We start from the raw sequence: 144,179 nt of genomic DNA, 5'->3' as shown, positions 1-144,179 counted from the left end.
CTTTCAATTGATCTAAAAGATCATCTATGTGAGGAAGGGGTTAGTTATTTTTATTGTTATCTTATTCAGTGTTGGATAGTCAATGCACATTCTCCAAGAGCCATCTCTCTTTCTCACCAAAACAACTGGTGATCCACATGGTGATGTGCTAGGCCTAATGAAGCCCTTCTCAAGAAAATCCTGCACCTGCTTCTTAATTTCATCATTCTCTAAAGTAGACAACCTATACATCCCAATGTTAGGCAATGGAACATCTTTCTGCAAAATAATATCATGTACTATACCATTTTTGGGTGGAAGACCTTTAGGTTCTTGAAACAAGACATCATACTCTGAGACAACCTTTTCTATATCAGCCTACTGTTTAGCATTATAGCCCTCAAATACATTGGTTTTATCAGGTTTCTTTTCCTTTACAACCATCAGTAAGAGTTGTTTGCATGAATTAATCATTCTTTTCATCTGTCCTGAGTTTATGAGAGTATAATTATTCTTGAGCTTACGAGCCCTTACAAAGTATTTGATTCCATATTTAACTAGTGGATACTTGTTCTCAGCTCTATAGAAAATAACCTTTATATCATACAAGTAGGGACTTCCTAAAACACTTTAACATATATCCAAAGGAATTATGTCTAACTCAACCTCATCTACAAATGCTGACCCAAAAGAAAACTTGAGTTTGCACTGTCTAGTCACTTAGAGTTGTGCTTTATCATTCAACCATCCTAATGGGTATGGTTTCTTGTGAGGTGTAGTTGCTAATCCCAATTTCTTTACAATTGCTTCAGAAATCAAATTTACTTGAGAGCCACTATCAAACAAAGTATCAATCTTTTGATTTTTTGAAATAACTCGAATATGGAAAAGCTCATGTCTTTTTCTCTCATTTTCTTCATTAATAACAGATTGAGCAGAATTACTAGTAGATGCTTCAGAATTCTTACCTTTTATACTTGTGGCTGCTATGGTTGTTTCATCTCTCGAATCTGACCCAAAATCTCTTTAAATATCTGTAGTTGTCTTCTTCTTCCTTCCCTCGGACTTCTTAGGTCTCAGCTCTGGATGCAGAATCCAACAATGCTCATCATCATGCCCCTCCTTTTTACAATAAATGCATGAATCTTTGGCTTTCTATGCAGTGTTAGCCTTCCTTTCTTTCCACTTCTATTTTCTTTTCTCCTTTCTCTTGCTTACAGTGGGTTGGGATGGTCCCCCAACTTCTGGATTTCCATTCTTTCCTCTAGCCTCTAGATGAGTAGCTTGTACAGATACCTCATCTATACTAGTGGGATTAAACATGAGGATGGTATGCCTCATGTAGCTGTGTAGACCACCAATGTACTTCAAAAGAGTCTCTGGTGAGTCTAGTGAGATACCCAACATCAATGCTCTCTTTCTAAACTCTTGAGTATACCTTGTACATTTTTCCCCTTCAACTGCCAAAGAGTTTTCCAACTCATCATGGCTTGTTGCATGTAGGCCAATGGATAGAACTTCTTTTTGATTGCGGAAACAAATTCACTCTAGACAGAGATGGCCTTACCATGTTTTTTCATATCAGCTTGGGTTCTACCTTCCCAACAAACCAAGGCAGTGCCTGCTAGGTGTAGGCATTCCAGCTGAATCTTACTCTTGTCTGAATTTATGTTATGTACCCTGCAATACACATCAATTTGTCTAATCCAATTGTCCAATTTTTCAGCATTTATCTCTCCATCATATATACGAAAATCAAATTTAACATCTAACTTAATCAAAGATGCTTTCTTATTATGTACAGGGCTATTAGGAGGTGTGAGAAAGTGTTCCTCTTTCCCCTTTCCTTTGGAGTTGTCATGGAAGTGAGACTCATCATCTTCTTTCTCTTGCTTAGAGCTTGATGCATCTTTCACCTTTTGCTTTCTAAAGTCTTTGTACATTTCTTCAACCATAGACTTTATAGCTAGGAAACTCTCTATGAATTGAGGGTCTAACCCCATAGAACTTTCGTTTGACATGGTCTTTCGAGGATAGAATCTTCCAATTTCAGGATTAGTTTCCACCAACTCTCCTTCTCCTAATTTTAGCTTTGATCTTGTGAGCATTCACAGCTATACCAACACAAGCTTGTCTAACCTTACAGCCTCTTGCTCTGATACCACATGATCTAATATTCACCCTATGAGTGACATCAGTTGAAGATTTATTAAACTAAGGTATTATAGACTCATGTGCTGGTGTGTGTTCTGTGTTATTGAAACAAAGGATCAATCAGATTGCCAATACACAGACAATAAAATGGAAAGACAACAGAGAAATACAGTAAGCAATCATAAGGACACAAACAATTTTAATAAGGAGTTACCCCTATTCTTCAGGGCTACGTCTCCAGTCACTTGGATTCCCCAAGCCACTTGGAGTACACAGACTCTTCTTCTTCCTACCAGCTCTGTGACCTCTTGGTCTATAGTGGAAAGAGCCAAATGTGATGCTCAGTCTAGACAGATTCCTCTATGGGAAGGCTCGAATCTTCAAGCTCTCTGGTGCTCAATGCTGCCTATGGTCAGCTCAGCCCTCTATCTCTTCTGCTTGGCTTTACTGTTCTTTGTGTTCAGTCCTCCTCTCAGGGTTCACTGCTCACTGTCTCTCCTGTTCGCTCGGACTCTTCTCAATTCTGATTCCAACTCGACTCTAATTGATTCGATTGTCTCTGTTCATGGCTTTAGCCATTTGATCCCTATACCTGTTTGATTCCTCTTTTGCCTATCAATTCACCTTATGCAGCTGCGCTTGGAGTTCCCAGTGTTCGGCATCATCATGAACGCTCAGGGAGTGGCCACTTGTCCTCCTCTAAATGGCGCCAGCATGCTTCATCGATTCATTTCTTCGGTTACGTCGTGGATGCGTTCTTCCTCCACCATGGCGGTCAAATGGATTCCAAATCCCTTTTGAACGCGGCTTAATTCCTTGTCAATTCCACTTCTTTCCATCGGGTGTGATCTCAACCGTCCGATCTGGGCCCTCCAGATCCAACGCCATATGCACGTTTTGTGTGGTTGACTTGCTCGACTGATAGCGCGCGAGCAACGGTGGTTTTCTCTCACCTCTTCCTGCCACGCGTCGATCATTGTATGGAATCACTCTGCTCTTGTCCAAAACTTCTTACCATTTAAGGGCACCCCGATCAATACTGCAAGTTTTCCAGCGAGTGGGTCTCGCCTTCATACGCTAGTGTTTTTTTCTTTTATTGCCTACGGTTTCCTAGCTCCTGATGTGACCGAGTGCTCGGGCTTCCCCCTTCAGGGCCCTATTTTCCTAGCAATGCGTGATTAGCACTAAGCGCTAAGCACTAATCGCACATCAAAAACCTCTTCCCTTTCCCATTTCGGGGCTCCCAGAGGCTACTTTGGCCTCCTGCCCGGTCTCCATGGGCCTCCGTCAGCGCGCTTTGACCGAGGTCCTCGTCATTCCATGTCGGCTGCCATAGCAACTTGTTCAGGGTGCTTTTGATACTGTTTTGGAGCTCTTTTGAGATTTGTTTGACCTGATTCAGTCATGGTTCTTGACAGTATTTCTATGGATCCAATTCAGATCAAAGGCAAAAAGCATTCTCACCAACTTTCTCAAGTATCTTGAAATGCCTATGCCTTATTGGCTTCAGCTTCTTACCTTTGCCTTACATTTTTTCTTTGCTGATGTACAGCCAGACTTGATCACCAACTTGGAAGCTATGCCTAATTCGATGCTTATCATTCCTTGCCTTGTACTTGGCTTGGCTCTTTTCTAGTTGTTCCTGCACTTCCTGGTGAATTTCTTGGATCTATTCAATAAACTTTGTTGATTTATCCACATCACTGTGTCCATCAACTATTATGTCTTTACCAAATACAAAATCCAAGGGAGACCTTGGTGTAAAACCAAAACAAGTCTCAAAAGGAGATCTCCGTGTAGAAGAATGTTTAGCCCAATTGTAAGCATGTTTCGCACAACATAAATGTTCATCCCAAAGCTTGGGATGCTTGTTGCAATAACCCCTGAGCATATGATCACTATCCTATTGACCACCTCTGTTTTTCCATCTGTTTGTGGATGAAAGGTTGTGCTCTTCTTCAGTCTGGTGTCCATCAACTCCCATAGACTTGACCAAAACTTCCTACGAAATCGGGAATATCAATCAGATACAATGGAAGTGGGTAACCCAAAATGCACCCAGACATGTTGAAAGAACAACTTCGATGTTTGTTCGGTTGTAATCTATTTGTTACAAGGTATTAAAATACACATTTTGTTGAACCTGTCCACAATAACATATAAATAGTCATGACCCTTTCTAGATTTTGGCAGCCCCCCTACAAAGTCCATGGAAACACTTTCCCAAGGATTAGAAGGAAATGGAACTCGAGTGTACAAGCCTAGTTTTATATTGTTGGACTTGGTTTTAGCACACATGGTACACCCTTTAATATATCTAGAAATTGTTTCATGCATTCTTGGCCAATAGCAGAATCTTTGCAGTTGTGCAACTGTTTTACTTACACCAAAATGACCTGATATTAGAGAAGTGTGTGCTTCTCAGATTATATTAACTCTTTCATTTTGAGGAATGCATAACTTTCCCAAATGATATAAGAGTTGGTCCTTAATATGATAATCCAATTCTTCTACTTGTTTTCCATGACTTAAAGTTGCATATACATCTTTAAAATCTACATCTTGAGCATATTGTTCAATGTAGCTTTCATGCAATACTGAGTTATGCTTAAGTATAGTAGATGCATTTATGATTGGTCTAGACAACATATCTACAACTTTATTGTGTATGCCTTTCTTATATCTAATGACTAGATGAAACTGTTGTAGAAAACCCATCCATCTATAGTGTCTTGATTGTTGCAATTTAGTTTGTGAGTGCAAATATTGAAGTGGTTGATGATCAATATGTATAATTGTTTCTTTTCCCAATAGGTAATGTTTCCACTTTTTCACACTCTGCACTAATGCATACAATTCTTTATCATATGTGGGATAATTAACTACTGCATAATTAAATGTATTAGAATGATAACGTATGGGTTTACCATGTTACATCAACACTGCTCCCATGGCATAGTCACTGGCATTTTTTTCAATCTCAAATGGTCTTTGAAGATCTGGCAATGCTAATACTGGTGTTGTAGTAATCTTTTCTTTCAAGGTGTCTAAGGCTTTCTGTTGTTTGTCTCCCCACTGAAACACCTTATTCAATCCTGTTAAAGCATGTAAGGGAGTTGCAATCAAGAAAAAGTTAGCAATAAACTTTCTCCAATATTGTGCTGCTCCTAGGAAGCTCCTAACTTCTATAGCAGATTTGGGTTTAGGCCAATTCAAAATGACTTCAACCTTAGAGGGATCTATCTTCAATTCACCACCCCCTAGAATATGACCTAAATAATTCAAATATGTTTTGCCAAATTCACATTTTGATAACTTAACATAGAGACTTTCTTTTTTCAAAACATCTAGAGTCTGCTTTATATGCTTCAAATGTTCTTCCAATGTTTTACTGAAAACAAGAATGTCATCTAATTATACAATTACAAAATCATCAATAAAAGGCCAGAGTACATCATTCATAACTCTCATGAAAGTGACAGGAGCATTAGTTAAGCCAAAAGGCATAACTAGCCATTCATACAACCCTTGCTTTTTTTTGAAAGTAGTCTTCCATGCATCTTGTTCTGCAACTATGACCTGATGGTAGCCACTACGCAAGTCCAACTTGGAAAAGTAAACAGATTCTTTCAACTGATATAATAGATCATCTATGCGAGGAAGAGGATAACGATTCTTGATCGTTATTTTATTCAGTGCTCTGTAATCAATGCACATCCTCCATGAACCATCTTTCTTTCTCACCAGCACAATTGGACATCCGCATGGTGATGTGTTTGGCCTTATGAACCCTTTCTCGAGCAGCTTCTGTACCTACTTCTTGATTTCTACATTTTCTAAAGCGGATAACCTATACATTCCGATGTTAGGCAATGGAGCATCTTGCTGCAAATGAATGTCATGTACAATTTCCCTTTTGGGTGGCAGACCTTTAGGTTCTTGAAATAAGATATCATATTCTGAAACAACTTTTTCTAAATCAGCTTTTTGTTTAGAATCACAGCCCTCAAATACATTCGTTTCATCAGGGGTCTTTTCCTTTACAACCATTTGTAAAAATTTCTTGCATGAATTTACAATTCTTTTCATCTGCCCTGAGTTTATGAGAGTGCAGTTATTTTTGAGCTGATGGGCTCTTACAATGTATTCTATTCCATCTTTCGTGAGTTGATACTTATTTTCATCTCTATAGAAAATGGCTTTTCTATCTGTCAGGCGGAAAGAGTCGATTGTGCGGACACAACCAACCTCCCTAGGAGCCTAAGACTCTCTAGTGACAAACAAGACAAACAAGAGCAATCCTTCTCTAAACATGCATTTACTATATGGGAAATCAAGTGTTTAGATCCTACCTATAATCCAACGCTGTTGTAGCAGTCCAGCTCCGCTGATCCGGATGAGCTCCTCCTTCACTTTGAAACCTGCATACACTAACAATCAAACGATTAAATAGCACTTGATAATCTCATAGAATAAAACATATTTAACACATAGACCAAGGAGTACATGAAACAACTCATAAATAACAAGTTATTGAGAAGAATGGACTCATTTGCATTAATAGGTAACAATAGGAACAAATACAACCTGAGCCTTGGTGTTGTGCAAGTCCCTCCCAGGGTCCATCAAGAGTTCTCCTTTACTTTGACAAAGCTCACCCACTTCCAAATAGAACAAGCAAAGATGGCAATCTCTCCTCACAAGCTTCTAAATGGGAGTCCTAATTCCTACAGCGTTTACCCTTAGAAATGTATAGCTTTCAACCTCCCTCCTTCTGGCCCAATGCCTGTATTTATAGTGCTCAAGAGGAAGTTAATCAGGTCCACCATCAATGGGATAATCCCCTCTTTGGATGGGATAGCTCCCCTATTGATGGGATAAGTTCCTCTTTGGTAGGAGTGCATGAACCATCTGGAGGCGCTCAATACACGTCGAACAACCTTCTAGAATGCTCTAGAAATGACCAAAAGTGACTTTTTAAAGATGAAACTTGCGCATTTTAACCTTTTCAGGGGGACGCACCTGCACCTTTACATACAGAGCGTCCAAAGACGCAGCTTTTGTGAACATTGGGTGCGTCCCCATAGGTAAGGTTGAGAGAACCTGCGTCCCCATAGATAAAAACATTTAGAAAGACTTTCTCTCTTTTTTGGAGTTTGACATGGAAAGCAGAGGCATAAGACTTGCCTAAGAGGGTAGCATGACTGTTGATAGAGCCATCCTAACTGTAGATAGTCATGGTGACATTTTTTAGTGTAACAGATTGCCCCCTAAAGTGCGAAGCCTGGAATAGATTAGGGTTTTGTATTATCTAGGAAGGGTGAAGCGCTTTATCATTTCAAGGATTATCTCTTGGAGAGCCCGGTCAGAACTTGCAATTTTCAACACAAAATACATGTATAAGATTATATCATCACTGAGGTAGGCATTCCCATGCTCAGATTAAAACTTTAACTAACAGACTAACTACTCTGATACAGGAATGATCTTGCAGTACATCATAACCATAGACTTTTGTAGACACAGTATGGGCGCAACCATCTGTTTATGATTAGTCTACTTAGATAATGAATACAAAACTCCTCGCAACCTGGATGGTGGAAACTAGATCCAGGGTCTTCATTTCTACTTCCCGAATTGGTACGATTCTAGCCATGTGAATAAATGAGTTGATGTCGAACGTGGTAGAGACCACTTGATTACCAGTCGATGAGGAAAACTGTTAACAAGCGTGAGAGAGACCACCAGTAATGTCAATGGTTCTCAAAGTACCCAGTACAATCCATGAGATGTGAATGAATGAGTTGATGTTGAACATTTCACGGAATCCATTGATCGAAAGTCAATGATGTAAATTGACGTCAAAGGCGAGAAGCCTGCCATTGATGCATGCAGACTTCAAGGTACTGACGATTTCTAAGTCATCTCTCTAGATAATGTGCTGATGTCGATAGAAAGCGACCTGTTGCAGGCAAGCCTGCAACACGAAATCATTGTTCAAGTTGAAGAAATGTTGTTGTAAGGACTAACTCAGGGATGGTCAAATGGATAACAAGTATTTTGCAGATGAAAGTTTTGCTTGCAGACCTCTTGAACACATAACGACACGACAGATGGCTTGGTGCTAAATAACTCAAAGTTAATCCCGGAACCCGGCTGAAGACTTTCAAAGTGGTTTGGTTAACTGTGAGGTAAAGAATTTCCCAACCCAGGTGAACGCAAAGTGTTGGAGAGGTAAATCCCCTCTACGGATAGAGGCGATCCCTACTAGCCCAGCAGGGGTCTAGCAACAATCACACAATGCTGCTATGCATGTTCCTAATTACGATTAAACAAGAGGTAAAGAGAACCTACTTGGATTCCTGCGCTGTCGTTTGACGAAGAGATGTTGCCTTCGCTCCTTCGCTTCGGCTGGTCACAATCCTCCGCGATCCCCGCGAATAGATACCTGCACACACGAAGAGGAAACAAACGCAAGCGTGAAATCTAGTAAAAGCAACCATACATCGGTCAGAAAAGATGTAATTCACATTTAATCATTGCATAGACAAACGAGAATGGAACAATAGTAGCAGTCATCTATTATTAATCAAAATAGAGAAGAGTACAACCAAATGTTCTGACGTCGGTATCCTTCTCAGGAGGGGCCAGTCAGCAAGCGTCTCAAGCATTCACCTTTGGAAATGATTCTCCCAAGACAAGAAACTCTCTCTCACACTAGCAACACAAAACAACCTTCCCTAAGCTATCAATCACTCCCACACTTAGCACACCAAATACCTATAGTAGCAGCAATCTGAGCACTATAAGCTCTACACAATCCAAGCTATTCCAAACTAGCTGCTTATGGTAATGGTGGCAGTTAATATAGGAGAAGGAGCCTCCTAAAAGGGTGGAAGGATGAGCTTATCCTTGAGGGAAGTGGTTGCAAAGGGTCGAACAGACATGCCATAGAAGGGAGTCGATACTCACAAAGCCAACAACCAGGTCTGGAATAATCTGGAAGGCTGACTGTTGGAACAAATTCGCCCAAACAGGATCAGCGCGGATTATAAGGCAACTGACGCGCTGACGTCGCGCCTGAATAACTGGGAAAGTCATGTCAGCGCGACTTAATACAAGCAGCGGCGCGCTGGCGACCAGCGCGGAAAAGTCGTGTGCTTCCGCGCTGGCAGCGCACTGAAAACATTAAGAGCCGCCGGTCAGCGCGGATATTTTAGAGACAGACGCGCTGATGAGGAAAACTTTGGAAAAGTGGGTTTTGGGCCAGTTCAGAAGGCATGAACTTGATTAGGTGTGAATTCTTGGCACAACAGGGTAACTGACAGGGAGACAGTGACAAATTGCTGTGTAACAGATGCCCCCTAAAGCATGAAGACCGAGAGAGTGGGAGGGGTGAAATGCTTTACAACACGTTGCCGGACTGGACCACCACCAGGAAGGACCGAATATCTCTGATAATCAAGTACATGCAGTCTAGGCATGGGCGTAGCCATCCAAAATACATGCGAAAATGGTCTGTGGAATGGATGCAGCCACCCAGCTAAAGAGACCAGAATAATGATAAGGTAAGGTCGCAGCCATCCATGAAGACTCAGGTATGGGCGCAGCCATCCATCAATGAGTCATGTAATGATCATCCACAAAATCGCAGCCTGGACCATAACAGACAGGGATCCAGGGTCTTGCGCTCCGTCCCGACCCGAACAAAGTACAAGTCAAGCATGTGAAAACAGGAGTTGGAGTCGAACATGCGTGAACATCGTCTGATTACCAGCCAATGATGAAAACTGTTAACAGACGCGAGAGGTACCACCAATAATGGCAATGGCCCTCAAGGTACTATAGGTACAATCCGTGGAGTGTGAATCAATGAGCTGGTGTCGAACACCCACAGAATCATCCGATCGGAGGCCAATGATGAAAACCTCACGTCGAACACGAAGAACCTGTCCTTGAGGCATGCAGGCTCTAAGGCACCTGAAGGGAGTCTCTAAGCCTCCTTCCCGGATAATGAGCTGAAGTCGACAGGAAGTGACCTTGACCGAAGGTGGGCCATAATGTTTCCCACATCATCGACACGAGACAGAGGTAACATGATTTGTGTGAGATAGCAGATGAGGTTGTATTATTGCAGAGGTCAACTTCTCTTGAACATATCGGCGGCACTATGGTGGATTTGGCAGTATTTGACATCAAATGAGCAAAGGGTGTGATAACGATGGCAATGAGCAGATGATAGGCCAGATAGGATAACCCAAACCCACGGAAGCCAGTGAAAGCGAGATGAGATAGTCCCACCCAGACACGAAGCAGAGGAGTGCCATGTTCAAGAGCGACATACTGCCGACACGACTACGATTACTATTCCTTTTTCCCCACCATTTCTGGCAGGTACCCCGATTATTTTTGGACGACAAGCTTGACGGGGATAGCATATGCTTGAAGAGTGTCATTTTGACAATGTCCGATGCCATCAAGGGTTTAACGAGCCTGACAAAGGAAAAGCTCAGCGTCTTTTCTTATTTAGAGAGTCTGAAAAGACAGCGGAAAAGGAGACTCCAGGGGGGTCCTTTTTCGTGCAGTTGTGTCTCTCGAGCCCGAAAAAGTATAAAACAATGCTCGAAAGAACCACCCGACCATTACGATCGAGGAGTACTTTTCATAAATAGTGCTTTCGACCCGAAAAAGTAAAAAAGCGGTCGGAAACACGTCGTTTTAGAGCCGATAACGGGTGCGAAACGACAAACACCCGGCAATCTTTTTAAGTTACACGGTCAGAAGAAGAGCTTAAAATGACCGCCTTTCATTCCCTTTAACGAGCTGAAAGGAGGCTCGGCCATCTTTTCTTGTTTTGTGTCGGAAAAGAGCTCAAAGACGACAGTGTTTGCGATCAAGTGTTTTTAGAATCATTATGATTTTCACCGTTTCGGGGGACCTGCACAACAAAAACAACACCCGCATAAATCCGTTCGACATATTAAAAATGTATAAAACAGTACAGAAGCGTAAAATCCATGGTAAAGACATGACCATAAACCCATATTTGCAAAACTTAAAGTCAATTAAGCCATTTTTACTATAAATAGAAAGGTAAATAGTCATTTTCACCATTGTTACCAAATTGAGCCTCTGAGAACGTTGTGAAGCTGTGAAGTTGACGGAGTCAATTCTTCCTTGTGCGGACATCATTTGGCGAACGGCTTGCTCCAGGTAGGTTCCTCTTGCCACGCGCCTTGTTTTGAGCATTTTAATTCGTAATTTAACGGTTAGATTGGCCCAATTGGGCAAGTTTTTGAGCCATGGGTGTGCTCTCGGTCAGCGCGGGTTTCCCGCTCGGGACCGCGCTGACCGATAAAAATAACACATACCAAATTTCGGGTTAGCGCGAAACCCGTGTTCTTCCACGCTGACCTGAAGAAAATACAACAGGCCGCCATTTTCAGCGCGTCTGTTTTAGAAACAGCCGCGCTGGCGCAGCCAAATATTATTTTTGATGATTTGGACGTGAAATTTTTATCTGCAAGCTTTCTAATTGCTCTTATTGGCTATGCAGGGCACAATGGCCTTCCAGTGGCAAGAGAGGGCTCACGATGTTGAGGATATTACCGCTTTTGAAAGAGCGGATTGTCGAAATGCAATGCGGGACTGTGGATTTTTAAAATTCTTCTTGACTCCACGCCTAAGAGCTCACCACGATTTACTGGAGTTCCTGATCCAGTCATGGAACCATATAGACGGTAAATTCACCATCCGTGGTAAGGATATTGAGTTCGATTTCATGGACATATATTTCTTGACCGGTTTGTCACGCCGGGGTGCGAGGCCCATTCTGGAGGGGCAGCGGCCCAGCAGCGAGACTCTTGACGAGCTCATGGCTCGAGTATGTCCATTGGCGGAGAAGACGCGGAGTGGGAAGGTGGCAATTCCCACGGTGGGAGACATAGTTCTCCGCACCATCCTGTTTATGGTGACCCGGGCAGCGGGAAGCTTGGCCAACCATGAGGCCTCGAAGACCCACTTGCTGCTAGCTCTTGACTGTCTACAGCCTACCGTGTTTGATTGGGCCACTGTGGTGACTAACAACATGAAGAGGCAGCTCAACAACTGTCGACGCGAAGAGTCGAAACAGTTTGGCTATGGGTCGATCCTACTCCCACTCATTCTGGAGCGGGTACCAGTCATGCGGCTGCAGACTATAGCCGTGGATCCTCCCAGGAGTCCTCAGGAGACGCGGGCCACTCGATGGGCTCGCATCATGCCACGCGGGGGTGGCGGCCGGCCAGCTCATTGGGGAGTGGTTTTTCGAGAGTGGTTGGAGCATCAGATTGTTTTCGTTGAGGATTGGCCATACGCAGGTATGGATTTCCGCAACGATCCAGACATGCCATTACCGCCGGGAGACCACTGGGATGATGGAGGTATGTCACTTTGATTTTTCTGAGTTTTTTAATGTTTTTGATTTTAATGCATATGTCTTAACAAATGTCGTCGTGTGCAGATGTGGGACCTGTCAGACCCGTCGGCTTAGCCCCAGAGGCACGGAGAGAGGGGCAGGGAACCGATGTCCTTGCCTTGGTCCCTCCAGGGGCGGATACTTCCGAGGCCATATCTCGCAACCTTGAGGGGTTGCTAGTAGGCGTGCCAGACTATCGGGGAGTCGAGGAGGTTCCCATAGAGCACCAGATCCATACAGTGGGGGTAGCACCCAGGGTGCACCGCTTGTTGAGGCGGGTGGCACGAGCGGTTGTGTGCTATAGGGAGCACAACCCAGCACAGTAGTCGCCTAGGTTTCTTTTTGATGTTTTGCGAGACATCTGTCTCGATGTATGGAGAACAGTGACTTTATACTTTGACACATACATTTATTTTTGAGCGCCTTAGTGCGCCACACGATATATATATATATATCTATATATATATCTATATATATATATATATATATATATATATATATATATATATATATATATATATATATAGATATATATATATACATACCGATTTTTTTGGATGGATCTTGTTTACATGTGATGATGTTTTACTTATGTTATGCAAATGTTCAGTACAAATGTGATCTTATGTATGAATTGCACAACAGATGACCCATGTATTTTTAATGTTTTAATGCAAGCTTAAAAACACACACTGCACGCATGCGAACTATGCTCGAGAAAATATTTACATATGCTTTACTCTATTATGCTTCCTATGTCTTCTTGTATGATGTTATCTATTTCGCAAATGTCTGTCTAATACATGATTCGCCAATGCATCAGTCAGCGTGTTTAATCGTCTTGGAATATGTTGATATGTGATATAATCGAAATTCCTTTCCAACAATCTGACACGTAGGTACAACCTTAGGATACGTTGGTCTCTGACGGAATATCGCCCGTTAAGTTGATGAACGACCAGCTGGGAGTCCAGGTTTACCATCATTGCTCGAATGCCGAGATCAACTGCTTCGGCTAGTAGCTCAATTACGGCACTGTATTCAGCAACATTATTAGTGGTGCGACCGAGATAGACTCCTTGAAGGTCTAGCAACTCTCCGTGAGGATCGTAGATCGCCCATGCCGCAGAAGACAAATTGCAGGTGCTACGGCAGGCGCCATCAGCAAAACCAACATAAGGTGCACTAGACATCTGCACGAGAAGAGGAAAACACAATAAGAGGCAAACACGCTTTCACACCAAGCAGAAAATGAAATCATGCACACAAAACACACTAAACACATGTATGTACAAACTGAGTGCATGAAATCACGCGTAATATTTCTTCAGATACAGCCCGTTGCGGGGCTTGTCAAGAGGGTTTCCTTCATAATCAATCAACTCATATGCGCCCTTTTGTAAAACTCTTTTCACAATGTAGGGACCTAGCCACATGGACTCGAGTTTTCCTGCCCCCAGCTTATCTTTAGCTTGATCGTAGAGCAGTACTAGATCTCCCTCAACGAAGGAATGAGGATGAATATTCTAGTCAAAGTGAGCTTTGACTCTCTTCTTTTGCGTTTCGATGGCCAGAGAAGCTAAACGACGAGTCTCGTCCAGCCATTCTAGGTACAGAAGCCGTTCCTCCACCGGAGTGGTGTTGGGAAGCAACTCGACAGCTAATTTCAACGAAGGAATCTCGCATTCGACAGGAAGGGTGGCCTCCAGTCCATAAACCAATTGGAATGGAGTGAAACCGGTGGCATCCTTCACAGAAGTCCGGTAGGCCCACAAGGCTGGGAACAGCATCAGATGCTAATTAGACTTGTGCGTATTGACGGTGCGTTGAAGCATAGTGATCAAAACTTTGTTCACGGCTTCAACTTGACCATTAGATTGTGGATAGTACGGTGTCGAACTGTCCTGGCGCAAGCCTAGTTGGGTCGTTAGTTCTGTCATCATGTGATTACGGAAATGCTTTCCATGATCTGTGGCAATAGCCTGAGGGACTCCGAAACGAGTAATGACATGATTGAATAAAAACTGCGCCGCTGTGTAACCGTCTTCGTTTAATGTAGGCATCGCTTCGGCCCACTTGGTGAAATAATCCACAGCAACGATAATGTACCCATGCCCCCCGGCCGAACGAGGGTTACAGGATGTATAATCGATGCACCATTTGGCAAATGGTCCTACGGTGACAACAGGGTGCAGTGGTGCAACAGGTGCACGCATCTTCCGGTGGTAAACCTGGCATTCGTGACATGCTCGTACAGCAAGGATACAATCCTTGAAGATGGAAGGCCAGAAATAACCAGCACGGAGGATCTTTTGAGCGGTAGCATAGCCAGACATATGACCGCCACAAGCGCCGGAGTGGCAGTCGTTCAAGACCCGCTCCGCCTCCTCGAGAGTCAAGCACCGGCGGAGAACGGAGTCAACGCCGAGGCGGTACAGGGTATCGCCCAAGATGCGATAGGGTTGAGCTTGGTGACGAATTCGCCGTCGAGCATCTTTCGATGCATTCGGACGGAAGGAAGACGTCTGTAAATATACGATAATGTCCCCATACCACGGGTCGAGGGTGCTGATGAGAAACAGTGTTTCATCCGGAATATGCTCCTCTGAGCGGGATGGTGCAGACTGAGATGGTAAGGAACAGAGCAGTTCAGCAAAGACCAGAGATTTCTTAGACTTGGCTGCAGTGAATTCCAAGTCGAACTCTTGGAGGATTACGATCCACTTCGAGTATTTGCCTCCCAGCAACTGACGTGACAAAATGTAGGTCATGGGGTTGCAATCAGAGATCACGGTCGTTGTGCGCAACAAGATATAATGACGGAATCATTGGACGGCACAGGCAGCTGCCAATGCCAACTTCTCGACATATGCATAGCGAGTTTCCGTATCCAGAAGGTTGCGGCTAAGATAATATACAACATGCTCGGTGCCAGCATCATCGTCTTGTACTAAAACCATGCCGATGGTGGTATCGGCGGTGGCCAGATAAAGGGTGTAGTCACGGTGGTAATTCGGAGGTCTTAAGAGCGGAGCTGAGACAAGAAGGTCTTTAAGACGCTCAAAAGATTCTTGAGTGATAGCGTCCCAGCGAAAGGGCGTATCTCGCTTTAATAACCGTGTGAAACCCTTAGCCACCTTGGCATAATTTGCAATGAATCGTCTGAGAAAGTTAGCTTTTCCCTGCAAGCTCTGTAACTGCTGTAGAGAGGCAGGGGGAGGAAGATTCAAAATGGCCTCGACCTTAAGGGGATCCAGACGGATACCTTCCCGGGAGACGATGAACCCGAGTAGTCGGCCAAATTCTACGCAGAAAACACACTTATGTGGATTGAGCCGAATACGGTAGTGTCGACAGCGGAGAAAGATTTCGCGTAAATGAGATGGATGGTCTTGACATTTAGCTGAATGAGCTGGAAGGTCATCCAGGTAAGGCTGTACGATGTGTCGGATATCATGAAAAGCATACGACATCGCACGCTGGAAAGTGGCACCGGCATTTTTAAGACCGAAAGGTAGCTTCTTGTAAGCGAAGGTGCCCCAAGGACAAATGAAAGCAGTCTTATGCTGGTCTGCGGGGGCTATGTTGATCTGGTTGTAACCAGAGAAGCCGTCCATAAACGAATAAATTTCGCTTCCTGCGCAGTCATCAATAAGCTGATCAATAAAAGGCGTAGGAAAGTTATCTTTTGGACAGGCGCGATTGATGTCGCGATAGTCAACACAGACCCGAATAGTGCCCTGCTTTTTATTCACAGGGACTATATTGGATACCCATTCCGTGAGGGGAATGGCATAGATAAAACCAGCTCGAAGAAGTTTTTCAACTTCGGCCTTGATGGCTGCAGCCTTTCGAGGGTGCACTGGGCGTAAACGCTGACGAACAGGCTTAGCGCCGGGATAAGTAGGAATTTCATGCACCACAATACTAGGGTCAATGTCGGGCATTTCCTCGTAAGACCATGCGAAAACATCACGGAATTCACGAAATAAAGCGGTATAAAGTTGAACTTCCTCAGGAGTGCATGTGACTCCAATGAAAATATTCTCGACAATCCCTGGTTTGACAGAGATGTCGATAGCCTGGGTTTGCGTAATGTTACCCATATTGCCTTCCGAAGACACTTGATATAACTGAACAGGCGTTTGGAGAGGCGGAGATGGGACACATGAAGCAAATCACTCGAGACATGCGACCATTTCCGAATGAGGAGGGAGAAACGAAGAGCGATGGTGGTAATCTAACCAAGGGAGCTCCTCGAGAGACATAGTCTCAATGATAGTCTCGTCGGAGGGAAATGATTCCTTCAGGGGATCCGAAGTGGCCTCTTCTCCCAACCAAGGGAAGTGGTCATATGAATCGAGAACACTGCTCGGAAAAGCAGGTTCAGGAGGTGGAGCCGATGCAGCGACAATCTCGATGTAGTTGAGCTCGGCAGGACTCAACGGCATCATCTCGCCCCAAGAGTCTTCCTGATTCAAGGGAGGGAGAACCCATGGATCAGAACGCACTGTAATCATGTTAACGAAGGCGAGATTCGGAGGTGGGAGGGGAAAGACTCCCATCAAGGAGGGATCTTTGAATAATCCAGCACCCACACTCACTAGCGATTTGGAGGTATGCTCTACGAATGGCACATTCCCTTCAGAAGAGGAAGCAAAAAAGGACAGTTGGTCCACCGTGACGATTCTTCCTTGATGGGGGAAGCGAATGACACGGAACAAGGAGGAAGCCACGGCTTGCATGGCATATGTCTAGCTTCGTCCAAGGAGGAGGTTGTAAGTGAGATTAGCATCAACGACTTCAACCTCTACTTCTACCGTTTTCCCCTCTAAAGAGATAGGTAGTCGCGGGAGGATACCATATGGACGAGATTCTCTTCCATCGAAAGCCTCCAAGGTCGTAGGAGACTGGCTCAGAGCAGGAGAACCAATAGCCTTCCAGCAAGCAACCGACATGATGCAGGTTGAGGCACCTTCATCAATGACTGTACGATGGATCGTTTTGCCGTTGATGAGAACCTGTATAAGGAAGGCCACCTGGTGAGGCAGTCTTTGTGTGAAACCCTCGAGATCAAAAGAAATTAAATCCGAATCTGCCGGGTCTATGCCACCAATCGCTGATAGCAAGGACTTCCTCTGGGAGGGGCAGCTCTGGAGGACTTCTAACGTGGACATAGCAGACGGAGCCTGAGCTAAGTCCTCGACAATGCTATAATGCTGGGCAGCACGAGCATTGGGGTTATAAGATGACTTCCTGAGTACACCTTTGGGAGGGGGTCGGGGGATCGTCTCGGTGCTGGGCCGTTCGATGTGAAGGGGACCAAAACTGGACAGAGGAGCACTGGAGGGAACCTCCGGCTCTTTCCCGTCTGGAGATGGATAATCTTTCGCTCGAGTTGAAACATGGATGGGGATCGTTCCAGCCATGAACACTTGAGAACCGAACGAGGAAGAGGATTGAGAAGGATCTGCCACCTGATGCGTCTGCTGGGACGGGAAAGGCTCTTTAAGCACAGCAGGAGGCCCTGGAGCACCTTTCAAAAGCTGACTAACCTCGGACCGCCTAGGGCAATCCTTGGTGTAATGATCCTCTTCGCAGATGAGACAAGGATACTTAGGCTTCCGTTTGGCTCCTTCCTCGGAGGGAGGTTTAGGAGGGTTTTGCTTGGGCTGTCCAGATTTATCTTTGGCCTTCCCTTTCTTTTTGCCTTTCGAGGATTTGTCTGCCGCGGTGGACTGAACGGCGTTTACCTCGAAGGTGTTCCCAGAAATAGATTGGCCCTGAGGAGCATTCTCGTTAGAGGCGTTCTGTTTCTGCTTCCGAGGGTTCGCGGCCAATTTCTTAGATGATGAATTTACAGAACCAATGACTCCATCAACAGAAGGCTTTGGTGGAGCTTTGGGTTGTCCGGGCCTCGGGGCGTCTGTAAAATACTCATACAAAGTACCTGACTGAGAATACACTAAGTCGAGGTACTGAGCTCACGCGATTGCTTGCTCCTCAGTCACACACGCTCCCATTGCGATATCTTTTGCAATTTTAGGAACAAAGGAAGTCGTGAACCAGTCGGTCAGGAGTTTATCAAGAATCCAAAATTTAATCAAGCGACGACGCCTTCTCCATTCATGTATATGATCAGAGATGTGCGTAGCCGTATCCTGTTTGAGAGACGTGAGAAGATGGGTCCCAGTCTCGTACCGAATGGGTAACTGAAAATGAGTTAAAAAGGCCATAGCCAACGAGTTGAAATCTGAAAACATGCCGCGATTGAGTTCAATGTACCATTTAGCAGCTGAACCAGTGAGAGTCCTCTGGAAGAGGCAAAGCCGGATAGAATCATCAAGCCACGAGTTAGATGAGCACCACAGGTGATAAGTCATTACATGGGCCTGAGGGTCCTCACCGGCTTTGCCGTCAAACTTTGGACAGTCACCTGGTATTTTGGTCGGAACCGGTGGCCAATACGGATTATGCAAAATAGGGTCATTTGTTAACTTGGACACATCAGGTAGTTCCAACGTTGCTAAAAATGGTAGCTGCGGGTTAAAGGACATCTGTGGCTGCGGATTCGAGGCGACATTAGGGTTCCACCCAGATTGTGGTTGCCCCCACGAACTCTGTCCGGACGGGCCCGGCCCAAAAGGGCCTGGTGCGTACGAATTTTGTCCCGATGGACCTGGTCCAAAAGGGCCTGGCGCATAGGGAGTTTGTCCGTAGGGGTTCTGTCCGTATGGATTCTGGCCATATGCGGACGGCTGTCCCTGTGTCTGCCCCCCAGCTCCCCATGTACCAGCAGCTTGCCCGGCAGGTGCACCATATTGGTAATTCTGATAAGGGGTGACCTGTGGTTGCTGATAATTTTGATAAGGAGCAAACTGATTTTGCCCCTGGGGTTGATGGTAGCCATATTTCTATTGGCTATCTCAGGCATAGTGCCTAGAGATGCCCTTGCTCTCTGACTCTCCTTGTGTGCCTTGCCTATGAGGTCCATGTGCTCATGAATGGTTTCTATGTATTGCCATTGGTCTGTTATTGATTGACCAATATTGGCCCACAGGACTTTCTTAATCTCAGCCACAACCTTGTCAAGGGAGAGCTCTTTCTCTAATTCTTTTATCCTTTTCTCCAGAGCTCTAACTTCCCTTGTTCTTTCAGCTACAGTTTGCTTAGATTTGTCATATTTTTCATTCACTGTGGCCAATTTCTCCTTGGCTTCATTCAGCTCTGCCATCTGGGCCTCTAGAACTTGAATCTCCTTCATCATCTTCTGCATATCAAGGCTTGGAGCCTGTTCTGATGTTGTTGCTGGTGCTGATGTTGATGGGCCTGTTTCAGCTGTCTGTCCTGTGGGAGGAGTGATACTTTGAGGGGGCTCCTCAAGGTTGATCACTGGCTGAGGGGGCTGAGATGTTTGGCCTCCTTCTCTCTGTTGCAGGGCTGCCTGTAATGCAGCCTCTGTTTCTACTAATTTCCCTTCTGTTTGTACCAACTGTTTGTGTAGTGTTAGCAGCATGGCTGCTACATCTTGGTCCTTCCTCTGTTGTGCAACATCTTCTGTTTGAGGGTGAAGGGTTGCTGGAATTTTTACCATTTTCCTCAAGGCTGCTATATCTGCATCTCTTTCTTTTAGTAGCGCCTGTACAGCTTTGGGATCCTTTGGGTCATGCCCAAGCTCTATAATAATATCTTCCAAAGACCTGATCCTGTTGCCTTTGGCCTCAGAGGATGCCTTTTCCAATTCAAGTTGGGTCGTTGTATTATGCAGACTGTTTTGTAATTTGTGTGCCAAGAAGGTCTTGTCTGCAAGAGTTGAATAGACCATCTCACCCGTTTGCTTGTGAAGCTCTATCTGGTCCATTGGGTGGATGTCTTTTGCAAGAACCTCAAGGTTGGTTCTTATATAATCTGCAGCTGACTGTGGCTGCAGCATAGTAGGCATGAAATGACTCATAGTCATTTTCCCCTTTGTTATGTCATATGCTGACATAAGCCTCTGCTGGTTTGTGGGAGCCATTTTAAGTAAGTGATTGTACAGTTGGAGCCTGACTGGCTCATTTCTCTTCTTGATGTCAATGAATTGTTGCTTTATGCCTGATTCAGCTCTCCTTTGCTGGCTTGAGGAGCTGACCTCTCCTCCAAGGGTTCTTTCTTGTTCCTGCTGGAAGGAACTGGCAGATGCCTCCATACTAGGGGGGCCCATACCCAAGGATTTCCCAATAGGCATCTCTTCTTCAAAAAGGGGATTTAATCTCTGCCTTTTCTCCCCTTGATTTGTTGATGTGGTGAGGGGAGTTTCCTGCTCTCTATCCCTCTTTCTGGTTCTGTCTTCATTTAATGGGGTTTGGAGGACCGAGGCCTCCACTGTCGTTTCCTGCCTAGGAGGCACATTTTCTTGAGCCTGCTGCTCTGTAGATATGGGAGCTTCAGCCATTTCTTCTTGCTATTTGGGCTACTCCTTATGTTGTTCTGCTGTAGGGGGTGGCTGCTCCTGTTCCATCTCTTTTTCTTTACCTTTTCTGGCTGCCTGAGGAGTAGTTTTAGCTGCATGCTGGTGGGCTGTAGAGGATGAGGCAGCTGCTCCAAGTTGCATTTGATAAGAAGAGGAAACCTGCCCACAATATTCCAAGTCAACTTCCTTCTCAAGTTTCTTTGCTTCTTTTTGTGCTATTTCTTCTCTAGTACTTGCCTCTTCTAGAGTGCCCTCTTTCCATCTTAACAAATTGGCATATTTCTCAATGTGGGGCAGCCTGACATGATCATAGCTAGCCAATTTATACTTGACCCTTCTAAGACTAATGAAGTGATTGGGGTCATAGGGTGACTAGAGGAAACTGGTTTGCAATCGGAGGCCCTCTAGGATCTTATCTGCTTCTTTCCATCCTTCTTCCCTTTTATTATAAAGAAATGGGCCTAGCTGGTTTCTGATTTTGAGTTGTACCTTCTTGTTCTTGCTGTGGAAATGGACCATGTCTGCATTTCCAAATTGCCTGAAATATTCTAAGGCAAAGAGTCTCATAGGGACATATTTTGGTAGTCTGAATGGGGCTAACTCACAACCATATATTCTGATTACTGTATGGTGTTGGTAGAAGTACCAATCCCCAATGCTGTAGGCCTTTGAGAGCTGGAGAATCCTTTGCATCTCATCTATCAATCTTGGAGGAGGGGTACCCAATAGCAAGGACATAGCTGGATGGATAAAGAGGTCTATGAATTCACAGTAGTTGTATGGTGAATAAGATATGTGATGAAAGATTGAAGTCCAAAATACCACAGACCTTGGGTTTCCCTGAGCATCAAACTTCTTGAGAGTAATAGGGAAGCTATCTGGTTGATAAAATAGGAACAAGTGATAGATGTATGAAGTGTATCTAAACACCTTTTCCCTCTCTAGATTCATCAATTGCTCATGAATCTTATTGGCAATGTAGGCAGCATAATCATAGTGAACAGCAGCAGGCTTTCCAGGGGAGAAGATGGACAGCATGGCCAGGATGGTTTCATCAACATCCTCAGATGACCTATAACCCAGGACATAACTGATCAGATCCACCAGCATTTTGCCCAGTTCATTTAGATACACATTTCCAATAGGGGGAGTCCTCACAGTTTCAGAGCCTGATTGAAGGAATAATTGATTGATTTTTACAATTTGGGCATTGGAGAGCTTGCCTCCTTTCTTTAGTAAATCCTTCATGGAGAGAGGAGTCAATGGCCTTGAAGTTTGAAAGTGTATCATTTCATTTATGGCCTCAGGGGTGACATGGAACAAAACTGAGCCTGAGGAATTGAGGACAGCTCTCTGACAGGGGTCATAGTTGGCACTGCATCTATGTATTAAATCTGGGAGGACATTGACTTGAGGAGGGTTAAAAATGGGCAAATTGGAGTCCCAAATCCCTAATATATCATTCCCACTGAGATGTTTGGCTTTAAGGTCATTGAGTACATGAATGTTATATTTGGTGTCCATTGAGAGTGTTTCTGTCATCTGGTAGTCTCTATCACCCAGGGCCTTCCATTCTAGCTCTCTGTGTGGGGCATTCAAGGGTGGAATATTTAGAGCTACTGGTGTCTCCATGGTCCACTAACACTGGGAATTGGATTTGAACTTGATTTTCTGGGCACAGCAACACAGGGCAGTGAATTTTGCAAGAGCAGGGCGATTTGCAGAGGAAACAGGGTGAATTATGGTGAAAACAAGTTAAAATGCTCCTGAAAGAGGTTCAATGAGAAAATGCTGGGACTTGAGAGTTGTTTTCCCGGTGAGCTTGCATAGCAGAGGTTTCAGTTTGCAAATGCGCAAACTGACTGTAAATTTGTGGAAGTTTGGCTCAATACGGACAGTCTGTGGGTGAATTCGGCCTTATAGTTGGAGATAAATGGTGGTCACCGAGAATTTGCAGGTAATTACAGTGTTGACCTCTCTTTTCTCACTTTTGTTGGTGAATTTATGCAAAAAACCAGGCGCAGAGGAGAAACTTGGATAAATACCTGGTGCAGACGGAAAATGGTGGCAATGTAGGTGAATTGACGGCACCCACGGTCTCTAAAATCGATTTCTGCAGGTTGGCGGCGAGAACGTCGTAAATTACATGCAGAGAGCTCAATAGTTCTTTTGGTGAAAATATGATTAAAAACGCGAATTTTGGCGAAAATATGGGCATTTTGGGCTTTTGGCGCGTTTTTTGGATGATGTCAACATGACGTCATCGGGTGGGGTCGAGTACGGAAAGGTGACTTGGCGGCCTGTGAGTGGTCCACGGGGACTGATGAGGTAGAGGACAGGTCGGAGCGATGGTGGGCCGGGCGCTGACGCGACGATGACTTGGCATGACGTGGGCATGCCGTGGGCGTGACGTGGGCGGGCAGTAAACCAAAGCGGTAAGCGGTAATTTCAGACCGCTTATTGTACGGGGGCGGTATTGGCAGGAGGCCTCCCGATATAACCTGGGAGCGACGCGTGGCACTGCCCTGACGTCACCCTCTGACACTTTTCGGGTGCTATAGTTCGGACATCGGGGGCGGCCCGATATTGATATGGGTTGTCGGATGGGAAAGCCCAGATCCGACGGTTGACGGGTTACAAACATGGTAGGACAATACGGCGGCGGGGCAAACAACAAATTATTATATTCCTGCAAATGCGCGCCAGGGCGGGACCTTAGACTTCGGCGGATTTTTGGGTTTTTTCAATGTTTTTTGTGTTCAATGCGCATTATAACAAAACTTTGGATAGGCAGCAGAAGTGGGTTTTTACAAGTTTTTTTGCAAATAATGCGGGTAAAACATTTCAAAGGGGTTGTAAGGGGAAAAAGGGTAGGGCTTAGGTTATTAAACCAACCAGGGGTTAGCTTAATCCCTGACTTTAAACAACGCATCTTGAACAAGACTTTGATTCTGCATGGTTATCCAATATTTGAACATATGGCTATAATGCCAAAGGGGAGGGATATATATATTTTGGGTATTTTATGCACAATAGTGATATAGTAATAGGGAAAGGGGAACATAGGGAGTTAAGTGTAGATAGAGTTAGTAGTTAGTTTTGGAGGGGAATATGAATAGGAGGAGGCAAAGACTAAGTTGTTAGGGAACAAACTTAGTTAGGAGAGTAGATCAAAATGAAAAGACTTTTACACAGGAAATGTGGCTCTTTATGCAACAAAAATCAACCAATGAGTTTGCTTTCTCTCATGAACAAAGGTGGTATTGGGATGTTAGCAAGGAATGTGATGGGGGATGATTGGGAAGTTAGACATGCTTCATTTTGCTGCCACAAAACTGCTGAATAGGAGGATCTGCACTGGCCACCATGTGTCTCCTTTACTTAGGCTAGAGATAAGAAAGAAATCATGCTTCTGCAACCCCATCTACCTACCCATTCTATTGCCTAGCATTTTTTATTACTTCAAGGAGGGTGCACTTAGACTTGCAAACCCTCATGTGCCTTTTCTTTTCCTTTGGCTTTTTCCTTTTGATTTTCTATCTAAGGCTAGCCTTATTACTTCCAAGGCCCCAGATTAAACAGTTGGGAACCTTCATTCTCTACCTAACTACTTTATCTGCCAAGATTGAACAGTTTGGACAGATTTCTTTCTCTAATCTACAACAAAAAATTGAAACATGGCATGACCCAGTTTAGACTGTTGGATCACCCATTCAGAAGTAGGACAGCATCAACCAACTGCAGATAGGTGTTTTCCACACCAATATGAGATCTTTGCATCACCAAAGTAGATCATATTGGCACTTCCCCTGCCAATCATGAAAAATGAAACCTATTGGTATAGGTAGCTAACAGGTTCATGGTGTATATCATCTTCTTTTGATGTTTCTTGATCCTTTTCTTCCTCCTCTTAATAATCTATGTAAAATAAAATCTTCTCAGCACACTTATGACCTTTAGTGTATTTGCTATCACAATTGTAACGAAGCCCTTTTTCTCTTTTTTATTTCAATTGTTGTGGTGTAAATCTTGTAGGTTGTGGAAGGCTAGGAGAAAAAACACTTTCATAATTATAGTCGTGAGTGGTGGGATTCCTTGTTTCCATAATTTCGCTTTCAATTTTTCTTGCCAACCTGGATGCCTTCTCCAATGAATCAGGGTCCCAAAGACGAACTTCATGTTGAATGTTATCCTTTAAAGTCCCTATGAAGACATCAATCCTTTGCTTCTGTGGAATATCATTTACCCTTATATTCAATCTTTGAAAGTCCTCAATGTGCTCTTCCCTTGAACCCTTTTGTTTGAGATTTATCAATTGGCTAAAGAAGGTGTTTCTCTTTGTATCCTCATAATGTGCCATCATTTCCTTCGTGAAAATTGACCATGTAACAAGTGGTTTACGAGAACAAAGCCCTTTATACCATAAAAATTGATCTGGTTCTAAATATTAAGATGTAATACGTACCTTTCGTAACAGTTTCACCTCATGTAGATCAAAATATTGCTCCATCTATAGTATCTAATTTACCAGATCCTTGCCATCAAACTTCCGCATATCGCCTTTTCTTGATTTTAGGAGCTCGATCTTCAAATGACTGTAACTCTGTAATTTCATATCTCCAAATTCTTATTGTGTCTTGCAATAGCCCTCTGAGTCCTATTTCTAACCCTACAAGTCCTATCAAGATTGGATTTAGCAAGGAAGAGTTATGTCAAATCTCCCACGATGACCTGATTATAGACTAGTTCAGTAGAGCGAACTTTTATGAAGTTCCACATGTCACTGTTTCAACCTTAGGACCTAAAACCAATACATGAATAACTACAGTCTGTATTATTTCCATAACTTCTGACGAAATTTCAATCTGATGCTCAGAGAGAAAGTTATGATGATTATCCCAAGGTCACCTGTGTGGGACGTAATTCGAGATTCTGCAAAAACCCTAAATTTCTTAGTCTGTATCTCCGAAAATATACCGAAAAAAGATCTGAAATTCAGGCCTGAGCATCACCCCGATTTTGGCTCAAATGGGTTTTAATTTTAGAATCTAAAACTTCGTAGAAAACAAATTATAGCGAAAATTCCATGATGACCTGTTTGAGATGGAATTATGGAGCTTGCAAAAACCCTAACTTCCTCATATAAGATCTCTGCAAATATAGCGAGACAAGATCTTAAATTGAACCCAAGGTTCACCAAGATGTTGTCTCAAATGGGTTTTTTTTGCGCTTCTGAAATGTCGCAGAAAAACATTTATAGCGAAAATTCCACGATTACCTCTTTGGAGTAGCGAAACCCTAGAATCCAAAACTCTCGTACCAAATGTTATGAAACTAGCTCACAAAAAGATAGAAAAGATAGATCAATGCCTTACAAATAAGCCTCTTAGAGGGGGCAACCTCCTTTACATTACACAAATGAACAATTCTTGGATGATCCCAATGACAAGACCTCCTTTCTATATATAGCAGTCTAAGGGGTCATAATATAATCAGAGCCGATATAACAATAATAATGTAAGGGCACAATAATACAATAGTGGCCTTCTATGAGGCACAATAATAACAATATGGGGACTACATAGGCACAAAAATATAATAATGGGGTTGTACTAATAACAATAAGGGGTTACACGAGTAGTATAGGGACCTAACAATTATTTTGTTCTCGCTTTATGTTTTGTACTATGCTATGTCATTTTTTTATTTCTTGCAATCTCGTTTCTTACATTGTTTTATTGATTTATCAAAATTTCAAGTTCTATAACTGTTCAGGCAATATTACAAGTTGGTTACATTGAAATTTTCGGTGACATTACTTTACAATCATGATTTTATTTGTTTATAGTGTTGACCAATCCAGTATTTTTTTTCTATTTAAAAAGTTATTCCATACAAGGATTAAACAAATATCTAAAGAAATCATTGTCATTGAAAGCTTAAACAAATTTCTAAACCGAATAAGCGAGATTGTGATATAACTTATAAAACATATTGCATTTTTACATACATTTGTAATTAAGAATAATCTGATATGTTTTTTTAATTCAACTCTCTCAAGAATATTACAATACATTAGCATATATTGGATTTCAAAATTGGTTCAACAAATAGCAAAAAATGGTAGCAATTTATTTATTAATTAATCATTTTTTCTGGACATTAATGCTTCTACTAATTATGTTGTTAGGATCGAAAATTGATTATCTTTTTCATGTTTTTAGTAACTCTTCTGACAACGTTCTTACAACATCTAGTCCATCTTCAAGATGCCTAATAAGTTGTTGAAGTTCCAATATATTATCCATTATTAGCATTAATCATTAAGATATCTTGGCTCCCTGCATGTACCTCTTCCTTTGTGCTCCTACCATTGTTTCTTTGGGCCATTTCTTCGTTGTTAGTAACAAATCCAAAAAAAAACAAATTATAACGCAAAACCTTAAAACAATTAACAGTTTCATAACAATAAAGAAAGTCAGTTTCTGATAACTTTCTAATGGGTCTAGAACAAAATTAACATTGAAAATTTACTTTGACATGCAACATGCATATATATAATGCATCAGAGACAATAAGTCATCTAAATCACGAATTGAAATCTAAGTTTTGAAATGATGTTTAAGTATTATCGATTTTAATGGTATCCACTAACCAATGATTATCATCAATGTGGCTAGTATTGATTACCTGATCTTTAAGCAGAAAAGACTATTTTGAAATCTATTACTTTAAATCATATATGTTTGACTTAAATTCCAACTTGGCATAGTCCAATTGACACAATTATGTTTCATGATTCATATATCTTAAACTCTTTAGATATCGATATTGAAATACTATTTTATTAATATCGTAAACCACATTCTATTTTTCATTAAGTAAAGCTCATTTGCCAATAAATAAAAGTATTTTTTGTAATTATTCATTGAACTAACACGTATTCAGCATATTTACTCTGTAGACTTGTCTTGCAATCGGTCAACATTTATTTGGCGAAATTGTTTTCAGATTCTAGATGTCAATTCATGACTTGGATTCCTTGTTGCCTTTGTCCCATTATCCAAATATTAAATTAACTCTATTAATTTAAATAATTAATTTTTTTAACGATTTATAACTTCATATGGCTTCTGCTGCTTTGATTAAGTTAAAAACTAGCATTCCAAAACTATTATAAGATTTTATGCACAACAAAAGCTTCGATTGTAAACTCTGCAACAATCTATCAAAACTTTCAGCATATGGGCAACCTGCAAGATCATTGCATTGCCAAAAACCTTTTTGCTTTGAACATCACCAAAAAACTATGGTTGAATAACATTATCCATTTCCATGTTGCATTTTCATATAGGCACAACAAACATACTAGAAATACGTTGAGACTAGTACTCAAGAAATAACATTCGAACTAGATTAAATCTAGCATCGAACAAATGAAATTAGGTCAATTCGCATAAGTATCACTTCGCCTGCAACCTAAAGCACAGGCTATGTTCTGGTGCATCGTTTATAGGTGTGGAATTGAAGGTCTACAACTAATGTTTCTAAATGATGACAATAGAGATCTACACAACTCAACTGGCCACAGCCCCTTTCAGGTAAGCTTTAGATTTCAACCATTGTGTCTCATTGATCTTGCACTGCTCCTTGCAACTACCCTGGAAGAATCTACAATAATTACGTAATAAAATATGTTATAAACACTGATGTTATACTACATAAATAACGAGTATAATATGTGATATTAAATTTGATAAATGAAAATTGACATTGTATGTTAGCTTTGAACTTTTCTGCAGTCAAACTCTGCACTCACACATGTGTTCCGAGAAAAAATCTATAAAATCCTTTAGTTCAGAATGCGGGGGCTTGTGGAATCAAAGCTTGAAAGTGTCCTCTGAACAATGGACTTCCTCCGTACTTCCGCACATCTACCTAAGTTCAGCAACGTAACCATAAACAAAGATTTTTCTCAATGATCTGATTTTCTTTGCACTCCGCACAACCTTTACTCATTTGACTACTGATATTCGGGAATAAAACGATACACATTATTTATAATTAAAATATTAGCAATAATATCATATGGGTCCACTGCTTGCATCAGTGTTATTGCAAACAACAAATATGGATTATTCAATACTAAAATATTAGCACTAAAAGCCTTCAATGCAGAGTTCAGAGATCCACACAATGAAAGCTTCTAAGCTTCCTCCTCAAAATAAACTTTTTTAGCACTTATGCACATGTGCATAGTTTCCGAAAGATAACCATAAACAAAGCTTCTCATTCAATCAAAAAGTAGAAATAACATTTAATGAAATTTTGACAATTGTTTTTGAACCTATGCAAAAATAGAAACATTGAGGATTTTCCCTGAAACTTCGATTAAAATTGAAAAATCGCAGCCAAATAATGCATAGTTAAAAAAACTTGACCACGAAGAAAAACTAAATGATTCTAACATTTTGTACATTAACTGATATCATTACAATAATTACGTAATAAAATATTTTATATAAATATTAATGTTATACTGCACAAATAACGAGTACAATATGCAATACTAAATTTGATGAATAGAAATTGATATTGTATATTGGCAATGAAGTGATTGTGCGACATTGTATATTAGCTTTGAATTTTCCGCAGTTAGTCTCCACACTCGCGCACATGTTTCAAGAAAAAATATACAAGTCTTTAGTGCGAAGTGCACAAATTTGCACAATGAAAGCTTGAAAGCTTCCTTGACACAATGGATGTCCTTTGCACTTCTGCACATGTGCCTAAGTTCAGCAAGATAACCATAAACAAATCTTGTGCCCAATGGTTCAAACATTGATGTTGTTACATGTTCTTTGCATTCCAGAACAATTCATTCTTAACTCAATTGACTAGTGATATTCGAGAATACGAAAATTTTCATTATTTATAACTAAAATATTGCGAACAACAAATATGGATTATTCAATATTAAAATATTAGCGATACAAGTATTATTTATAATTAAAACATTACCAATAATATTGTATAGGTGTACTGCTTGTCTTAGTCTTATTTCAAAAAACATGGATCCTTTACATAGATGGGCGTGGTCAAACACTATGACTAAGCGTTTAGTGAAGAATGTGGAGATCCGCACCATGAAAGCTTGAAAGATTCCTCCGCACATCTACACATATGCCTGATTTCATAAAAAATTCCATAAACAAACCTTGTGGTCAAAGATGCGAAAATTGATGCACTTGATAAGAAAGTGATAACTCTATATTATGAAAATAATCCGAAGTGCTCTTCTAACAAAAGTGAATACAAAGATACTGATGTAGGAGCATCCAACTAAGGGCACCATGACCAGGTGTTGGTCTCAACCAAGGTGGAAAGATTTATCAGTGATTGGTTTCTTTATGTTTAGTTGGTCAAAGCAGAATGTAGGGACTTGTTGTTTCTTTTTAATTTCAGTATTAGCTAGGGAACAGTATAGTTAGTTAGGGTCACTATCATAATTTTTTGTCTTTTAGTGAGTAATTATCTTATAACTGTTTCTTTCATTTAGAATAATAATAATAATAATAAAAACATCCATGTCAAATTTAAAATATTGCAGTGCAAGAAGAACCGAATGAATTAACAGTTACATAACTAAAAGAATAAACAATTGAAACATAACTGTGCACAGTTCAGGTAACTGTGGACAAATAATACAAATATGAAATGTAAATCATTATGTAGGGTTCGATGAGAAGAGAGGAATAATAATATAAGTAGCTGAAGACATTGTTAAACAAAATTCGGAATCTGAATCCATCTGTATAGGTAATCTTTCCCTTTTCATTTCATTTCTATTAAATGACTGAGTGTGATAAAATTAAACAACAAATTGCATTCCTGTGTTTTCTAGTAGACCTCTCCTAACAGGCAGAGACAAAGCTGTCTATATTTGAACAACAAACAGAGAACAGAGTATACCAAAGAACGAGGCAACGACACCAGCAATCAACATTACTTCTAGTATTACAGCGCATACAACCACAAAAAGTAGAGAGCAACAGAACACGAATTCAGTGGAAATTCTCCACGACAGAGGTAACCATTGTAACAAATAATTCTTCATTTCCATTATATAAAAACAACGCAATGTTGGTACATAGTAACAATGAATAGTCCTCAAGATTATAAGACAACAACCAGAGACCAGAACGCCTTCCTCAGTGACAAGCAGCAAGGCTAGGGTTTGAGACCCTACAGCGCTATAGTGTCACTGAGAAAAACAACAAGACTAAATACAAGCTATAGCCGAAGCCATTGAACGCAAACTAGTAGTCAGAGGAGCCAACCCTCGCATTTTCTAACCTATTGGCTAACTACATTAAAAGAACAGAGAGGAAAGACTACAATCGGGGTATTCATAGCAGAGAACGAGCCTACCCATTCCATTGACGGAGTCTGGGCCACAAATCGCTCCATAACCAAAACCCCAACCTACAACAGTAGCAACAGAAGCCAGTCAGTAAACCTTTACCAGAAAACGAGGGCGTAAAGCAATATAATATAGTGGAGACGGAAGAGTTGATTGACTTACCAAAGGATAGTGAGCGCCGATGGCTCAGGTTCGAACCTGGGTCGCGAATACAAATAGAAACCCTGATCACAAGGAGCAGTAAAGATTAGCATCACTGAAAAATTGAGCATATAAGTATAGCAAGGAGAAGAGAACACACCTAGTTGAAAATCAGTCAAAACCAAGCCCAGGAACCGTTCTGAACACGACCTGGAAACAAGAACATAGAACAACAAGTTAAATCCAGAATGCAACCATAGTGCAATAGTATAAAGACAGTTGAAAGAAACGACAGAGACAGCAGTGTCCACAGAGCAAAGTATTAACCAGGTAGAAGAAATCACAACCAGAGGCGGACAAGGCGCCATTCTATAGCAAACCATCATTGCACACAAACCCTCTTCGCAGACCAAACCCTCACTGTAATCGCTATGCGGAGCAAGAAACAAAAGTGACCGAATGCAAAATTCCAAGGGTTTTGCCAAGTTCAACGAGCAGGAAACAATAACCGAGGTGAGTACAGCTAAGCTGTCAACATTAAGAGCTGCCATAAATGCTTCCAACAAATGTCCAGAAATATTTGTTGATTAGTGTTTAATCATAGGGCCAATGATCTTGAATTATTGTTAATAACACATTGTTAATCATAACGCTGGAATAATATCAATCGTAGTCATAAACCAAAGTACGGGCTGGTCCCATCATAGTCATATCAGAGCAGGATTTAGTGTTTTTTCTGAGAAGAGCAGGATTTAGTGTTTTTTTTTTTTTTTTTTTTTTTTTTTTTTTTTTTTTTTTTTTTTTTCTGAGAAATGGAAGTTGGAAGATGAGGACGTGTAAGAGGTGCTTGGAGAGCAGTAGATGAAGGATTGTGAGAAGAAATTAGGATCCTTACTACCCGTTTGGAGGCGATCCAGAGGTAGGTGATGACAGCGACGAAAAAGCTATAGTGACAACAGATGGATCGGATGAAGAAGGGCCGGAAATGAGACTGTTGAGGTTGGTCCTATTGGCGAGTAGCAAGCCTAAACCAGAAATCCCAAATTATGACGGCAGCTTGTCCACAGAGGTTCGTTGGACTGAATCAGCGAGCTGGAAAAGTATTTTGAGTGTGAAGAGGTCAGTGAAGACCGGAGAGTCAAGTTCGCAGCGACAAAGTTGAAGGGACACGCAGCCCTGTGGCGGGACAGTGTCCAAGTGGAGAGAAGGAGGATGAACAAGTTGTCGATAAAGAAATGGTTAAGGATGGAGGCCAAATTGAAAGGCAGATTTCTGCCCAAGGATTACCAGATTACACTGCATCAACAAGTGCAAAATTTGAAATAGAAAGGGATGACAGTAAGAGAGTACACTGAAGAATTCTATCGTGTAAATTTGCGAGCTGGTTATACAGAGGATACCCCGGAGAAAACATCCAGGTATGTAAATGGTTTGAGATTAGAAATATTAGATGAAATTAGTATTCTTTCCCTTCAAAATATAGAAGAAGCATACCAGAGTGCTATGAAAGTAGAGGAGAAGATCGCTAGAAAACAAAATGCTAGGAGAGGATGGGGAACCGGTAGAGGAAGAGGACAGTCTTATGGCAGAGGGCGAACTGCCAGCAGTAATGAAGAAGGCAACAGTTCCAAAGCTTCTGGGACAGCAGAAAAAGGTGACAGCACGAGAGGTGGCAGGCCATATCAGCGAGGTAGGGGAAATGGTCGAGGCAGAGGAGCTAACTATCAGTGCTACAGTTGCCAAAAGTGGGGGCATAGATCTTTTGAATGTCCTGAGCCAGAACAAGCTGGATAGAGAGGTGCGTATGTCGCACAGCCAGAGGAAATAGATGCACCTCCCCAAGAAGCAGAAAATGTGCCGGAAACAGGGGAAGCCTTAGTTTTGAACAAGGTGTTACTGAAACCAGCCAAAGAAACAGCTGAACAAACTCAAAGGAAAGCTTTGTTCTAGACAGTTTGTAAGTCACACGGTAAGTGCTATAAGCTGATTAACGATAGTGGGAGCACAGAAAATTTGGTTGCCACGGAGATGGTGGAGAAGATGGGGTTGAAGCGATTGAAGCACCCCACTCCTTACAAGGTATCATTGTTGTAAAAAGGCCATCAGCTGCTGGTAGATGAGCAATGCGAAGTGGAGTTCCATATTGGCAGATATAAGGATAAGGTCATTTGTGATATAATGCCGATGGATGTATGTCACATACTTCTAGGCAGGCCATGGTAGTATAACAGGAAGGTAGTACATGATGGGAAGACAAACTGTTATAAGTTTGTTAAAGATGGGATCAAGCACACGCTTGTGCCCATCAAGGAGGAAGAGACAGCGGAAACAAGTGGGATGAGAGTGTTATTAATGGGTGGAAAACAATTTTTGAAACAGATTGAAGACAACGAAGTAAGCTATGTTTTTGTAAGAAGAGCAAAGACGGTGCTGCTACACACAGAGGTGTTAGATTTGCCTACGGAAATTCAGCAGATGCTGCATGAGTTCAGTGATATAGTAGTAGATGACTTGCCAGATAAATTGCCTCCCAAGAGAATTATAAGTCATCATATTGACTTTATACCTGGAGCAAGTCTACCAAATAAGGTAGTGTATCGGATGAGCCCCAAAGACAATGAGGAGATCAGAAAGCATGTGCAAGAATTGCTAGATAAAGGGCTGATAAGGGAGAGTTTGAGCCCCTGCGTAGTTCCAACAATTTTCACTCCCAAGAAAGGAGGAGAATGGCGAATGTGCACAAATTCGAGGGCCATCAACCATCCAGTATAGGTTTCCACTGCCACGGATGGACGACATGATGGACTACCTGAGCGGGGCAGCATATTTTTCAAAAATTGATTTAAAGAGTGGGTATCATCAGATTTGAATCCCAGAGGGGGATGAGTGGAAGACAACCTTCAAGACTAATGAGGGACTGTATGAGTGGCTAGTCATGCAATTCAGACTGAGCAATGCACCTAGTACCTTTATGTGATTAATGAATGAAATGCTGAAAGAATAAATTGGGAAGTTTGTAATAGTGTACCTGGACGATATATTAATTTTCTTCAAGACGAAAGAGGAACACTTTCGACATGTTCGAAAAGTGCTGGAAAAATTGCAACAGAACAAGCTGTTGATAAATCTGAAAAAGTGTACTTTTCTGCAAAAACAATTGGTTTATCGGGTTTTTGTGATTGCAGAAAATGAGTTGAAGATGGACCCAGATAAGATTGCAGCAATTGTCAACTGGACATCCCTGAAAAGTCTGTTTGAGGTACGTAGTTTTCATGGGCTGGCAAATTTTTACCAAAAATTTATAAGAAATTTTAGTGAAATCTACGCACCTATGTTGGACACTATAAAGAAGGCAAGTCAGCCTTTTCATTGGATTGAGGCAGCAAAAAGGAGTTTTCAGCTACTGAAGAGGAAGATCGCAGAAAGACCGATCTTAAGATTGCCAGATTTCAAAAATCCTTTTCAGGTTTGCTGTGAAGAAAGTGGTACGGCCATTGGAGTTGTACTTAGCCAAGAAGACAAACTTGTTGCATTTTTCAGCGAGAAGTTGAATGAAAGAAGGCAGAAGTATTCATCCTATGACAAGGAATTCTATGTTGTCGTCCAAGCATTGAAGCACTAGAGACACTATTTATTGGGGGATGAGTTCATTTTCTTCTCGAATAATTCTGCACTGCAATATGTGATGCAACAGCACAAGCTAAACCATAAGCATGCTAAGTGGGTTGAATATTTGCAGAGTTTCACCTTTGCGTTGAAACACATCAGCAGGCAGGCCAACAAGGTGGCGGATGCGTTGAGCAAAAGAGCCCTACTCTTGCAGGAGAGTATGATACAAGTGTTGGGCTTTGAGCACTTGAAATACTTGTATCAGACTGACACAGATTTCAAGGAGGCGTATGAAGCCTGTCAGAAACCGTTGGTGAGAGACAATAGACCGTGGTTGGACTATAACTTGCAGGAGAAGCTATTGTTTAAAGGGAGACAATTATGCATTCCTGACTGCTTAATGAGAGAGAATATCATTCGGGAGAAACACAGTGGAGGTCTAGCCGGACATTTCAGTATAGACAAGACATTAGAGCAGCTCAGCCATTTTTATTTTTGGCCAAGAATGAGAAGGGATGTGCAGAAATTTGTGACCAGGTGTAAAGTGTGTCAGTTGGCAAAAGGACACAGTCAGAATACAGGACTCTACATGCCATTTCCCATTCCAAGTAGACCGTGGGACTCAGTCAGCCTGGACTTCGTCTTTGGTCTACCAAGGACACAGTGGGGTTATGATTCGGTGATGGTAGTAATGGACCGGTTTTCGAAGATGGCGCATTTCATCCCTTGAAGAAAAAGCGATGCCACTCACATGGCCCACTTGTTCTTTACAGAGATCGTCAGGCTACACGGTCTACCTAAGTCCATTCTCTCTGACAGGGACGTGAAGTTTACAGGGTACTTTTAGCACACCCTGTGGAAAAATATGGACACGCAGTTAAGTTTTAGCTCTGCTTATCACTCGCAGACTGACGGGAAAACAAAGGTGGTAAACAGAAGTTTGGGGAACCTGCTAAGAAGTTTGATTTATGAAAATTCACGAATGTGGGATCGAGTACTTGCCCAGGCAGAGTTCACTTATAACGACTCGCCCAACCGCAGCACGAGCTACAGTCCTTTTCAGATCCTGTATGGCATGCATCCTTGCGGAGTTAATGAGTTGCGATATCTAGGACAACAAGAAAGACAGAGTGCTGATGGGGAAGATTTCGCTAACACGATGAAAGATTTGCACGAGCAGGTGAAAATCAAGTTGCAGGACAACAGTAAAAAATATAAGCAGTGAGCAGATTTGAAACGGAGAGAAGTGCAGTTTAATGTGGGGGATGAAGTCCTCGCACATTTGCGCAAGGAGCGTTTCCCTAGAGGTGCGTATAACAAACTGAAATACAAGAAGATAGGCCCCTGCAAAGTCCTCTAGAAATTTTCAGCGAATGCCTATGAAATACAGTTGCCACTAGGAATAGGCATCTCACCCATCTTTAATGTGGCAGACCTGTTTCCATACACTGCTGATCCAGAAGAAGATAGTACAGCATGGCCTACATGGGACACCCAAGACGGAAGTGAGACTTGGATGAGACAAATGCCTTATGTTCAGCCCCCCGAGATCGAGAGGATCCTCGACACTCAGGTGGCCAAGTGAACTCGGCGGAAAGAGTATCTGCAATATCTGGTCAAGTGGAAGAACCGTCCTATTGAGGACAGTTCGTGGCTTGATGCCAGGCAGATAGAGCAGGTGGGTTATTCAGTCGAGAAGCTCATGGACCGGAGTCATGATTTCTTTTTACCCCGGGAGCCTGATGCAGGAGCATCCAGCTAAGGGCACCATGACCGGGTGTTGGTCTCCACCAAGGTGGAAAGATTTATCAGTGATTGGTTTCTTTATGTTTAATTGGTCAAAGCAGAATGTAGGGACTTGTTGTTTCTTTTTAATTTCATTATTAGTTAGGGAACAATATAGTTAGTTAGGGTCACTGTCACAATTGTCTGTCTTTTAGTGAGTAATTATCTTATAATTGTTTCTTCCATTTTAGAACAAAAAAAGACATCCATGTCAAATGTAAAATCTTGCAGTGCAAGAAGAACCAAATGAATTAACAGTTATGTAACTAATAGAATAAACAACTAAAACGTAACTGTGCACAGTTTAGGTAACTGTGGACAAACAATACAAATATGAAATGTAAATCATTCTGAAGGGTTCGATGAGAAGAGAGGAACAGTAATAAAAATAACTGAAGACATTGTTAAGCAAAATTCGAAATCGGAATCCATCTGTATAGGCAATCTTTCCTTTTTCATTTCATTTCTATTAAATGATTGAGTGTGGTAAAATTAAACAACAAATTGCATTCTTGTATTTTCTAGTAGACCTCTCCTAACAGGCTAAGACAAAATTGTCTATATTTGATTAACAAACAGAGAATAGAGTATACCAAAGAACGAGGCAACGACACCATCAATCAACATTACGTCTAGTATTACGGTGCATACAACCACAAAAAGCAAAGAGCAACAGAACGCGAATTCAGTGGAAATTTTCCACGACAGAGGTAACCATTGTAACAAATAATTCTTCATTTCCATTATATAAAAACAGCGCAATGTTGGTACATAGTAATGATGAATAGTCCTCAAGATTATAAGACAACAACCAGAGACCAGAACGCCCTCCACAGTGACAAGCAGCAAGGCTAGGTTTCGAGACCCAACAGAGCTATAGTGTCGCACAAGACTAAATATAAGCTATAGCCGAAGCCATTGAATGCAAACTACCAGTCAGAGGAGCCAACCCTCGCATTTTCTAACCTATTGGCTAAATACATTAATAGAACAGAGAGGAAAGACTACAATCGGGGTATTCATAGTAGAGAACAACCCTACCCGTTCCGTTGACAGAGTCTGGGCCACGAATCACTCCATAACCAAAACCCCAACCTCCAACAGTAGCAACAGAAGCCAGTTAGTAAACCTTTACCAAAAAACGAGGGCGTAAAGCAATAGAATATAGTGGAGATGGAAAAGGTGATTGACTTACCAAAGGTTAGTGAGCATCGGTGGCTCAGGTTCGAACTTGGGTCACGAATACAAACGGAAACCCTGCTCACAAGGAGCAGCAAACATTAGCATCACTGAAGAATTGAGCATATAAGTATAGCAAGGAGAAGAGAACACACCTGGTTGAAAATCGGTCGAAACCAAGCCCAGGATCCATCGTGAACGCGACCTGGAAACAAGAACATCAAATAGAAAGTTAAATCCGGAATGCAACCACAGCGAAATAGTATAAAGATAGTTGAAAGAACCGACAGAGACAACAGCGTCCATGGAGCAAAGTATTAACCAGGCAGAAGAAATCACAACCAAAGGCAGACAAGGCGCCATTCTACAGCAAACCATTGTTGCACACAAACCCTCTTCGCAGACCAAACCCTCACTGTAATCACTATGCAGAGCAAGAAACAAAAGTGACCGAATGCCAAATGCCAAGGGTTTTGCCAAGTTCAATGAGCGGGAAACAATAATCGAGGTGAGTACAACTAAGCCGTCAACATTAAGAGCTGCCATAAATGCTTCCAACAAACGTCCAGAAATATCTGTTGATTAGTGTTTAATCATAAGGCAAATGATCCCAAATTATTGTTAATAACACATTGTTAATCATAACGCTGGAATAATATCAATAGTAGTCATAAACCAAAGTACGGGCTGGTCCCATCAGATACACATTATTTGAGACTAAAATATTAGCAACAATATCATATAAGTACAGTGCTTGCTTTGGTGTTATTGTGAACAATAAATATGCATTATTTAATACTGAAAGATTAGGAATAAAAGCCTTTAGTGCAAAGTGTGGAGATCTGCGTAACGAAAGCTTCCTCCGCACAATGGACTTCCTCTGCATTTCCGCACATGTGCCTAATTTGGAAAATATTCGGAAATACAAAGATATGCATTATTTACAATTAAAATATTATCAATAATATAAGCATAAAATATGCATTATTTAATACCAAAATATTACTTACAATTATAGAGTATACCCATCAACTTAGTAGTTTATTTGATAAGATCTTTCCCTCACATTTCTTTCAAGTGGGAGAGCGATTGTTGATGGCAAAAGTGTGGAGATCCACTCAATGAAAGCTCCTCTACATAATGGACTTCCTCCACACTTCCACACGTGTGTCTAGTTTGAAACATATGCAGAAATACAAAGATATGCATTATTTACAATTAAAATATTATCAATAATATAAGCATAGACAATATTATTGCAAATGAAAAATATGGATTGTGTTTTAACATTAAAATATTAGCAAAAATCTGTATAATGAACCTTGTATGCACTTCTACACATCTTATTAATTTCAAGAACATAACCATAAACAAAGTTTTTGCTCAATGAAATGTGGCTTTGTACATAAATTTGTTTGCACACCGCACAACCTTTATTCAATTGACTACCAATATCTATAAAAGAACAATATCTGCGAAGGACTCTTCGACCAAAAAGAAATACAAAGATATGCATTATTTACAACTAAAACATTACTAATAATATTAGTAATAGAAGCTTTTAGTGCGATGTGCGAAGATCCGCACAAAGAAATCTTTCTACGAAAATGCAGGGGGAATGGAGTTGTATGAGAGAACGAGGGTGCATAGAGAACTTTATTCTGTAGGAATAAAATTATTGTTAAGAGTTTTTCTTTTGTGGAGGACGAAGTATGTGCGAGAGAGCAGTTGCGTATAGCTCTGATTTTATAGAGCTATGAATCTTTGCAGAGGAGCAGTTGCATATAGCTCTGATTTTATAGAGCTATGAATCGTTGCAGAGGAGCTAGGGGGTAGAATTTCACCAAGAATATCATATATGTCAATCGCTTACTAAAATATTATCAATATTTTATGTCAATATTCATTCCGCACAATGTCGGAAGCATTTATAAATGAAACAAAAAAATAATATATGCCACAAAAAAACGAAGATTAGTATTGATAGTGCATTGTGTTATGTTTATGCGGAGGTTGTGCAGAGAACAAATGCATGTACTTAATGAGGGAAGCACAAAGGGATCTTTTAATTGTGATGTGTATTTAATAATTGACTTAAAGGAATTAGTGAGTACGGAAGTAGCTATCTGCGGAAGTGCCCAGAGTTTTGATTTCATGGAAGGAACTAGGGCTCCTTTGCATAGACGAGAATTCTAAATAAATTGTGTTATGTGGTAAAACGAAGTGAGTCAATTCATTACAAATAAAAAATATGGATTATGTTTTAATACTAAAATATTAGCACTGAAATCCTTCAATGTGGAGTGCGGAGATCCACACAATGAACCTTCTCCAAACTTCCATACATCCCATTAAAAAAAAAATTGCTCAATGAAATGTGGTTTTGTATAGGATCAATTAAATAATATAAGCATAAACAATGTTATTGCGAAAAACAAATATGGATTATGTCTTAATACTAAAATATTAGCAGTGAAAGCCTTTAGTGCGTAGTGCGGAGATCCACATAATAAAAACTTGAAAGTTTCTTTCGCACAAAGAACTTTCTCTGCACTTCTGCACATCTTATAAATAATGGTTCTGCTCAATGAAATGTGGTTTTGTATAGAATTTTGTGTGCACTCTGCACAACCTTTACTCAATTGACTATTGTTATCTATAAAAGATCAAGATCTCTAAAGGGCTATTCGAGCAAGAGGGAATACAGAGATATGCATTATTTATAACTAAAAAGTTACCAATAATATTAGCAATAAAAACATTTAGTGCAAAGTGCAGAGATACACACAAATAACACTTTTGCACAAGAGCCTAAATAAAGATATATTCAAAAATATGAACATAAGCGTTATTTATAATTAAAATATTACCAATAATGTCGTATATGTCAATAATTTACTAAAATATTAATAATAAAAGCCTTTAATACTAACATATGTATCAATTAATAAAAAATTCCAATGTCAATGGATGATCAAAATATATTATTGAATACAAAATTAGCTACATGTGGAAGTGGCTAGAGTTTTCACGTGCTAGAAAGATTTCTCTGCACAATGGATTTCCTTTGCACTTCCGCACAAGAGACTAAACAAAGATATATTCAGAAATACAAAGATAAGCATTATTTGCACTTAAAATATTACCAATAATATCGTATATGTCAGTTTCTTTCTAAAATATTAGCAATAAAAGCCTTTAATGCAAATGTATTCATCAATTAATAAGGTTGACCGAAAGATGTTACTAAGTACAAAAGTAGGTATCCACGGAAGTGGCCAGAGCTTTCACTGTGTGAACTTCCTACGCACTTCCGCACAAGGGATTAAACAAAGAGATATTTAGAAATACGAAGATAAACATTATTTACACTTAAAATATTACCAATAATATTGTATACATCAATTGCTTACTAAATTTTTAGCAATAAAATCCTTTAATGTGAACGTATTTATCAATTAATAACGCTAACCAAAAGGCGTTATTAAGTATGAAAGCATTTATCTGTAGAAGCAGCCAGAGCTTTCACTGTGCAAAAAAAGTCATACAAAGAGAATCAATTAAATAGCAATAGAGGTAGGGACTATGTTGCATCACAGTTATTACTCTTGTTTTAAAATCATCTCAAGTTCTAGATGGAGATGAATTGGATTTCTTTTACTTTAAGAAATGCGAAGACTCTTCCATGAGCTTGGATTTTGAATAAAAAGATTATAAGGTCCTTTAAACACCTTGCAAAATGGGAAAAGACACATGTGGCAAGGGTAATAAGGATAATAGCATAGTGTTACATAACAGGCTTAAAAAATTCCATGTGACTTGTTTATTTATCTAAAACTTTTTAAGTGACTTAAAATATGTTTGTTTGGGTTTTATAAATTTCTTATCCATGTGAATTTTAGGCTTTTCATTTTTTTCACTTACACAAGTTTTTTTTATGGATTTTGTGACTAACTCAATTATACCATATAAACTTTTAGGTCTAGGTTGAGGTTAGATTTAAAATGATAAGAAAAAGGCATGCACAAGCCTTAATATGTACTCAAATGCACATGATGTTGCTACAACAATCATTTCTTATGTATCACGTCATCTATCGTGACATCATCATTGACAACATTAAGAGATCAATGATATTTGTATGCTATGATGTATCCATGATTATTTTAGGGAAGTATGAATCATCTAGACACATTGAGGTCTCTCTGTGTGCCACATGGTATTGACACACGAGATACTTGAATACATCCCTTTTAAAATTTGTCTAAGTATCAATGTTGGACTTGAAATATTATCAAAGTGCATTTAAATATTTCAAGTACATGATCTCAAGGGGATTTCAAACTCCATCTTCTTTGTCTTGCATAAGTCCATTCAAGGACCCAACTATTGACTTCATATTATCTGATTTTGACTCTAGTCCCTTGAACAAGGATTCTATCATATGTTTCTTCATTTACACATCCTCTCATTTGAAGTGAATAAATTATTAGATGCAATTTATTATAAGTTTAGGCAAGTTGTAGGGCAAGTCAATTTAGACAAATTACACTCCTTATGCTTTAGGAATTATGAATTTTCTCAAGACTGCCCTAACCTTTGACTTATAACATTTATAAGACCCTTTCAAATCCAAGGGAAAGACAATGTTTTAAGGGTAAGGGTACCAAGGAAAGTAACAAAGGGCCCCAAAAAACTCACAAGATGTCATGTAACAAGTTCAAAGAATGGCGAATGAGAAGCACAAAAAATGCCACATGGTTATTTATTTTTATAAAAAATTCTAAGTATTCTAACAACTAAACTCAATATAAGTTTAGTTGAGTTTCATACATTTCTTGTGGCCTAAGTGAATTCTAGGTCCTATGTTTTCCCCATTTGCACAAGTTCTTGATGATGATAATGATGATGATGATGGTTAACGTCCACTGAGACCAAACAATGATCTATCAGACCGAAATAAACAAATTATTTATTTTGATTTAAGATTTTATTTCTACGCTCAAAAAGCTTGGAGAGAAGCCTCCCGAGCTCACTATAATTTTGACATTGTAAAAGGCTAGGAAGGTCAGTATTGTAACAAAGATTGTGAACTTGAGATCTAATGTGGTTGTATGCAGGGCACTCTAAGAGGAAGTGGTTTTCATCCTCGATGCTCCTATTCTCACAAATATGGCAGATCCTTTCCAACCATTGCGTTTTAGGAACTGCCCAACGACCTGTTTCACTATGGAGCTCATGAGAGTTTGTTCTAATCTTTGCTATATTAATTTTCTTCTTTGAGCTAGTTAAAATAGAAAGATACTTTTGATCTTCAAGGGTGGGGTTGATGACCTTCTTATAATAACTTAATTTTCTTTTAGACGCTAAATCTTTCTCACACCACAATTTTTCTTTGAACTTAGAAGTAACAATATCTTTAATGTTATTTATGTTTTGCAAAGCATCATTCTCATTGATCTCCCAATAGTTTAACCAGGCCCTTGTGTCTTTATGCCATCCTCGGTTGAGCCTTAGGTGGTTTTGGCTGGAATTTAAAGCTAGCTTAGGAAGTCTATGATCGTCTATGTTATTGAGCTTGTGCTTGTACAACAGAAACCTGAGCATAGCTAGGCTCTCAATAGGGGAAAGACCTGCTTCTATAAGGAGAATAGGATAGGGTGTATTACTTTTAATTTTCAGGTTATAAGTTATAAAACGCTTCTGGATTTGCTCAATCTTTCTCCATGATTCTCTGGAGATGCTGCAACCCCAAACCTCACAGCCATATAAGATAACAAGAGTGACTAAAGTTTCAAAGAGGAACTTTTTTTTATCCCACATTACGAGGTTTGCTGTTTTACAATTATTTTCAAGACCAGAATAAGCTTTCCACCCCCCATTGATCATTTTCTCAATGCTATGGTTCCAGTTGAGCTTGTGATGGATATCAATTCCTATGTACTTGTAAGAATACACTTCCTCCAAGTTATTATTGTCATACATAAAATTAGCGTAAGTGTCCTTCTTGGATTTGATAATCATAACTTTTGTTTTGTCAGTGTTAACAGTCATACCCATGGTAGAGCAGAAATCCTTAAGAAGCTTGAGTTGCTTATCAAGATCAGAAGGGCACCTTGCCAAAAGAACAATATCGTCAGCATAGAGAAGAAGGATAACGACTATCCCAGCTAAGATCGTGCCATTACATCCTACTTCTTCTAAATAGCCTTCGAGCTTATCGATGTAAATGCCAAATAGGGTAGGGAGAGGGGACAACCTTGTTTAACTCCGATGTTACACTTAATATCTTTCGACCACCCCTCATTGCTCTTTAGCTTGGCAATTACATTCTCGTATAGCCTTATAGCAGCAGCTCTCAACTCAAGAGGAACCTTTAGCTCTTCTAACCTATTCCAAAGGTTGTATCTAGGAACCGTATCGAAAGCCTTTCTAAAGTCTACAAAGCAACAAAATAAATTGGATTTATCATTACGACATTCCTCCGCAATGATCCTAAGCGTAACAAGGTGGTCTGTTGTTGAGTGATGCCTTCTGAAACCTGCTTGGCCTTTAGCCCACTTACCTTCACTTTCAAGCCATATGCTTAACTTTTTTTCCAGAATACTACCATACAACTTGGCTAAGAGAGGGCTGATCATAATTGTCCGATAATTAGAGGGGTTATTTGTATCCCCACTTTTAAAAATAGGGATAATGAGGCTCTCAGTCCAAGGTTTAGGGAACCCTTGCTTAACTGCTTGATTGAAAAGCTTGTGGATGTGGGGGATGAGGACAGGACCTCCAATTTTTAAGATTTCCGCCTGGTAACCTTCAATGTCCTTAGCTTTCCCATTAGCGAGGCGATTAACCCCAAACTTAATGTCTTCTAAAGAGAAAACTTCTTTCGTTGTGAGCAGGGTTTCCAAATTATCCATGACATTTGGAGATTCATAAAGCTTTTTAAGATAAGAATTCCAATCGTGAAGAGCAATTTTATTATTATCCTTAGTCTTCCTAGTCAGAATCTGCCTCCAAAATTTCTTAGGAGCTACCTTAGAGAGGTGTAAGAGATTCTCCTGTCTTTGACGAATGTATTGCCTCTTTTTCCTTTTAATTAGGGCTTTGTATATTCTTATCTTGTCCAATTTAAGAGAATCATCAATAGCTTCCTTAATTGCTCTCCTCGCACTTTTACAATCTTTGTCATACCATGGATTGGTTTTTGTTATGAAACCAGCTCACAAAAAGATAGAAAATAGAGATCCACGCCTTAGAATTCAGCCTCTTCGAGGGGGCAACCTCCTTTACATTACATAAATGAACAATTCTTGGATGATACAAATGAAAATACCTCCTTTCTATATATAGGAGTCTAAGTGGTCCCAATACAATCAAAGCCTACATAACAATAATATTGTAGGGCACAACAATAACAATAGTGGGCTTCTATGTGGCACAATAGTAACAATATGGGCACTACATGGGTACATCAATATAATAAGTGGGTTATACTAACAACAATAGGGGGTAATAGGGCACAACAATATAAATAAGGGGTATAACTACAATAGTAATGGGGTAATCACTAGTATTATAGGGACCCAACATGCCCCTCTCCTTCAAAAAAGTGTTGTCCTCAACGCTTGAGTAGTTCTGGATACTTCTGCATAAAATTCTCATCCTCCCATGTGGAATCTTCAGCGGATAAGTTCTTCCACTTGATAAGATACTCTGAAATTGATCGATTTCGTAGCTGTCGAGTTCTTGTTTCTGTGACTGCTTCCGGTTCCAATATAATTTTTCCTTCCTCGTCAAGTTCTGGCAATATTGTTTGAATTGGAGCTTGTCACCTATAACCTTCTTTAAACATGAAACATGGAAAACTGGGTGCAATCGAGAAGCTGCAGGAAGCTCCAATTTGTATGCCATAGTACCAATCTTTTGCAACACCTTGTACGGACCATAATACTTTGGTGATAATTTATTATCCTTCTTAGCTTGCTTTAGGGACATTTGCTTATATGGTTGTAGCCGTAGGAATACCCAATCACCTACATCAAAACTTCTTTCACTGCGATGTTGATCTGCCTGTTGTTTCATTCTATTTTGTGCCAACACGAGGTTATCCTTTAAGAGTTGGAGGACTTGTTGTTGATGTTCGATGTGATGTTCCACTGCCTGAACCTTAGAATTTTCTCTTAAATATGATGTGATGGATGGTGGTTGATACCCATAAAGTGCCATAAATGGGGTCATTTTTGTTGCTGTATGGAAGGAAGTGTTATACCACCATTCAGCCAGAGGCAACCATTTGACCCATTGTGTCTGTTTATCAGATACAAAGCAACGAAGATATCCTTCCAAACATTTGTTTACTATCTCAGTTTGCCCATCAGATTGAGGATGATAAGATGAGCTATGAGCTAACTGAGTACCAAGACAAGAAAATAATTCTGTCCAAAAATTTCCAGTGAAAATGGGATCTCTGTCACTTACAATAATCTTTGGGTTTCCATGTAGCTTTTGAACTGTTTCCATAAATGCAGTAGAAACTGTACTGGCTTTAAATGGATGTGATAATGCACAAAAGTGTGCATACTTGGTAAGTCTGTCAACTACCACCATGATGACACTCTTTCCCTCAGACTTGGGTAAACCTGTGATAAAATCCATTGAAACCTCCTCCCAACGTTGGCTTGGAATGGATAAAGGTTGTAATAGACCCGGTGTCTTAATTGTTTCAACTTTATTTTGCTGGCAAACCAAACATTCCGCCACAAACTTTTGAATATCTGATTTAAGGCCATCCCAAAAAAATTCCTTCTTAACCCTGTGGTAAGTTTTTAAAAATCCTGAGTGCCCTCCTAAGGGAGAAGTGTGCAATTCCATAAGAATCTTTTGTTTTAGCTGGGAATTCTTACAGAGGTATAAGCGATCTTTGTACCATAACGAATCATTTTTCCAGCTAAATGTATCAGAAGTACTGGAATCTTGTTGTAGCTTTCGAATAAGTGCCCACACTTCTTCGTCATTCTTCCATTCCTCCCTTGCTTCGTTTATCCAATCTGGTTGGATAATAGAAATGGCACACAACAATGCTTCCACATCCTCATCCTTTCTTGAGAGTGCATCTGCCACCACATTTTGCTTCCCTTTTTTGTAGATGATTTCAAAGTCATAACCCAACATCTTTGTGACCCACTTTTGTTGCTCTTCAGAGGATAATCTTTGTTCTAAAAAGTATTTAAGGCTATCATGATCCGTTTTTACCTTGAAGTGTCTTCCCATTAGGTAGGGTCGCCATTTCTTAAGTGCATGGAGTATTGCCAACATTTCCTTCTCATAAATAGCTTTGCTTAAAAACTTTCCCTTGATTGGACGACTTTCAAAAGCAATGGGTCTTTCATCTTGCATTAGAACAGCACCAATTCCATTTCCTGAAGCATCACATTCCACAATAAAGGTTTTTGTGAAGTCCGGTGTAGCTAAGACCGGTGCTTGGCACATTGCCTCTTTAAGATGTTCAAAGGCCTTTGTTGCTTCCGGAGTCCATGAAAATGAATCTTTCTTCAATAATGTTGTTAGAGGTGCTGCTATTCTCCCATAATTCTTAACAAACTTGCGATAATACCCTGTCAACCCAAGAAATCCTCGCAGATGCTTTATGGATGTGGGGATTTTCCATTCCTTAATGGCTTTAATTTTGCTAGGGTCTACCTTAACTCCTTCATGAGATACAATATGACCCAAATATTCCACCTCCTGGACTCCAAAGAAACATTTGGATCTTTTTGCATATAATTGTTTCTCCTCCAATAGTTGTAGCACCCTGTCAACATGTTCAACATGATCCTTCCAAGACTTGCTGTAGATTAGTATATCATCAAAAAATACTAACACAAATTTTCTAAGGAATGGTTTGAAAATTGAATTCATCAAACCTTGAAATGTTGAAGGTGCATTGGTAAGGCCAAAAGGCATGACCAAAAATTCATAATGACCCTCATGAGTTCTAAATGCCGTTTTTGGAATGTCTTCAATCTTCATTCTGATTTGATGATATCCCGAACGAAGATCCAACTTGGTGAAGTAAATTGATCCATGCAATTCATCCAGTAATTCATCAATAACAGGAATGGGGAACTTATCTTTAATAGTGAGCTTGTTGAGCTCCCTATAATCTGGACACATGCGCCATGATCCATCCTTCTTGTGCACCAATACTACTGGAGCTGAGAAAGAACTTTGACTCGGTTGAATTATACCAGCCTCTAGCATTTCTGCAACCATACGTTCAATTTCACTTTTTTGGACATAGGGATATCTGTACGGCCTGATGTTTGGAGGAACACTTCCTGGAATCAGATGAATAGCATGATCATGATCACGCATAGGTGGGAGACCTTTGGGAGTCTCAAATACCTTGGAATGATTGTCCAAGACTTTTTGGAGATCTGGAGAAATAGATGATTCCAATGTGGAAACATCTAGCGAACATAATTGTGCAATTACACCTCTTTGCTCCTTTTTTAGAAGCTTTGTCATACCATTAGAGCTGATTATCTTTCCTGGTTTCCCTGCAATACCCCTTAATTCAACTTCCTTTCCTTCCAAGAAAATTTGATGAAAAGTTCTTGAAAATTAAAAGCTATTGTACCCAAGGATTGTAGCCATTGGACTCCTAGTACAACATCAGCACCTCCCATTGGAATGGAAAGCATTGGGCTAGTCAATACATATTCTCCCATGGATAGCTTGATATTATGGCACTTTCCAGAGCAATTTATTGTTCCTCCATTTGCAATCATCACTTGACACTCTGGTGCTGGATATAGGAAGCAATTCAATTCTTTTGCTACCCTACAATGAATAAAATTGTGGGTGCTTCCTGAATCAATCAACACTATTACCTTTTTCTTCTTGATTTGTCCTTCTATCTTGATGGTTTGAGGAGTGGTAATTCCCGCCAATGCATTACAAGATATGGTCGGATTTATTTGTTCTTCATCTAGGCTTTGTTCCTGGAATATATCCTCTTCTTTTGACCTTTCTTGCTCCTTTTCTTCTTCCTCTTCACAATCTATGTAGAATAATTTCTTCTCAGCACACTTATGACCTTTTGTGTATTTGCTATCACAATTGTAACAAAGCCCTTTTGCTCTTTTTTCTTCCAATTGTTGTGGTGTCAACCTTGTAGGTTGTGGAAGACTATGGGCAACAACACTTCCGTCTTTATAGTTGTGAATGGTATGCTTCCTAGTTGCCATAATTTTGCTTTCCATTTTTCTTGCTAACCTGAATGCCTTCTCTAATGAATCAGGTTCCCAAAGGCGCACATCATGTTGGATATTATCCTTTAAAGACCCTATGAACACATCAATCCTATGCTCCTCTGGAATATCTTTTACCCTTATGTTCAATTTTTGGAACTCCTCAATGTGCTCCATTATTGAACCCTTTTGTTTGAGACTTATCAATTGGCTAAAAAAAGTGTTGCTTTTTGTATCCTCATAATGTGCTATCAATTCTTCCGTAAAAATTGCCCAAGTGATAAATTGTTTACGAGAACAAAGCCATTGATACCATACAAACTGATTTGGTTCCAAATATAAAGTTGCCATACGTACCTTTTGTGTGTTTTGCACATTATTGAGATCGAAGAATTGCTCCATCTGTAATATCCATGTGGCGGGATCCTTGCCATCAAACTTCCTCATATCGATTTTTGGAACATGGTGAGTCTTCGATCCAACATTAGAGTCTATGGAATCATGATTAACATTTCTTTTGTTCTCATCATGAGTTTCCTTTACTACCTTTTCACCATTAGTGACCCTTTCTTGTAGCAACTTCTTCAATTCATCCATCTTATCATCCATGCCATCAATTTTAGCGTCCATGCCATTCACCTTAGCTTCCATGCCATCCATCTTAGCTTCCATGCCATCCATCTTAGCTTCCATGCCCTTTATCTTAGATTCCACGCCATTTATCTTAGATTCCACGCCATTTATCTTAGATTCCACACCACTTATCTTAGCTTCTGTTAGCTTTTGTGAGCGTGACATTTGTTGCACTTGTTCTTGTAATTTTGATATATCATGTAGCATTTCTTCCTCTTCTTCATGAGTCATGCTAGAGCTTTCAGGTTCCTTACTAGGTGTTTGCATTTTCTTTCCTCGGGGCATCAGTTACCGATAATAATGCTTTACTATGCCCTTTGAATTCCGTTAAACCAAGCTTACACAAAAAATTAAAAAAAAAAACTACACACCTTTTTTCACTTTATAGAAGCCTGATATTGAATCTGATGTATCTCTGTAATTTCAGATCATCCAGTTCTGAAATTGGTATCTGTAGTAGCCTTCTACGTCCTCTTTCCAATGCCACAAGTCTGAGCCCAATTGGATTCTCCAAGGAAGAGTTATGTGAAATCTCCCACAGTGACTTGCTTTTAGACTGGTTCAGTAGAGCGAACTTGTACGACGTGCCACGAGTCACTGTTTCAACCTTTGAATCTGAAACTCACCCACAAGAAACTACAGTCCGTCCTCTTTCTGTACCTTTTTACGAAATTTCAATCCGATCCTCAGAGAGAGAGTTATGACGATTTTCCCCAGGTCACCTGTTTTGAATGTAATTCAGGAGTCTGCAAAAAGACCAACTTCCTCAGATCATATCTCCGAAAATATCGCGCGAAAAGCTCTGAAATTCGGACCCAAGGTTCAGCGCCAATTCTTCTCAAATGGGTTTTTTTTTGCGACTTCTGAAACGTCACAGAAAAAAAGTTATAGCGAAAATGCCACGATGACCTGTTTGGAGCAGCGAAACCCTAGAATCCAAAGCTCTGATACCAAATGTTATGAAACCAGCTCACAAAAAGATAGAAAAGAGAGATCCACGCCTTAGAATTCAGCCTCTTCGAGGGGGCAACCTCCTTTACATTACATAAATGAACAATTCTTGGATGATACAAATGAAAAACCTCCTTTCTATATATAGGAGTCTAAGGGTCACAATACAATCAAAGCCTACATAACAATAATATTATAAGGCACAACAATAACAATAGAGGGATTCTATGTGGCACAATAGTAACAATATGGGCACTACATGGGTACATCAATATAATAAGGGGTTATACTAACAACAATAGGGGGGTAATAGGGCACAACAATATAAATAAGGGGTATAACTACAATAGTAATGGGGTAATCACTAGTATTATAGGGACCCAACAGTTTTGCTATTTCTTTTATTATTTGAGACTTCCATTGAGAACTTGTTAATAGAATATGAGAGGGTTGTAGTAAAATTATGATATAGGTCTTCTATGTTGTCTATACTAGATAAAGGAGGCAAATTAGTTTTTAAATCATTTAGAAAGAGATCCTTTTTATTTTTATCAAATATTAAGTTCTTTTGGCTATAAGTATTATTTTCTATGGGAACTCTATGCATGACAAAATTGAGAGTTATAAGTAAAAGCCTATGATCAGAGTCAGGTTCGTGGTCGTTTAAGATGTCAAAGTTTACCATTTCGTTGTATAATGGGAGACCGGAAATAACGTAGTCTACCACGCTGCTACCAAGTCCATGGATGCAGGTCATCTTGCTGGAATTGGGCCACTTCTTTAGACCGTTGCAAATTATGAGATCTTGAGCACTACAGAGCTTGACTAGCTCTGACCCAAACAAATTTTCCCCGAGGACCATGTGACCCAATGTTGAGCTACCCTGCTCTCGCTCCCCCTCCATGCATGATATTTTAATTTTTAATGTTAGATGACAAGAAAATAGAAATGAGGCCCCTCTTTTTCCTTTGGATCTTTGAACGTCCATTCCTTAAGTTTTTAGTTTTAGTTCTTTTCCTTGGCTTTTGAGCTACTTTTGTTCTAAGAATTTCGAATAGGAGCTTGTGTAAAATTTGCTTATTGCATTACACAATAGGTTGCTTCATGGTGTCCTATTGCATAAATAATTTTTTTTACGTACAATATTTCCTTGTATCACATCCAAATTTTATTTGGTTAAAACATGGTTGTTGATTTTTTTAAACATGAGGAGGTATTCCCAAATGACGAAAGAAGTCTCCAAATTCACGTAAAAAATTAAAATTAAAATTTATTTTGTAATCACCAAAACTGCCTAGCTCATAAAAGCGTGTATCCTTTGGATTAATTTACATTAACTAAAAAACAATTCAAACCCAACTCAATTTTTAATTTATATATACCATTAAAAAATATTTTAAAATATTCTATACAAATTAAATTAAATTTATTTAATTAAAATTAAAATCAAAATCTTAAATAATTATCATTCACTACTTAATTAAATTTAAATGGAAATCACCTAATTAAATTTAAGTTATGAAAGGCCGTAATGAAAATCCACACTGTTTTATTTAGACCAATAAGAGGAAATGAATGACTTGTGCACGTCCGGAAAAGAGTGATGTGCTCCGAAATTTATATAAACTACACGGAATAGAATACTTTTGTTGGTTATTTGATCCTACGTCCGGGAGAATAATGAATGAAATTGCACTCTAAACTAAAAAACATATGCAACAAGAAAATGAAAAGAAAAGAACGGCAGTCAAGAATTTGGTTGGTGGTCTTTGGAGATTTGGTTCACACTATTTCTGTACTTTGACATTTATGGTTCACGGAACAGTGATTGTCAAGGCTTCAGATTGCCATATAATAGCTTTCCACATGAATCAGAGTCACGTGGAAGTGTAGGTAAGAGTATGTAATTTATGAATGCTATAATTTTGGGAGACAGGAAAGATTGCAGTGAAGGTTGTGAGTCACATGGAAGTGTAGGTAAGAGTATGTAATTCATGAATGCTATAACTTTGGGAGAGAAAGGAAAGATTGCAGTCAAGGTTGTGAGTGACATGGAAATGTAGGTAAGAGTATGTAATTCATGCATGCTATAATTTTGGGAGAGAAAGGAAAGATTGTAGTGAAGGTTGTGAGTCACATGGAAGTGTAGGTAAGAGTATGTAATTCATGAATGCTATAATTTTGGGAGAGAAAGGAAAGATTGCAGTGAAGGTTGAAGGGTTGGAGAGAGTTAAGGTTTTCATGATGGTAGTGGGTAATGATACTTGAAAAATATTATTTCTACTTGTTTCAGTGATGATTCTTTTTATGTAAATGAGTATGTTCATATTTTTAGGAGTTGTTGAGATCTAGATGTTTCCTAGATTGTTGTGTGGTTGAGATATTCTCTCAACCAAGTGATTGTGTGTCCAAGATAGTTTACTTATCTTGAAACAACGCTACATGTATCTATATGTAACATTATTTAATTAATTGATACTGTGATTAGTTTTTTCAATTTGGTATCGAAGCTCGTATGGGCCTAGGCCTTGGCCCTTCTGAGGCTAAGGGAGTTGAAGAGTGAATAAATACTCGGTAAAGATCGTGTTGTCTGTTGAATCTCAGTAGTATTGATTCAAATTAGATCCATAAAGAATGATCAACAGAACCATCGTTGTACCAAGTCGGGACAGACTTCAAAGAATTAAGAGCAGCAATCAAAAACACCTCTAAACCAGTGGCAGTGGGCAGCCAGCGTGGAACGACGAGGACCTCGGTCAAAGTGCGCTGACCGAGGCCCATGGAGACTGTGCAGGAGGCGAAATTAGCCCATGGGAAGCCCGGATCGGGATGGAGGGAGTAATCGCGCATCATTGGGCGAAAACCTTCGAAATGGAGAGGCCTCGAGCGCTCGGTCGCATGAGAGCCGGGAAAACCGTGGGGAGAAAGGCTAAGGCAAAGGCGGGACCCACTCCAAAACCAGCGGTATTGATAGGGGGCACCCTCGGGTGGTAAGCAATTTTAGCGAAAACAAAGCGATTCCACTCAGCGCCCGACGCGTGGCAAGCAGAGGAGAGAGAAAACCGCCACTCATCGTGCGCTAACGGTCAAGCAAGTCCACTGCATGAAACGAGCGAATGGCGTCGGATTTGGGGGCTCCAGATCTAACGGCTAAGATCGTGCCCGATGGAGAAGACGGAATTGACGGGGGATTAAGCTGCGACATGGAAGAATTTGAAGTCCGAATTGACTGCCAAGGTGGTGACTCATTCCACGACGTAACTGAAGAACCGAACCAACAAGCAAGCTGGCACAGGTCGCAAGAGGACAAGTGGCCACTCCCTGTGAGTCTGATGATGACGTCGAGACAGGGAACTCCAAGCGAAGCTGTAGTAGGCGATCCAATGGAGTTGGAAGACGAATCGAACAGCCATGAGCTTGAGTGGCTTTAAAGCCATGCACAGACCAACAAAAGAGGGGACCCACCCACACACGCGGAAGAACAGAGAAAGCAAACAGAGAGAGAAAAAAGCAATAAGAAGACAGAGGGCCGAGCTGACCAAAGGCAGCATCGAGCACCAGAGGGCTTGAGAAATTCGAGCCATCCCTGAAGGGGATCTGTTAGGACTGAGCACCACATTGGGCTCCTTCCATTGTAGACCCGAGAGGTCAAAAAGCTAGTGAGGCCAAGAGTCTGTGTACTCTAGTGGCTTGGGAAATCCAAGAACCACCCTGCCAAGCTATCCTGTGATAGGAGACTCATATTGAGCTCCTTCCTTGTAATTCTCTGCTTTAAGACACAATAAAGGAAGGCCACCATTGAAAGCTGGACTGGAGATGTAGCCCTGGAGGATAGGGTGAATTCTTTATTAATTTCTTGTGTTCTTATATTTGCCTACTGTATTTCTCTGTTGTCTTCCATTTCAAGTGTCTATGCATTTTCAATCTGATCGATCTGTTGCTTAAATAGCCTAGACACACACCAGCACATGAGTCTGTAATACCTCCATTTTAATAATTCTTAACTGAGATCACTCATAGGGTGGTCATCAGATCAAGTGGTATCAGAGCTCTAGGCTGTAAGGTTAGACCAGCTTGTGTTGGTTTAGCTGTTGAATGCTTACTAGATCAAAGCTTAAATTAGGAGAAGGAGAGTTGGTCGAAACTAATCCTGAGATTGGGAGAGTCTATCATCGGAAGACCATGTTAGAGGAAGGTTCTGTGGGGCCAGACCCTCAATTCATAGATATTTTCCTAGCGATAAATTCTATGGTAGAAGAAATGTATAGGGACTTTAGAAAGTAAGGATGAAGATTCATCAGGCTCTAAACAAGATAAAGAAGAAGATGAATCTCATTCCCATGACCACTCAAAATGAAAAGGGAAAGAGGAAAACTTTCTCACACCTCCTAATAGCCCTGTGCATAATAAGAAAGCATCTTTGATCAAGCTAAATGTTAAATTTGATTTGCCTATATATGATGGAGAGCTAAATGTTGAAAAGTTGTACAATTGGATTAGACAAATTGATGTGTATTGCAGAGTGCAGAACATCGACTCAGACAAGAGCAAAATTCAGCGAGCAAGCCTACGCCTAGGAGGCACTGCCTTGGTTTGGTGGGAAGGCAGAACCCAAGCTGACATAAAAAGACATGGTAATACTATCTCTGTCTGGAGTGAATTTGTTTCTGCCATCAAGAAGCAATTCTATCCATTGGCCTACATGCAACAAGCCATGATGAGTTGGCAAACTCTTTGGCAGTTGAAAGGGCAAAGTGTGCAAGGGTACACTCAAGAATTTAGAAAGAGAGCATTGATTCTAGGGATCTCATTAGACTCACCAGAGACTCTTTTGCAGTGCATTAGTGGTCTACACAGCTACATGAGGCATACCATCCTCATGTTTAATCCCACTAGTATAGATGAGGTATCTATACAAGCTACTCATCTAGAGGCTAGAGGAAAGAATGGAAATGCAGAAGTTGGGGGACCATCCCAACCCACTGCAAGCAAGAGCAAGGAGAAAAGAAAACATAAGTGGAAAGAAAGGAAGGCTAACACTACACAAAAAAGAAAAGTTTCATGCACTCACTGTAAAAAGGATGGGCATGATGATGAGCATTGTTGGATTCTGCATCCAAAGCTGAGACCTAAGAAGTCTGAGGGCAAGAAGAAGAGAACTACTGCAACTATTCAGAAAGATTTGGGGTCAGACTCGGGAGATGAAACAATCATTGCAGCCACAGGTATAAAAGGTAATAGTTCTAAAGCATCTACTAGTAATTCTGCTCAATCTATTATTGATGAAGAACATGAGAGAAAAAGACATGAGCTTTTCCATATTCGAGTTGTTTCCAAACATCAAAAGATTGATACTTTGTTTGATAGTGGCTCACAAGTAAATTTGATTTCTGAAGCAATTGTAAAGAAATTGTGATTAGCAACTACACCTCACAAGAAACCATACCCATTAGGATGGTTGAATGATAAAGCACAACTACAAGTGACTAGACAATGCAAACTCAAGTTTTCTTTTGGGTCAGCATTTGTAGATGAGGTTGAGTTAGACATAATTCCTTTGGATATATGTGGAATTGTTTTAGGGATTCCTTACTTCTACGGTAGAAAAGCCATTTTCTATAGAGTTGAGGACAAGTATCTACTTGTTAAAGATGGAATCGAATACTTTGTAAGAGCTCATAAGCTCAAGCATAATTATACTCTCATAAACTTAGGGCAGATGAAAAGAATGATAAATTTGTGCAAACAATTCTTACTAATGGTTGTAAAGGAAAAGAAACTTGATAAAACCAATGTATTTGAGGGCTGTAATGCTAAGCAGTACGCTGATATAGAAAAGATTGTTTCAGAGTATGATGTTTTGTTTCAAGAACCTAAAGGTCTGCCAACCAAAAAGGAAATAGTACATGATGTTATTTTGCAGCAAGATGTTCCATTGCCTAACATTGGAATGTACATGTTGTATGCTTTAGAGAATGTTGAAATCAAGAAGTAGGTGCAGGAGTTGCTCGAGAAGGGGTTTATCAGGCCTAGCACATCACCATGTGGGTCACCAAACGTTTTGGTGAGGAAGAAATATGGCTCATGGAGAATGTGCATTGACTACCGAGCATTGAATAAGATAACAATCAAAAATCGTTATCCCATTTCTCGCATAGATGATCTTTTAGATCAATTGAAGGAAGTTGTTTATTTCACCAAGCTGAACTTGCACAGTGGATACCATCAGGTCAAGGTTGCAGAGCAAGATGCATGGAAGATTGCTTTCAAAACAAAGCAGGGATTGTATGAGTGGCTGGTTATGCCTTTTGGCTTGACCAATGCCCCTGCTACTTTCATGAGATTAATGAATGATGTACTCATGCCTTTTCTTGATGATTTTGTTATTGTATATCTGGATGGCATTTTAATTTTTAGTAAAATGTGAGAGGAACACTTAAAGCATGTTAAGCAGACATTAGATGTTTTGAAAAGAGAAAAACTTTATGTTAAACTCTCCAAATGTGAATTTGGAAAAACATCTCTAAATTATTGATCCAAATGGAAAATGGCATCAACCCATGGTACTCATCCACCCATATTATTCATTGACCCATGGAATTTACCCATGGTATTGTAAATGGCATCTGCCCGTGGTATTGTAAAATCCACCCATGGTATTCATTCACCCATGGAATTTACCCATGGTATTGTAAATGGCATCTGCCCGTGGTATTGTCAAATCCACCCATGGTATTCATTCACCCATGGAATTGACCCGTGGTATTGTAACTGAAAAAACTATAAGTAACAAGTCACATTTTGTAAAAGGACAGATTGTCCGCCACAATGTAGCCTTTACAGTTATTATCGTTTTTAATAAAAAAATTCTTTGTGGTTTTGTTTATTTGGCATTCTCCTATTTTTCTTCTGGAAATTCTAGTTTTTAGATCTTTGGGGCCTCCTCCCAAGATCCAGATCAGTGGTATCAGAGCAGGTTATGATTCCATGGGAATGAGGGTTTGATACATATTTCAGTTTCAAATTTTGCAGCAAGATTCAACAAACTTCAGGCATGTGCTACATCCTCCTTAAAGCATTTTCTTGGGCCAAGCAGGAAGAATTTTTCTTTTTTCATTTTTTTGCAGGAATGTTTTTGGGCGGCGAGTTTGCAGGTCAGGTCCGAAACATTTGGTACAAAATTTACAAAAACAAATACCAGATCTGGATTCCTCTCGAAAAATCACCCAATTTCAAAAAAAAATTGGGTCGAATCGGAGTTGGATGTGGGAGATATCGCTGATTTAAAATCAGCTATTTTATCAGAATTTTTGTGACAGCGGAACTGTTGCAGCACGAATCGGAGATCTCAGATTGTCCAGATAAGGATTTCCAACTCATGGGAAGATGAAAAATGCTCCTTCTGCTTCTAAAAACAGGTTATAATAAATATTCTGAGTTATATTGGCCGAGTTATGTCCATTTTAATTCTAGAGCAGCATTCGGAGTGGGTTTCCATTGGAGACGTGCCCTCCCACCCCACTTTAGTAGGCACCTGCTTCACATTCATCAGTTTCAACATAGCAGCATTCGGCTTGGGTTATTTGGAGACGTGCCCTCCCACCCCAGGCTATGTAGACACCTGCTACTTCATCAGCAACCAACAGCATGGTTGTGGGTCAACTGCATAAAATCCTTGTCATCAAAGTCCATTTGCTAGGCCGCACACTGTCAGAATCACAGTTGGTCACAAGCATTACAGGGTATCTCTATCCTCGGATCTTCGTTTATTAGGGTTTTGGGTTAACCACATCAAACCCTTATCTTCAGTGGCTCTTCATATTCAACAAAGGCTTCGCAGGAGGGAACTTTACGCAATGGGGACCATTGCTTCTTAAGGAGGGAGGAATGATCCAAATGGAAAATGGCATCAACCCATGGTACTCATCCACCCATATTATTCATTGACCCATGGAATTTACCCATGGTATTGTAAATGGCATCTGCCCGTGGTATTGTAAAATCCACCCATGGTATCATTCACCCATGGAATTTATCCATGGTATTGTAAATGGCATCTGCCCATGGTATTGTCAAATCCACCCATGGTATTCATTCACCCATGGAATTGACCCGTGGTATTGTAACTGAAAAAAACTATAAGTAACAAGTCACATTTTGTAAAAGGACAGATGGTCTGCCACAATGTAGCCTTTACAGTTATTATCAGTTTAAATAAAAAATTTCTTTGTGGTTTTTTTTTTATTGGGCATTCTCCTATTTTTCTTCTGGCAATTCAAGTTTTCAGATCTTGGGGGTCTCTACCCCAAGATCCATTTCAATCTTCAGATCTTGGAGGTCTCTACTCCAAGATCCATTTCAATCTTTTAGATCTTGGGGGTCTCCCCCCAAGATCCGGATCAATTAGTTGGGTCATATAGTAGGGGGTGGTGAATTGAAAATAGATCCCTCTAAAGTGGCAGTCATTGTAAACTAGCCTAAACCCAAGTCTGCTACAGAAGTGAGAAGCTTCTTAGGAGCAGCACAATATTGGAGGAAGTTCATCTCTAATTTTTCCTCAATTGTAGCTCCCTTACATGATTTAACAGGATTGAACAAGGTCTTTCAGTGGGGAGGCAAACATCAGAAAGCCTTCGACACCTTGAAGGAAAAAGTTAGTACAACACCTGTACTAGCACTGCCTGATCTACAAAGACCATTTGAGATCCAAACAGATGCCAGTGACTATGCCATGGGAGCGGTGTTGACACAACACGGTAAATCCATATGTTATCATTTTGAGACTTTTAATTCTGCAGTAGTTAACTATCCTACATATGATAAAGAATTGTATGCATTGGTTCAGAGTGTGAAAAAGTGGAAAAGACAGTAATACATACTGATCATCAACCACTTCAATATCTACACTCCCAAACTAAGTTGCAGCAATCAAGACACTATAGATGGATGGGTTTTCTACAACAGTTTCATTTAGTCATCAGATATAAAAAGGGCATACATAACAAAGTTGCAGACATGTTATCTAGACCCATTATAAATGCATCTACTATACTTAAGCATAATTATGTACTACATGAAAGCTACATTGAACAATATGCTCAAGATGTAGACTTTAAAGATGTATGTGCAACTTTAAGTCAAGGCAAAAGGGTAGAAGAAGTGGATTATCATGTGAAGGACCGAAACTCTGCATTCCACAAACATAAAGAGTAAAGATAATCATAGAGGCACACACTTCTCCGATATCAGGTCACTTTGGGGTAAGTAAAACAGTTGCACAGTTGCAAAGATTTTGTTATTGGCCAAAAATGAATGAGAAAGTTTCTATATATGTGAGAGGGTGTACTATGTGTGCCAAAAGCAAGCCCAGCAATAGAAAACTAGGCCTGTACACTCCATTACCAGTTCCTTCTCACCCTTGGGAAAGTGTTTCCATGGATTTTGTTGGGGGACTGCCTAAGTCTAGAAAGGGTCATGATTATCTGTATGTGGTTGTGGATAGGTTTAGCAAAATGTGCATTTTGATACCTTGTAGTAAGCAGATTATAGCTGAACAAATTGCAAAACTATTCTTTGAACATGTATGGGTTCATTTTGGGTCACCCACTTTTATTGTATCTGATCGAGACACCCGATTTGTGGGGAAGTTTTGGTCAAGTCTGTGGGGGCTAATGGACACCCAACTAAAGAAAAGCACAACTTTTCATCCACAAACCAATGGCGAGACAGAAGTAGTTAACAGGACAGTGATCCAGCTAGTCAGAGGATATTGCAACAAACATCCTAAGCTTTGGGATGAACACTTGTGTTATGTGTAGCATGCTTACAACAGAGAAAAATATTCTTCTACAGAGAGATCTCCTTTTGAAACCTGTTTTGGTTTCACACCAAGGTTTCCTTTGGATTTTGTCTTTGGTAAAGATACCACCATTGATGGACACAGTGATGTGGACAAGGCAACTAGGTTCATTGAACAGATCCAGGAGATTCACCAGGCAATACGGGAACAGCTGAAAAGGAGCCAAGCCAAATACAAGGCAAGGCATGACAAGCATCGGGTGGAGCATAGTTTCCAAGTTGGTGACCAAGTCTGGCTGTGTATCAGCAAGGACAGGATGCAAGGTGAAGGTAAAAAGCTAAATCCTATCAGGTATGGACCCTTCAAGATACTTGAGAGGATCGGTGAGAATGTTTTTCGCCTTGATCTACCAGCTTACATGCACATCTACTTAGTTGTCAATGCAAATTTCTTGATATTGTTCGAACCTTCAATGATTGAGGATCCTGAAGAGCAAAGTCAATTGCATTCTATTGATGACCTACTACCTGAATATTTGAATGAATTGCAGGAAGACATAATCTTGGACAGGAAGGTGAGGACAACGCGCAGAGGAAATGTTGATTACCTCAGAATTGGACTCAAAGGTTCAAAGCTGAGCAATGCAAAGTGGATTGAGATTGGGCAAGTGAGATAGTAGTACCCTCACTTAGTCGATGCTTGAAAGAAAACCAAATTTTGGTGGTCCAAAAGCTTTTTAGTGGGAAGGCTATGATCCGAATTGGATCCATAAAGATTGATCAACAGAGCCATGGCTGTACCAGGTCGGGACAGACTTCAAAGAATTAAGAGCAGCGATAAAAAACACCTCTAAACCAGTGACAGTTGGCAACCAGCGTGGAATGACGAGGACCTCGGTCAAAGCGCGTTGACTGAGGCCCATGGAGACTGCACAGGAGGCGAAATTAGCCCATGGGAAGCCCAGATCAGGAAACAGAGGGAGTAATCACACATCACTGGGGAAAACCCTCGAAATGGAGAGGCCCCGAGCACTCGGTCGCATGAGAGTCAGGAAAACCATGGGGAGAAGGCTAAAGGCAAAGGCGGGACCCGCTCCAATACCAGCGGTATTGATCGGGGGCACCCTTGGACAGTAAGCAGTTTTGGTGAAAATGGAGCGATTCCACTCAGCGCCCGACGCGTGGCAAGCGGAGGAGATAGAAAACTGCCGCTCATCGCACGCTAACGATCAAGCAAGTCAACCGCGCGAAATGAGCGAATGGCATCAGATCTGGGGCCTCCAGATCTAACGGCTAAGATCGCGCCCGATGGAGAAGACGAAATTGACAGGGGATTAAGCCACGACATGGAAGAATTTGAAGTCCGAAGTGACCGCTAAGGTGGCAAGTGACTCATTCCACGACATAACTGAAGAACCGAACTGACGAAGCAAGCTGGCGCAAGTCGCAGGAGGACAAGTGGCCACTCCCTGTGAATCTGATGATGACGCCAAGACAGGGAACTCCAAGCGAAGCTGTAGCAGGTGATCCGATGGAGTTGGAAGAGGAATTGAACAGCCATGAGCTCGAGTGGCTTTAAAGCCATGCACAGACCAGCAAAAGAGGGGACCCACCCACACACACGGAAGAACAGAGAAAGCAGACAGAGAGAGCAAAAAGCAGTAAGAAGACAGAGGGCCGAGCTGACCAAAGGCAACATCGAGCACTAGAGGGCTTGAGAAATTCGAGCCATCCCTGAAGGGGATCTGTCAGGACCGAGCACCACATTGGGCTCCTTCCATTGTAGACCCGAGAGGTCAAAAAGCTAGTAAGGCCAAGATTCTGTGTACTCTAGTGGCTTGGGAAATCCAAGAACCACCCTGCCAAGCTATCCTGTGACAGGAGACTCATATTGAGCTCCTTCTTTGTAATTCTCTGCTTTAAGACACAATAAAAGAAGGCCACCACTGAAAGTTGGACCGGAGATGTAGCCCTGGAGGATAGGGTGAACTCCTTATTAATTTCTTGTGTTCTTATATTTTCTTACTGTATTTCTCTACTGTCTTCCATTTCAAGTGTCTATGTATTTGCAATCTGATCAATCTGTTGCTTAAATAACCTAGACACACACCAACACATGAGTCTGTAATACCTCCATTTAATAATTCTTAACTGAGATCACTCATTGGGTGGTCATCAGATCAAGCACTTGACAACTCAAAAGAAAATATCCATTCACGGTCCTGTGGGCGAGGCGTTGTTGAGGAGATACGTGTTGAATGCCAACGATAGATGTGTCCAGGAATTGATTGAATTATCTGCAACTGGAGATCAGACTCAGCATGGTTGAAATACATTTGTTCCAAAAATGGAATCAGTATTTCTACCGAGAAAACAGGAGAGGCAACGTAATAATCATTCATGGTTGCAGAGTGCTCAAGGTCCCTTCTTCAAGATTCTAAAATGCGGTCAATTCAGTTAATACTACCAAGTATCGGTAGAAGTGTGTTAAGACTAGTACCATTATTGATAGCTTTATTCTTAAAAGGAATGAGAAGTATAAATGGGAGGTTTTTGATCCATGCACTGTGATCACAGTTGGAGTTTTTGATAATTGTCTTCTTCATGGAGGGGGCGGTAATGACAAGGCTTCTAAGGATGTCGAGATTGGAAAGGTACGTATTCGACTCTCGACTCTTGAAACTAATCGGGTTTATACTCATGCTTATCCTTTATTGGTTCTGCATCCCTCTGGTGTGAAGAAAATGGGTGAGGTTCATGTCGCAATGCAGTTCACTTTCTCATCTTTGGTGAACATGATGCATATTTATACTTTGGCTCATTCTTATGTCGTTCTTGTTTGGCTCGATTAGGATTCATTGTCTTCTTAGGCTTTGGATGTAGAGGAGGAGAACGACGAGGTTTACAAATTTGCCACAAACTCGAACTCTGTAACTCCATATTGATCTGGTTGAATTGTTTTTCTCACCTAGTTGAATCCCTTAAACCCTTGGGATTTTTTGTTGATGCCGATCTATATTATCTTGGGAGGTGTCAGATTTTCATATGTGTTCACTCATAGAAGGTCCCTTCTTTGCTCATCGACGCTCCTTTGTATTTTTATTTTCAAAATGGATCTTCTAAGCTTGGTCGTTTCTTCCTTAAAGCACACTTTGATCTTTTGCTAGCAAAATTTGTAGTTTTTGAAGGCGGAAATCGACCTGAGGCTCACTTGGGCTCCAGCGTGGATGCTACGCGAGTTTTTACAGACTTTCTGTAAATTTCTTGCAGACTCATAGTCTATGGATTCTATGTGTTGGAAAAAGTAACTATGCTCGGTCTTCAATAATGTACTTGAGTCATTATGTAATGTACTTGTCAAAGGAATAAAGAAAATAATATTTATTATTGTAACAATTACTTATTAAAGCATGAGTTTCATGCTTGGACCATCATTATATTAGTCAAAGTCCCCATTGTGGACTCCTAGGATATATATTGAGGTTATAGAGTCATTGTACATTCGAAGAGACCCTTCTTGGGCTTTCAGATCATCTAAAAAGGTTTTGTATCAAGTCAAATATAAATTATGTGTCTTCCAAATCATGTCAGTCTAAGGAAGATCAAGCTGGACTAAGGACCCCCATTTGACCCACAATAAGCGTATATGTTGAAGGAGGTTGAAGTCATTTGGAGCACACTCACTCTCAAGCAAGTTTGATATCTCAAGAAGAGATGGAGAAGTGTGAAGTCTGTTTTCAGGAGGACGAAGAAGTGTGAGTTTGGGGGAGTCTCTAGAGAAGAGGAAAATCGAACTTTTGGTGTCTCTCTCTCTCTGTTTTGTGGTATGGGTTGGGAGATCACAGTATCCTAAGATTTCGTTGTTGTTGTAAGCTGCACGTTGCTGGAAGCTACTGCCTGGTCGAAGTTGCTAGAAGGGGTCGAAGATCTTGGAGGCTAACATGGTGTGGAGGGAAAGTCTAGTCTTGGTCTAGGGTAAAGAGTCTCAAAGAATACTATTGAAAGGAAGAATTATCTTGACTGAGTTTTCCCCTCAAGGGGGGTTTTGCCCTAGCATGTTCCTATATATTGTGTCTCTTGTTTTGTGATCTTCATGTATGTATAATTGTTTGATGACAGATAAGATAATAAAGAAGTAAAAGAAGCCAACACACTCACAACTAATTATCAAGAAAGGAGAATCAAACCCTAATATAATATCCTTGATTTTCCAATGCTATGGAGTGCGCAAAACTGTCATGTGGTTAGTGGGTGTTAAATTGTCATGTCTCAACTCACTCGCAAAGGCTATTTTATTAGTGCACTTTTTTGGGTATTTTTCACTATTGGATTAGTACATTATTGTTATGTTTTATTAGTCCTGGAGCACTACTTAGCACAGTGTTGCTTGAAGGAACATGAAACCAGACTATGAAAGAATCCAATAAAAGCCTAATAGGTTACGCATAATTGGATCTATTGAAAGGCTTCACTGCTTTGAATTCAAATTTGATTAAGTGTTTAAAATTGGTCATGTCTTTAATGTAAATTGGGTTGGAATATTTGTACGCTTTGAATCTATCTTACACGCTTTAGAGATCGATATCAAAATACTATTTTATTAGTATCATAAACCACATTCTATTTTCATTAACTAAAACTCTTTTGCCAATAAATAAAATTATTTTCCGTAATTATTCATTGAACTAAGACATATTCAACATATTTACTATGTAGACTTGTCTTGCTATCAGTCAGCTTTTACGTTGCGAAAGTATTTTCATATTCTAGATATCAATTCGTGACTTGAATGCCTTGTTGCCTTTGTCGCATTATCCAAATATTAAATTAACTATTTTCATTGAAATGAGTAAATTAGTTAACGATTTATAACTTCATATGGCTTCTTTCGTTTTGATTATTCTAAAAACTAACATTCCAAAACTATTATAAGCTTTTATGCACAACAAAAGCTTCGATTGTAGACTCTGCAACAATCTAACAAAACTTCTAGCGTATGGGAAACTTGCAAGATGATTGCATTCCCAAAAAGCATTTTTCTCTAAACATCACCAAAAAACTATGGTTGAATGATCCAGGTGGATCTTCAGACATAGTGGCATGGAGAAAGATCAAAATTCAAAGTGGCAGAAAGACGATGAAATTGACATCAGATCGAAGTGCTCGTCGCCCTGATTCCAACGGTGTGAACGACGCTCCAATCCGAGTCTGGATGAAGGAGATAGAGGCAGTCAAAGTTGGGTTGACTTTTGATGATTGGGCAGGTTTATCGAGGACACAATTTGCACTTTTCCGGCAGATGGAATCTGAACAACTTCAACCAGATTTTGGGCAAAATCGTGGCCTAGTTAAAAAGATTCTTACGGTTCAAAACAAAATTTTCAAAATTGCACAATTTGGTTTTTTTAAACAAAAAAATATTAAAAAAAGGGGTGGCAGGCCACCAACCCTACCACCCCAAAACAAACAACATAACCAAAGGAGGGGTGAGCCACGACCCCTGGCCACTCCCCCAGCCACGAAACTGTCAACATAAAACGGGAGGGATAGGCCATGACCTCGGCCCCTCTGCTGCTCCCACGGAGCCACCAAATAATGAATATGGGTGGGTCGGCATTTGGGGCGTGGACCCAACCCAAAATCAACAGCACATTAATGGAGGGGTGTGGCCATTTGAAAAGGCAGGTATGGTGGGTGGGCCTCCCAAGGCAGGCCCGACCTAACCATTTTTTTAATTTAAAAAAACAAAGTGGTTTGTGGGTATAAAAAAAGGAGGAGGCGGGGTTTGACCTCCCAACCTCCTCCCTATTAAACCAGATCACAACCAACACACCAAACTACTTTCTTGTTCAATCCACCCAACAAACGTTATATGAACTTATTTGCTCAGTGCACTCAGGGAGAGGAGGCAGTGCACGCAGTTCAAGGCAAAATTTTGCAGGATGGCCAAATTTTCACTTTGATAGAATTTGACAAGTTTTATATGGTTTCATCACTTCTCGATGCCATGAACACAATGGGGTTGTCCGTTTCTCCATGAGAGTTTTGTATTTTTCAGCCATTTTTCAGTATGGAGGTATAAGACTCCTTTTTTGTAACTAATGATTGTACTCTTATTTTTCATGCCACTTAATGAATGAAGGCCTCCCCATTGATCGAGCAGGGCCCAGAGACATAGTCTAAGTTGGACGAACTTCGTTATCAAGTCTTGTTGTCTTATTTCATGCTTTATGTGTTTCTCCTCTTTTCTCATGTGCACGTTAAGTTTTCTATCTTAAGCTACAATTTATGCATGTAATTCTTTAACACATCTATAAGCAAAAGGTTTTGGATCATTGAATAACACTATTCATTTCCATTTTTCATTTTCATATAGGCATAACATAACAGAAATAAGTTTGAAACTATTAATCAAGAAATAGCATTCAAACTAGATTGAATCTAGCATCAAATGAACAAAATTAGGTCAATTCGCATAACTATCACTTTGTCTGCAACCTAATGCATGGGCTATGTGCTGGTGCATTATTTATAGGTGTGGAATTGAAGGTTTACGACTAACATTTATGATTGATGACAATAGAGATCTACACAACTCAACTGCCCACAACCCCTTTGAGGTAGGCTTTAGATTTAAACCATTGTGTCTCATTGATCTCACACTGTTCCTTGCAACTACCCAGGAAGAATATACAATAATTATGTAATAAAATATGTTATAAACACTAATGTTATGCTACACAAATAACGACTATAATCTGTGATATTAAATTTGATAAATGAAAATTGATATTGTACATTAGCTTTAAACTTTTCCACTGTCAAACTTTTTACTCACACATTTGTTCTGAGAAAAAATGTACAAAAGCCTTTAGTTCATAAAGCGGGGGTTTACAGAATCAAAGCTTGAAAGTTTCCTCCGCACAATGGACTTCCTCTATACTTCCACACATTTGCCTAATTTCAACAAGGTAACCATAAACAAAGCTTTTTCTCAATGATCCAATTTTCCTCGCACTCCACACAACCTTTACTCAATTGACTACTGATATTAGGGAATATAGAGATACACATTATTGATAATTAAAATATTGCTAAGCGAAAATATGGATTATTTAATACTAAAATATTAGCAATAAAAACATTATTTATAATTAAAATATTAACAATAATATCGTATGGGTCCACTGCTTGCCTCAATGTTATTGCAAACAACAAATATGGATTATTTAATACTAAAATATTAGCATTAAAAGCTTTCAATGCAAAGTTCAAAGATCCGCACAATGAAAGTTTCTAAGCTTCCTCCTCACAATAAACTTTGTCATCACTTCTGCACATGTGCATAATTTCATAATGATAACCATAAACAAAGGTTCTCATTCAATCAAAAAGTAGAAATAGCATTTACTAAAAATTAGATAATTGTTTTTGAATCTATGCAAAAACAGAAACATTGAGCATTTTCCCTGAAAATTTGGTTAAAATTGCATAATTGCAGCCAAATAATGCAAAGTTAACGCAACTTGACCATGAAGCAAAACTAAATGATTCTAACACTTTGTACGCTAACTCTTATCATTACAATAATTACGTAATAAAATATGTTATATTGCACAATAACAAATACAATGTGCAATATTAAATTCGATAAATGGAAATTGATATTGTATATTGACTATGAAGTGATTATGCAACGTTGTCTATTAGGATTTAGCTTTGAATTTTTCCATAGTTAGTCTGTGCATTCACGCACATGTTTCAAGAAAAAATATACAAAAGTCTTTAGTGTGAAGTGGACAGATCCGCACAACGAAAGCTTGAAAGGTTCCTCGGCAAAATGGAATTCCTCCACACTTCCGCACATGTGCCTAAGTTTAGCAAGATAACCATAAACAAAGATTTTTCCCAATGATCTGAACATTGATGCAATTACATGTTCTTTGCATTCCAGAACAATTCAATATTTACTCAATTAACTAGTGATATTCGAGAATACGGAAAATTGCATTATTTATTATTAAAATATTGCGAACAATAAATATGAATTATTCAATATTAAAATATTAGCGATAAAAGAATTATTTATAATTAAAACATTACCAATAATATTGTATGTGTATCGTTTGTTTCGGTTTTATTTCAAAAAACGGGGATCCTTTGCATCGACGGGGGTGGTCTGACACTGAGACTAAGCATTCAGTGTAGAATGCAGAGCTCGGCACCATGAAAGCTGGAAAGCTTCCTCCACACTTCTATACATATGCCTAATTTCATAAAAACTGCCATAAATAAAGCTTGTGGTCAAAGAGCGAAAATTGATGCGCTTGATAAGAAATTGATACCTCTATATTAAGAAAAAAATATTTTGCTCTTCCAACAAAAGCGAATACAAAGATACGCATTATTTATGACTAAAATATTAGCAACAATATCATAGAAGTCCAGTGCTTCCTTTGGTGTTATTGTGAACAGTAAATATGCATTATTTAATACTAAAATATTAGCAATAAAAGCCTTTAGTGTTAAGCTTCATCCGCACAATGGACTCCCTCCGCACTTCCCCATGTGTCTAATTTGAAACATATTCAGAAATATGAAGATATGCATTATTTATAATTAAAATATTATCAAAAATATAAGCATAAAATATGCATTATTTAATACTAAAATATTACTTACAATTATAGAGTATACTCATCAACTTAGTAGTTTATTTGATAAGATTTTCCCCCCTCATTTCTTTCAAGTGGGAGAGCAATTGTTGATGGCATAATTATGGAGTTCCACTCAATGAAAGCTTCCTCCGCACTTTCGCACATGTGTCTAATTTGAAACATATGCAGAAATACGAAGATATACATTATTTACAATTAAAATATTATCAATAATATAAACATAAACAATATTATTGTGAACGGAAAATATGGATTGTGTTTTAACATTAAAATATTAGTTTAAATCCACACAATGAACCTTGTATGCACTTCCACACATCTACCTAATTTCAAGAACATAACCATAAACACAGTTTTTGCTCAATGAAATGCGGTTTTGTACAGAAATTTGTGTGCACGCCGCACAATCTTTATTCAATTAACTAATGATATCTATAAAAGAATAAAATCTACAAAGGACTCTTTGAGCAAAAAGAAATACAAAGATATGCATTATTTACAACTAAAATATTACCAATAACATTAGCAATAGAAGCCTTTAGTGTGATGGCACATAAAAATTTTTCTATGGGAATGCAAAGGGAACTTTAATTACTTTAACTATGAACAAATTTTGAATTAATATTATTGTGTTTTATTATTTAGAGCTGTTATTGTGCGCAGAACAAGATATGTATGAGAGAACGGGGGTGCATAGATAAATTTATATGGTAGGAACGAAATTATTTGTTAAAAGTTTTCCTTTTGCGGAGGACGAAGTATGTACGGCAGAACAGTGGCGTAGATCTCTAATTTTATAGCGTTATGAATCTTTGCAGAGGAGCTGAGGCACAAAATTTTACCAATAATATCGTATATGTCAATTGCTTACTAAAATATTAGCAATATTTGATGTGAATCTTCATTTCGCACAATGTCAGAAGCATTTGTAAATGAAACAAGATAATAATATATGCCACACAAAAAAAGGAAAGATTAGTAATGATAGTGCACCGTGTTATGTGTATGCTGAGGTTATGCAAAGAATAAATGCATGTGTAGAATGAGGGAAACACAGATGGATCTTTTAATTGTAATTTGTACTCAATAACTGACCAAAAGGAATTATTGAGTACAAAAGTAGCTATTTGCGGAAGTGTCCAGAGTTTGGATTGTGCAGAAAGAACTAGGGCTCCTTTGCATAGACATGAGTGCTAAATAAATTGTGTTATATAGTAAAAATAAGTGAGTCAATTCACTACAAATAACAAATATGGATTATGTTTTAATAATAACATATTAGCACTGAATCCTTCAATGTGTGAGTGCATAGATCCACACAATGAAGGCTTGAAATCTTCCTTCACACAACGAACCTTCTTTGCAGTTCCATGCATCCCTTAAAAAAATTTATTCAATGAAATGTAGTTTTGTACAAGATTAATTAAATAATGCAAACATAAACAATGTTATTGCGAACAAGAAATATGGATTATGTTTTAATACTAAAATATTAGCAATGAAAGCCTTTAGTGCGGAGTGCGGAGATCCGCACAATGAAAACTAGAAAGTTTCTTATGCACAAAGTACTTTCTTTGCACTTCTGCACATCTTATAAACACAGTTTCTACTCAATGAAATGTGGTTTTGTAAAGAATTTTGTGTGCACTCTGCACAACTTTTACTCAATTGACTATTGTTATCTATAAAAGATCGAGATCTCCAAAGGGCTCTTCGAGCAAAAAGGAATCTGGAAATATGCATTATTTATAACTAAAATATTACCAATAATATTAGCAATAAAAACATTTAGTGCAAAGTGCAGAGATCCACACAAATAGCACTTCTGCACAAGAGCCTAAATAAAAAGATATTCAAAATATCCAAAAATATGAATATAAGCGTTATTTATAATTGAAATATTACCAATAATTTTGTATACTTTAATAATTTACTAAAATACTAATAATAAAATTTTTAATACAAACATATTTATCAATTAATAACAACTTCCAATATCTTATTAAAATATTAATAATACAAGGAGCCAGACAATTAGAAATTAAGAAATTATAGGTCCGATAGACCAATTTGGTCTCAGTGGACGTTAACCACCATCATCATCATCATCATCATAATAAATCTTTTAATACAAACATATTTTTCAATTAATAACAACTTCTAATACCAATGCGGGATCGAAAGACATTATTGAATACATAAATAAAATTAATGAATTTTAATAATTGTCATCCAATTAAATTCAAGTTATAAAATGTCTTAATGAAAATCCACACTATTTTATTTGTTTATACCCATAAGAGGAAATGAATGACTTTATTATCCGTGCCGCATGCCGGGTATTACGCATTAGATAATGTGTTGAACTTGCCATACTTCTTTTTTTACTAAAAATCAAACAAAATTTGTAAGGTTAATCTTATAAAATAATTTCATTTATTTTTTAATTATATTAATTCTAAAGTTTTTTGAATTGTTGGTCTTATTTTGCAATTATGTTATCCCCGTCCTCGAATCATTTGCATCGTTTGCAATACATCATATTTTATTGATAAGACATGTTTAGTATAACTAGTAAAGGAAATCTATCGTGATGATTCATCGTTGTTCTCGTTGTATCGAAATACATAGACCAACAATACATTAAATGTGAATTTTGTGTACAATACGATATATAGGTAATTGATATGAAATTTTCCTTAGTAACAGTTAGGGTTACGGCATGGAATAAGATTTTCTTGATGCACAACTAACAACTAGGGTTTAGGGTTTCATATCCCAATGCAATCAAAAGACTGCCATTGATTCCCAGCGATGAAATCAATCAATCTTGTCGTGCATTTCTAAATCCAAAGGGTTTCATATCCCAATACAATCAAAAGACTGCCATTGATTCCCAGCAATGGAATCAGTCTTGTCGTGCATTTCTAAATCCAAACATTGATGGGACGATGGTGGAAAATATGGAATGACAATTTGAATTTTCAAAACACATATATATATTTGTAGAACACTATGATGACTCTTATGGAAATTAGAACACAAATTTTATGCAAAGAAAACATTACTAGAGTATGGTCAAAGTGTAGGGTTTGTTCGGATTTGCTTCCTAAAAGTAATGAAATAAGTGTGTCAACACGATGACCATCAGACATGTCAAATATATATTATTACTGCGAATATGGTAAAAAAGTAGGGTCGTTTGGGATTTGCTTCCTAAAAGTAATGAAATAAGTGGGTCAAAATTGTGATCAAACGTGTCAAAGACATATTACTATTGCGAATATGGTCAAAGGGTAGGGTTTGTTGGGATTTGCTTCCTAAAAGTAATGAAACAAGTGGGTCAACATGGTGATGAGACATGTCAAAGACATATTATATTATTTATGGTAATATTATTATACAATTCCAAATATAGCTACACCTAGATACATGTGGATGGAAGCGTAATAGCATTGAAATATAGCTACACCTAAATATAGATGGATGGAAGCATAATAGCATTGAGGTCAATCTAATTATTCTTTTACATTGATAAATTGAGTATTAGATTTATACTAAATTTGTACAACTCATTATGGTCAATTTTTTTCTCATCAAGTTGTGTTTCTATACCTTTAAGATATAGGTATGTATTTACTTACCAACCTAGATCCATCTTAACTCCGGATCTATCAAGCGGCGAGAGGGATCAAATATCTCGAGGAAAACTTGAGGAAAGGTTTACACCTCCATAGATTTGATCTCTCTCGGTGCTTGATAGATATGGAGTTAAGATGGATCTAGGTTGGTTTCAGTCGTTTGTGGCCAAAGAAAATCTAACAAACAGATGATTGATTTGAGCAATAATATGTATAATCATCTAATATTAATATAATAAGTTTAAATATGCTAAATATGTCTCAGATTAATCTAGTCATTTTAATTTTAAATTTTCTTAGTTACCTGAGTTTGTTGAGATGATAAATATTATGAATAACTTTAATGATGAAATAAAAAAAATTAAATGTAAATCGACAACGTAACAATGTTTAATCCTCTCTCGCTCTCTATCACTCTCTTCACCCTCCAACTCTGTAGCTATATCCTTCCCTCTCTCCTCTCTCCTTCTCTCCCCCATTCTCTCCATCTTTCCTTTGTCTCTTTATATCACCCCCAAACATACACACTCTCTCTCCATCTCTCCCTTTTCACTCTCTCTCTCTCTCTCCACTTCTCACTCTCTATGTATTTCTTCTTCCCTCTCTCTCTCCTCCTCTCTCTGAAGTGCGCTCCCTCGTACTTCCTCTCTCTCCCTCTCTCTTCCCCCATCACTCTTCTCCTCTCTCTCAAGTATTCTCTCTCTCTCTCTCTCTCTCTCTCTCTCTCTCTCTCTATGTTACTATATCCCCTCTCTCTCATTCTCTCCCCCCTTCTCTCTATCTCTCTTTCTTTTTCTCTTTATTTCACCCCTAAACATACTCTCTCTCTCTCTCTCCTCCATCTCTCCCTTGGCACTCCCTCTGCCTCCACTTCTCACTCTCTATGTCTTTCTTCTTGCCTCCCTCTCCCCTCCTCCCTTGCCATTTCTCTCTCTCATCCTTCCTCTCTCTCCCTTTCCCTCATACCTTCCTCTCTCTTCCCCCCTCTCTCTCTGCCCTTCAATCCTCTCACTATCTCCCTCCCTCTCTCCTTCTCTCTCCCCCTCCATCTTTGTGTCTCCCTCTCCCTCTCTTACCCTTCTCTACATCTCTCACTTATCTCCCTCTCTCTCTCTCTCTTCATTCCTCCTCTCCCCTATCCTTAAGTTTATCTCCATCTCTCCCTTGTCACTCCCCCTATCTCTCCACCTCTATCACTCTATATCTTTGTTCTTCCCTCCCATATATATCTAGAGTTAATATATATCATGATATATTAAAATATATTAAAATATAACAAATTTAATATTGTATTAATCCAAAGTTATTAAATTTAATAATATTAATATTATAATATATTAATATGAATATTAGATTTAATAATAATAATATTTTAATATTAATATTAGGATTAATAATAATTTTTTTAATGGTATTAATAATAATTTGGTCCATATGCGTTACCAAAATAAAACCTATTTTTTGAGTGTTAATAAGTATAAAGAGGTTTATGGAGTAAATATAAAAAGAGGTTTTATTTATTTACCATACCTCTCCTTTATTTATTTATTTAATTTATTTATCATATCCCTTTTATTTACCATGGTATTTGTCCCATACGCTTGGTATATAATTAGATGTTGATTTCTAATCCTATTTGATATATTTGTATTTATTTATTTACCATACCTCTTTTATAAATATGGTATTTGGCCCATGGTATTAATAACTATTTGTCCCATGGTATTTGGCCCATAGACTTCACCTAAATAAAACATATTTTTTGAATTTTCATAAATATAAAAAGGTTTATGGAATAATTTAAAAGGAGGTTTTATTTATTTATCGTACCTCTAGTTTATTTATATTTTTATTTATTTACCATACCTCTAATTTCTTTATATTTTTATTTATTTACCATACATCTTTCTTGAATGTTAGGAAACCTCTTTATATTTAAATTTATATTGTGTTTATACATATTAATAATAAATTTGATCTACCCGGTAATGGACGCCTCTTAGTGCAATAACTTGCTTTTATCAACTTCTATATCTTTACAATTACTTTAAGCAATTAGAAAAAAATATTATTAAAAACATAGTAGTTTACTATCCATTCATTTAAAGAAAAACTAAATAAAAAAATATTATATATATATAACAATGAAAATATAATAATTGAATATTTATAATTAATTAATATTATTTTTTCAAATTATATATAAAAATATTATATTTATATTTATTTTATGTTAATTAATTATTTTCATATCAACATTATATTTATTATTTATTTTTGAGTAAGTGTATACCTACCCACCTTACTTACATGATATTATGTTACTATACTGTATTATATTAAAAACATAAAATATTTTTCTATTCAATCTAAGAATTTATAATTTAACATAAAAATAAATATTAAATACTATACAATAAACGAATAACTCATTTAACATCTACTTATTCTATTTATGAAATATCATAATATTTTTATTTTCATTTAACAAACCTATGAGTAGGTCAGAGACGGAGGCAACAATGATAACATTGTATGATCTGAGGTTTTTAAGAATGGTATCTCCGGAACACGGAGGCAACAATGATAACATTGTATGATCTGAGGTTTTTAAGAATGGTATCTCCGGAACACACTTTATCATCTAAGGTTTTCAAGGTTTCAGAGTGTTAAAGATACCACCTAGAAGGTTTTAAAGGTTTTTCAAGGTTTCAGTGGGATATTATATTATTTGTTTTAAGTAAAATTCAAAGAGAATTCTACCTGGACACAACTAATAAACTTCTAAAGTGCAGTTTTTTTTGTCCTCTCTTGGTTGAATCAGTTTTATTAAATGCAAAGAGAGAATAACAAGAAGGTAAAGATAATTTTCATTATTTTATTAATGGATTTTTCTTTTGAAAATTTAGAATATATTAAAGAGGTGACTATAATTAAATGATGGTGAAAACATAAAATCAAATTAGTTATCACCACTCAACATTAATAGCCTAGTGTGATTATTCTAAAAGTTCCTCTTCATCCATTCATAATCTTCCATTCACATATACCTAGTTGAGTTCTATGAGCCATTTATCAATTGCAATCTTTTCTTTTATTGTATTTTACTTAACGATATTTTGATCTAACAACACACATCCATCTTTTCCCATAAGAGAGATTCTAGAAAGCAATTATACCTTGTCTAAAAAAATATAAATTTTCTATACAAATCTATACAAATAATAAATTAAAATGAACAAATATGATATTAAAGTTTATAAAAAAAACCATCCACAAATAGAGTTATTATTATCTCTAACTAGAGATAATGCAATATGAATTATCTCGCTATTTTAACTGTATTTTTTTATTAATATAAAGTTGTATGTCTTTATTATTTTTACTCTAATTTAACTATATTTAAACTAAGTGAGAATAGCTACTTTATAACCCTTTTTCAAATATAGGAACTAGTTCATACCTCAAAATTCAATAATTGAACTAAACAAGAAAGAAAACTAACTATACTGTCTTGTTTATACCCATAAGAAAAAATAAATGACTTGTCAAAAAAATGATGTACTCTGAAAATGATATAAACTACACAAAATAGAATACTTGTGTTGGTTATTTGGTTATACCTCAGGAAGAATAATGAAATTGCACCCTAGGGAACAAAAGAATATGTAATAAGAAAATGAAAGAGAAAAAAACTTAAATCAAATTTAAAAAGTGAAGCATAAAGAATAACAATGATGACGATGCACACAACTTTATGTTTAATCCGTTACAGGCGTAAAATAATCACTCGAGTATACCGTTTTTATGGATTCCAGAGTGTACTTCTTTTTACACATTACGTGTAAAATAATCACTCGAGTATACCGTTTTTATGGATTCGATCATAAATACCTGAACTTTAAGAATTTGGTTACAATATCTTGACGTTTACGGGCAGTTGCCGGTGGCCTTTGGAGATTTGGTACACACTATTTCTGTACTTTGACATTTATGGTTCACGGAACACTGATTGTTTCAACGGGTGCACGAAATACCGATTGCCAAATAAAGTCTGAGGGATCTTTAATGGGTGCACGAAAAACCAATCACCTGCGCTTGAAAACTGAAACAAGCCATTGAATGATTGCGTGCTTTTCAGGGCAACGTGTTCACAAAATTTTATCGTTCATGTTGTATCATGTCAAGTTATCTGTAATGATACGCTTCTCTTTTGGGATAATCATTGAAGTTGACCTCATGTCTTAAAAAAAATCTTCTTTTCGCCAAACTTCACTCCCAATTTATGGATGCATCATGCACGGCCAAATGGCAAATTATGTTACATTGGTATTAAATTTTATTTTAATTAATTAAGTTTTTAACACACGGGTTAAATTTATTGGATTAGTGATAAAAAATAATTTTACATATTAAATATATAATTTAGATTTTTTAATTATTTTTATAAAATTAAATGCACATCTCCATAATTATAAATTAGAAAGTCATGAAGACGACAACAAATAAATCCTATGTTATAGAACTTTAATTGAGTGCCAACAAATAAATCTTATACTATCGAGTTTTAATTGAGTAGCTGTTATATATGCTCACCACGCTAAAATTGTCAAAATTAAATAATGGACATATACAACCACCACTCAATTAAAACCAAATTTATTTGTTACACATTAATACACACTAAAAAAAGCATTTCCATAAAGTATTGACTATAACGCTTGAAAAAAGCATGTGGAAAATTATCGAATATCGTTTTGTGTACACAGATTCCTTTAAAGCGGGAGACTATTGCGGCAATATAAAGAGAGAAGAAAAAGTGTTGAGAAGTGTGGTGGCCAGCTTTCTACATTAATGAGAGTCAGGTGCAGTGTCAGTAAGAATATGTAATTCATGAATGTTATAATTTTGGGAGAGAAAGGAAAGATTGCAGTAAAGGTTGAAGCCACGGAGAGAGTCGAGGTTGTCATGATGGTAGTGGTTAAGAAGAAAGTTGATAAAGTTGAGAGGTTTTAAACAATTGATTTCAATTTGGAAAGTTATAGGATAATTGAGGTATTTGAAGAGTTCGTAAACACAATGATCTTAGAGCAAATTGAGTAGGAGAACAATGATCTAAGAGTAAAGTGACTAAGAGTTTATCCAAGAGCAAATTGAGTAGGATAACAATGATCTATGAGTAAATTGAGCAAGAGTTTATTAGTTAGTTGGAAGATTCTAAGTCTTCAAAAACTAGAGATATAAAGTTGTACAAAATAATGTAGATATTTTGAATTATTAAGAATATGTTAACATAGATCATATGTTAGTGCAAATTATTGAAGGCAAAAAAATTTCATAATAATTTGTAATGTGGAAATTGGAACTTCTGTGTCAATAGAAATAGAAATGATGGATAAAAAACTAAAGGTTTTAGGCAAGTATGTCTTTAAGATTAAGTTCAAAATAATGGCTAAGTAAGGGACAACAGAGAGCCCAAACCAAATGTTGTTGACCATAAAGACATAGGAACTACATTAAATCTCATTGCATGTAAAGATCAAATGGAACTAAAAGATATCTACCACCTTTATACCAAATGTTACTGAGTAGGAGAAGGACATAATAACCTCCTCAAATCCCATTGCAATAAGAGATCAAATGGAATCCAGGGACAACTACCACTCTCATACAAACACAATAGCTAAGGCGACAACCCCAATTGGATAAACTTAGTTTTCTATCCATGATGAATTTTACAAAATAAGGATATTTTAGTGTTTTTATTTCTTTGCTAGCATACTTGGTTTTCTATTTATGATTAATTTCACAAAACAATGATTTTTCAAATTTTATATCTCTTTATTAGCATAGATCATCCTATGTATTATGTATAACTAAATAGTTTAATATAACTTAGTCTCAATAACTTACATTGACAGTAGATTATCCATAGATATTTTAAGACTCTAATGTTTTATTTCTATTATAGCTTATTGCATGTTGTAATTTTTTATCTATAATAAAAATTAGAAGCTACTTAAAAGAAATGACAATAAAAATTATAAATATTTAGATGTTATGACGATAAGCAATAAGCAATAACTACCTTATATATATAATTAAATACTCTATAATTAATATTAATTACTCACCATTAATTTTTTTATAGAATAAGTTAAATACTCAAATTTTTATTTTATTTTATAAATAAACCTTAATGTTGGATTAAAGAACGATCTGCTCATTAGTGAGATGCTATCATTAGGATCATGATTAAGCTTAGATGCTTTTTAAGATAATTTTAATATGGTAAAGGTGGCTCCCATCTTCAACCACTCCCCTTGAAATTTTAAGGGCTAATCTAATAGAGACTAAACCCCATACAAACTAATTAATCCACGCAATATATATTATATATATGAAAGTAATAACAATCTAAAATTTAAAATAAATTTAATAAATAAAATATAAATAATTATTAAATTTATTTATTAATGTTATTTTATAAATTTTACAAATTTAGAAACTGTCAATTTTCTATAATAAATATTAAATATAGATTATATACCTATCTTTAAAATCACAGTACTCCATTGTCAAGTTTATTGTATTATGAAACTTCTTTTCACATTGTCTAATGGGGCTAGTGTTCGAGTACAATCTTTTCCTCTACACCAATTATGAATAATACGTGAACGTTTAGAATGTATCTATGTAAGTTCTAAGAAATGATACGTATGTTGTTTGTGAAACTCTTCCACCAATTTCACATATGTTGTTTGTGAAACTCTTTCACTAATTTTACACTGTTAAATTAAATAATTTTTTTGATGACAGGGAACTTAGAGGGATTTGAACTCGTGACCTCAAATACAAAATTTGCTTTACAAATGAACTACACTGCAGCGTGATTACCAACTCGCCTACCCCCATAAAGCTGACAAATTAACTAATTAAAAACAAATAAAATTTTAAGTTTACATACAAATCAACATAAAGCTGTAACTATATTTTTTAAAAGTATTTTAGAAATATACACAACAATAACGATAAACAAGTATATAATCACCATAAACTTGAAATCTCATTTCAAAGTGTCAATCAATCGCCTATTGACACCTATTAGATTACAGTTATATAAATTATTTAAAACATGATGTATATATAATTTACGTGAAGGAAATTTGACGATCTGTGTATATCTTTACATTAAAATATACACTAGCGATTTTTAATAAAAAGTAATATATGACGTTTCGAAATTATTTATAAGTGGCAAATGCTTCTAGAAACGAAATATTTGTAGGGTAGGTCTCACTGCCCTATGGTAGTCATAATTAAATCTAGATGATGTTGACTTTGTTTTCCATGTGATGATGTAAGTTGAGTGTAGGGGCACTTGTAATTTATTTGGATTTTCTGGTTCGTTGTGTTTTGCCTTTTTCCTAATGATTTAGGTGGTTTTCTTTTTTTTTTGGTTGTTGGTAAATTTCGTATTGTATTTGTATTATAATTAGAAGCATACTATTTTACAAAATTTCCATTTATACACGGGAATTTTTAGGAGTTATGTAAAAATTGTGGATACACAATTTTGAAATATTAATATGTTTACAAGTTGTGAGGTATATAAAATTAGTTTTTACTTTTAGTTTCAAACTAAATACTATAAAATGGTATTATAAGTAATGTCAAAAATATAAGAATCAAATTTATTAGCAAAAGTTTTTATGATGGATCTTTCTTGGGATTTGAAACGTTGACAAGTATGAATATTATTGTGGATATTCCGAGATTCAATTTAAAAATAAAAAATAAAAAACAAAAAATTAAGTAGCTCACAGGTGTGGAATATCACCTCGAGACTGTCTTTGTAGAACATGCTCTCCCTTACATGCATTACATGAGAAATATATATAATTTACACACAATTAGGGAAGTTGAAACAACACCCTAGAAAACAGGAACAAACTCCTAATCTAAGGTTCGGTTTGAACCGTCACTCCATTAAGACATTTCTTCATTAATCTCAACACTCCCCCTTAATGGAGAAATGGATTCACAGATATGCCTAACACTTCCCTAAACAACTCAAACTTGATTCTACCAAGAGGTTTGGTAAAAATATCAACAGCATTGTCACAACTATTACAATACTCAATATGGATTTCTTTTGACTGAACTTTCTCCCTGACAAAATGAAACTGTGTATCGATATGCTTTGTGTTCTTATGAAATACTGGATTATTTGCAAGTTTGATGGAGCTCTGGTTGTCGCATTTGATCACTGTTGCAACCTTCTGTTCTTCTCCAGCATCAAGGAGAAGTCTCCTCAACCAAACTGCTTCACATGTTGTTGCACACATAGCTTGATATTCAGCTTTCGCAGAAGACAAGGATATTGTGTTCTGCTTTTTGTTGCTCCATGTAATGACCCCGGATCCAATGCTAAATGCATAGCCTGTTATGGATCGTCTGTCATCTACATTTCCAACCTAATCAAATTCTGAAAAACCTGTCAATATAACATCACATGAATCATTATAAACAATACCAAAATCTAAGGTTCCATAGAGATACCTTAAAACACTTGTTGCTACAACCCAATGGCTCTCAAGGGAACAAAAATCACAGATCAACATTTTGGGCAACTTCCGAAGGCGCAGAGGGAACTTGCAGGGTGCTCCACCACTCAAGCATGCAGGCCGCTAGCCACGGTAGCCACTCCACCATCGTGACTTGATCCATCTACTTGTTCGCCGAATAATCCAAATCCACAGCTGCACAGAAAATGACGGCCTCAGTCTTCTTGAATCAACAAATAGTAAACTCAAATCAATCACACAGATATGGCAGAGGTTTCCTCCTCTTCACCGTAGACTCCACCTACAATGGTTGGTGCGCTCCAAGAATGGCTCACTCATGCCGTTCTGGAGAATAAAAATCACATAAGGCCAGAACTGAATCGGCCCTACTATCGCCCTTAAAAAACACGTAGATCGCCCTTAAACCACACCGATCAAATTTCTGCATCTCAACCCTCACTATACTCTTCCACTTAGGGTTACAGGCAGTCCTCAGCCCTGTAGCTCTAATACCATGTCAAAAATATAAGAATCAAATTTATTAATAAACCTGAACAGCTCACAGGTGTGGAACACCACTTGGAGACTGCCTCTACAGAACATGCTCTCTGTTACATGCATTACATGAGAAATATATATAATTTACACACAATTAGAGAAGTTGAAACAACACCCTAGAAAACAGGAACAAACTCCTAATCTAAAGTTCGGTTTGAACTGTCGTTCCATTAAGACATTTCTTCATTAATCTCAACAAGCAAGAAGCCTTGTGGATCTAAATTCTGAAATATTAATATATTTACAAATTGTGAGATACATAAAATTGGCTTTTACGTTTAGTCAGTTTAAAGATAAATTTTTCAAACCAAACACTAAAAAACTGTATAAAATCACTATAAACAAAAAGCCTTCGGGGGCTAGTAAAGATGAGAGATAAACACTAAAAAACTGTATAAAATCACTATAAACAAAAAGCCTTCGGGGGCTAGTAAAGATGAGAGATAAATACAAAATGACAAAAATAACACAAACAAAACCAAATATTCTTTCCAATTATCAATTAAATCCACCTTAACAATAGCAAAAGCAAGTAGTTTGGACTCTTCAATCCAAAATGATAAACTCAAAAGAAACAGTAAAGTGAGCTTGCGGGGAAGTGTGAACTAGTACATTGATGACTCGTGCTCTTTCCTCGAGCGTGGTTGACTTGCTTGACTGATAACGCGCGATCACGGCGGTTTTTCTCTCACCTCCGCTGCCACGCGTCGATCGCTGAGGGTGCTTGCTCCATTTTCTCCAAAACCGCTTGCCGTTCAAGGGCGCCCCGATCAATACCGCCGGTTTCCAAGTTGTGGGTCCCACCTTCATACGATGGCGCTTTACCTTTTTCCGCCCACGGTCCTCTGGCTCCCAATGTGACTGAGTGCTTAAGCTCTACCATTTCAGCCATGTTTGCCTAGCGATGCGCATTATCGAAAACCAGCTCCTTTTCCCATTCCGGGGCACATCGAAAACCAGCTCCTTTTCCCATTCCGGGGCGCATCGAAAACCAACTCCTTTTCCCATTCCGGGGCGCATCGAAAACCAGCTCCTTTTCCCATTCCGGGCTCCCAAGGGTTATTTTGACCTCCTGCGCAGTCTCCATGGGCCTCGGTCAGTGCGCTTTGACCGAGGTCCTCATCGTTCCACGCCGGCTGCCATGGCCACTGGTTCAGGGGGTTTTTGAGTGCTATTTCGGATTCTTCAAGGATTTATCTTATCCCGATATGGTCATGGTTTCATGACAGTCGTTTGTGGATCCGATTTGGATAAGCTGGGTATCTTTTCTTCATATCCTCCAGAGTGGTGAGGAGTCGAATTTTGTCCTCCATTAGCTGAGGACCGTAGACATTGGTGATCATGTAACATTGCCTATCACCCACTAGTTGGAAAATCAAAGAGACGTGATGTCTGGAAGCCTCCACATCGATCACACCAAATTTCTGTGGATCCCATAGGATGAGAATGCCACCAGCAGATTTATTTGCTTTAACTTAAAGGTATTCATATCTATTTAACCACTTGCTATGTTTTTCTTTGATCTTCTCCACTGAGCCTTTTGTTTCTTGTAAGAATACTATGTCAAGTTTCTCCTCTTTGATCCTGTTACTTAGATTCCTCTGTTTTCTTCTGCTCCCAAGTCCTCTAATGCTCCAGGTATGATTTTCATTGAGATGGGGTTGTAAAGGAGTAATTGGAAATGTCTTTCATTCTTCCAGATTCAATCACGAGTTTGCCACACTCTAGCAGTAGTTCTTTCTGTCTTTTCCTTCCCCTCCTCTTTCCTGGGTTTTTTGTTAATTTTCCTGTTATTAGTCCTATTGTGGAAGTCCCTTTATTTTCCTGGTTATCATGTCCTCTTTTGACTCCTTCAGTTGTTTGATGTGACTTGTTAAGGAATAGTTGGTGTACCTTGTCAACGTCCTCCTAAGGTATAGAGTTTATTCACAAGTTCCCTCCTTGTTCAAGAAACTTTTCCAGCTCTAGGTTCTCCCTTTCCAAGATCTCCTGTAAGTCTTGGTCCTCTGTGCCACTTTCACATTGAGTTGTGTCATGGTCTTTTTCTATTTCCATGTTACACAAAGGGTCCGTCGTGTATTCATTCTGTTCCTGAGTGAACTCCATGCTGGTCTCTTTTCCTTTCCCCCTTGTTGTCTAATTCTCTGTCCTCTTTTGATCACCTCCATCTGCATCTTCTTCTCCTAAGATTTCAAAACTGTTGTGCCTTCTTGTTTTGTTCTCCTTCTCAGTAGGGTTCTTATGTGTCTTCCTTCCCCCTCCTTTTCCTTTTCCTCTGACTTTGGTAAAACATGTCTGATCTTTCCCTTTACTGGTGTTTAGATCATCCTCCCTTCTATTAAGAGGACAATCTCTAGATAGGTGCCCATGTTCATGACATTTGTGACATCTAAACGGGATATGTTCATAGTCAACTGTTTGAACCCATTCCTCGTCATAGACTTCTAGAATGACCTCATCTAGAAGGGCTCCTGATAGGTCCATCTCCACACAGATACGAGCATAGGAGGTATATTTTCCTCATAGAGTAGCCTAAAAAATCTTTAAGAAATGACCTAATTTATTGCCTATAGCTTTTAAAGATTCTGGCATCCAGTAATCTAATGGTAAGGAGTAGAGTCTAATCCATATCGGTACCGAAGTGAAGGTTTCACATTCTGGCACAAAGTTCATCGTCCATGGCCGCATATAGAGTCCAACAGCTGCAAAGAAGTATTGTCCTCCTTCAAAAATCTTGTCTTTGTCCTCCATGTTCATGAATACCACTGTAAAAAAACCCTTGGTTCTAAGATGTATATTTAACTCCCCCTTTGGTTTCCAGTTGTATTTTATCCAAGTGTGCAACGCCTTCTCTGACGGCCAAATACCCATAAATTTGCATATAATGGCATAGTTTGCCATGTGATCCCTGTGCTCTTGCAGAGCTGGATCATTTAAAATAACCCGCGGTTTGGTTGTGGTCTTGGGTTTACAGGGCTCCAGCTTGGATCTGTTCCCTGTCTCCTAACCTTTGTCTTCCGCTTTCTTCTCCTACCGGTTCTCTTCGTGGGTCCCTTGTTCTGCATGGGTATTGCTACCTTCTGCCTTCTGAGTTTCTGTGTTTTTTGTCGTGACCTCCAAGGGTTGTGGAGGCTTGTTCTTATTCCCTGCTCTTCCCCTGCTTACAACCACGTTACTGTAGGAGGGAGAGGAGCTCCCTCCTCCCTGTGCTTCCATGGGTGACTGTTACCCTCTGTCACTCCCTTTGTTGAACCCTAGAGCCTTGATCGCCTCCCGCACCTCCTGTTAGATTGGAAATATTGGTCTAATCATCTCACCGATATTCCACCTTTTTCACAAAAGATAAGTATTCTCTATTTCTTTAGTTTATTAACTCATTTCAAAATAAAAATATTTTATAATATTTTTATAAAGAATCTTTTGTTCCATGTTAGGGTACCAGGGGAAAATTTTGATATATGAATGGCTTTGAGATGGCAAGCAGTAGAATAAATAATCACTCTAGCAAAACAAACATAATAGTAAGTTTATTCCTCTCGAACATCATCAATAAATCAAATAAGAAATCCTCTTCCACTTTTATTGTAATCATTGTACAATGTCAATAGGTGATTGATTGACAAAATAAATGAGTTTATGGTGATTGTATACTTGTTTGTAGAACTAAACTATGTGTCAAGCCATAATTGTCAATTGTAAAGAAAACAATCTATCAGTTTAGGCTGTATTTTAAGCTTGTCCACTTTCTCATAAGATTAGTTTTGAAGGTCTTATTAGGAATGTTAAAATCTAATAAGCTAATTATAGAGAGTCATTCTAAGCTATAAAAGTGGATTTTTTTGTTAGATAATTTTGATTTTAATATTAAGCATAAACTTAGAAAGTTAAACTGCTTAGCATATATGTTAACCAGAGAGGAAAATTGTATAGATTTGGTTATGCTTTTAAGAGACTACATGGAAAAAGGGAAAAGGCTAATGGAATGGATTGAGACAACATCAAAACCAAAAAAAACACCAAAGCCAAAGGAGAAAATCCAAAGAGAATCTTGTTAAACTGCAAACCACAGCTTACCGGAGAAGTACTTGAATTGTTCAATAGAGAAAGAGTGGAAAGCCAACTCTCTACGAGCTTAATCAAAGAAATTAAAGCATCACCTCTCCAAATCCAAATATTGAAGAAATGGGAACTAGTAGAAGTAGAACACAACTCAACAAAGCAGAAACACAAACGAACAAAGATGTTAGATATATGCACATCAATTATGATAATTCTAGAGTATGTTATTGTGACATTGGCTTAGGACTAGTATCAAGGGAACATTACTCCCTATTATTAACATTAGTAATGCAAAAGATGGAAGTAGTCATATGCGCAGACACCAAAAAATTGGTTAAGAGGCCATGGTCAAGATGGACAGAGATCCTAATTGAAAAACTTATGCCGAGGGTAAAGTAGAACTACAAAGGTACACAATTCATTCTAAACATCCAAAATGAACTAATGAGAATTGCATAGTTTAGATTGTCGATCAAATTTAAATTAAAGTTCCTAAGTTGTGAGCTATCTCTGCTAAACTCTCTAGAAACAACAATAGTTGATAAGGAACTAAGAAATCAGCAAAATGAAATAGAAGGTATCACACATGAAAAGTTGTCCTACAAATTCAAAGCCAAAACAACATACCAAGGAGAGTACCCGTTGACAAAAGATCATCCACTCATGACAAGAAAATTGAAAAATCATTGATATGTGAAATCCATCATGGATAAAAAAATGAAGTATGCCAACAAAGAAATAGAAACACTAAAATTCCATTTATTTCTAAAATTCATCATGGATATAGAAAACTATGTTACCCAGTTGGGGTTGTAGAATTAGCCAGTGGCTTTGTAAGAGGTTTCTAGTTATCTCAGGATTTCATTTGATCTCCAGTTACAATGGCATTTGAGAAGGTCCCCATGTCCTTCTCCTAGTCAATAACATTTGGTGCGATGGTGGTAGATCTCTTTTAGTTCCATTTGATCTCTACATGTAATGTGATTTGATGAAGTTTCTATGTCTTTCTCATAGTCGATAACATTTGGTTTGAGCTCTCCTACTGTCCTTTGCTTAGACATTATTTTGAATTTGACCTCAAAAACATACATACTCAAAATCTTTAGTTTTTTATCCATCATTTCGTTCTATGGACATTTCATTTTATCGACAAAAAAGTTCCAATTGTTACATTATCTATTATAGTGAAAATTATTTACCTTCAACAATCTATACGAACAAATTTTTAATAATTTAAAATTTCTTGTCCCTAATTCTCAAAAACCTAACATTCTCCACCTAACTAATAAATCCTTAATGAATTTGGTCTTAAATCACTACTTTACTTTTACTTATTGGTGAGCTCCAGTATTGTAGCAATAATGCTACAACTCCTGGGGCTTCCTGTCTCTTAATTTTATCAACCCGGTAGTTCGTACAAACTTGGAAGCGACGGTGCTATATGCACAAGTACTAGCCCTTGTCGCAGCTGTCACTTGGTCAGCTGGCACAAGTCCACTAGGGCTTAAGCCAACTTCTATAGGCTCACAGAAGAAGCTTTATCAATGATGGACGAAAGCTAACTCAAAGGAAGGCTACTCTACTTGACAAACTGAATCAAAAGCAAGTTAAAGCATGAAAATCTATGAAACCCTAATTTAACTAGTCTATCCTCTATAATGCAAAGAATGTGGATGCAACTCTTATGAATGCTGTCATTACCTCTAACAAGTGTAAATGCATGGGTCTAAGCTACTTGCATCATGAGAAATGTGTTTTTGTGTTTTTCCTTTAGGTGTGTGGAATGAGTGTGGACTTGGCCTAATTAGGGTTTGATTGTGCAGGTGGGATGTAGAAGGAAGGAAAGTGTGGGACAGGTTGGGGAGGCTAGGAGAGGTTCCTAAGGATCCTTAGCACCCATCCACAGAGGTCCCTCACGTTCAGAAGCTCGACAACGAAGTGAATGGCCTCCTACAGGAAGGCTGCAGGGGATCCTACAGGATACTCTGTTTTCTACAGGATGGCTGTGCACGTCTACAGGATGGTTGGCCGTGGAGGTTTTTAGGAGTTGATGGAGTGTTGGAGTGGTGTGGGAGGCTAAGGGAGATGGAGATGGACCTAATGATGTCTTAGGAAATGGCAAGTCAGACGAAGGAAGGGTGCATGCAATGGGTTTGATGTTTTGGAAGGTGGAATCAACGAGAGTGAAGGAGATGGAGCTGTACGTGAAATGAGAGAGTTGGAGGGCACGTGAGTGAGATAGAGGGTGAATAGAACTTGCAGGTGGATGAAGAAAACGACGAAGGAAATCGCTTGAGCAAAAGCAGTGTAAATAAAACAAATGACCTGTGCATGAAAACAAGGAATTCATTAACCTATTATGCCATGAAACCTATAAATCCGAAATGGAAAACAAGAAATGAAACTAATGCGTGAGAGTGCCGTATGGATCAATGTCGAGGATGTATGAATGGATCTTCAATACAAACGTTCATGTGGCAGCTTGCGTGGAGATGAAACGACTGCTGTTCTTTTTGGTGGCTGATCATGGTCTACACCCCAATCCCAAACAGTGAGATGGCAGTGAGCCTTTACAACCTGTTTTTGTTGGAGCTCCAAGAGATTTATTCTACCAACCTATCAAACTTGAATACTGAAAGCAAAGCATCATACCAGTCCTATCTATGCTAATGAAAACAATTAAACTAACAGGCTGGAAATCCGAATTGCATAGGAAACTAAACAAACTCAAGCGCTGGAACTAATGGTAAATGCATTACAACACTGAGGAGGTCTATGGCTCTCAGGTTGGGCCCTAACCTGAGAGCTATAGCTCCTTGATAAAACTCAGAACTAACTCAAAAGTGGCCTTCTTTATTCATAATCTGATAACATGCCAAATTGGCTTACAAAAGAGAATGAAACTTGAGTTGTGCTCCAAAATTACAATAGTAATACGAGAGTTTCAACAACCTAACCAAGGCTAAGGCCTCTATACTTATACAAAACGATGCTCCAACAAGTATCCATGATTCTAGGAGCTCGGCTGTTCAATCTATAGTTTAACTGCTGATCCTGTAGGATGATCATAAATGTTGTTTCCTGTAGAGCAGTTTTGAACTGCTGTTCCTGTAGAACAGCTGGCCGTGTATTAAGCTCGGAGGGAGGATGGAGTGGGGCTCGGAGTTCTTGGTGAGGATCACGAGGAATGCCCCCCAAGACCGTGGACAACCTCTCCTTACGTCAGCAATGCCAACTCGTTGTCTCCTTTCCACCTTTTCGTTGTCTTTTGCTCCCTTTTAATGCCAAAACCTGGAATCACCATGCATTAGCTACGTAGATAAAGTGCCTATCCTTTCTCCTACAAACAACATGAATAAACTAAGAAGTGTATGCATAAACAATAAAAATGAATGGTTTGAGCAAGCAAAATAGGCCAAAAATGAGCCCAAATTGTACCAAAATTGGGGCTCATCATCACCCCCCAGCTGAACCATTTGCTCATCCTTGAGCAACCTTGCTCCTGCTTCTCGTCCTTGGCTGAGGACTCGGGACCGGAACAGGCTCTTTCTTTTCTGCTTTTGATGGCCCTGCCTTCTCTGCCCCTGGTGGTGATGAAGGTGACGCTTCCTTCCCCTTTTCCATTTCCTTGAGTCGGGCTTCGGAAGGTGACTGGCCTATCTTTCGAGTCCAGGAGGTTATTTTTGGGCTCCCCTTTTCTGGGGTGGCTGATGTTTTAAAGGGGGTCCTTGGACTGGGTGAAGTAGGTACATCCCCTGAAGTGGTTTGGCTGCTGGGTGGAGGCTGTGGCTTGCCCGTGGTCATCGTTTTGCTCCTCCTGACTTCAGGTGGCAGAGGGGTCTCCCTCTCCCTTTTCTCTTTCGGTTTTGGAGGTGTGCTGAGGGCAGCCAGTGCCGCTGCTGCCTCCTTATCGAGGATGTCAGCCTTCTCTTTCTTGCGATTTGCTCTCTCGGAGCTCCTTGTAGAAGGCCTCTCCTTTTTAGATTTCGGGCTTCTTATGGAAGACCCTGCTTTGCCTGCTACCGGGCTTCCTGTAGAAGACTCTTTCTTTGTCTTCGGACTCTCTATAGGAGGCTGTTTCTCAATGACCTTCGGGCCTTTTGTGGAAGCCCCTCTTTCCAATCTTGGGCTTCTTGTAGAAGCCCCTGTCTCTGTCTTCGGGCTTCCTGTAGAAACCCGGGGTTGCACTTTCGGGCTTCCTGTAGAAGCCTGCTCCTTACTGATCTTCGGGCTTCCTGTAGAAGCCTTTGTCTTTGTTTTCGGGCTTCCTGTAGAAGCCTGTTTTTGTGTTTTCGGGCTTCCTGTAGAAGCCTGCGCTTGCGTTCCTGTAGATGCAACTTCCGCCACCTTTTCTTTCTTGGCTGCATGGATTTTGCTTTTGGTTTTGCCTGCAGGAGCTGACGAGGTGCTTGGGCTGGCAGGGACCACCTCAGTTTTGACTGCCCTGCTTTTCAACCTCTGTTCCCTTGCTGACAGGATGGGGGTGTCTTCTTTTGCTTTGTCATCCTCTCCCTCCTCCTTCTCTTTTCGTTCTTTCTTCTGTGATGGAGTCGGGGCCTTTTTGCTTTTCCCTTTCTTACTCTTGGCTACGGGCTCTTCTTCTTCACCGCTAGAGGACCCTGTCTCTCCAAGCAACATTTTTATGTCCCCTTCTCTTGTTAAGTTCCTAAATGATTCCCATGCGAGGGGGACTTTATATGAGCGGAGAGCATCCTCCACGAGCAATTTTATCAGCCCATGATGGGCTATCTGATCAGGGATTCCGTCCTTGAGCTTTGTAGAGCACTCTATCAAGGACTGCAGTAAAAAGTAAGGAATGCTTAGCCTCTGTGCTGCAGGGAGGTCAATCTGGTGTCGTAGTTCGTTGAGCAGCCTGAAGTGATACGCATATATGATGCTGTAACGACCCTCACAGGTGATATATTTCATAATTTGAAAACTGACTTCGTGCCACGGTGGTGACAGGCTGGTCCTTTTCACCCCATTCTTGTCCTCTGTGAATGATTCTTCAGGCGGGAAGAACTCCTTCTTTGCTTGCTGGCTCTGCTTCCGCTCTTCTTTATCCCACGGCAGACCCATGGGCAGCTCTGTAATCCGACTGATATGCTCTGGGGTGAGTTTGAGGCTGAGACCTCTGAAGGTTACCGTGGCCAATGTCTGTGATTTAGGCTGCAGAGCCTGCAAAAATTCCTCGGCTACTTCATCATCGTAGCCCTGTAGTTTATCACAGAAAGGCATCCATTGTGCTCTAGTGAAGAGCTCAACCACTGCCGGGTTTCTCCTTAATGCATTTGAATTAGTGGGCTCTCGCCTGATAAACCCACCAGGCATGATGAACACAGTGGTTTATACCAGAGGTGGTGGATACACAGGAAATTCGGTCTTATAGACAGAGTATGCAATGAATTCACAAAACCACAGTCTAATTATGCAGCTATCCTGTAGGAGCGATAGTATAGGCACGACAATCCAATTCTTTATGACCACACTGTGACTAATGGCCTTGCCACCTTTAAAAAAAACCAATTGCGGAAGGAGTTGCAGGGTTACCTCTTTTCTGCCACCTTTTTTTTACGTGAAGACTTCACCTTCCTGTAGAGCCGCGTTCCTGTAGAAACTGCTTCCTGTAGGACGGCGTTCCTGTAGAAACTGTTCCTGTAGGAGCAGTGCGCAGGCTTCGGGAAGAGCTTTAGTTGGCTGGCGGTCGAGAGGTGCTTTACCAGCGTTCAGGTAGCCGAGAGCTCGGCGTATCAACATGCAGAGGTAAGCAGAGGATCTACTTGAGTTTTGAAGTGAGGTTGATGGAGATACACGCTTAATCGAGCCGATTAGATTTTGAATCGGCGCAGCTCGTGGCGCGGGGGTGAGCTGTCCCCGCCGGACCGTTGGGTGACGTCACCCATCATCCGCCTGCACATTCGTTTGTTGCCGCATTCATTCCCACAGATCTGCCGCCGCCCTTTTCGGTTAAACTTCACTTCTCGGTTGACGAGACTGATCTTCACGTGCTTGCTGCGTGTTTCTTTCGTCATGGCTGCCACCTCGTCCTCTGACTATCCCTTTACTAACCGACGTGGCCAATCACTGGCCTTTAGGCCGCTCAACCATTCACCTTTATGCCATGCAAAACAAATCGAAGTAATAATCATGCAGTTTGATGGAGAGAAGGATTAGAACACTTACCTGTGCGCGGCTGCACATGATTTCCAGTTTTTTTTTAGCGATGGATCTTCCTGCCGCATGTGGCTGCACATTCCTGTAGGCTCGTGGTTACAGGATGCTGGCGATGGAGTGAATGGTTATGCGTTCATGCGCCCGTGTTTGATCTCAGATGGCGGTGCTGTGAACGGTCTTCACTTGAGCAGGTTGAACTGTTACAGGATCCCCGCGAGGGGTCTTGTCACCGTTCTTTCTCCTCGGGTGTATGCTGCATGCTGGCGGTTCTAGCTTCTCGATCACGATCCCAGCGCTTCTGATGTATCAACGTGGATGTGGTATGGTTCTCGGTGCCTAGTTTTTCTTTGACAGATGCTTTCTCACGAGAACTGATTACTTTGTTGTGCTACTGCAGGGATCTTGGTTGCATGGCGACGAGGATGGTGGAGGACGATAATGGCAATGTTCAGGGGTGCCATCATTGGCATGCATGCATTCAATCCACTCCTCAGTCGCTAGATCTTCAATTGAAACACATTTCGGCCATCGTAACCTTCTACAGGAAGTTTCCTGTAGAACACAGAGCTTCCTGTAGAAAATTGGCACTTTCCTGTAGAAGATCCGCGTCTTCCTGTAGGAAGACTGTCTGTTCCTGTAGAAAAACTGTATCCTCCTGTAGAAGATCCAAAGCATGATAATAACTGCACATACCTTAAAAAACATTGTTGTTCTTGGAGGAGGTGCTGATGACATCCTTTGTTAGCATGATGAAGGCCCCTGGCTTGGAGTGGAGAGGCTTCTTCTCCTCCATAGAACATCTGCATGCAAACCTTTTATGGTGCTGATTGCTTTTTCCTTTTTTCTTTCTTTTTTCTTCTTTTTTTTTTTTTTTTAGAAAGACAATAGGAGCGCCTCAATGAGGTTTTCACCCCTACTGCCTGCCTTGGGCGCCTGAGAGAGGTTTTCACCCAAGGATCTTTATTTTTCTCTCTTTTCTTTTTCGAAAGACAATAGGAGCGCCTCAATGAGGTTTTCACCCCTACTGCCTGCCTTGGGCGCCTCAGAGAAGTTTTCACCCAAGGATCTTTATTTTTCTCTTTTTTTTTTTTTTCTTTTTTTTTCTTTTTTTTTTTTGTGTTTTAGATCCTTCAGGGTATGCCCAAAGTGGAGGCAGAACCCTTCTCTATGACCAAAACAGATTTCTCCATAGTGCTGATAAACTCTTGTCTTGAGAGAGGTCTTCTATAGATCTTCAATCGGTGCCCATTGACAAGCATGGGAATGGATTCCTCATCAATGGTTCGAATGAGGACAGATCCATTGTCATGGCACTGTTCCACCACATATGGTCCTAGCCATCTGGTTCTCAACTTCCCCTTGAAATCTTTGAATCTGGAATCATACAACAAATCCCAATCTCCCGGTTGAAATTGCTTGTCATGGAGATGTTGGTCATGCCACACCTTCCTCTGAAGTTGAACCACTTCTGAGTGAAGGAGGGCCTGCATGCGGTGTTCATCCAGTCCATTCAGCTGCAATAACCTTTCTTGCTGTGCATGGCTGAGATCTAGGTCCAGCTGAGCTGCCAACCTCAAAGTGTTATACTCAAACTCAATGGACAACAAAGCTTTCTTCCCATAGACCAGCTCATAAGGTGTGAAACCGGTGGTGGTCTTCCAAGTGGTGTTGTAAGCCCATGTGGCTTCAACTAGGCGATCTGCCCAGTCTTTTCTGCTGCTGTTTACCACTTTGGTCAAGATCCCTTCTAGAGCTCTATTGGTGACTTCCACCTGCCCATTTGCTTGAGGATGATAGGGGGTGGAAGTCCTATGCTTGATCTTGTGATGAGCTAATAGATTTTCAACCAAGTTGGAGGTGAACTGGCTCCCTTGATCGGTCACCAGCTCTCTTGGGTAGCCAAACTTGTAGAAGATGTTCTCTCTTAAGAACTCGACCACCTTTTCTTCTGTTGCTGCTTTGATTGCTTTAGTCTCTGCCCACTTTGTCAAGTAGTCAGTACACACAATGATGTAGGATCTCTGCCTCGAAGAGGGATTGATTGGGCCCACAAAGTCCATGCCCCACTTCTCAAATGGCTCGAGAGTCACTTGAGGTTGGAGAGGCATCTCATCCCTTTGGGTCGGTTTCCCCATTCTTTGGCATTGGTCACACTGGCTAACATATCTTCTGACATCTTGATGAAGTGTGGGCCAATAGTAGCCTGCCTGCAGGATCTTGAAGGCAGTTCTCTTTGATGCAAAATGTCCTCCACAAGGCCCATCATGACAGGTGAGGAGAATGTCAAAGACTTCCTCCTCCCTTACACAACGCCTTAAGATCTGATCGGGGCCAAGCTTGAACAGGTTGCCCCCAATCCATGTAAATGAGGCACTCTTTCTGATGATTTTGCTCTTCTCTTTTGAAGAGAGGTGCGGAGGGAACTGAGCTGAAACAAGGTAGTTTGCTATATCAGCAAACCATGGAGAGAGTACTGAGATAGCAAACAGATGCTCATCAGGCATCTGGTCATCCACCGTCCCATCTTCATCTGCAGACAAATCCAATCTAGACAAGAAGTCAGCAACAACATTTTCTTTTCCTGGTTTATCAACAATGGTTAGATCAAACTGCTGCAATAAAAGTAACCATCTAATAATACGAGCATTCACATCTGGTTTATTCATCAAGTATCTAATAGCAGCATGATCAGTATGTACAAAAGTCTGGTAACCAGTAATGTAATGTCGGAACTTGTTCAGTGCATGAACCACAGCTAAGAATTCCTTCTCGGTTACAGTGTAATTCAGCTCTGCTTTGGACAAGTTTTTGCTAACGAAGTAAATGGCATATGGAAGTTTTTGCTCAACTTGTCCTAAGGCTGCACCTATGGCTTTGTTCGAGGCATCAGTGTGGATGTGGAAAGGTAGGGCCCAGTTTGGACCTCTCAAGATTGGTGCTGACACCAACTTGTCCTTTAACTCATTCAAACTCTTCTGACAAGCGTCAGTCCACTTAAACTCCACATCTTTTGCCAACAAGCCAAACAATGGCGAGGCGAGCTTGTTGAAGTCCTTAATGAATCTCCTGTAGTATCCCGCTAATCCCAAAAAACTCCTAACATCCCTTACCTTTTGAGGAGGTGGAACCCTCTTGATGAGAGCAATTTTGTTAGGATCCACCTGCAATCCTTGAGAAGAAATGGTATGGCCTAGCACTGTCCCTTCAGTCATTAGGAATTCACATTTCTCAGGGCTAAGGGACAAGTTCATCTCGATGCACTTGGTTAGGACCTTTCCCAAGTTGGACAATGCTTCCTGGAAGTTGGCCCCATAAGGAGTAAAGTCATCCATGTAGATTTCCACTGCATCATGGACCAACTCCGAGAAGATGCTCAAGACAGCTCTCTGAAAAGTAGCAGGAGCATTGTATAGCCCAAAGGGAAGGACTCGGTAGGCAAAGGTACCCCAAGGACAAGTGAAGGTGGTCTTATCTTGGTCTTCCGGGCTGATTTGGATTTGATTGTACCCGCTGAACCCATCCAGGAAAGAGAAGAACTTCTTTCCTGCCAGTCCATCCAACACTTGATCTATGAAAGGTAGAGGGAAATGGTCCTTATTGGTAGCTTTGTTCAGCTCCCGGTAATCTACACAGATCCTCCACTTCCCATTCTTCTTGGGAACCAACACTAGAGGGGACACCCATTCACTATCTGAGATGGGGTAAATGAATCCGGCATCCAACAGTTTTTGCAATTCTTCCTTGACAATGTCCTTAAGGGCTGGATTCATTCTCCTCTGGGGTTGCCTAACTGGTTTACAATCCTCTTTGATGTATATATGATGGGTACAGACCGAGGGGTGGACTCCTTTCATCTCCTTATAGCTCCAAGCAAAAGCATCTAAGTGGCTGGCCAATAGGCTACACAACTCCTTCTCATGGGAAGGAGATAGAGAGAAGCTGATCTTTAACGCTCTCTCAGGGCCGAACTCCACACTTTTGACTCTGGGAGTGATAGGGCTGGTTGTACAAAGGTCCACTAAGGTGCTAGCTTGGGCATCCTCCACCAACTTCTCTAAAGATAGTGCACTGGAAGGTGGATTCTGGATCAGGGTCTCAATTAAATCATCCTCGGTAGGAGAACTTCCTCTAGCGGTATCTAGGGTGCACAGAGGTGCAGAGTACACCTCGTCTTCCTCTCCGTCCTCCAACCAGAGTGGTAAATCATGCTCTAAAGAGGGTTGGGCAGGAGGGTATAGGACTAGCTGCTTGGACATGGGACCATTCTTGATGGTCATGTTTCCTGCCCGACAGCTTATGTAAGCATCTGCAGTAGCTAACCAAGGCCTTCCCAAGATGAGAGGATATCCAGTAAGCTTGGCCTTTGGTTGCAGGACCAGGAAATCTGCAGGGTATTCCCAAGAATCAATTGAGACCAAGACATCCTCCACAATCCCTTCGGGAGTCACGGTGGAGCGATCTGCTAACTGCAGTACTGTCGAGGTCTTTCTCAAGGAACCCTGAAGATTGAGTTTAAGCATGGTATCCCTGGTCATCACATTGATGGCTGCCCCCAGATCAATCAAGGTGTGGGGGATAATGGTGCCATTGATGTGTACATCTACTACAGGACTTCCAGGATCTAGGTACTTTGGGCAGATGACTTGTCCTAGCATAAGGTCAGACAGTTGTCCTATGACATTGATAGTTGAGGCATCTTTCTTCCGTCTGCCTGGGTGTTTGAAACACTTCTCCTTAATCAGCTTGTTATATATTGGCACATCCTTGATGGCTTGGAGAAGTGGGATTTTTACACACAACTGTTTGAGCTCACCCAAAAGCTCATCTTCTTCTGGGTTCGGTTGTGTGGTGGCTGTTAGTCTCTCAGGAAAGGGTGGAGTAGGCTTTGGTTCACTCTCCTGATGGGTTTCCTCATCCTCTGGGGGAGGAGGTTGGCGATCTGGAAGAGTCTTTCCAGATCTAAGATTGATCTCCTGGATCTCCACAACATAGGTAGGGCATGAGGTCTCCCCAGTATATACCTGTTGAGCCTGTCTATTGTTGGGGTTCGGGTTCGGTTGAGCAGGCATCTGAGGTTGCCTTGGAGGAACAGGAGGTAAAGGCTGAGGTTGAAATGGTGGTGGAGGCAAAATGGCAGGAGGAGTGTTGTATTGGGGCCTCCACCCCGACTGAGGAGCACTCCATTGAGGCTGCGACTGGGTATGTGAGTGATATGGGTGAGAAGTAGGTTGAGTAGGGTACTGAGGTGGATAAGACCATGGAGGAGGCATGGACCAGGAAGGATGAGCAGGGGGACCCCAGGAAGGCATGGGAGTCAAGTGGTTGGGGTTGTAATAAGCTTGAGATGCCCCTTGCATCCCCTGCTGATAAGGTCTAGATCCTTGAGACCTCCTTTGGTTGATGAAGTAGAGAGGTTCAGTGGGGGCTTCAGTTCCTTGGTACATGGCTTTAAACCCAGGCAAGGTTGGACACTGATTTGTTGGGTGGTCCTCCTCACAAACGAAACACACTTCGACCGAATGCAATGGACATTCGTTCTTAGGGTGTCTTCTGGTGCACCTAGGACAGAAGACAGCCAGGGCTCTCTCAGCTTCTTCTTTCTTTTGCTGGATCCTGAATGTGTCCAGCTGCATGGCGATGGTATGTCTCACCTCACTCTTAAGGTCTTCTAATTGGTTTGTAAACTCATGTTTGGAGAAAGGGACACCAGTGGAGAGGAGGTTTCCTCTACCTCGTTTCCTAGCTGCCCTAGAATGATTTCTAAACACAGTTTTGATGTCCTCATAAGGCAGTTGGTAAATGTCCCCCCCAGCTAACATGTGAAGGGTATCTAAGAGATCTTCAGGTACTCCTCGGAGCAGAACCAACTTAAGGGATTCAGGGTCAAGTGTGCACCTGGCCCGCTTGTAACTAAGTTGGAACCTTTCCTCATAGTCCTCTAAAGATTCATCGTTTCCCATGGTCATCCGAAAGATTTCCCCCTTTGTTTCCTTGGACCTATAATAATCCCGGTACTTGGTGTTGAAGGCTTGCTGCATCTGAGCCCATGTGGTGATACTATTCCCAGGCAAACCCATGAACCAGCGTAGTGCTACATCCTTGAGAGTAGAAGGGAAAAGTTTTAGCTTTTGTTCATCCTCAGTATAGTCATAGGTTCTACAGAGGACAGCAAACTCAAATAGGAAGGTATCAGGATCCTCAGTGGTCATTCCATGGAAGTGAGGCAAAGCAGAGGGGCTAATGTTTTTCATTTTCATCTCACCATTGGTCTCTCGGATGGGAAAAGCTCCTTCTATCCTCTCATCCTCTCTATTGTCAGCCATAGCTTTAGGTGGAGTGGTCTCTAACTCTTCTTCTTCTATAGGATTTCGGTATGTCTTGGGATGTTCACCTATAGTTTCCTCTGAATCACTGTCACCACCGAAGAGTGAAGGGTGACTAAGTGATGTGGTGGGGGTGTTTGGTAGGAATTTGCCTGATCTATCTCGGTTCCTACGAGGCATGAAATGGAAAAGAATTCTCTTTTTTTGATTGCTTTTGTTTTTCTCTGTGCACCTGCAAAAATGAAACAGATTGATCTACAACTAACTAGATTACTCAAATGAAATTTGCGGAATTGGAAATATTAATCTAGGAAAGCAGGAAATACTAATCGAGGAAAGCAGGAAATATTAATCTAGGAAAGCAGGAAATACTAATCTAGGAAAGCAGGAAATACTAATCTAAGAAAGCAGGAAAGATTAGTCTAGGAAAGCAGGAAAGTCTATGCTACTTTTGCAGAATGGAAATGAAGCAAACTACTTAGCAGAAGGTAAGAGTAGGAAAGTAGAGGAAAAGCAACAGGTGCTAATACTCTGACGCTTCCCCGGCAACGGCGCCAAAAAGATGGTGAGCTCCAGTATTGTAGCAATAATGCTACAACTCCTGGGGCTTCCTGTCTCTTAATTTTATCAACCCGGTAGTTCGTACAAACTTAGAAGCGACGGTGCTGTATGCACAAGTACTAGCCCTTGTCGCAACTGTCACTTGGTCAGCTGGCACAAGTCCGCTAGGGCTTAAGCCAACTTCTATAGGCTCACAGAAGAAGCTTTATCAATGATGGACGAAAGCTAACTCAAAGGAAGGCTACTCTACTTGACAAACTGAATCAAAAGCAATTTAAAGCATGTAAATCTATGAAACCCTAATTTAACTAGTCTATCCTCTATAATGCAAAGAATGTGGATGCAACTCTTATGAATGCTGTCATTACCTCTAACAAGTGTAAATGCATGGGTCTAAGCTACTTGCATCATGAGAAATGTGTTTTTGTGTTTTTCCTTTAGGTGTGTGGAATGAGTGTGGACTTGGCCTAATTAGGGTTTGATTGTGCAGGTGGGATGTAGAAGGAAGGAAAGTGTGGGACAGGTTGGGGAGGCTAGGAGAGGTTCCTAAGGATCCTTAGCACCCATCCACAGAGGTCCCTCACGTTCAGAAGCTCGGCAACGAAGTGAATGGCCTCCTACAGGAAGGCTGCAGGGGATCCTACAGGATACTCTGTTTTCTACAGGATGGCTGTGCACGTCTACAGGATGGTTGGCCGTGGAGGTTTTTAGGAGTTGATGGAGTGTTGGAGTGGTGTGGGAGGCTAAGGGAGATGGAGATGGACCTAATGATGTCTTAGGAAATGGAAAGTCAGATGAAGGAAGGGTGCATGCAATGGGTTTGATGTTTTGGAAGGTGGAATCAACGAGAGTGAAGGAGATGGAGCTGTACGTGAAATGAGAGAGTTGGAGGGCACGTGAGTGAGATAGAGGGTGAATAGAACTTGCAGGTGGATGAAGAAAACGACGAAGGAAATCGCTTGAGCAAAAGCAGTGTAAATAAAACAAATGACCTGTGCATGAAAACAAGGAATTCATTAACCTATTATGCCATGAAACCTATAAATCCGAAATGGAAAACAAGAAATGAAACTAATGCGTGAGAGTGCAGTATGGATCAATGTCGAGGATGTATGAATGGATCTTCAATACAAACGTTCATGTGGCAGCTTGCGTGGAGATGAAACGACTGCTGTTCTTTTTGGTGGCTGATCATGGTCTACACCCCAATCCCAAACAGTGAGATGGCAGTGAGCCTTTACAACCTGTTTTTGTTGGAGCTCCAAGAGATTTATTCTACCAACCTATCAAACTTGAATACTGAAAGCAAAGCATCATACCAGTCCTATCTATGCTAATGAAAACAATTAAACTAACAAGCTGGAAATCCGAATTGCATAGGAAATTAAACAAACTCAAGTGCTGGAACTAATGGTAAATGCATTACAACACTGAGGAGGTCTATGGCTCTCAGGTTGGGCCCTAACCTGAGAGCTATAGCTCCTTGAGAAAACTCAGAACTAACTCAAAAGTGGCCTTCTTTATTCATAATCTGATAACATGCCAAATTGGCTTACAAAAGAGAACGAAACTTGAGCTGTGCTCCAAAATTACAATAGTAATACGAGAGTTTCAACAACCTAACCAAGGCTAAGGCCTCTATACTTATACAAAACGATGCTCCAACAAGTATCCATGATTCTAGGAGCTCGACTGTTCAATCTATAGTTTAACTGCTGATCCTGTAGGATGATCATAAATGCTGTTTCCTGTAGAGCAGTTTTGAACTGCTGTTCCTGTAGAACAGCTGGCCGTGTATTAAGCTCGGAGGGAGGATGGAGTGGGGCTCGGAGTTCTTGGTGAGGATCACGAGGAATGCCCCCCAAGACCGTGGACAACCTCTCCTTACGTCAGCAATGCCAACTCGTTGTCTCCTTGCCACCTTTTCGTTGTCTTTTGCTCCCTTTTAATGCCAAAACCTGGAATCACCATGCATTAGCTACGTAGATAAAGTGCCTATCCTTTCTCCTACAAACAACATGAATAAACTAAGAAGTGTATGCATAAACAATAAAAATGAATGGTTTGAGCAAGCAAAATAGGCCAAAAATGAGCCCAAATTGTACCAAAATTGGGGCTCATCACTTATTAATAAGCTCTTTAAATTCGTCAATCACTATATAGCTAATTTTTTATTATCTAAACCCTTTCAAACTTTATCAACTTCCTTCCCAACACAGGCCATGGAAACCTTACATCTCTCCGACCCTTCAAAGTTCAATGTAACCTTCCTTTTCTTCCCCAAAGTTATACCGTTCATGAATTACATACTCTTACCTATACTTGCATGTGACTCTCATTAATTTGGAAATCTATTATAGTAACATTTTCTCTTTCTCTTTTGTGTTTCCGCACATCAAGGAATCTATTTATGCAAAACTATGTTCCATCATTTTCCACGTGTCTTTTTCAAGCTTTGTTGTCAATAGTTTATGGAAATGCTTTATATTATCGTGTTTATGACTCCTAGTGCGTTCAAAATTGAACACGTCAGAGCCCTTCAAAGGGCCTCTGGCACGTTAGAGAAGGGGAAATTTCTACATGGCAAAACAAATTTTAAATATGATTTTTGTCATTTAAAAAAAAAAAATTGGAATAATATCTTAAATTTTTTTAAGAAGGGTTGTTAAATTTTCGACCTTTTTTTAAATTTCATTTTTTCTAAAATTAAAATTTTAAGAATGTTGAATTTGGGAATTTCCTTTCATGTTAAAACTTAAATCTCATTTGAGAAACTCCCATTTCAAAAACAACAGTTTCTTTTTGAGTTGTTTTTTCTAATTGTGCATATGATGCAAGTTTTTATTACTTATTATGCCAAAATTACCTTTTCATACCATTACATTTGGCAGTGTCTAAGTTGCTCCCATTTAAAAAACAATTTCTTTTTGAGTTGTTTTTTCTAATTGTGCATATGATCCAAGTTCTTATTAATTATTATTTAACAATTACCCTTTGAAACAATTTCATTTGGTAGTTTCAATTGAGAGCCACTAGGTTTGACAACGATTTAAGCTCGAGAGGAGCGCATTCCACAGGCTTCCTAACGTACTGGATTTTATTTGTTTGCAGATTCCCAATTCCTGGTATGTTTTCATATTCCCAATTTCTGAATGAGTTACTTGTATCAGTGTTAGTAAATGTGGTAGTGACTTGGAGGCAAGATACTAGTAATCAGAGAACAAATTTATCTTTGTTCATAATAATTATAGATGCCACCCCAAATCTGGAAAATATGTTGTGGAATGCTTGTAGTTTGCTTACTTTATTTTTCTAGAAAACAACAGGTCATCCACAAACATGAAATGTGAAATACCAGTGGTTCTTATTACCCAGCATCTAGCAATTAGTCCATTTTCTCTAGCCAACTGAATGCCTTTGCTCAGACCATCAATAACTAAAATAAATAGTAATGGAGAAGGGGAACAATCTTGTTTTAGTCCCTTGTAGAGTTTGAAGAAATTATTCGGTTTCTGATTGATGAGTATTGACAGTTTTGTTGAGGAAATGCATGTCATAACATAACAAGATTAGTCCAGATCGGTATAGCAGGCAATTCTCTGTCATCTGTAAATAAACATGTACTCATTTTTAATAAATCAATATCATATTATTTCCCCATCAAATTTCAATATCAATATTCAATAAGATGGTCCATTTCATCATCACCCTTTCGTTTGAACTTAGAATGATCTTTCAATTGCAATACAAAAACAATGTCCCCAGTTACAGTGTCCGGTGCTTCATCAGCTTCACCCTGAAAGACTATCCTCTGTCCATGCAGCAGTGACGGTACCAAGTAATATGGGGATTGGTTTCTTTCAAAAGCATATAATTTTCAGAGAGAATAATGTACATATGCCGTCTCAGTGATTTCCCTGCTTATTCAATTGCAATCTCATTAAAATTGTCGGGTAAAAATAAAGCTGAAGCTTTACAGACTTACCCCACTCTCAAGTAATGGCCTGCTTCAGATTAATTATATGAAATAAGGGTTGGCATCTAAATGTCTTTGTGATGAACATGTGTCAGCCAACATGAAAATGAATCGTCCTTCTCATTTTAACTGTGTCTTCCACTTTCAATTCAATTGATTGACGTCGTCTTCAGATGAAACTTATGTATAAAGGCTGGCATGTGAATTCAAAGTTTGTGTGCACTGAATAAGCTATCCTAGTTGCAATTAAGCTTACTTTATTTAGTTTATAATAGAAAAAAATTGATGTCTCTTTTAACACTTACAAAAGAAAATAAATTTAATGCTTCATGGCATTTTTAGATCCAAAATTAAAATCAATCTAAATTAGTAATATGAATATTTTATCAATAATTTAATTTAATATTTTGATTGAAAACCCTTACCCACACATAAATCTATCAAACTATCCCATGCCAAACACGAAACCGCCTCATCAATTATAAAAATTAGAAATACAGCCCACAGTTTTCCAAATCCTCCTCGCTTATGAATACAACCCACTGTTTTTTAATCCCTTGTCTTCTATAAAATACAACACCCTTCTTCGATTCCTCAGAGCTTCTCTTGCGTTCGCGTTCTGTTATCATTTTATACGTCCAAATAACTATCCTAGTTGCAATTAAGCTTAATTTATTCAGTTTATAAGAATTAATAATAATTTCAAATGAGTGGTCATTAATTTGCTCATACATTTGTGTTGACTATGAATATATGCTCTAAAACAGAATATCCTAAAGTCTAATTGATGAATAGGGACCAAAGCGATACATTGATTGATTTAATAATAGCGCAATATAAGAGATTTAAAGGGACCAAACATTGAAAGATTATCAATTTCATTAACATTGTATCCCAAATGAATTATGTATCCCAAACTCTAATTCATGAAGCTAGACCAAAGTGATACATAGATTGATTTAATAATAGCACAATATAAGATATTTAAGGGGAACAAAAATTGAAAGATTATCAATTTCATTGCCAATAAAGTTAAGGGTAAAGTGATTTACAATCAATTGTCTCTCATAATAACTTATTTTGAACATAAAAGTTTAGTTAATGAAATGAACATAGAAGAATAATGAGTAGAAAGAGAATAATAAGATGTAAGTGGAAAAGATTTAACAACAATTTTTTTGTTTTTTTTTTTTCAATATGTCAATCATCTTTTTTACCAAATGTAATATGGATTTGAATTTTATAAATCAAGAAGTAAGAAAATAATTTTTTAATCTTTTTTTTTCAATATGTCAATCATCTTTTTTACCAAATGTAATATGGATTTGAATTTTATAAATCAAGAAGTAAGAAAATAATTTTTTTATTTCTTTTTTAAATTAAACAAAGAAATTTAAAATGCTATATTTTAGAGTAGAAACACAAGTTTTTGGTCATGATATACAAAGCAATTTAATTACACTAGAAAAAACTCACACTCATGAGTGAATTGATTATTGCTCATTCACTTTATTTATTTTTACAAAAATATAAACAAGCATTTTGAAGGATAAAAAAATTGGAAGTTATTCAATCAATCAAAGTATTGGTTAAATCCCTATACAATAATGACATTGATCAAAGTATATCTACCTATATTTTAATCCTAGAGACGTCTAATATCACATGTTTGCAATAGTGAAATGAATAATGTTAATTTATTATAGAGAAATCCAACATACAAAAAACAATAGATATAAATCCATATAGGACAATAATAATTAATAAGATAGAATGAGTGATGGCTTTACAATGTCATGTGATAATATGTTTATATGTGTTGGCTAATCAATATTATGTTCATTATAACAAGTTGACTTGAGATGCAATGGAATGATTTGAAACATATGTACATTGTTCAATCTATTTTTTTACTGTATAAAAGAAGGATAAATAGATGAAGAAAAATATTCCACTAATAAAGGCATGTAACAACTCAGAGAGAGAGATAGAGGCATTTGTTGTTTTTATTTTCCTAAAGCAAAACACACTGATGCAGGAGCATTCAGGCTAGTCAGCAATGTGATAGCATGGTCACATGTTGTGACTAACAAGGGGTTGGAAAAAATAATTTAATTAATTTTATTTGTTTAAATATATGAGAGTGTTTATTTATGAGGATAGGGTGTAGGTGGTTGAGTGATTCTCCTTGTATGGAGATCAGGCCAAATAGTTGGATTTATTTGGCTAGAATAGAGTATGAGAGATTTTAAAAGCTTTATTTAGTGTTATTTTAGAAAAGAGTGGGATTGAAGAGATTTTTTTAGGAGAGGTTGAGAGATTTATGATTCAGAATCAGAATTGATTCATGAAACCATGTATTTGTATCAATTGTATTTTCCTTATATAATGAGAGAGAGTGAGGATAGAGGAGGAGTGTATGAAGCCATTTTTTAGAAATTGTGAGGGCCAAGAACGTTGAAGATCTGGCCAACAAAAGGTTGTAAGTCATTGTTTCAGATTATATATATGTTTTGATTGTTTGAAAGTATATTTATGGATCGGTGTATCGGTCGATTGAATGAAGTTGGAAGGATTAATTTCAAAATGGCAATGAAAATTCATATCTGTGTATATCTACCTGTAGTTTGATTTGATATAATTGTGAAAAAGTGCCAACGAATGTGAAAATCATGTTGCATAACCCTGGAGTAGGAAATGCATTAAATTCTGTGTAAAAAGGGTTGTATTTTAAATCCTCTGTTTGTATCGACCCATGGCATAAGATTGTTCTTTTGGATTGGGTTATTGTTAGTGTAATTCACTGTCAAGAACTGCTGTGAATCCATTTTAAAACCAATTCAAAGTGTAAATGGAACGCTGGAGGCACTGTTTAAAAATAGTTCAATTGGCATTAAAGAAATCCTTTGGAGTAATCCATACGGAGGAACAAACTCGATTTCCAAATATAAATAGCAACTGACATCTGCAATTGCAAACGCCGGCACAGAGATACAAATGAAGTTCGCTCTGTTTAAATTCCATTTATTGGGGTTGTTCCTCCCTCTGTAATTTGTTCAAGGTCGATTATAACCTGAAATCAATTGGTGCGCTCTAACATTACAGTCTAGATACGAAGGCTTTGTAAATTTGATGTCTCAGGTTTGCTAATTAGAGAGATGAATTAGAAGGGGCTTATATAATTATGAAGTCAATGGATTACAGGGTTTCATTGCATTGCATGACATTGTATTGTTTCTCAGTTTTGAGACAAATCGGGTAGTGGGTTTGTGTTTAATTGTACTGCGGAGTTGGCGAGTTCATTCCCCACAGAGTTACCACAATACTCAGTTCAGGGAAGAGACCGTATTCATTAGTCAATTGAGATTTGATCCGGATCATATTTTTGTCTGGAGAAACGCCCTTTGTTTATTCACAGAAACTGAAACTTCGTTTGAAATTGGAATCGGTCCGATTGAATCGAATTCCAATTGAGACAGATTGTATTGGCATCTGACCAGCGAATGGGAATTAAGTCAGCAAGCTCTGATAAAAATTATGAAGTTATATAACATCGCACCAAATTAAGGGTAAACGCCCAATTCTTATGGCGTATGGTGATCCATCGATTTGTGAATCGATATATTGTATATCTAGTGCTGCGATATATAAATACGCTTGAAACTGTTATAAACAGAGAAATGAAATGTTTAATAGGGCGCACAGGGATGAGGAAGAATCAATTGCAACAAGTCAATGTTTATTTGCAGTAAGATCGGTCAAACAGAGAGATCGATTGAGAATTATGATAATGTTTTGATAATCATTGCAGGAAGCTTGGAGCGGTACAATTGGAATGCATGATGCAGCAGATTGCAGGATACATGTGAAGTAATTATACTATTAGATATCCTTGGAGCAATCTATTTGCAGGGTGTCTGGTGGGGATGTTCAAATTCTGAATAGAATTTATTGAGGCTGAAGGCACGAAGACCATTCCAATTCAATTGATGATTGTGCAGAACTCTGTTTCTGTGCAGAACCAGAGAACGACCAACGAAGATGATTGCAAAGGTCGATGTGTGACAGTGATTGTTAGATCTGAATAAAGTGGAGGTGAATTGTAAACCACAAGGTATGTTTAAATCCTGGGTATCGATTTAAAAGTTCCCATATTATTATGAGTTGGCAAGATGGGTAATTGAATGGAGTAAGATAGTAAGGAGTGGGATATAAAATATGTATGCTCACATTCATAGGTGGAAACAGATAACTGGGTCATGCAGGATTGCCCTGCATCACACACAATAAGAGTATTTGAAACAATTGAAATGCGCACTCTTTCATGTTTGTAATTTTATTTGAGATGTAATTAGAACCATAACATTGAAATGTACACACATGCATGTCTATATTTTTATGTGTGATGTAATTAGAACCATAACATTGAAATGTACAGTTGTTAAGCATTGAAATTTGGACTTCTAGTTGCCCACCTCCACTCTCAACCATTTGTAGTTGTTAACATACATAACAATCATGGAACCATGCATGTTAATATTCATGGCTATCCTAATCATCTGGTGTTAGCAGTGTTGGGAGATAATCGTGTACGATTTTTATTCATTATTTATTATCCAGCCACACCACCTTGTACAGCTGAATTTTCTTGCTAATTTCTACCTTCTAATTCTGGGTGGGTGCAATTCAACTGTTGAGAATCACTTTCTTCATTTGAGACAAAAGGAAGCATCTTAATGCTCTTCTCTAGTTGGAAGTTTTTGTGAACTCTTCTCAAGAAGTATCCATACATGACACATGCTGCATAGACTTGCCCCACTCGAACTGCCAACTGCTGGTTTGCTTTGTGCATCCCCTTTTTTGTGATTGTTGTCCTTGTGAATCATGATGCCTTCTACATTACAATTACTAAAAAACTATTTGAGATATTCCTTGTTATAGAAGAAATTTCATTTTGGTGATAGCAATGCGCATAACCTTCCATGAAGATCAATGTTAATTTTAATTTTCAAAGATCAACAGACCTATGTGTGTGAGATCTATTTGTTGCTTTTCATTAGTTTTCATATGAATTTTGTTGTATATTGTCTTATTTTCAAATAAAAATATGTTTTTTTATATTAATTTATATTTTTATATTTCTTGTTTTGTTGACTATAGGTATAAAATGCCACCTCTTGGTCGCCCCAAAAAGGATCTGAAACAACTTTCACTTTCCGATGCATTTGGTATCTCTCAATGTTCTAATCAACCACATATTTCTGAAAATGAAGTATATGATCATGTGGATGAGGACCATGAATCAAATAGTGCAGAACTTCTTGAAGAGGAACCAACATCCAAGAGGTACAAAAGAACATTCAAGTCCAAATGGAAGTTGAGATTTCCATGGGCTTATGTTGTAAAAGATTTTAATGGTGCTGAAAGGATAAAATGTTCATGGTGTGTAAAATTTAAAAGGGAAACTCCATTTGCTAAAGATGGAAGCACAACCCTTCAATTTAGTGCTTTAAATATCCATGCAACATCAGAGGCTCATAAATTTGCTTTGCAACTTGTAGAGGGAGAAAGTAAACGGAGTACTCTTCCAATTACAAAACATGTAGAACTAATGGTTGATGCTCAGAAAGAGATAATTATATCAGTTATTGAGAACATATATTTTGTTGCAATACATGATTTACCTTTGGAAGTATATAAGCCAATTTGTGACTTGAATAGGTATAAAGACACCCCTCACATGCCTCTAACAGATGAATACTCATCGGACTATGGTGCAACATTTGATTATTTATATTACATATTTGACCAATGAAGGAAGAGGTCCATGTGCTACAAAATTCATGCAATTGCTACAAATTAGGGATGGAACATCACAGTCTATGTATGATGCTGTGACATCTCTTTTAGCAGACATGAATCTATCCATGACAAAGTTAGTTGGATTTGGATCTGATGGAGCATCATCCATGAGGGCTATTTGTGAAGGTTTATCTACTAAGCTTCGTCGACATGCCCCTCATTTAGTGGATATCCACTGTATAGCTCATCGAGAAGCATTAGCAGCTAATGATGCTTCATCTTATTTTGAAGAGTTGCAACCTATTGATAAGTTTGCAAACAAGATCTATTCATGGTTAGGGAAATCTACTAAAAGACATGGAGAATTGAAAGAGCTAATGGAGTCATTTCAAATCACAAGGCTAGAAGTGTTACAAATTCATCATATTAGATGGCTTTCTAGAGGAAAAGTCATGGAAAGACTCATTAAGCTCATGCCTGCTTTGTTAAGGGACTCGGAGTTAGTGGAGAAAAAAATGTATGAGATGGCTACAATATTTCAAGTTCAATTTTGCATCCACTTACTTGCAGATGTGTTTATTGAATTAAATAAGCTGAATCAAAAGTTTCAAGAGGATCATGTTGACATTACATCTATTGGAACAACTTTGGATATCACTATTAGCTTGCTTCATAAGCGATTTCTAAGAGGCACATTTGGGGCAGGTGCAATGCATACATCATCCTTCTTAAATAAAACACAACAAGGAACTCTTGAGTTTGCAGATTGCACATGTATAGTACATGTACATGAATTGAGGTTTGAGAGTTTGCCAAAGTCACAAAGATCAGGGACACTAGATGACTGCATTACGCTGGGAAAGGCTTTTGTAATGAAGGTGATTGACTCTCTAAATGCAAGGTTCACAGATCTACCTATTTTTAATGCAGCTAAGTTTTTTAGTCCTCGTAATTATTATGAGGATATGGATGACAGAGACTCTCAAACAAGAAGATGGTTGACATGTTTATGTGAAAAATTTAGTGTTGGAGGCTTTCTTTTTGTGGACAACATTAAATGTATGGGTGAAATGGATGAATTTATATGTACTATGTATAAATCTTACCCAAAGAAGCATATGTTTGGAGCATGGGATCTATGTGGAGGTGAAATTGAATGGTTTGAAGGATTTCCATGCTTAATGCAGCTATGGCAAGCAATTCTTGTTATTCCGGCTAGTACAACAGTTTGTGAAAGAGGTTTTTCAAAATTAAATCGGATAAAAAATGAGGATAGGTCAAGGCTTTCTTTAAAAACATTGGATATGTTAATGTTTATCTCTCTCAGTTCACCTCATGCTCTAAATGAGGTAGATTGGAATGCTATTTATGATGAATGGAAAGAGATGAAAACTCGAAAACCTCTTCCACTATGAAAATAGATTGAAAGAACTAGTAAGTTTCAGTGTTTATTACCATCATTGTCTTACTCTATCGAGCACTTGAATGAACCATTTTGGTAAGTGAATTTTTTTAGTTTTATACCATTTGCCTTTTGTAAATGAAAGCATAACCATATTTTTCAAGTTTGTATGTGAAGTTTTTCTAACACATATTGAATGTAATCATTGCAGGATATTGCACAAGATATGTTAAGCTGGAGGACCACAACTGTCAAAGTTTTATAACTGAAAGAAAAAGCTATCTTAGATCAATTTTGCGGCCAAGTATAGGGACTGTAGTTCCAATAATTTGAGATGTGCAAATATTGGAAGTCTCAGCTTTCCAAAAGAGTTCTAATAGACAATAGAATAATGATTTGGTCAAATTTGAAGTTTATAAGCTAGAATTACACTGATACTTCCTATATAAGCTAGAATTTATTTTTAATTTTATAAATGAGACCTTCCATATACTTTTAATATAAGTATTTTTGTTTCTTCGTATTTTTATTTTTATTTCAATTTCATTAAGATGTAATTATGTATATATGTTTATTTTTTGTACTCATATGCAGTTTCCCAACTATGATTTTGTCCCTATAGTTGGTTCAATTGTGGTTGAGTTCAAGGCCTGTGCAATATGATCTTATGTGGTTACATTTCTCAATCACACGTGTAAGAGTAATTCATTTACTAATGCAGCCTTTGACATAGTAGTATCTTTTTGTTTGTGAAAAAATAAAAAGAAATTTGAAAATAGTTTACTATTGTCAATTGAATTGCTTTTTTTTGTTATGTTTTTCATTCTAGAAGTGCGACCTAAATGTGTGCCCTTCTAAATGAAATTAAGACCTACCCTTCAAATTTGATCACTGACTCCCACGTTATGGAAATGCTTTTTATTATCGTCTTCGTGACTCTCCGAGTTGTAATTATGATGCTTTTTCTTTTTTATCGTGCTCATGGCTCTCAAAGTTCCACGTGCCTTTTTCAAGCTTTGTTGTCAATAGTTTATGGAAATACTTTCTATTATTGTGTTCATGACTCCTCCTCATGATATGGAAATGCCTTTTATTATGGGTTACCTCACACAAGTTGTAATTAAAATTTAATAATAATTTATCTGGCTGAAATATAATTTGCCATTTTAGCATGCATCCACAAAGTAGAATTTTCAGACATTCTGTCAACGTCAATGATTATCCAAAACCTTTTTAGGCGTTGTCTACGGAGCAGCAAATTTGCACGGGTGGTAAAAAGTTGTTAGAACATCATTTTTTTTTCTAAAAAGTTTGATAATTCGAGTGTTTGAATCATGTTTTGGATGGTGGAAATAGATTCAGTTTCATGAAATGTTAAAAACTGGGAAACACATGATATATTCAACAAATTGAGGAGTTCTCAGGTGAGTGCTTCCCCTAGAGACTGCCTCTAGCAAAATGGTCTACACTTTACACATTCATCATTAATTGCCATGAATAAATAGTTTACAAGCAAATAGAGAGGTTAGAACAACCACCTATAAAATAGGAACAAATTCATAATCTAAGTCTCACACGTAACTAATGAACTGACTCTCTCCTAGAATACATTTCTCCATTAACTTTAACACCCCCCTTTAATGGATAAAGGGTTCACTAGCGCTCCTAACGTCTCCCTAAATAACTCAAATTTAATTCTTCCAAGAGGCTTAGTAAAAATATCTGTAGCATTGTCACAAGCATTACAATATTCAATATGGATTTCCTTTGACTGAACCTTCTCCATAACAAAGTGAAATTGTGTATCAATATGCTTTGTGTTTTTATGAAACACTAAATTATTTGCAAATTTGATTGAGCTCTGGTTATCACATCTGATAACAATTGCATCTTTTTGTTCTTCTTCGGCATCCTGGAGAAGTCTCATCAACCAAACTGTCTCACATGTTGTTGCGCACATTGCTTGATACTCTGCTTCTGCTAAAGACAAGGATACAATGTTCTGCTTCTTGTTGCTCCATGCAATGACCCCGAACCCAATGTTGAATGCATAACCTGTTATGGATCGTCGGTCATCTAGATTTCCAGCCCAATCTGAGTCTGAGAAACCTGCCAATCTAACATCAAACAAATCAGTATATTTAATACCAAAGTCTAAGGTTCCTTGAAGATACCATAGAATGCCTTTCGCTGCAACCCAATGATTCTCAAGAGGCTTTGACATGAATTGGCTCAACACAATGACTGCAAAAGCCAAATCCGGCCCAGTTTTAGTCAAGTAAATTAGACTCCCAACCAACTGTCTATACAATGTTGCATCGACCTCCTTAGAACCATCTTTATTCTGAAGTTTGGTATTCTATTGTAAAGGCACTAATGTTGCTTTACACTGATCCATTATGAACTTTTTCAATAAACACCTGACATAATTTACTTGAGACAGAAAAGTCTGGCCAAAATCCCTCCATACTTCAAAACCAAAACAATAGTGTAACTCTCTGAGGTCTTTCATCTCAAAAACCCGTGATATCTTCTCTTTGATTTCTTTAATGAGTTCATCAATGTTTACTGTAATGATAAGATCATCTACATATAAAGAAATCAAAACAATTTGCCCCTTTTCATCAAACACAATATACAGATTAGGGTCATTCTTACTTCTTTTATAACTATATCTACCCTGATGATATTCGAACAGGATCCACCCTGCACGTCAAAGGAAGCAATGGAGGCACTGATAGACATTGCTGATTGGTATGCCTTCCCGTTCGACACCTTCATCCGAATGTTCGACGTGGAGAAGCCTCCGTAGTTTCTACTGAAGTTTGACTTAGACATACTTGTCATGCAAGAAGTAGCATATCACATCTCGGTAGGATTGACACCTAGACTGCACCGGAAGAAGAAGGCACCTTGGCCCGCTCTTTAGTTGCGGATTGGGTTATATGAGATCTGGAGTATCAAGCAAGTGGATGTTAAAGCAAAACATATGAAGAAGTATCCATCTGACCTCTGAAGTTACAATCCATATTACCCACATTACACTGTGAAGGATCACTGCACAAGAGTACAGTTCAACTGGATCCACGGGGCATTTCATTAGGCCGAGGAGGACCCATGGAGATATTGCTACAGTTTCTCCAGACCCAATGAACAAGTTTAATTCGTTGTGGAGTGATTAACGAAGCAACATGAAGCAGCATCACGGAGAGCACAAGCGGCAGCAACAACAATAGCAACAGAGGCAAGCATACTAGTGCGCGAAAAGGGCAAGAGGAATATTGTCGATCACATGGAGGAGGAGAAAAGATGCAAGTTTCAAGCATATCCATTAGTAGAGAAAGAAGCTATGGCTATAGATGCAAAGAGGCACTAGCACGACATGCGAATTGTGCAAAGGTAGAGGGATAAGAGAAGAATGGAAGAAGCAGAGAAGTATTTGCATGAGCTGAGGGAGCAACTCTGGAAGGAATAAGAGCAGCACAAACAGGAGAAGGAAGTGCAGTAGCAACAGGTACAACGGGGGCGCAACATGTGAAAATAGATGAAACAACACCTGTATAGGTAGTGGATTCATCATAACAATTGGAATCAGGCCAACATGGTGAACCATCGCAAGAGAAATACTTCACTCATGAGATAGAACACGCACTCCAATAGTTGGATGCAGACATGGAGCAACACAATTTGGAACCAGACACCGACCTCATGCCTCACCACCAAGAGGTCGACTTACCCGCTTCACCGCATCCAGATGATGAGCAAGTCTCAAGTGACCAAGGAGGTACTGAGATCCTTGGTGATCAGCCAGAAGGAGAGATGCACAACATCTCATTCGACGAATCTCAACATAGAGTTGTGCAATCTCGTAGAGTGTCAACTCCGAAGGATCATACATCTCCTACACAAGTTAAGGAACGAGTGATCATGACTGATGTGCGCAAACATCCAGCGGCCTTGGCCAATGCAACCAGAGTGTATTCCGAAGCCACTATCTCAAGTGTTCGCTTTCCGATAGCCGAGGATGAGCAAATGGCAAAGGAAATACAGACGACCAAGCAAGGAGGAGAGTTGGTGACAGCGTCTGCCTGAGCTAAATTGAAGAAGGCAATACTAAATGAAGTATTGTCCCTTGACACAGTTATGTGAGCATTGTACTCCAAGTTTGGTACTGTGCATAAGGTAGTCATCCATCTCAATAGATGGCAACAGTGATGTGCTAGAAGAGCACATATCTTGACGAACTTTAATGTTGTTGTTGATGACATGCAAACATGGATGATGAAATACAAGGGATCCCCACTTCACTTGCCTACGATGATGAGGGCCAATGCGGTTGAGCTGAAGGCACGTATTCGGAGTCATATTTGGAACTATGAAGAGCTCCCGCAGCTCATCACTAACATACAGGCTTCCCATGCATGTGTATTCAAGAGTATGGATGTTGTGGTGCACACACATGCGATCCCATCTATTGGGACTCTCACCTAGGCAAAGACAAAGGCACAGGTACGAATAGAGCTTAACTCGTACTTCGACGAGTTGATGCACATTTCCACCAGCCCAGACTTACCCATCAGTGCAGACATCATGCACAAGTATGTTGCTGGTCCAGTCACATTGAATACAACGATGCACATGATTTCAGACGAGTTGGACAGAGAAGCCTGAAAAGTGTACCTAGATGCTATGGAGGCAAGAGTCAGGTTTCAGACAGATGTCACAATGGAGCACACAGACACCATCAAGGAATACCGATCTTGGCATTAGTATGTTACTGTCGATCAGCATGAGGATGTTGAGGAGTTGGACTTCGATGGTTGTCTAAGTCAGAGTGATGTCTATCATGGCTTGCTCAAGCCATTTTGTTTCACATGGGTACATGTGCATTCTAATGTAATGTATTGTCAAGTGTAATTCAAGTGTCGATAGTTGGATGTAACAATGATAGAGTAGATGAAGAGTCATAAGGGTAGTTGAACTGTCACGAAGGGGAATGTCAAGGATCACCCCACACTTTTCTATAAATAGTCCCTCATAACTCATTGTAGAGGCTTTTGGTTATCCAAGCTTCTTATAAGACTATCTTGGACATAGCTTGGACAATATTGTAATGAGCCTTGGCTTCTCCATTGCGTAGAGCTAGTACATCTCTTTGGAGGAGCAGGCGGACGTTCCACTATTGGAACTAGTGGTTGGACACGAGTGTATTGTATCACTGGAACTTACACTTCTCAATATAACAAGAGCCAACACATGTCATGCATATGTTGTATTGTATTCTATGATATATGATATAGACTATTTTGTATAAGTATGTATGAATCTTTCTGAAATGTGATGTTGGTTTAACCATCATTTTGGATTGCTTGCTAACTTTCCTTCCATGTTGTGATGTATCTTTTATTGCGTGTTCCCTTCGAAGCCAAGTGCTATCACAGGTTTCCAAGGGGTGCACTCATTTCAACCCCCATGCGTTATAACCTCTCATGCACCTTCCTTGGCTCGCCACAGTTGTCACACCCTTGCTACCAACATAGTTATCTTACTTGCCTCTGTACAAAATCATGGTCAAGGCATTATGATACGACCCACTTATGGGAATCCTACACCAAACGGTCTGAGGTCTAATTGGGACTTCTTACTAGGGAGATCCCTTGACATGTTGGCGGGTCCAGCATCGTCAACATGATGATTCTCTGTGACTTAATAACAATTTTTGAAGTCGTTTTACTTGTATTGTTAGCTTATTCTTCTTCTTCTTCTTATTGAATATGTGTGTGATTCATCAAACTGTTGTCAAAATAAAATAACAAGAACACAAAATTTGGCTCTCTAGCAGGGACAAACCCTCTCCAATCTTGAGAGGAAAACCCTTTGTAAGATTTCTCTTATTGAAGCTTCTTATTTGAACAACTTCCAAACCCTAGACCCTTGACTAGGATATCCTCCAAGCATAATTCATATCCTTCCTCTTTCTACATTGTTACTTGTTGGGCATAGAAACCCCCCCACAACATGTTTTGGGGCTTTGTTGTGCTCTACAACAACCCCCCATTTCATATCATTTTTATTCACAAAGCTATAATATGAAATGGGTCCCTTTTTTATTTTAATTGGTATAAACTTTTTATTATTCAAAAAGGTCCGAAAACAAAATGAAAACATTACAAAACCTTTTTGACAAACCAATTATTTGGTCTTATAATATAAATGATTAATCTTTTATCATTGCGATAAAGCGATCGCAAGATCGCATATCGCAATGACAAAGGAGGCATAACTTAAAGACCCATTGGTTTTCTCCGACGCGACAACATGCAATAGGCTATCGGATATCGGCAATAATAAGTTTCCATAACAAAAGTGCCTTTCGCTCCGATGCGATGCGATCAAGTGCCTTTCGCTCCAATGCGATGCGATCAAGTCCCTTTCGTTCCGATGCGATGCGATATCGCTATCGGCGATCGGGGATGTACCATGCATGCTTTTCAAAGTGCCCATTTAATACTCCTGATGCGATGCGATATCGCTATCGGCGATCGGGGATTCCAAAAGGAACCAATATAATGATTTAAGTTTTCCCCCGACGCCCGATTGCGATAAAGCCAAAAGCATGAACTTCAAGAATTGTTAAAGCGGGGATATTACGATTAATTCGTATTAAAGGCCTTATCTTCCAAACAGTCATTCACCTGCGCTCAACCGCCAAAACATCCAAGGCACGCTTAAACAAATCATTCGGCCAATAAAACGATATGATGGGCATTTAAAGGATTGGCAGGTTTTAACGGCCATTTAATGAAATAGTAAGCTTAAAAATCTTTTCACAGATTGTATCCGCGGCCACTTTAAGTTAATCCTTCATCGTGCATTGATCAATATATCTCGCTCGTATTTGATTTTCGCTACCAGTTCTCTGTGTTACGCTTATTTTCACTCCTGTGCAGAACTCTTCCGAAGTAATAGATTCAAGCAGAATGGGGAAGAAGTCTAAGAAAACTACAATCGCTTCCGCTTCACCAGCCCCAGGACAACCCGTCGCTGATCCAAGAAATAAAAAGAAAGGATTGATATCTGATACTACATGTTCAGGACTCGGTAGAACTACTTGGGAAAGTACCTATAATTTGATTGAGGCCGAAGGACCAAAGGTGACAGCAGTACAAGCCACAGCAGATACCAATCAAAAATCTGATGCCACTTTAAAGGACTTAGCCGACTCTTTCCTTCATCGGATAGCGGCTCGGGAACAAATTCTCCCATATACGGATGTAGTGAGGTGGGCAATTGAGGAAATCCCAATCACAGACAGAACCTTCTGCACCAGAGATGGGAGAATATTCGGTTCATTTCAGGCTAATGATTTGAGGCAAATGTATCATTTGCTTGCGCTAGAGAAGAAGTACAACAAGGCATTTCTGGAGAAATTCCGAAATGAGAACGAAACTGAATCCGAACCCATTCGGGATTGGAGGCAAAATCCGGCAAAACACAAGCATGAAACTTCCGGTAAGTACTCTGTTGATTCCCTATGTTCTCCTTATTGTTATGCTGGGATAATGATGTGTAGATTGTGGGGGTTGCACGATTCCGCTAATTTCACTATAGAAATGGTTCCCTTGATGGAAGCGGCGTGTAATAGTGAAATAATGGATTGGGCAACTATACTGTCAGATAAGCTAGCAACAGCAGTTCTTGATTTTAGAACTAAAACCCACATCACCGAAAGGCTTATTCCCCCATTCTACTACAGTGCTTATATACTAGACAGCCTATGTTTTAATTCTGAATTTCCCATGCTCGGCTAGAGGTGGACTGCACAAGACTCCATGCCTATTCACATATACCATCAGAAATTGTGGAAAACTTCCTATAAGCACCATTTATACCAAGTCTGCAATGGCTTTATGTTACCCATTCATTACTCTATTTTTGATAAACCTGCCCCCAAGATTTCTTATCAAGCAGGGATTGATTTGACATCAATAGGAAGATGGTTCGGAGAGGAAAAATTTACTTATATAAGAATTTTCGGCAGCCAAGCCGAACCTCATGTCCTTCCTTTGTACATACCTGATAAACTGCTGGCAAGGGAGATAGCCTATCAGATTATCTCCGAAGGAGTTACACAAACTCTAAAGAAAAATAAGAAGCAGGTCTGGCCCTCTTTTCCTCTGAGATGTGGTGTCTACACTTTGCATGATTTCAAACATGTAGAGAAAGAAGCTACAAAGATGAAGTCATTAACTCTAGCAACTCTCCCCAATAGGCGATTTGATCCCAACAAAGTCGCCTATAATGCACTTGAACAGGCCAAATTGACAAAGTTTGACCATAAAGAGGATAAGTTTGATGACCTGTTCTCCTCAGCTGAATCAATGTACCAAGTTAGATCGCTGGCCATAATGGAATACAAAGATGAAGGGTTAGTTGAATTCAACAGACTTAGAGAACAGAGGTTGCAAACTCTGCCTCTAGATCTGTTAGCAACAACCCCAGCAACAGAATCAAGCGAGCCTGAACAACAACATACTAAGGAACCTCCGGTTACATCAAAAGAACAGGAGAAAGTGCAAGAGGAAACCCAGACGAAAGAGCAGGAACAAAGTAGCATAGAGGTGAATGTAGATACTCAAATTGGCTCGAAATTGCTCCAGGAATGGAAACAATTCGATTCAATTATCAGTAATCTTGAATGCTCTAAAGATACCGAGACAACAAAAGCAGCAGATACACAGGAGACCACTTCAACACAGGTTCCAAGTGGAACCAGCGGCCTACCCAGTTCGAAAGAAGTAGAGATAATCCCAAAGGATCCCTCCGATCAAATTATTTTACAGATAGAAGAAATTCCTCCCTTGGATGTCTTCTATAGCCCAAGACACAAAATTGTGGTAAAACGACTGAGGAAGAGGAGAAGGACTGATCAACCTTCCCTATTCCCAGAACAAACGGTGATGGGCAATGTGTTTTGGAAGGAGGAATTTGACCCCTCTGACGACCTAACAAAACTATCACAATATGCTGGAGCCTATTCGGCAGCAACAATAGACAAGGCATCAGAGGTGAGTCTTTTATTAAAAACAAAAGACTAGGAGATCTTTTCATTGCAAGCACAACTAATAGAAGCACAGCAGAAGGCGGAGTAGGTAGAACGACAATTGTTAACACAACAGCAAATAAATAATCAATTAACTCAACAATTGCAGGAAGAGAAAAAGAGGATTGATCATAGTGCGGTCCAAAAGCAGAAAGAGTTGTCTGAGGCATTGGCACACTGAAGGCAGCGAATGAACAAATGCTGAAGTCAAAAGATGAGCAGATTGCTCAACTATCAGCCCAGCTAGAGAAGACAAAGGATCTTCCACAGATAGTCGAATTCAAAGTAGAGGCATTACAGATAAATAAGGCATTGATAACACAGATAAAGCTTTTATGTGAACAAATCGCTCAGGCGGAACCATTATGCGATTTGGCGACATCGATAAGTAAAAAATCAGAAAAAGCTAGAACAGACTTGGATCAAGCCGATGAAACATTAACTGATTTTCTTGAGTGGCAAGATACCGATCAGGGACAGGCGGTTAATTTACCAAAGATTTTAGAATCACATAAGGAAATATTATTTACAGAATGGCAGTCCCAATTAATGAAAGCAGAGAGAGCAGTTTCAAGATGCAAATCAACCACAAGTAATTTGGTTGAATTAATTAATAATACTCTCTACTTGTCTAACATGATTTCCTAATGCACTCCAGGTAAATTGACAGCGGCGAAAACATTGGAGTAGTCATGTTATCCGGATCTAGAGAAAAATGGGAGATTAATCGCAGGAATTAACAGTTTAACATGGGACGCCTATTGGTTCTTCTTAATCAAACCACACAACCAGAGAGTCGCCCTCAAATGCCTTACAGATGCAATCGGGTATATTATTCCCGATATTTAGGATGCCACCTACGCTGCCCAACTCAACTCTCGCCTCAACAGACCGCTCAAAGTGGTGCCAATGCTTGCGATATGTCAGCTCAGGTTTAAAGGCAAACAGCCTACATGATGATTCATGCCGCCGACTGCCAGATTGCTGAGAAGAAGATATTCAAGATCGTTTGATACCAATTAAATAGGATTTCAGTTTCATAGATAGTTAGCTTAATTTAGTATTTATAGACCCTTTCATGTATTTGGAAAGGGTCGTAAGTTTTGTACATGACTTAAAGCCTGAAGTTGCACTACTGTACTTCAGGCATATTCTTTTATAAAACTGGACCAATTATTCTAATTTTGGCAAGGAAGCTTTTATGCGAATGTGCACTACTGTCTTTGTTTGAAAGTATTTCTGAGTCGGAAGAAGAATCTCAAATAGCGATTGATATTGGGAGTGACTCGCAACTCATATGGTACTATTATCTATGTCTGAATTCATTCTTTTTATATGAATTGTCATTTGATCGCCTTTGCTATTATCGGATATATGTATGTGTTTTAACAACATTTCTTTATTCCCTCCACTATTGGATGTTTATAGTATGCTTTTCTCTTGATCATATATGTATCGATGATATAAATGATAAGTGTAGCAATATTGCGTTAATCACCTTGTTTAACTATTTAAGCAAAATAATCCTTGAATGAATAAATGTCTATGTCTATTAGATAGAGTCATCTATATGCCTGTCAATAGACATTGATCATCAAGCGCTACATTTCAAAGTACAATAGTTCCCAGGATTAGTAGTAGTTCTTTTATTTCGTTGATAGATTAAGTTATTCGCCTATCATTAGATTAGACAATCAATCATTTATCCACCCTTTTTATTCATCACTGGGAAACTGGCCCCATTATCCCCAATCGGAGCCACCATTCCAAATGGAAAAGGAGCTGTATTATGGTCCGGACCAGGTGGTTATCCCCCAATGTTGATACAACGATTTTCGGGGCATCAACATTTTTGGCGCTAGAAGGAGGGCCATCAACTGTGAATGGCAAGCAAACCCAAATCTACAAACCATTCTAAGAGTAATTCTCCCTCCGCATCACCTCGTACTTCCAAATTGCATGCTGGTTCTCCAGTATCCAAACAAGAAGAAGAGGAATCAACTACCACTGCTCAAACCCATCATACTCCAGAACAACTAAGTCTTGAATCTCCTGAAGTCCAGTCTCTTATCCACAAACTTCAGAGTTTCTCGATATCACCACAGAAATCTGAGGTATCTCAAAGCAGTGCGACTTCGCAGCTCAATTTACCTCACCCTCTCACCAGACTTCAGAGTGGAAAGCTCGGTATTGAACCTACTGAGTTCCCTTTACCCAAAAGGAAAAAGGCGAAGAAAAAAACTGAAGGATCTGACAGTGAAGAACTTTCATCCACATCCTCCATATCACCTTCCCCAGTGCGAAGTCAATCACCCACTCCCTCATCACACATTGCTGTTCATCAGGGATTAGCAACTTCAACATCCCAAACTGCCCAATCCTTAATATCGACTCCTTCCCAGACTTCTGGAAGTTCAACAGTAATATCATCCACTACTGTGGTTACAATGGCAGACCCATGGACCAGGCCTGGTGCAGTCAATATGCCTGCTCCATTGCATGCATTACCTGATGCACCTGAGAAATGGTTACCTAAGTTTAATCCAGATGATGGAGCACAAGCTAAGGAACATATTAATAACTTCATGTTGGCAGTTAATTTGAAGGGGGTAACGGAGCAAGATGTTGTCGTTAGACTTTTCCCTTATACTTTGCAAGGATCAGCAGGATCCTGGTATTTTTCCTTACCTTCTGGTTCTATTACCAGTTGGACGACTTGCCAAGAACAGTTTCTTACTAAATATGGTGATGATAGGTCTTTGGCCACACTAATAAATGATCTCTCCAATCTTAGGATAGAGCATAGGGAACAAATTAAAGAATTTAATGCACGATTCGATAAACTCTTGAATAAAATCCCAACGGCCTCCAAACCAAGTGAGAAAATCTGAAGCGAGTGGTATATAACTGCCCTACCTACCAATATAGCTATTTTTGTAGACAGGGCTGGAAAACCAACTTTAGCTGAAAACATGAAAGAAGCACTTGCTGTGGAGAAATGTATTAATGCTCTAGAGAAGAAAGCTTCTCTTGAAGATAGAAAAACCAAAAAAGTTTCTTTTAAAGATGATTCAAAGAAGAAAACCCCTAAAGATCCATATGACATGGAAGGTCTACAAAAGGTCCTCAAGACTATGTCAAATGAAATGGTTGAATCAAAAAACAGGTAGATGAAACCTCGACCAAAAGACCCTTTAGGAATTACAAGAAAACTGAATCAAAACCACCAAATGTTATATCTAATGCACATTCAGATCTTGAAGAAGGAGAAGAAGAAACAACTTCACCAACTGATGAAGAAAAGGAAGTTGTTGAATGTCATGGAATGTGGGATTTTATATTACCTAACTCCAATACAGAAAATGAAGAAGAAGCGTTTCCTGTCACTACCAGGAGAAAAGGTACCTCTGAACCTGTTTAGACAACTTCGAAAAAAAGGAGTGCAGGTGCTACTACAACAAAGGAAAAGGTATCCCCGAAGAAGCCACCTGTAATAATCCCACAAAACCAACCTTCAACCTCAACTATCCCATCAACATCTAAGACATTGGTAGTGTCCGATTCAATGGATTATAATATTGTTGATGACATGAAAAGGACTAAGGCAAACATTACCATGTTTGAACTTAGTAAATTGAAACATCAACAAAAATTGCTTCTCAAAGAATTAAATGTTGTTCCTACTTCACCCCTTCCCAGTGCTAACGCTGCAAATGATACAGGTCAACCACCTTCTGGTATGGTCGAAGTTACTGATGCAGTTCTGATAGGAGATAGGTCAAATTCTCATACTCCACCTTTCCTTCTAACCTACGAGATCTACAATAGAAACCTGCACAACTGTTTAATTGACTCAGGGGCATCCTCTAATATAATGCCAGCTTCAGTTTGTTCCAAACTGAACATTGAACCCCAGAAGTCTACTATTCATATTGTACAATTGGACAGGACTAAAGTACAAGTCTTAGGAGAAATCAACTCAGTAACTATCAGGCTATCAGCTGATCCTAGAGTAGTACAAAGAATTGATATCTTGATCGCCGATATACCTGAATTTTATGGTTTGATCTTGAGTAGGGATTGGTCTGAAAAACTACATGGGTATATTTCTACCGATTGGTCCCATATGTGGCTTCCCTATAAGGGTAAGCCAAATCAAATAAAAATCGATCGGGAAAAACACATGACCCATACAGTTACGGAATTTGAACAAGAAAACCAACCAATAGCATTTAATAACAACATTTTGGGGAATTATTCATCAGAGTCGTTCTTTGGCAACTTCATTGCCCAACCATCTCCTTTCTCAGTAAACCATTCTACATCTCAGATCAAAAATTATTCACAAACTAATAGGTCAAGATGTTTTAACGATACTGAGGAAACTGTAAATAAAATTGTAAATACTTCTTTATTTTGGTCATTATATTTCGATGGGTCCAAATCTAGTGAGGGCTCAGGAGCAGGATGTATTTTGATTAGCCCGCAAGGAGAAAAAACAATGCTGTCCTGTAGGTTAGAGTTTGAATGCACGAATAATACAGCAAAGTACGAAGCCTTAGTCCAAGGACTATATAAAGCTATTGACCTTAAGGTCCAATATTTGAAAGTGTTTGGGGATTCTGAAATTATTATCAAACAGGTAAGGAATACAATTCATTGTCTTTCTAGCCATCTCAAACATTATGAATCGCTGGTACAGGAACTCACCTCCCACTTTTCGGCATTCAATATTTCTTCCATTCCCAGGTCTCAAAATTCAGCAACCGACCTGCTAGCCAATGTTGCTTCCAAGCTCCTACCTTCCGAAGATTATAGCCCAGATAGATTTTCAGTAGAATTATTTTTTCGGCCATCAATTCCTGACAATATCACTAATTGGAGAGTATTCAACCACGATGAAGACATTTTACAATTTTTAACTTCCGAAAAGTCCTATGATGATCAAATCATTGAGGAAAACGAGCATGACCTTCAAATGAGAGGTAAACACGAAGGGAATTCAATCCCAAAGCCTGTGGTGAAGCTTGAGGATCTTTATGATATTAAAGACAGGTTTAAACCTGTAACCAATGCAAAGCTCCAAAGTTCTACCTTAAGGTTTGAATTGATAAACCTTGGCACTGAGCAAACTCCTCAAAACATTAATTTAGGATTAGGACTTTCCGTGGAAGAGAAGGAAGCATTCATTAGACTGTTACGGAAAAATAAACATGCTTTTGCTTGGAAATATGACGATTTAAAGACATATGATACATCCATTATCCAGCATACCATTCCAATGCTTCCCGAACAGAAACCAATCCAGCAAAAGTTGAGAAAAATACATCCTAACTTAGAGAGTCAAATAAAATCTGAACTCAATTTGAAAGCTAGGATTATTTTTCCCGTTCGACACTCAAACTGGGTCTCCAATATGGTGCCAGTCAGAAAGAAAAATGGCGACATCAGGATTTGTATAGATTTCAGAAATTTGAATAAGGCAAGCTTAAAAGATAATTTCCCATTACCTACTATGGAGTAGATACTCCAATCAGTGGCAGGCTCTGAGTTAATGTCCTTTTTAGATGGTTTTTCAGGATATAACCAAGTTTTGGTCCATCCTGATGACCGACTCAAAACCACATTCAGAACAAAATGGGGAACATATGCATATCAGAAAATGCCTTTCGGACTTATTAATGTAGGAGCCACATTCCAGAGAGCGATGGATATAGCTTTTAAAGGGTTGATTAACAAAACAATAGTTGTCTACTTAGACGATATTACTGTATTTTCTAAAGAGAAATCCAATCATTTGCATGATTTAAATCAAATTTTTCAACGCTGCAAAAGGTATGGTATTTCACTTAACCCTAAAAAATCTTTCTTCGCTCTTGACCAAGGGAAGCTCTTAGGCTTTATTATTTCTAAAGATGGCATTTATATTGATCCTGACAGGATCAAAGAAATCTCTGAAATCCCTTTCCCTCATAATAAAAAATCCATGCAATCATTTTTAGGCCAAATCAATTTTGTCAAAAGATTCATTCCAGACTTTTCCCAAATCATTTTGCCACTTCAAACTATGATTAAGAAAAATTCAGTCTTTAGATGGGGATCAGCAGAAAAGGAAGCGTTTGATTTAATCAAACAATCAATAATTAATGCCCCCGCATTAAATATTCCTAATTTTTCTAATCATTTCACATTTCTCTTATGCAGCAGTACTCACACAGATTAACGATCACAATTTGGAAGCACCCATTTCATTCTATAGTTCAAATCTTCAGGGTGCTGAATTGAATTACTCCGAAGTAGAAAAACAAGCCTTTGCTGTATATAAAGCTGTCAAACATTACAGACCCTTCCTTTTAAAAGCCCATACAAAAGTTATAGTTCCTTTTCCTGCAGTAAGGCAACTATTAATCCAAAGGGAACTAGGTGAAAAAAGGGCAAATTGGGTTACAGCGCTTCAAGAATATGACTTAGAAATTAAACCAGCAAAGATTGTTAGAGGCCAAGGTTTTTGCAGGTTGTTGGCAGGAGCATCCAACATTCCAGAATCAGGTGATACAGATCAAACCAAAGAAATCAACCAGATAAGTACTACTGACTCTGAATCACAATATGCTGACTTAATCTTTTATTTGAAAAATGGATATGCACCTCCTAACCTGTCTTACAAAAACAAAAGGGCCATTAGATTAAAAGCGAAAAATTTCACAATTATTGATGATGTGCTTTTTAGACAAAATTATGATTCAATCTTATTAAGATGCCTAGAAAAACCTGAAGCACAAAAGGTTTTGCAGGAATTACGTGACGGACCAGCAAGAGGACATTTTGGAACTGATACAACAACCCACAAAATCATCCATGCTGGATATTACTGGACCACTCTGTTTAGAGATGCTCATGAATATGTAAGGAAATGCCGAAATTGTCAAACTTCTAGTGGAAGACAAAGAAAACCAGCTTTCCCTTTGCAACTAGTCAACATTGAACAACCATTTGAGCAATGGGGATTGGATATCATTGGAGAAATTACTCCACATTCTTCCAAACAACATAAGTATATCCTTACTGCTACTGATTATTTTACTAAGTGGGTTGAAGCAATTCCTTTAAAGACAACAAATTCTGAGGCAATTATTGAATTCATAGATCAATTCATCATTACTAGGTTTGGTGTCCCAAATGATCTTGTTTTTGATAATGCATCTTATTTCTCAGGCAATGCTATGATTGATTTCGCTATTAAAAGAGGATTTAAATTAAAATATTCTGCTAATTACTATCCCCAGGGTAATGGTTTAGCAGAGTCTACAAATAAAAATCTGATTAAAATTATTAAGCGAACTATCGAACAGAATCATAAAAAATGGCACAAATCCTTAATATTTGCACTATGGGCTGATAGGATAACACAGAAAGCTTCCATAGGTTCTTCTCCATTCAACCTCGTATATGGAAAAGAAGCAGTACTACCAACAAATCTTGTCCTTCCTTCTCTAGCCCTAGTTCAGTTTATTGAGGAAAGCCCTTTTTCTTCTATTCAACTTAAACATGATCAAATTTTAAAATTAGAAGAGGAAAGAGAAAAAGCCAAAGTTATTCATGCAAAACATCAGCAAATCATCAAGTCATCATTTGATTTAGTCTCATCCGGTTCAAAACAATTTCAAGTCGGTGATTTAGTTCTGAAATGGGACAAAGCCCATGAGGACAAGGGAAAACACACCAAGTTCCAGAAAATGTGGCTTGGGCCATTTCAGATCTGTGAAAAAATAGGCCATTCGACCTCATATTACAAGATTTATCAGGTTTGAGAGATTCTCTCCCTGTTAATGGCCTTATCTTAAAAAAAAAATCAAATTGAGGAGGTAACCCCTTGTTACACAGTAATTTGTCACCATCCCTGTTACTCCTCTTGTCGTACCTTGGAGGACTCATCCCGGGAGTTATAAGAAGTGACAAAGTCTAAAAACACTTGCATTATGTTCCCCTGAGTATGTACTTCATGTTCCCTGAAGACACCTCCTACAGATTATCCCTGAAAAGTGCTCTTTTTCCATTGGCGCAAGTCCACAGTATCTTACCCGCGCCAATCATGGAGATCCTCAAAAGAGGGCGCGACCATTGGCGCTTTGTCTTAGAGCAACAGTCACGCCAACCAAGTTTGGTCATGCTTTTTTCCTTAACGCACGCCCGACTGTTGTTTCCTTCATTACATGGAGCTTTTTGAGGATAAAAAATCAGTCTTATGTCGAGCTCTATCCTATCTCCATCTTTAATGGCTTTTGGGGATAATGTTAATCCACAATAGGTGTCCCGGTTCATCGTATCCTCCTCCCTTCTTCATCTATATAAGCTTGTCCTTATGCATTTGACAAGCTAGTGATAGTCGTTAGTCATGGAGTGCTAGATGTTGAGTTCTTGAGTTCTTGGAGGAATGCTAGTGAATGCTAGAGAGGTTATGCTGTCGGAGAGGAGATGCATTACAAGACACATATAGTTACTCGCCCAGCCAGGAGAGGTTCAACGTCAGAACCATGGTGTTCGTTTATGATCTGCTGGAGCGAGGGAGCGGGAATATCAACTCTGCTTCAATCATAGCGTTTGATTCCAGGTTGGTCTTCTTAATTCACCTTTGATGCATAACTAGGAACTTGCGTAGCAGCGTGGCTTGATTGTGGCTAGTTCTGTTTTAGGCTAGTGGGATCGCCTCTGTCCGCAGAGGGGATTTACCTACCCAACAATTTGGCGACTCCGCTGGGGAGGTGCTATTTGATCTTTGTCTTGCATGTTAATTTTCTTCTGCTTGCTTGAGTGAATGAGCTTCCTGAGTCAGTTTTGAGTTTATTCTTTACTGTTTGACCCATCTGGGCACTGTCAACCCGACCTGAGGTCGTATTATTTATTTTTCTAGCCGGAAAGCTTAATTGGCGCGGTTATTACTCTGACAGTCGCGCCAGTTGGCGCATGTTGCTCAAAAGCAACTCGCACCAATCCTGTGGTAGCGCAAGTTGCAGGCTGACAGTCGCGCCAGCCCTGTAAATTTTGCCTGTGTGTGGGTGGAAAGCTCTTTCAGTCTCTTTTTATATCTCTTACAGCCTCTGGAAGTGTGTTGAACCTCTGCTTGACTGGTCTTAGCCTTTATCCTTCAGCTGTTTGCTTATTTCTATTGATTTTCGTCTCAGCCCTAGAACATCTAGTGACTTTGCATGTCTAGCCTTCTGTGGGAAGTTTCGGTCTCTTGATTATCCAGTCAACTTGTTGGTTGTGTTCTGCACCTATCCAGTGATTTGTTAAAGCTTGATCTTCTATACTCTGAGTGCTTCACTTCTAGCCTCTTTGGATTTCACTTGACTTCATTCGAACTTAGATTACATGGTTCAGTGAAAGTCTTTGTGTTTTTTCCTTGCTTGCATGGTTCATTTTGGTGTTTCAGAATTGGTTCTATTTCATTGAGTGAACTTGGATTGTGCATATCTCTTAAGATTTGTTTAAATGCATCATGCCATCTTAAAGGAAAGAAAAACAAAAAAATCTTTTGCATCATATTAGTTAGTGTTTATTGTTATTTGTTGCTATTAAAAAGAAAAAGAAAAAATTTCATTTCTTGTTATTAACTGCATTAGGATCTTTGTTGTTTGTTGAGTGATCATTTCGTTTGTGAAAAGATCTCAACCCTCCTGTAGATATAATTCATCGAATCAAAATGATATAATTTTGGCATATAGTTTGCATTTAAGAAGTTTTTGAGATATCACATATGGTAGGACCAAAAACTGAAACATAATCGAAGATAAACTTTAAAATAAACTCAATGAACATAACAACGCATTGGAACATAACGCAAATACTCTAGAGGTCTAGGTTAGAGACGTGTTCCGGCGTCTTTAAACCTGGTAGTTTATCGTCGAGTGGTTGGGTGATTCCTCCACGGTGAAACGATAGGTGCCAATACGGACTGTGCTCCCACGTACCGTCGCATATATATTGGGAGACCCCTATAGGAATAAAGCCTTTATCCATAGGAAGCCATGTCAGCCGCCCTACGATTCGCAATGCAGTGAACACAGCATTCACGAAGATTGACCACCCGTACCCTAAAAAGTATTCTGTGGTTTTGCGAAAAGTTTGGCACACCCTCTACCTAGAATTCCAGAGCAGTCACTTTTGATCCTTTTCGGACTCCTTAAACGAAAAGGTGCCTGTGAGCGTCTTGTCACTTCGTGCTCATTAAATATTCGAAGGAGACTAGAGTCATCTTTTATCCTTTTCTCGACTCTTAAAAAATGAAAAGGTTAAGTTCAGTGTCTTAAAATTTATTGGCCACGATAACATCTACCCAATTAGATTTTGTTTGCGTTAGCTTGAGTAGGATTATTTCTCGTTCAATGGCAGCCTTCCCAGCGCCCACCGGCCAAGGTGTTCCTCCTGATGGGAACCCTTGTCCATTTCCTTCCGTTGGAAATGTCGGTGTTCAGTATATCGCAACATTGTTTTTGCCTGGGTTAACCATTGGTTTACCCGTATGGTTGTTTTCAAACTCGGTGGTCTCAAGTGTGATGACTCATGTTCCGCCACCACCTCCTCCACCCGAACAACACCATGTTGATTCTAAGGTGGACCCCTTCCCTTCTTCGCCTATTGTTGCGTCCTCGTCTTCTACTTCGCCTGGTGACACCTTGGATTTCAGTAACCAGGTGGCTAAGAAGAAGAAGAAGAAGACCAAAAAGAAGAAGTCTCCTAAGGGAAAGGTCGTATCTACCACGAGACTATCTGAAGTGGAACCACCTTCTGCTCCTCCGCGGAAGGCTAAGTCTCCTTGTCGATTATGCAAGGAGGACCATTTTCTTTCTGATTGTCCTGGTATTCCTAGGATCCTAGATATATGGTCCCGTGACCCGACTCACCCCTTGTCGTTGCAAATCGACGATACCTTGTCAGTTGGTAAGAGAAAAGGGAAGGTTCGTTTCCCTTGTCGACTTTGTGAAGGTAATCATCTCCTTCGCCTTTGTCCACTTATGGATGAAGCTTCCCGTCTTTTGGCAAGTCTGTCGGCTCCCTTACCCCAACTACCCGCTGGATATCAGCGTCTTTTCGCAACTGCAGATCATCTCTCCAATAACCAAGTGATCAAACATGATTCCTCTTTGGTCCAGCCCTCTCTTCCTGAACCTACCTGTGCTCCGCCTGCTCCAGACCAGTCCCTGGTCGGAACGAGTGTTGATTTATATTCATCATCTACGCACCACTCTATCATCAAAGATGAACCACCTGAGTCCAAACCAAACGAAAGCCCACAGTTCCAGATTACAGTTGACCCGGTCTTTCAAAAGGTCCAGATTACAAGTGACCCGGTTTTGCCTACAGAAGTTCCAGCCTTAGATGATCTTACATCTGAATCCAAACCAGACAAAAGTCAAAAGGTCCGGCTTACAAGTGACCCGGTTTTGCCTTCAGAAGTTACCTCCTCAAATGATGTTATCACTACAAAGAATGAAGATCCCACCGTCCAAATTCTATTCATCAACATAGACTCTAATGATCAAGTGAGCATCCCTCTAATTCCTTCGCACCAGGAAGAAAGTCCATCAGAATCATATCCGGCTGTCTATCCAGTCCCACCTCCAAGCAACCTAGTTGTTTCCTTCAATTGGGATCAACTAGTCAATCCTCGGTTACCAGCCTCCATACCATTTCGAATTATAGTCCAAGTCTACCACATGGTTATGGCCGGTACAATTATTGATGAGGGATCTCCTGTGAGTATCCTTTCTTCAACAGCTTGGGAAGCACTTGGTTCCCCACTGCTTCTGCCTGAGATGAGAAACCTTACAGGTTTCCATCGAGAAATCACTCGACCTTTAGGAATTCTTCCCAATGTACCTATCACGTTAGAAGGGAAGACTATTCAAATGGGTGTCATGGTAGTCCAAGGTCCGTTAGATTACAATTTACTCCTTGGACGAGACTATATTTATCGCATACGTGCTATTGTGTCCTCACTCTTCAGAGTGATGTGTTTTCCGCATGAAGGAAGGACGATCAAAGTCGTAGACCAACTTTCATTCCCCAGTTCACACTTCACATATAGTCATCTACCATTCCTAAATGGTCTTATTTCCACAAGAAATGCCCCAGCATCCACTCTGTCATTCTGATGACGGCAGCTGGCCCGGGGGGGCATGCATCCTCCTTCAAAATCGAGTCTTTCCACGTAAACCTTCATTCCATCCACTCCGTGAATGCCATGAAGCTTGGGGGGCATCTACCTCGATTTTGCATTATCATGCTGGGGGCATGCAACAAAAAAAATTTAACAAGCAAAGTTCTCCATGGTTCAAGCTTGTGTAAAAATGAACCCATACCTGATTTACATCTCGTGATTGCCTTTTATCTGCTAAATTCTGCTAGATGAGCCTTGGTTGTTTCATTCCATCGCCACCATCTCTTTGGCCGATCATATGCTTTCACTTGGTTGTTTCTCCTTTCCTGAGGAACCGCAGCGATGAGTGGTTTTATTAGCCAGCCTCTTAACCTTTACATGTTTTGAGTAAGTTCCACCATTACCGGAACCAGTTGCTATCCTTTATACCACTCGTTCCTTCAGGACGAGTCGCCTTTACGCTCTTTTCTGACTGGTAAAATATGAAAAGATTGCCGAGTATTTTTCCTTTTTGACTCGTTAAAGAAAATAAAAATGGAGGTCTGCTTTCAGCTCTTTTCTGACCATTTAAAGAGGAAAAGATTGCCGAGTCGCTCCTCTTGACTCGTTAAATGGTAATAAGGGGCGGTCGTTTTAAGTTCTTTTTGTCGACCGTTAAAACATAAAAAGATTACCGGGTTTATGTCGTTCCAAACTCGTTAATGGTTACGAAACGACGTGGTTTTGACCGCTTTTTTACTTTTTCAGGTCGAAATCACTAATTATGAAAAGTACTCCTCGATCATAATGATCGGGCGGTTCTTTCGGGTATTATTTTATACTTTTTTGGGCCCGAGAGACACAACTTTACGAAAAAGGACATCCCTAGAGTTTCCTTTTCTGCTGTCTTTTCAAACTCTCTAAACATGAAAAGACGCCGAGCTCTTCCTTTGTCAGACTCGTTAAAACTTAATGACATCGGATTTTGCCACAACACAAGCATATTCTATCCCCATCAAGCTTGTTAAAAATAACTGGGGTACTCGCCAGAAATGGCGGGGGGAAAAGAAAATTTTTGAACCATAATTATTACCGTGACGGCAGTATGTCGCTCTTGAACATGGCACTTTTATGCTTTTGTGTCCGGGGTGGGGATATCTCATCTCATATCTTTCACTTGCTTCCATGGACTTGGGTACCTTATTTGACCTCTCATCCACTCATTGCCTCGTCATCATGACCTTTGATACATTGATGTCAAATACTGCCGATTCCATTAATGTGCCGCCGATATGTTCAAGAGAAGTTGACCTCTGCAAAGAAACAACCTCCCTCTAATAGTTCGCACAATCTTGAATCACAACATTATCTCTCTGTCTCGTGTCGATGATGTGGGAAACATTATGGCCCACGTTCGATCAAGATCACTTCCTGTCGACTTCAACTCATTATCCAGGAAGTTGATCTAGAGACTCCTTTCCGGTGCCTTAGAGCCTGCATGCCTCAATGGCAGGTTCTTCGTGTTCGACGTGAGGTTTTCATCATTGGCCTCCGATCGAATGATTCTACGGGCGTTCAACTTCAGATCATTAATTCAAGCGCCGTAGATTGTACCTATAGTACCTTGAGGACCATTGTCATTATTGGTGGTACCTCTCGCGTCTGTTAACAGTTTCCACTATTGACTGGTAATCAGACGATGTTCATGCATGTTCGACTTCAGCTCATATATTCACATGCTTGAACTTGTACTCTTGTTCGGGTCGAGACGGAGCGCAAGACCCTGGATTGTGTCTGTTGTAATCCAGGCGTGATTCTTGATACTTGACTCATTCACTGGATGGCTGCGACCATACCTGAGTCAATTCATTGGTCCTAACCAGATGGCTGCGTCCATACTATGGATCTAGATTATTTATGTACTCTCTTATGGATGGCTGCGACCATACCACGTACATCATGTAATTGAACTATCAATCATGTCTCTTAATACAGATCCTCAGCGGCAGTAACTATATGTGTTCTTATGTGTTCTTGTGTGTTCTTGTGTGTTCTTGTAAAGCATTTCACCCCTCTCCACCTCTTGGACTTCATGCTTTAGGGGGCATCTGTTACACAGTAATTTGTCACCATCCCTGTTACTCCTCTTGTCGTACCTTGGAGGACTCATCCCGGGAGTTATAAGAAGTGACAAAGTCTAAAAACACTTGCATTATGTTCCCCTGAGTATGTACTTCATGTTCCCTGAAGACACCTCCTACAGATTATCCCTGAAAAGTGCTCTTTTTCCATTGGCGCAAGTCCACAGTATCTTACCCGCGCCAATCATGGAGATCCTCAAAAGAGGGCGCGACCATTGGCGCTCTGTCTTAGAGCAACAGTCGCGCCAACCAAGTTTGGTCATGCTTTTTGCCTTAACGCACGCCCGACTGTTGTTTCCTTCATTACTTGGAGCTTTTTGAGGATAAAAAATCAGTCTTATGTCGAGCTCTATCCTATCTCCATCTTTAATGGCTTTTGGGGATAATGTTAATCCACAATAGGTGTCCCGGTTCATCGTATCCTCCTCCCTTCTTCATCTATATAAGCTTGTCCTTATGCATTTGACAAGCTAGTGATAGTCGTTAGTCATGGAGTGCTAGATGTTGAGTTCTTGAGTTCTTGGAGGAATGCTAGTGAATGCTAGAGAGGTTATGCTGCCAGAGAGGAGATGCATTGCAAGACACATATAGTTACTCGCCCAGCCAGGAGAGGTTCAACGTCAGAACCATGGTGTTCGTTTATGATCTGCTGGAGCGAGGGAGCGGGAATATCAACTCTGCTTCAATCATAGCGTTGGATTCCAGGTTGGTCTTCTTAATTCACCTTTGATGCATAACTAGGAACTTGCGTAGCAGCGTAGTTTGATTGTGGCTAGTTCTGTTTTAGGCTAGTGGGATCGCCTCTGTCCGCAGAGGGGATTTACCTACCCAACACCCTTTCTCCTTTTTTTTTTATATAGAATTTTGTAGTTTGTAGGATCATTAGAAAATAAAGTTGTAAGGTATCGTCCATTGACCTTTACTGCACTTGAAAGTTGCTGAAAACAAGTAGGGTTAATATTTACTTTTAAAATAATAGAAGTCTTAAGCAAAAAGGATAATTTCTAGGAAATTAGGTGTAATTGCATTCTGAAACCACACTTCAATTTTTGTGAACGCTTCTCAAAGTTTAGAAATATTGTAAATCATTCTATGTTTCAGATTGGTCACAAAAAAGGGTTATCAATATCAAAATAGGAACTAATCCAACTTCAGCATCTTTAACTCTTACCTTGTCATCCATTTACTCTTAAGGAGAAAATTGTCCATCCCTCTCACCAAAGCTTATGATTACTCAGAGTGTAATTCTAAAATATTTGATATAAAAGATAAGAGGTCTTATTACAAGCCTGCTTACCATGATCATAGGGAAATAGTTTAACCGACATTACCAATACTGCATACCAAAACAGGGTAATGACTTAGAATTATAAGACAAGGGGTCTCATCACGAGCCAGCTTGTTCGGTTAAATTACTACCAGTGAATGGCATTGTCACTCAGCTGGTCACCAAACCAGGACAATGGCTTTTTATCTTACAAAATAACAGAAAAGTAGAAAAGAAACGCAAAATATGAAAAGCATGTTTTGAATTCATTCTGTTAATCATACTCTGAAATGAATGGGACAATGGACAATAACATGGTTAAAAGGTATCCCTGTCGAAACTATGAACGTTTGCTGGCAGCAGAGGCTCTACCTATGACAAAGGAGTCAATTCTAAAAGCTGATTTGGAAAGGTTTTCTGTTTTATCATTATCAACCAATAGAGGCCAATTTAAAACTTAGAATGTATCTAATTTTAAACAAGAGAGGAAATTAGCAAAGATAGTTTCATTTTACTCGGAATGCATATATACCTAGTTATATTAGAATTTTCCCCTTTGATTAGAACTCTATTTTGAAAAAGTTTAAGTATTTCTGTACTTTTCAGAGATAACTGTTTCTTCCAGTGAATCGCCAATTGTTGTGCTCTACAACAACCCCCCATTTCATATCATTTTTATTCACAAAGCTATAATATGAAATGGGTCCCTTTTTTATTTTAATTGGTATCAACTTTGTATTATTCAAAAAGGTCCGAAAACAAAATGAAAACATTACAAAACCTTTTTGAAAAACCAATTATTTGGTCTTATAATATAAATGATTAATCTTTTATCATTGCGATAAAGCGATTGCAAGATCGCATATCGCAATGACAAAGGAGGCATAACTTAAAGACCCATTGGTTTTCTCCGACGTGACAACATGCAATAGGCTATCAGATATCGGCAATAATAAGTTTCCATAACAAAAGTGCCTTTCGCTTCGATGCGATGCGATCAAGTGCCTTTCGCTCCAATGTGATGCGATCAAGTCCCTTTCGTTTCGATGCGATGCGATATCGCTATCGGCGATCGGGGATGTACCATGCATGCTTTTCAAAGTGCCCATTTAATACTCCCGATGCGATGCGATGCGATATCGCTATCGGTGATCGGGGATTCCAAAAGGAACCAATATAACGATTTAAGTTTTCCCCCGATGCCCGATTGTGATAAATCCAAAAGCACGAACTTCAAGAATTGTTAAAGCATGGATATTACGATTAATTCGTATTAAAGGCCTTATCTTCCAAACAGTCATTCACCTGCGCTCAACCGCCAAAACATCCAAGGCACGCTTAAACAAATCATTCGGCCAATAAAACGATATGATGGGCATTTAAAGGATTGGCAGGTTTTAACGACCATTTAATGAAATAGTAAGCTTAAAAATCTTTTCACAGATTGTATCCGCGGCCACTTTAAGTTAATCCTTCATCATGCATTGATCAATATATCTCGCTCGTATTTGATTTTCGCTACCAGTTCTCTATGTTACGCTTATTTTCACTCCTGTGCAGAACTCTTCCGAAGTAATAGATTCAAGCAGAATGGGGAAGAAGTCTAAGAAAACTGCAATCGCTTCCGCTTCACCAGCCCCAGGACAACCCGTCGCTGATCCAGGAACTAAAAAGAAAGGATTGATATCTGATACTACATGTTCAGGACTCGGTAGAACTACTTGGCAAAGTACCTATAATTTGATTGAGGCCGAAGAACCAAAGGTGACAACAGTACAAGCCACAACAGATACCAATCGAAAATCTGATGCTACTTTAAAGGACTTAGCCGACTCTTTCCTTCATCGGATAGCGGCTCGGGAACAAATTCTCCCATATACGGATGTAGTGAGGTGGGCAATTGAGGAAATCCCAATCACAGACAGAACCTTCTGCACCAGAGATGGGAGAATCTTCGGTTCATTTCAGGCTAATGATTTGAGGCAAATGTATCATTTGCCTGCGCCAGAGAAGAAGTACAACAAGGCATTTCTGGACAAATTCCGAAATGAGAACGAAACTGAATCTGAACCCATTCGGGATTGGAGGCTAAATCCGGCAAAACACAAGCATGAAACTTCCGGTAAGTACTATATTGATTCCCTATGTTCTCCTTATTGTTATGCTGGGATAATGATGTGTAGATTGTGGGGGTTGCACGATTCCGCTAATTTCACTATAGAAATGGTTCCCTTGATGGAAGCGGCGTGTAATAGTGAAATAATGGATTGGGCAACTATGCTGTCAGATAAGCTAGCAATAGCAGTTCTTGATTTTAGAACTAAAACCCGCGTCACCGAAAGGATTATTCCCCCATTCTACTACAATGCTTATATACTAGACACCCTGTGTTTTAATTCTGAATTTCCCGTGCTCGGCTGGAGGTGGACTGCACAAGACTCCATGCCTATTCACATATACCATCAGAAATTGTGGAAAACTTCCTATAAGCACCATTTATACCAAGTCTGCAATGGCTTTATGTTACTCATTCATTACTCTATTTTTGATAAACCTACCCCCAAGATTTCTTATCAAGCAGGGATTGATTTGACATCAATAGGAAGATGGTTCGGAGAGGAAAAATTTACTTATATAAGAATTTTCGGCAGCCAAGCCGAACCTCATGTCCTTCCTTTGTACATACCTGATAAACTGTTGGCAAGGGAGATAGCCTATCAGATTATCTCTTAAGGAGTTACACAAACTCTAAAGAAAAATAAGAAGCAGGTCTGGCCCTCTTTTCCTCTGAGATGTGGTGTCTACACTTTGCATGATTTCAAACATGTAGAGAAAGAAGCTACAAAGATGAAGTCGTTAACTCTAGAAACTCTCCCCAATAGGCGATTTGATCCCAACAAAGTCGCCTATAATGCACTTGAACAGGCCAAATTGACAAAGTTTGACCATAAAGAGGATAAGTTTGATGACCTGTTCTCCTCAGCTGAATCAATGTACCAAGTTAGATCGCTGGCCATAATGGAATACAAAGATGAAGGGTTAGTTGAATTCAACAGACTTAGAGAACAGAGGTTGCAAACTCTGCCTCTAGATCTGTTAGCAACAACCCCAACAACAGAATCAAGCGAGCCTGAACAACAACATACTAAGGAACCTCCCGTTACATCAAAAGAATAGGAGAAAGCGCAAGAGGAAACCTAGACAAAAGAGCAGGAACAGAGTAGCATAGAGGTGAATGTAGATACTCAAATTGACCCGAAATTGCTCAAGGAATGGCAGCAATTCGATTCAATTATCAGTAATCTTGAATGCTCTAAAGATATCGAGACATCAAAAGCAGATACACAGGAGACCACTTCAACACAAGTTCCAAGTGGAACCAGCGGCCTACCCAGTTCGAAAGAAGTAGAGATAATCCCAAAGGATCCCTCCGATCAAATTATTTTACAGATAGAAGAAATTCCTCCCTTGGATGTCTTCTATAGCCCAGGACACAAAGCTGTGGTAAAACGACAGAGGAAGAGGAGAAGGACTGATCAACCTTCCCTATTCCCAGAACAAACGGTGACGGGAAATGTGGTTTGGAAGGAGGAATTTGACCCCTCTGACGACCTAACAAAACTATCACAATATGCTGGAGCCTATTCGGCAGCAGCAATAGAAAAGGCATCAGAGGTGAGTCTTTTATTAAAAACAAAAGACCGGGAGATCTTTTCATTGCAAGCACAACTAACAGAAGCATAGCAGAAGGCGGAGCAGGTAGAACGACAATTGTTAACACAACAACAAATAAATAATCAATTAACTCAACAATTGCAGGAAGAGAAAAAGAGGATTGATCACAGTGCGGTCCAAAAGCAGAAAGAGTTGTCTGAGGCATTGGCACAACTGAAGGCAGCGAATGAACAAATGCTGAAGTCAAAAGATGAGCAGATTGCTCAACTATCAGCCCAGCTAGAGAAGACAAAGGATCTTCCACAGATAGTCGAATTCAAAGTAGAGGCATTACAAATAAATAAGGCATTGATAACACAGATAAAGCTTTTATGTGAACAAATCGCTCAGGCCGAACCATTATGCGATTTGGCGACATCGATAAGTAAAAAATCAGAAAAAGCTAGAACAGACTTGGATCAAGCCGATGAAACATTAACTGATTTCCTTGAGTGGCAAGATATCGATCAGGGACAGGTGGCTAATTTACCAAAGATTTTAGAATCACATAAGGAAATATTATTTACAGAATGGCAGTCCCAATTAATGAAAGCAGAGAGAGCAGTTTCAAGATGCAAATCAACCACAAGTAATTTGGTTGAATTGATTAATAATGCTCTCTACTTGTCTAACATGATTTCCCAATGCACTCCAGGTAAATTGACAACGGCGAAAACATTGGAGCAGTCATGTTATCCGGATCTAGAGAGAAATGGGAGATTAATCGCAGGAATTAACAGTTTAACATGGGATGCCTATTGGTTCTTCTTAATCAAACCACACAGCTAGAGAGTTGCCCTCAAATTCCTTACAGATGCAATCGGGTATATTATTCTCGATATTCAGGATGCCACCTACGCCGCCCAACTCAACTCTCGCCTCAACAGACCGCCCGAAGTGGAGCCAATGCTTGCGATATGTCAGCTCAGGTTTAAAGGCAAACAACCTACATGATGATTCATGCCGGCGACTGCCAGATTGCTGAGAAGAAGATATTCAAGATCGTTTGATACCAATTAAATAGGATTTCATTTTCATAGATAGTTAGCTTAATTTAGTATTTATAGACCCTTTCATGTATTTGGAAAGGGTCGTATGTTTTGTACATGACTTAAAGCCTGAAGTTGCAGTACTATACTTCAGGCATATTCTTTTATAAAACTGGACCAATTATTCTAATTTTGGCAAGGAAGCTTTTATGCGAATGTGCACTACTATCTTTGTTTGAAAGTATTTCTGAGTCGGAAGAAGAATCTCAAATAGCGATTGATATTGGGAGTGACTCGCAGCTCATATGGTACTATTATCTATGTCTGAATTCATTCTTTTTATATGAATTGTCATTTGATCGCCTTTGCTATTATCGGATATATGTATGTGTTTTAACAGCATTTCTTTATTCCCTCCACTATTGGATGTTTATAGTATGCTTTTCTCTTGATCATATATGTATCGATGATATAAATGATAAGTGTAGCAATATTGCGTTAATCACCTTGTTTAACTATTTAAGCAAAGTAATCCTTGAATGAATAAATGTCTATGTCTATTAGATAGAGTCATCTATATGCCTGTCAATAGACATTGATCATCAAGCGCTACATTTCAAAGTACAATAGTTCCGAGGATTAGTAGTAGTTCTTTTATTTTGTTGATAGATTAAGTTATTCGCCTATCATTAGATTAGACAATCAATCATTTATCCACCCTTTTTATTCATCACTGGGAAACTGGTCCCATTATCCCCAGTCGGAGCCACCATTCCAAACGAAAAAGAAGCTATATTAAGGTCCAGACCGGGTGGTTATCCCCCAATGTTGATACAATGATTTTCGGGGCATCAACAGGCTTAAAGCCCAAGTTTTGGTCAAAGGTTTTGTAAGACTCCACGAATTGCGGGCGCGGAGTGCGAAGTATAGGTTAAGTCATAGAGTTGTCCACCCTAAAGTATTTTAATGTAATGTAAAGTCATGTTGGCCTACCTGTGGTCCGTGGACCATGGGATTGTATAAATAGAGCGAAGCTCTAATTTGTAAAGATAGTTAATTAGCAGAATGATAGAGAAGAATATGAATGGTTCTAGCATAGAGTAGGAATCTAGGTGTATTGAGTCGTAGTAGTAGGAAGAGGCTCTGCAGCTCAGTGCGCATAGGCCTAGTAGAGTCCGCAACTGAGTGCGTGGACCCCTGCAGCTGAGTGCGCAGGGTGGTGTCAAGTCTATATTCTGGATCGAAGAATAATAAAGAGAATTTTATTCCTATTTTTGTGTATCTGTTGTGCATTGCCTTCTTTACGTTTATACTATTTTATTTATCACGTGCACTGATATGATTGTTGAATATTCTATAATAATCATTAGTCTTACATATACAAGTTAAGTAATCGGGTAATAACAGACTAAATAATAAGGAACTTGGGTATTATACGGGTTGCGCCCCAAGTAGGGTTGCGCGAAAGCAGTGCCACAGGTTGCGAAGAGATAGTAAGTGCGCGTAGCGACGTGTGCGCAGGGTCAAACCGCAGACCTCCAAAAGTTCATCAGACATCCCCAGGGTGCGGAAACCTGGTTCTAGCACCCTCCCATACTACTTCGGGTGAGACCTCAGTCCGCGGTTCGCGGACTGTTGCCAAAATGGCCAGTAGTACCGGGATTTTCTTGGCTAAATCACCTCTGAACCTGGGTCAGGCCCATACAAGCCAACAAATGGTTCTGTTGCCAGGACTGGGATCTGCATAAGGGATGTCTAATGTCATGCCACTAGAATCCAACAAAGAAATAAATTGAAGAGTGGTTGGACAAGAAGATTCATGAAGTTCGCGGCACCGGAAAACAAAAATCCACGAGTATCTAAGGAATAGTGTTTGGAGCGCTACTTGTATATGGAAATCCACGAAATTTTATTTGCATCCTTTCCCTCTGAGCTGTATGAGAGGATCGTGAAGTTAGTAGACAGTTAGGGAAGGTGTAGGCTCAACAAACCAATAGTGTGGACTCTAGAATTAGTGCGCAGACTAGAAGCGTTAGGAGGCCCATTGGCTCGACTGAATAATAGGAGGATTTATCACTGGGTTCACGGTAGACACAATCGTTAGCTATAGTGAGGTAGAGCAACGTTTCCTCAAGGGACCGCGAGGTAAGTATATTAAATCTTTAAACACTTGGATTAATATGCTATTGTGTGAAAAGCGGGTTATGTGAATAAATTAATGTTTGGGACTACGCAAAGTGGGAAGATCTACAGAAGCGGAAGTAGTGAAGAGTTGGAGACCAGTCCCTTAATTTCACCCTCGTGGGAAAGTGAGGAAAAGCTTGCGAAAGTTTCTCTGAGAAGCGCGACCAGTCTGATAAGGCAGCGTATTCTGTGTTTACCACCTTTACCCACACCGCCACCCATCTCACCCTCCTCACCTCCGTCTCCACCCAACCCACCTCCGCCACCACCGCAGTTCAGTATGGCGAGTGCGATCAAACTACCGGTATTCAGAGGAGTGGGGAATGAATATCCGAACCAATTCTGGTTCGTGGTAAGAGCAGTATGGGAAGCACAAGGCATCGTGGATGATAATATTAAAAAGGCTACGCTAGTGAGTGTGTTGCAGGATCGCGCATTAACGTGGTATATCAAGAATTCTAATGACCACCCAAACGCAGGAATCGCAGAGATCCAGGCCGCGCTGAACAGGTAATTTAGTAGGCCAAAATCAAAAACACAATCAATCATCGAGTTTAAGGAGATTGCGATGCTCCCGGGCGAGACCCCCTGTGATTTGGACCAAAGGCTGAAGAGTACGATCCGCGAAGCTAATATGATGTTAACAGATGCACAACATCGCACATGGTTTGTGGCCTCACTTATGCCACACTTAAGGACGACGTTGTCACATCAAAAACTTTCCACCTAGGCCAAAGCGTTGGAGATGGCAATGAGATTACATGAGACCCTAGGTGGGAGTCCAACAAATCCATGCGCAATTGCAAAATCAGTGTCTGGAAATGCAAAGTTTGAAACAGGATAGGACATCTCGACTGGAGGTGCATGAGGAAGTATGGTTCATAAAATGCAAAGGCCAAGGGCATGACAAGGACCACTGTCCAGTGTTCGCGAACCACTTGGTAGGAGGAGGGCCGATGCCATTAAGACCAGAGGCACAGGCACGGCCGGGCGCAACGTCTACACTATGGTGCGCAATCTGTTAGATAGGCGGAAAACACACCACGGATAATTGTCATCTATTGCGGAAGTATACGCAGACGTCTCAACAATTGTTTCGTAATTTTTGCAGGTCGGTAGGCCATGATGAACGCACCTGCCAAAGCTATGAACTAATGATGGATCAGACTCCTGCCTACAGGGTGCAGACTGAAACACGAGCCCTCGACCCAAATACAGGGATGGAACGCGCTGGGTTTCAGGGGTGTAGTCGAGGTCGAGGTGGAATGGGACTAGGAAGGGGTCGTGGACAGCTAATTTGTTACAATTGCGAAGGGCCAAGGCACTATGCCCGCAATTGTACAAACCCGACAAGGACATCATGTTGGTACTGTACTTAGTTTGATCATGAGGTAGAACACTGCCCTTCGCTGATAGCGAGGATGCGCGAAAAGGGGGTACTTCAGCCCCCTCTGACTCAGAATTTACAGATGATGAGGTCTGAGCCGCGCGAAGAAGACCTGAATGTAAACATGATGCTCAGGAGCAATATGACCACGAGAGATGATAAAGGGAAGCAGCTAGAAGAAAGTGCATGGGTTCGCAAGGCTCCTACAAAGGAACCCGAGTTCGACTTAGAACGCACAAAGGAGACATTCATGGAAGCTAAGAAGAGCTTCATGGAGGCCTCCAGTTTAGGTAGTAAGGATCAACTAGAGCCAGGGATGGATCCTTTAATGCTCACTACCTTTCTGGAGATGTGAATGAAACTACTATGTGATAGCAAGGTAGTTAAAGGACTACAGGAACTTATCACTAGGTGCGCAGGTTCAAGAGAACCGCGCGTGGTCTGGAAACTTGGAAAGCATGCATTGCGCACAGGAAGGGAAATCGACGAGTATGAAATGGATTAGGTAATCCTGGATCTGGTTTTGGACGTGAATGTACTACCAAAGTAAACATGGGAATGCATGGGAAGACCCACACTACAATGGTCCCCTATTCAGTTACGAATGGCGAACCAATAGAAGATTTTGCCCATGCGAAGATTGCAAGGGGTAACAATAGATATTGAAGGGGCGAGCGTGTAGGCTGATTTTGAAGTGATAGA

Source organism: Pinus tabuliformis, chromosome 6 (assembly GCF_031772625.1).
Source record: "Pinus tabuliformis cultivar Carrire ecotype Pingquan chromosome 6, CPIR1, whole genome shotgun sequence".
Lineage (NCBI taxonomy): Eukaryota > Viridiplantae > Streptophyta > Pinopsida > Pinales > Pinaceae > Pinus > Pinus tabuliformis.
Note: the sequence above shows the minus strand (reverse complement) of the source record.